A 117998-nucleotide genomic window follows, 5' to 3' on the forward strand; every position below is an offset into this window, starting at 1 on the left:
CTGTGCTCAGGATTTTTATGTGGGGTGACAAACAAATCATGCATCACATCCATGGAGACAAACTGTACCACAAAATGCATGGTCTACCTTTTCATGGCACCACCAAGGCTCAAAAACATATATCCAAAGCACCGGATCCTCACAGATCCTCAGGAATTTTACGTGGGCTCACTCAAAGCACATTAGAAAATCACCTATCATAGCCATGTCTACAGAATGAATCTTAAAATACACAAATCCTAGTCTTTGTGGCACTGCTATGGTGCAAATACATGGATCCTTATGATTGTTAAGTGGTCTTCTCATTTCACACTGCATTTTGGAATATTCTACATAGAAACTATGAGGATCAATGGTTTTTCTAAAAGTTTCTGTGTCATGGTGATAACATAATGTTCAGGATTTTTAAAATTTTTGGCAAAATCTATCAAAATGCATTTGATCTGTGATTTGACTGATTTGTCAGGAACTGTATGTAAAATTGGTAGGCATTCGTGTTTCATGCTAAAGGCTAAAAACACAATACACCATAAAAAAACTCACATAAACAATTATTAACACAAGAAAAACAAATTGTAGCCAAATAGGGAAAATGTGTATAGAAATATAATGTAATGTTACAGTACTAGGGAAAAACATATACAATAATACAACAGAAAGTTTACAATAGTAGGGTACAGGAATTCGAATATACGCCTGTTTCGTAAATTGGACCCCTTCACCCAATCTTTACCAAACTGAGGGGTTCTTCTAAGGAGAGTCACTAGCAGCTATGCTGCAAATTTGGTTCCTCTACCATAAAAAACACACCCCAGAGCCCCACAAAGATTTTCCATAGATTACAATGGAGCCATTCAAACCTTCAGTTTGTATACTTGCTTATCTCTCCAAGATTCTCTGGTCTGACATAGGTTCATTGTAGTCTATGGTTTTTTAAGGTAGAAGCACCAAATTTGCCGATAACTCTCCTTACAAGAACTCCCGAGTTTGGTAAAGATTGGATAAGGGCCTCTCCCATTTTTCCCCTCCATTTGCAGACCAATAAAATTGGACCCAGACCCAATCTTTACCAAACCCGGGGATTCCTCTAAGGAGAGTCCCCAGCAGCTATGTGGCAAATTTGGTGCCTCTACCTTAAAAAACAGCCCACCGGTGCCTCAGAAACATTCCGCATTGGGTATAATGAAGCTGAATATTTTTGGAATTCCCGAAAAGCCAAAAACAAAACAAAACACACACACACCTAAAACAACACTCCACTCCAAACCGGTATGGGGATTTAGCTTTTTTTGAAAATTCAAAAAAATTTCAGGTCTAATATACCCAAATTTATTTATTTATTACATTTCTACACCCCTATCTATGACTTTATGGTCTATATTGGAATGTTCCATGAAGAAATCATGAAAGTGCAAGAGGATCTGTACCTCAGATTCATGTTTTTACACTATTGCAATGCTACAGAACAGAGAATCCATGTATTTTGTGGTTCAGTCCATGGACATTGACATGATGTGTGAATTTATAGTTGATTATGGCGAAGTCCATGTCATTGAGTCTTATGCTTTTTACAACAAAAATTTTAAATGCAGTTTTTCTGCCATAGAAATCCCACAAATAGCCTTTTCTCTGCTTTTTCTGGTCCCTTCCACGGACATTAATGTAGTGGATAATACAGTGTGAACTTCATTGGTGTGACTGGTTCAGTTTATTGCAGTTTCACTTCAGGTCTTACACATTTGCAGACACAGTGTTCACCTATGAGATTAACACAATTCGGCATTAACCATAATCAGATTCAGAAACTGGATTGTCAAAGAGTGCCACCTACTGAGTAAAATGAAATTCAGTCATCTTAAGAAAATGCATTGGGGAGGAGGGACAAAGAGAGAACACTGATTTTCCTGGAGTCAGGCTACTTCCTGGTGTCTGCAGTAACCCAGGGGTCAGTCACCACCTCCAAGCATTTTAGGTATTAGTATCCATAGGACATCTTACTAGACCTATCACAAAACCAATTTAAACAAGGATGGTCACTGGAAAAGCTAGAAAAAACAAAGATGTTATCCAATACATGCCAGTGCCACCATGCTTCCAAACCCTCTACATAACGTGCTAAGCTTCTATATGTTAACAGGCTGCAAAAGTACTATCCTTCAACAGTCACAGAAAGAAATCCAGCTGGAAGATGATTTTGAAACAACCCCACCTTTTCAGTGGCATTGGACAAGATACGTGTCAGATTGTGTGCCAGATGCTGAAACCACTGATCATGGCAGACTACAATTATTTACCAAGGTCAAGAGAGTTCTGCAGATGCTTTCACAAACCAGCCAAATGATTACAAGATGCTGACCCCCTGACCATCCCTCTTCCACAAGAAAAAGACCTATATATTAATTGCCAAGACAAAGTTAATTCTTGTGTCCACTGCCTGTCTGGTGCAAAACAAAAAAATAACAAAACAAGATGCCCTTAAACAAGATTCAAAGTGTATGATATCCAGCGTGGTGTAGTGGTTAAGAGCGGTGGTTTGGAGCAGTGGACTCTGATCTGGAGAACAGGGTTTGATTCTCCACTCCTCCACATGAGCAGTGGATGCCAATCTGGTGAACTGGGTTTAATTCCCCACTCCTACACACGAAGCCAGCTGGGTAACCTTGGGCTACTCACAGCTCTCTTCTAGCTCTCTCAGCCCCACCTACCTCACAGGGTGTCTGTTGTGGGGAGGGAAAGGGAAAGTGATTGTAAGTCAGTTTGATTCTCCCTTAAGTGGTAGAGAAAGTCAGCATATAAAAACTCTTCTACTACTACTACTGCTATGGCTGCAATATAATCAACTGTTTCTGTTGATTAATATATCTACATGCAGGTTATAGCCAGATGCCAATTTATTCTGCAAGCCTCATACCTTCACATAATTGAACATTATTTTTTGTTCATGTCATCTTTGTTTGTCTATTTGTACCTATTGTTATATGTAGAATTTGGTTTTTCATCTTTTATCTGCTTTAAGGGGTATGTCCATGTTTCTTACTTATGACCATAATTTTGAAGTACTAATCTAATATCAACATTCTATGCATCAAATTACAGGAAATGAGTTGGACACCAAATATGTAATAAACTTGAAATAGCTCTGTAGGGTGTTGTAAGTTGTACTGCAGTCTGAAGCAATTTTTTTGTCCTAATGTGCAGTATTTTCTGTTCTTAGAACCCTTACAGCAATTAACTAGCAAGGCTAGAGTTTTAGTGCTACGACATGCTTGGTAGAACAACTCCTTGCCTTCATGTTGGCAAACAGGATATCTAAATCAGGATATCATTACTTTCAGAACTGCAACCATTTCCCTGAAAGTAGCTTGATTCATACCATACAGCCCTAGGTCACCTTGAAGGCGATCTTGAAGATCACTGGAGGTTGCTATTCACCCATATATTCTTTTTCACCTTATATGCAATTGATCTGACTTGGGTGCCTGCTTTTTAACCACCCCCAACTCAGATAAAAATTTTAAATATGACATCATGGTTTTCTGTGTGTGTGTGTAAAGTGCCGTCAAGTCGCAGCCGACTTATGGCGACCCCTTTTGGGGGTTTTCATGGCAGAGGTGGTTTGCCAGTGCCTTCCTCTGCACAGCAACCCTGGTATTCCTTGGTGGTCTCCCATCCAAATACTAACCAGGGCTGACCTGCTTAGCTTCTGAGATCTGACGAGAGCAGGCTAGCCTGGGCCATCCAGGTCAGGGCCATGGTTTCCTACTGAATGTCTATTCCTTTGAACAGTTACTTCTATAACCAATGAGTGGTACCCAGGACACAGTGTGAGGTGCAAGTGTTGCTGAACCAACTGAGAATAGTGGCTACCATGTTACTAAGCTCAGCTTATAAATAAATGGAAGTCCAACAACATTTATAGCACATGTGAAAACTTTCAAAAAAACATTAGAGGGTTACTCAAATGGAAGCCAAAAGAGCAAATAAAGAGGGTGAACATTTCCAAGTATCCCAAAGAGAGCTGTAAAACCACAATAACTGAAGCTCAGCCAGTTTTTAAAGATCTGTGGTATTCATTCTATCATGAAGCCAACAGGATGCCAACATGTTATTAAGCTTATATTGTGGTTTAAGGAAACCATAAAAGGAATGGAGACTTCTTTTAAATGGAAGTCTTGTCCAAGTGATGAAAACATGAAGGAGCACAGACTCTTGCAGAACAAAATTTGATACTAAGGCATACAAAGAGTGAAATTTGAAGGACATATAGTCTAAAAACTGGGTCTGTTCCACCAGCAGGAGATCATCTTGCACTGGTGGAAGGCGCCACCATTAGCAGGACATACCTATTGGATCTGGACCATTAAGACAAACCTCAGAAAGATGAAATATTGAGGGAGGCAGCTGATCCATTAGATTTCTAAGAAGCAAAAGAACGGCTAAAGACTGCAGAGACCCTTCTCAGCAGTCTTCACTGTGGAAATGGTGGACAGATAACTTGCATCACAGTCATTATTTTGAAGGAAGGTGTCTTAAGAAGTAGAGATGTTCTAAAGAGAAATGACAAACTAAAAAGTAACAAATCACTAGGTCTAGTAGCATACACATAAGGGTTCTTAAACAATACAGTGTGGAAAGATTGAACTCTGAACTAAAATGCACAGCTTATCCCTAATGTTTGCCATCTTACCAACGGCCCAGAAAGTATCAAATGTAACATTAATTTAAAAAAAGGATTCCAGGAAAATTATGGGCTGGTTAGCCCAAAGTATATCCCAGGAGTTTTTTTATGTTTTAAAAAACTAGGAGTTTTAAAACATTTAATTAGTAAGCAGACAGAATAAGTCCTACTGAGGAAGAATCAGCATGGTTTTTGCAAAAAGAAGCCCTGCCTCAACAACCTTTTGGAATTGTTAGTCCCTGACCAAAGGCTACTGAGCAAACTCAGAAGTCCTGGGCTAAGATGCTTATGCTTCCTGTTAGTAGCAGAATCACATCGATAGTACAACTAGATAATTTTATCTACCTCAGGTTAAACAACAACAATGAAGTGTGAGAAGTTATTACCACCACTTTGGTGTGCAGTGCTAGTAGAGTTGCCAAGTCATCAGGAGAAACTCAGCGGACTGCTCTTGTACCTTTACTATATCTTGATATGCAGTTATTAGAAGTTAAAGGTTTTTTCTCCAGACGGAGATAAATATCACTTACCAATTGCTGCAAATCAAATGACTGTGAAAGGCATAGCTTAAGTACCAGTTCAAAAGTTGGCAATTCTAGGTATCAGGTGTCAGTCTGGCAAACGTTAAAAATATTTGTAAATGTTAAAAAACAAGTTGTTGCAGCAAAGAAGGAAAGACTGATCTGAGCAGCGACAATCGAACAACAGACCCTGTAGAAATTAATTATTTTCATTTTTAATGTGCATTACCTACCATACTGCTAAGTATTTACTCGGTCACTCTAAAAATAACAAAGGGTATAAAACCACAACATCTATGGAACAAGTTTTACAATTCTCCCCCTTCATTACCTTATAGTGTTTAACCACTTTTAAAAATAACAGATTAGGTCCATAACTCACCCCTCTCCAGATATCCTTCAACAGCGTATCAGACATTTATGCTTGGTAATTAGAAGCACGTTCCAGGCTGAAGTGCCCCACATATTTCCCCCCCCCCCATTTTTAAAAAAGAGCTTTGAGCGAGCATCAAAATTGACCCTGCATAAATGGCCTCTGACTTCCCCCAAGACCATCTGGCTGTCATGGGTCAGCCTGCTGATACTTCCTCAGACAAAGAGGAACTAGAGGGAGACAGCAGGGTGAGAACAGAGGAGCAACCACAGCAGACAGAAGCCAGTGAAGAGGGGGTACAGCAGACAGAGGAATTCTCACTGGGTCTGCAGTCTGCCAGCTCAGAGGAACTGGCTGCGCCTGGGGTTCAGCCACAAGTGGCATCACCTGGAGGGTCACCAAGACCATTCAAACAGAGATGCCAAAAGAACAGGGCAGAATTAGAAAGCTGTTGAAAAAGCGCAAGGTTACAGGCCCAGCACAGAGCACTCAGCAGTGATGAAGCTGGGAATGCCCAAACGGCCTAATCAGCAACAGCTGGTCTGCATTAAGATAGGGCCTATTTAGGCAGCAATGAGATCAGCTCTTTGTGGGAGCAACTCGCCCACTTCATGCTTCTGTAAGTCTCTGGACTTCTGTTACCCTGGCCTCAGAACCGAACCTGACCTTGAATTTATATTGCCCCTCTGCTACAGACGCCTAGGAATTGGACGTGAATAGCATGATGCCCGACCTTGTACTGGTTTCCTGATTACAATGTCTGCCTCTGGCCCTTATATATGCCAGCATTCCAGAAGGTGGCTGACTTTGGACTTTCTACAATCAGGGTGGCAGCAGGTGATATCATGCTGCTGCATTATTTCAAACTACCAGCAGATGAGGCTAATGCCAAGTCACAGCACTAGCGAGTACTGTAGATTACTGCTCCACCCATGTACACTATAGCTTTATCTCCCTTACTATGCATTTTTAAAAAGAATAGCTGCTATAAACTAGATTTCTGACTCAAGACACCTCTGGAGCAAAGCACTAGAGTGTTTGGCATGAACACTGGAAAAGGTCTGTCCATCTCTGATGGGCTTGTGATGGGATTATACTCCTTCAACAACTAGCAGTTAGGTGCTTCCCACTTTTATGCCATAGGAAAATAGTAGATTATCCAAATCATTCTCTAATCATTTTAACCACTTATAATTTCCCCTCATTAGGTTGAAATCATTATGTTGAAATACGTGTCTTGTCAATTGACAAGAACATCCACAAGGTGGAGCAAGAGTATTTCCTAAATTATGTGGAAAGTTAGGGACACTGAGAAAGCTGGCTGTATTTGACATAAGTCTCTTGAAACTCCTTGAGTTTCAAATCTGCTATGGGCTTATCTACCTACCTGACATTTTGTCAAACACAATGGAAATCATATTTAACTTGTCAAGTCCCTGCAAGGGAATAAGTCTCTTATTCTGTTCTAAAGGCAACAGATATGTCAATGAAGTATTAAATCATTACTCAAAACTATTTCAGCCAGTAACTTTTCATATGCCACTGAACTCACAGTAATTTCTTGTTGCAAAGACCCTACTGATGACAAAACTGCAAGACCCAGATGAAAGCAAGAGTACAGTCCAACCTAAATAAAAAGGTACCGGTAAAGTTCCCCTGTGCAAGCACCGGGTCATTCCTGACCCATGGGGTGACGTCACATCCCGACGTTTTCTAGGCAGACTTTGTTTATGGGGTGGTTTGCCAGTGCCTTCCCCAGTCATCTTCCCTTTACCCCCAGCAAACTGGGTACTCATTTTACCGACCTCAGAAGGATGGAAGGCTGAGTCAACCTTGAGCCGGCTACCTGAAACCGACTTCCGTCGGGATCGAACTCAGGTCGTGAGCAGAGCTTTTGACTGCAGTACTGCAGCTTAGCACTTTGCGCCACGGGGCTCTTCTTGCCTAAATAGCTTGACATAAATGTTAAACAGGATGGGAACAAGGAGGAAACTATTTTATGATAAGCAAGACCAATACTTTTTAGCATTTACTGGTAACAGCTGTGCTACATTTTAGGGCAAAAATCCACCCAAATCTGTTACTTAAAAACCTTGGACTGAAGCAGGTGTGGCTTTGTATGTACACTTCTGTAGAGGGAGCACGTATCCATACATGCCTGGGAAAGAAAGGTGTACACACGTGCTGGGGGAATCTGTGTGTCCTACTCTGATTCACAAGAAACTGTAAACATAGGGCATGTCATCCATCATGGTAGTGTAGGTAAAAATTACTCTAGTGCCAGCAGGGCCAGTTTAAAATATTTTGCCACACTGAGCAGCCAGGAAGGTATGACTCTTCCTTCAGTCATGCTGCTGCTTCCAACTCCAAAAGGCCCATTCTGGAGGCCAGGTGGCGGCAGCACCACTGGGGAAGACACACACACCTGCTCTGGTGCACTCCCACCGGTTTCTGGCAGCAACCTTCTCCTCCATAGTACCCCCTGCTGATATGCAGTGAACCAGCTCTGAGAAGCAGCAAGAAGAGGTAGCAAATTACCCAGCGTCTGAATGACAAAAGCTAGCAAAGGAGCTGTCCACCAACAATGTCCCAACAACTGGAGGCTTGGGATCCAATTCATTGTGACACCCTGTCCTCCACTATGGGAACTGGTAGCGAAACACTGCTGTTTTCATCCTACCTAAAACACACACACGTACACACAAACCACACTTGCATCTCAAAACAAAGTGGTTACTTCCTCATGGTTGATCCTAACAAAAAGATATTACTGTCTTTGATTTATCATTAGACCAACATTTTAACAAGCAATCTTTGTTCCTCACAGTGGATGCGATCCAAGTTGTAGAAAACTTAAAAATACTTGCCAGACTGTGAAGTGAATAATACACACTTCAAAGACTTTAAGAAGCACAAAATGGGGAGGACAGGAGCAAGAAATGTTGTGAGTGTGATTGAATTTGTGCACCTCCATTTGCCTAGGCTTAAATCTGTTTCTGAAGGGAAGCTAATGCATTATGAATTAGAGATGGCACAGGAGAACATAGCTCTGCATACAAATCCCAAGCCTATATTTATTTACATTATTTATAGTCTGCCTTTCTCATTGAAACTCAAGGTGGATCACATAGTGTAAGTCAATACGATCAACAGTATGGAACATCTAAGAAATGATGAAATAGGATTTGGATTGCAGAAATCTGAAACATATCTCAAAATACAAGCATTTAAACATGACACATAAATGACGCAGAAATTACATAGCAGAATCACACTTACAGCAAGAGATAATATGTACTCTACACAGTAGTACAGTCCACAGCCCTATTCCTTTACCAAAGCAATTTCTGACCCATTACCAAACAGCCCTATTACCTTCTCAATTATTCAGTTTTGCTCAGGTTGCAGAAAGACAGGATTGTCGGACCCTTCCTAACCTCATCAGGCAGGCCATTCCATAAGATAGGGACCACAAAGAATGCACACATACAGACTGTTGCTGACTTTACCCATTTGCTGGGTGGCACATGCAAAAGATCTTGCTCAGATGAGCCCTTGGCACTGCATTCCACACAGGCATATCAAAATGCCATTAACAAGACAGTCTTCAGCTGAGAGAGCATATGTTATCTTTTGAGGGTATTGATTGTTGCAGACAGTTGCAGTAAATTTTGAACATAAATTATAGATACTGAATCTAGGAATGTTCTGAGCTTTGTGCATCCTAGCAACAGCAAGCTCAAAATTTATTCCCCAGAGACAGACTGCAGACTTGGACATGAGACTGCAATGTAGGATACACACACTGTCTTCCTAACTCCAAGTGAGTCACAAGGGACCAATTAAAATCACGCCTCCTCCGCTTTCTGCTGTCCATTCAGCCTGTAACACTTTGCTGGGTGCAAAAGTTTTAAATTTTAAGCCTGATCACCCTTGTCACCTAAATCTCTCATAAGATTTCTTTGTTAAAATACTTTAAAACAGCAGATTACATAAGTAGCACATTGCAAGGTTGTTTGTTAGCTGTTTTTGTTTACTTTGAACAAGTTAATGGCAACCTCCCAGTCAAATAACCCCTTTGCACTATTCATTAAATAACAAAATATCACACTGGGCAGAACTTCCCATAGTGTTCTAACTTGTTCAACCCTCTAATTATCTTACTTTTATCTCTACATCCCATGCATTATTCAGGATGACTGGCAATGGCTTACTACTAGATAGGGCAGCAAACTCCAGCAGCTCCCTTACTAACTTTTGAGCTACCGCACGCTCCCATTGATCTGCCTTAAACCTTGAAATCAGGAATAATCTATGGACAGCAAAATTAACTGGGCAACAAAACAGTTCCAGGTTAAGCTTGTTCTCTCCCTGTATTTCCAGGAGCTTGAAGTCTTTCAACACAGAAGATTTAGGGTTTCTCAAACACATATGGTAAAGGAAGAAATACCTTCAGGTTTCAATAGGTGTTTGTCACGCTGCACTTCATTTTTGTCAGCCATTCACTTTTCTTCTTTTCCTCCCCCCCCATTCCAGATTTCATCATCTCTTTCCCTTCCTTTTCCCCTCAACTCAGCTCCTTCCAACTCCCGCTCAATTTTTCTTTCCCCCCCTTCTACCTTTTGCTTCCTCGAGTATGAGATCAGCCCTCCTCTCCCTTTAAAGTATACTTTGCTGGTGTGTGTGTGGGGTGTGTGTGAAGAATCATAGAGTTGGAAGGAAGCACCAGGGTCATCTGGTCCAACCCCCTGCACAATGCAGAAAATTCACAACTACCTCCCCCCACACACACCCCTAGTGACCCCAGAAGATGGCCAAGATGCCCTCCCTCGCATGATCTGCCTAAGGTCACAGAATCAGCATTGCTGACAGACGGCCATCTAGCCTCTGCTGGAAAACCTCCAGGGAAGGAGAGCCCACCACCTCCCGAGGAGGCCTGCTCCACTGAGGAATCCTCTTTTTTAAAAAAATGCACGCCACCTCTTTGACCCTCTCCCCTGTTCCTAGTTCCATTTTCGTGTGCTTCTGCTCCCTTTTCCACCACCCCACGTCTACAGCGCCGACTTTTCTGAACACCCCCCTCCCCCATTTTCCCTTCAGACGCTTTCCTTTGGCTGTTTTGTTTCCCCCTCTCTTGCTATCTACGGCCTTCTGTTTCCCTCGCCTATCCTTCACACGCGCTCCTCCTCCTCCTCCTCCTCCTCCTCCTCCTCCTCCTCCTCCTCCTCCCCCCCCCCCAACCTAGTCCTACCTAGGTCCTCATCGCCTTTTCTCTCCCCACGCCCCTCCCCTTTCTCCCCCTCCCCTTTCTCCCCCTCCCCTTTCTCCCCCACCCCTCCTCACCCCTTCTCCCTCCTCCTTTCCCCCCTCCCCTCACCCCTTCTCCCTCCTCCTTCCCCCCCTCCCCTCCTTCTTCCCCCCCTCCCCTCCTTCTTCCCCCCCTCCCCCTCCTTTCACCCCTCCCCCTCCTTTCACCCCCCTCTCACCCTTCCCCCCCTCACGCCCCGCTTCCCTCTGCCGCCCTCGGAACGCGGCCCCGCCCGCCCCCGACGACGCCCCGCCCGCCCCCGACGACGCCCCGCCCCCTCCTGGCGTAGTCCACGCTCGCCCCGCCCCCTCCGCCGCGGAGGCCGCTATTTGACGAGAGGCGGGGCCTGGCTGCCGTAGCGCCGCCCCCCGCTGGACGGTGACTGCGCTGTGGGCCGGGCGGCCACCGCTGCTGCGGCTGTTTCCCTTTCTCTCCCCTCCCTCCCGCCTCCTCCTCCCCCCCTCCTCAGCCAGTCATCCGCGGTGCGCGCGCCATGGCGGAGTCCCCCGCTCCCCCTGCCTCAGCCGCCGTCGTCGTCGTGGGTGGTGGCGGCGGCGGCTCCCAGCGGCTGCTCTTCACGCACGACCTGGTGTCGGGCCGGTACCGGGGCTCGGTGCGCTTCGGCCTGGTCCGCGTCATGCACGGCGAGGACTCCGACTCGGAGGAGGACGAGGGAGGACGAGGCCCCGGCGGCGGCAACGGCGGCAGCGGGGGAGGCGGCGGCGGCGGCCCCGGCGGAGGCGCGGCCAGCTCCGGCGGCTCCGAGTCGGGAGGCCCCTGCGGCGGCGAGGAGGGCCGCGGCAGCCCCCTCCGCCGGGGCTACGTCCGGGTCCAGTGGTACCCAGAGGGCATCAAGCAGCACGTCAAGGAGACCAAGGTAAGGAACCGCTGCTGGGGGCTCATTTGCATCTCATCTGCATACGGTGGGGGAGGGGGCGCCCGCCATGGCCTGGGGGAGGGGGAGGGGGAGGGGCGGCGGAAGTGGCGGCGGCGGCGGCTCCTCCTCCTCTTACTGGGTGGAGGGAATGGATGGGCCTCCCTGGATGGGAAGGATGAGGCCTGCAGCCGCCTTAAGTCACGTGTAAGAAAAGATGGGCTGAATGGTATTAGATGCCCAAGGTAACTTGGTGAGGGAGGGGGGCATGCATGCATGCTCTCTGGTCATGGGCTTATGAGAAGGCTGTGGCGCCTGCCTTGCTGTGAGCGGCCGCCTTGCGCCAGGTTGGGTGATCTTCACGGAAAAGGGGTTTTATCCACTACCCACACCCCTACTTACGCATCATGTTCTCCGCACCAAAGGGAAATTCTCCTTTCTCTTCACGCTCTGCTCTTAACGCTAGTGTTCTGCTGGGAGACATGATCGCAGTTCATTGTGCTCCGTTATCTGGAGCCCACCATTATCTGGAGTTCTGTGTTGTGTAGGGAATTCCTCATCTTTATGGGAAAATCTAAATTATCACGTTTGCATAGACATCTGTTTTTACTTGGGGGGGGGTTCCCTACATAATTATTGAGCAGCAGATTAAAACAGCATGCTTTTCAATGCCTATGCAGGGAGACCTCGATTACGGTGTAGTAAAAGCTACCAGGAATTATGAAGTGTGGGATGAAATATATGCACCTGCCTCTTACATGTCTTTATGATGTTCTTTTATTAGCAGTCACTTGGATGAATGTGTAAGCGTGTGATGCCACTTATTAAAATATATTAGGGATATTAATATTGTCTTGCTGTATGAACAGCCAACAGAACTTAAATATTTCTTATAAATATGGGGTGAGATTGCACTACACTGGTTTACCAAGCTTCAATAGGCGGTGCTTTCTAGCATGTGATTATGGCAAATGTATTTAAATATGTTTAAATGTGAGGGGATGAGCTGTGACTCAGTGATAGAGAATCTTCTTGACAAGCAGAAGGCCCTGGATTCAATCCCCAGCATCTCCAGTTAAAGGATCTGGTAGTAGATGATGTGAAAGACTTTTGCCAGAGACCCTGGAGAACCACTACCAGTTTAAGTAGATAATTCTGACTGTGATGGACCAATTTTTTGATTCAATGTAAGGCAGTTTGATGTGTGTTCAAGCTCTGGATTTTAAGGCAACTCCCTTCTCCATTTGGGTAGATGAAGAAGTGTTAACCTTTTGCTACAAAATCATTATGGGAGAATAAAGGTTTTAGTCACTTGACATGGAAGTTCAAAAGGTTCTAATGCGTTTTTATGGGGTATGGCTTTACATTTGTCTAGCGAAAGTGGATTGTCTGTATTTTCTAATTTCTGTATATTAATGGAAGCCTTGAGAAAGATCTTCAGTCTGGAGAAGATTAACTCCACCTTTCAGAATTCACGAAGAATGGTGGCTCACTGTTCAAGGCCGTACGTATGCCAAGAAGACTGAAGAATGAGGATCAAAAGTCCAATGGTATTATAACTCAGGGACAGTGCTATGATGGGGGAAGTACGGTATATGTTTTTACTAACATGAGCTTTGATCTGGCAGTTTAAGTGCAACTTTTGTATGCTGCTCAGTTTTGCTTCTTTGGGCTTTATTATTGAGGCTTTAAAAAGTCTGCATCCATTATGTGTTCAAGATTTCATCTTCTTATCCCCCCATGTGATCCTTACAACTTGATTTTTGAAAGTGTATTGTGGAGATTAAAGAAAAATCTATAGAGTAGGATTACCTGTCTCTTCATACCAAAGGATGCTAGCATTCAGTTCTCAAATGAGTCAACTTTAAATGGCATGCTAAATTTCACATTGTCAAAAATCCACAGGATTATATGAAAATACTTTGTTTTACTTTGATGAGAAGCTTCCAAATTTTTCCAATGCTTTCTTAGAAGCTTAAGTGCCTCATGAGTTCTCTTGCCTTCTAAGTGACTGGAAGCAATGGAAACCTACCACTATTACTTTCTAGCATTTTGCTCATCCAGTAACCCCTTGAGTTTCCTGTCATTGCTACAGGAAACCTGTCACAGGAAATCTTTCCTAATCTATACATATGCCATCAACCATTTTTGTACTGCTGAATTCAGGCCGGATAAATATAAACAGTCATTATCCATGAAGTCTTTCTCTTCTTCCTCCCCCTCTGGGAATTGGGTGGTGCAGTTCGGGAAAACATGTTTCAGATAATGAATAAATTTCTTGGTGAGCATTCTTTGACATTGTTTTGTTGTGAACTACTACTAAGGGAGCTCTGAAATGTTGCTGTTAATCTATATTTTTTATGAATTTGCTAGTAACACTTCAAATAGTACAAAAAGCCCAACCTGATTGATCATTTTGACATGCCACATGTTGGAGGATACGTTCAACTGTGAAATAGCGACTGCGTTAGTAGAGTAGATGGTGCTGTTTCTTCCATGTTGGCAGTTAATATATGTTTTCAAAACAAAATTTCTAGTCAGCTGTGGGTGAGGAAGGGATCGGGTGCAAATTTTCATCAGCAAGAGCAATTTGATCTATGAAGATAATTACTGCAATCAGGAATGAATGCAATGTGTTTAGCTTTCACTTCTCTTTTCTCTGTAATATGGGAACTTAACTGATTCAAAATGTAGGTTGTAGGTATTTCTGGCATTGGTTCAATGAATAATCAGTGTTAATTTCTAGCTGTTCCCAGCACTCTCCATTGTTTTTCCAGTTCCACACACATTTTTCTGTTTCTTCCCACTCTTTATATTGCTTTGATTTCTTAGTCTTTCATGCTGAGTCATTGGAAAATGTGGTAAGTTCAAGTTTAGAACTGTCTTATTTAAACTTGTATTGAACTGTTGCTACCTCTGATTCTGCTGTATGGAATAGTTCCATTACCCCCTGTCTTACTCTAGGACTCAGAAGTTTGTGGCCCAAATGTGTAGCCTCTCTCCTAATTTATACTAGGGTTGCGACCCAATGCAATCTTATGTATATATTCACTCAGAAATAAGCCACTATGTTCAGTGGGATTTACTCCTATGCAGGAGCGCCTCAGATTTCAGTCTTAGTTGTATAATATGATCAAATATTTATTGGACTTTTACACCAAACTCTGCTATTGACACAGTATCATGCTGTCCAGAACAGACATTTCCAGCCAGCTCATTTACTGAATATCCAACTGTAATTACAAATGCCTTGTCTAGCTTGTCAGTTTATTCACCCTCATCCAGACATAGAGTCAGAAGTCTGACCACCTTATCTGGCCAGAGAGGTAGAGCTGGGTGTTAACACATTGATGACACATGAACATTATTCTGGATTACCCTTCTGACACATTTAATTTATATGATAAATATCGTGCAAGACAAAATTGAAATTTGAGTATTTCCATAGGATACATCCAACAATATCATTCTAGCACTGGTTTCTGGGATCTCCTCAAAGGTTTAGAACTGCCATAAGATGGACCCCTTGATTCTAATCTCTAAAATAATACTGTAGTAAAAGGCATCTGTAGAACTGCTGCTAACTGACCTGGCATTTCATGTGTTTTAAGTTAAATAATGTAATGTAATAGAAAAGAGTAGTACCTTAAAGTAGTACCAAAATTTCTGAAGAAGTGAGCTGCCAGAAATTTAGTTAGCTCATACCCTGCCAGAAATTTAGTTAGTCGTTAAGGTGCTACTGGACTCCTACTCTTTTCCACTGCTAGTGACATACTAATAAGGCTACCCATTGTGCAGTAAGTATGTACCAAAACTTATTGATGGTAGATTCCATCTTGGAGGTATTTCAGCTTCTCTCTCTCAGGTAGGAATGCTTTCTCTAAGGTAGTGATTGTTGATACATAACATGCCTCATTTGTGGGAGAGAAGAACAGCTATAGTTTTGTTTAGAGCCCAATTTATGTAGGTTCAATAATAGTATCTGAGGGACTGTCTTCTCCCTTATGTTCCTATCCAGGAATTAAGATCACAGGGAGAGGCCCTTCTGACTGTCCCATCAAAAAAGCTCATTTGGTGGGCACATGAGAGAGGGCCTTTTCAGCGGCAGCCCCACGATTATGGAACAACCTCCCAGGGAGGTGTGCCTGTCCCCCTCACTTTCAATCTTCAGGAGGCAGTTGAAGATTGTTTGTTTTATTTGGGACTGCGTTTGACAAGTTTAGTTTTTATCTATTGGCAATCCTAACTGGATTTTTAAAATTGTGGTCTTTTGTGTGTGTGTGTTTATATTTTCACTTTATGTATAGTGTAAGCCTCCTTGAGTTCTGCAAGGTAGACAGGCATATGGTAAACATTTTAATATTTTTTTTAAAAAATAGTATGTTTTAGTTGAATTACATATAGGGGCAAATTCCAGAGAGACAGATGCATATCAAATTCTACTTTTTCAGATGTGCGAAATGTGTCAGTGGGTTTTGTGACACAAACATAAATGTACAAACAGTTCTCTATTGGAAGACGTCAAAGTGTTAATCCATCCGAGCAAGGTTACAGACAGGACAGTTTCTTTAATCTCTGGATGACTATTCCGGTATTCCAGATAAGAAATATGTATGAAGATTTGAGATGTGAAGGCCCGGGGGGGAAAGGATAAATTAGAGGGCGAAACACAGTTTTTTCTGTTTTTTTCCCCTAGGCCTTTTAAAAAAATTTCCCAATGGAAAAATCAGAAATCTTGGGAAGTACTAGAAAAAAAACTCCTATGCGTTTTTTTTTTTTTTGAGTAAAATGTTTTTTTGAAGAGAAGGTGGGCATGCTGTAGACATATACAGCTTTTCAATCCGAGGTGCATTTTTGTACCTAGAAAGATATCTAATCTTCATGAGGGGAGCATGCAAGGATTTCATTGCTTCTCAACAGTTGCATACCTTCTATTTTGCTTTGATATGGTTGACCTTTTCATCTCTCCCTCCCTCAAACCACTATGACACACTTAAGCACAGACTAGATAAAAAGTAGCTTATTGCCTTACCTTGCTAGAGGGAGAAAAAAGATCAGGAGATGGGGCAGAAACTGCACCAAAGCCTCAGCGGAAAACATTGAGAACTTAGGTCTCTCTAAACAGATAGCAAAAATTAAAGTACGTGTGCTAAGATCCCATCAGCTTGTAGTTTTCTCTTAAGTATTGGGTATATTTGATTTTTGCTTGCACAAAACTAAGGCATTTTTCATCTTTAAATAACATAAATGTCAAATATTGCAATTTTATTTGCTAAGTGAGTTGTAAATGATGCATTTTGTGTTGTTAAAGCAGCATAATTAGTTTAGGCTTGATAGGAAATCGAGAATTGCATATATTTCAATCCCCCAATTTGAATCCCCCCCCCCAAAAAAAAGCACCTTGGAAAAAAACCAGTTTTCTTCCATGGCTTTAGAATTTCCAGAAATGAGGATGCACATAAGTGCTGGAAAAAATTTGAACTATGGAAACATCAGTTTAAGAGGCACCAGATGAGTTTACTTCAGAAACACAGAAAGCTTGGCTACAAAGTACGGAGTTACCTCGGGTAAGCCCACTGACCAACAGACTTTGAAGGACGTAACTGTGTTTAAGATTACACTGTAAATGTACAAATCCACAAACACTTAATGATGTGTTCTTTGTTTCCAATAACTTGTCCGAGCCTATTTATGCACCCCTCTATTCATGCATGTACAAATGATCATGAATGTATCTTTGTACTCATTTTCACCAAAAGCTCATTCCTTTCTGTTCTTAGTCAACAGTGCTGACAGTTTAACTCTTCAGTAATTAGAATGTTCCTGAGTATTCCATTGCCCTGTTACAGCTAGTGGAGGGGGAATATCTGAAACGCTGCTGCAGCATTTATCTCTAGCTTTGTGTTTTTCTCAATTCTATGATTGTTTCAGCTAATGCAGCTTCCAGGATTCCAGTTCTTCAAGTTGATCAGGATGTATTCACAACTCCCATCTATGCCAGACTTGGGCAGATCAAGTATTTCAGTATATATGATGGGGCTGCTTCTCTCATTGAAATTAGTTAGGAGGTGTTTTCCCAAAGGAGCTCTGAGCAGCATACATAAGGTTTCGTTCCTCCACTTTATCCTCACAGCATCGTTGTGAAGTAGGTTAAGCACACAGAGGCCCAAGATCACTCCGTAAGTTTCATAGCTGAGTAGAAGTTTGAATCTGGATGTTGCTTGTCAGGGCAGCACTTTTGCCAGTCTGCCACATTGTGTCTTGAAAAGAAATGCTTAATATTTTGAAGAATTAGGAGTTTTTGTGTAGGTTTTGATGCTTCGAACCATTGCTGTTTAGTGTTCACCTAGGAAACTGTCTTTAACAGACCTCTTGCTTTGACATTTCATTTAATCTCTGGGGGAGGCTACTTAACCTGATATTCACAGTGGCTTGAAAATGAAGAAAAAGGGAGGGCTTATTGGAACTTCTTGAGGTCTGTACTGTTGGAATAGATTATCCATTAAAGCAATTCATCACTTGTGTATCCACTGCAAGGTTACTTGCCCTTGACTTTTTTCACTTTGGTCTGGATGCTAAAGCCTTAGATCAATTTTATTCCAGTATGTCAACTTGGCAATCCACCCTCTGCCAAGTCGACATACTGGAATAAAATTGACTGCCAAAATAACAGACCAGTGAGTTATAGATCAAATCAAGCCTGAAGTGATCCTAGAAGTTAAAATGACTAAACTGAGGTTATCGTACGTTGGGCACGTTATGAGAAGACAAGAGTCATTGGAAAAGACAATCATGCTAGGGAAAGTTGAGGGCAGCAGGAAAAGAGGAAGACATGACAAGAGATGGATTGACTTGATAAAGGAAGCCACAGCCCTCAATCTGAGCAAGGTTGTTAAAGATAGGACATTGATTCATAGGGTCACCATGAGTCGGAAGCGACTTAACGGCACTTACCGTATATACTCGCGTATAAGCCGAGTTTTTCAGCCCAAAAAAAGGGCTGAAAAAGCCGAACTCTGCTTATACGCGGGTCAATACGGTAGAGGGGGGGGGAACTTACCTCCGCCGTCTTTTCCTGGCTGGGAGCGGCCTCCAGAGGCGCCCTGCGGCCGCGAGAAGGCCGTCCAGCCGCCCCCGGCCGCCTTTTCCAGGCCGGGAGCGGCCTTTAGAGGCGGCCTGCGGCGGCGGGGAGGCCGCCCAGCCGCCCCCGCCCCCTTCTCCTGGCCGGGAGCGGCCTTTAGAGGCGGCCTGCAGCGGCGGGGAGGCCGCCCAGCCGCCCCGCCGTCTTTTCCCGGCCGGGAGCGGCCTCTAGAGGCCCCCTGCGGCTGCAGGGAGGTCGCCCCGCCGGGCCCACCGCCAGGAAGGAACGGCAAGCCTCCGCGCGGGGGGGGGGGGAGGGTTATAAGCCGACCCTCGGCTTATGCGCGGGTGCCTAATTTTTCCCCATTTTTGGGGAGAAATTAGGCACCTCGGCTTATACGCGGGTCGGCTTATACATGGGTATATACGGTAACACACACACATGTCGACTTGGATGTTATCCTACTCAGTTGTATTTTTAAAGTATCTCTGAGTAATAAATATACATTGCAATCCTAAGAAGGTCTACTCAGGTCTATTCATAATGCTCACTCCTAGGAAAAGGTTCTTACGATTGCGTTATCAGTAACCTATCTGCAGACTGTATTCATTATGGTTATAACCCAAGTCATCTGGGGAAAGAGGAGTGTCTACAGGGAATTTTTTACCATCTGTACCAGGGGGTTCTCCTCCTTTGTTTTACAGAACTAACTTGTTTGGTGCCGTCCAGGAACCTTTAGGGTGATGTGCTTTTTCGTCTGTTCTCTGTCTGCAGGAGGTTGCAATAAAAGCTGCACGAACTGATCTGCCGCAGTGTGGTAGGATAGATGAGATAATCATCAAATATTTCAGTCCTGCAAGTCTTCTAAGAGGACTTCCTCGAAGTTAGATGAGTTTTCCAAAAGATATGTAATTATAAATTGTTTTACAGTTACTAAGCTGTCTTGACAAAATAAAACATGAATCTGTGTTTAACTGCTATGCAAAGGCATATGAAATAGCTATATAAGTACGTGAAATGTAAGTGAGTTTTGTTGCTACTATACTATAGTTCTCAAATGCATACATGCAGAATTCTGTAGGCAAAGTATTTTTAAGGCTCTTGGAAAAATAAATATTTCATCTTTTCATAAAATATTGATTTAACCTTAATAGCTGAATATTTTTGTCAGTCCTCAGGAATAAATGTGTAACTTTTTTCTTATTTTTGTGGCCTTCTTCATTCTGCACTGCCTGTCCTAGAAGGAAAGGCGTTATTTTAGATGTATGTCAGATGGATTGATACATGAAACATCATTTTGTATCTTAATGCAAGAAGCAGTCTTATTTAGTGTTGCTGGCAAAAAGAGATACCTCTTCCTTCTTGACTATGTTTGATTGTTTAATTACATGAGGGATTTTACAGCCTCTGAAGGCTGACAGCACCCAGGCTGGAAAAACCTGCATCACTGTTTGCACTCTACCTGAACTCTCCTTTCTCTTCTGTTGTTGAACCTTTTTTCCTTATTAGTTTGTTTTGTTGATATACAGCACCAACATCATTTGAACAAAGGAACATAGTCAGTAACTTAAGAATCAGTTTGGAAGGCAGCCATTATTGTGTCTAGAGAGCTTTTGTCTGTTTTTTCCACTTGAATCTTTGGCATTGGAAGTTCTTAGCATGAGGGTTCTCTTATTTTGTGCTATCCATCTAGCACCGTGTTGGCGAACCTATGGCACGCGTGCCCGACCTGGCACGCGTAGCCCTCTCTGCCGGCACGCGGGTAAGTGGCTCGGGACGGGACCGAAAGTCCAGGCGGGCGAGGCAGCGACGGATGGAAGCGGTGGAGAGAGAGCCAGCCCGCTTCCCGAGGGACGGGGCGAGGAACCGGCAAGCCAGCAGCCAGGAAAAGACAGAGCGCAGAGACGCGGCGGCGCGCTGCCGCACCCCAGCTGTAGCCCCGCCGCCCGGTCGCGCCTGAGCCAGTCAGAGGACTTGGCTGGGGGCGTGGGGAGGAGGGCAGGATGTCCCGCCCCCAAGACCTTATTAGGGCTGAAACATCCTGCCCTCCTCCCCACGCCCCCAGCCAAGTCCTCTGACTGGCTCAGGCGCGACCGGGCGGCGGGGCTACAGCTGGGGTGCGGCAGCGCGCCGCCGCGTCTCTGCGCTCCGTCTTTTCCTGGCTGCTGGCTTGCCGGTTCCTCGCCCCGTCCCTCGGGAAGCGGGCTGGCTCTCTCTCCACCGCTTCCATCCGTCGCTGCCTCGCCCGCCTGGACTTTCGGTCCCGTCCCGAGCCACTTACCCGCGTGCCGGCAGAGGAGGCTCCACCCCCACCAAAGGTCGACCACGAAGCCTCTCCTCACCGCCCCATTTCTGGTTTATTCCCCCCACACACACACACACAAGAGAGGTGGTGTGTGAGGTAAAGCGCCACCCTCCCCCTCCCCTCACAGCGCGGCCGGGTTTTGAATGCGCGCTCGAGGGCCGGCAGCGCCAAGGCGGGCGGCGAGGAGGAGGTCGGGGCTCGGGGTGGGGGGTGGGGAAAGCAATGTTTGATTCAAAACTCTGCATGGGGGGTTATTGGCCATTTATGAATGGGAGGTTTTGCATTGGATTTGCCATTCAGATGCACATTTTCCCCATCCAGATCCTCAGAACTCAACAATAAGCCCCCTTGCAGAGTTTTTTTTCAGACGGAACCCTCTGAATATAGAGCAGGTTTTGCTTCATATATTTGCCTTAGGGTTGCCAGGTGTCTCTCCCCCAACCATTTACCTCTTTTCCTGATGGTTCAGTTACAAATATCAAGTTTCACTTTGAAGAAGAGTTGGTTTTTATATGCCGACTTTCTCTACCACTTAAGGAAGAATCAAACCGGCTTTCAATCACCTTCCCCTCCCCACAACAGATACCCTGGCCATTTATGCATGGTCAGTTTTGATGTTCACTAAAAGCTCTTTTTTAAAATGCGAATTTAAAACTGCCTATTCACGGTCTAGAAGCAAAAGGAGAAATTCCACCCCTCCCACTCGCCTGCTCCTTTGTTCCTGTTTGCATAACCATTAGCATGTGCATAGCTAACCCGCCACTGTTATTTTGCATGGTTCCTTCAGGGGGATTCTTCAGGTTAAATTGCCGTGTTGGCACTTTGCGATATATAAGAGGGTTTGGGGTTGCAGTTTGGGCACTCAGTCTCTAAAAGGTTCGCCATCACTGATCTAGCATAATGTCTCCATCTTTTAGAGCAGTTTCTTAGCATAGCTTTTGGGCTTATGCCATACCCACGTTTTACCAGGCATCCACAAATTGGACTGGGCTTCTAGAAAATAAGATGGCTGCCTATCTACAAAGTCAGATCCCCCACAATATTAAGGGTAACAATAAGATAGTTCTTAATCTAATTTGACCTTGTTCTTGTTTTCGAAGTCCTGGTTTCTGAAAACCTTTATCAACTTCCCCCTAAGGACCTCTTAGCCTTTATCACCTGTGGTAGTTATGTAGCGTCAAGCTTTTCATCATTCTGACCGGAAAATAAGGCCAAGCTTCATAATGGTAGCAGCTTTAATTCTATGTAGTCAGGGCCAAGCGCCGTGATCACAAGATTTAAAAAATGGTCAGTGACCAGCAGACTAGCTTATAAATAAAAATAGTAACTAATGAGCCAGCTTAAAATTATGAATTTTGAAGATTCCTGTTCAGAACTGAGTCTGTTAGTCTCTGGCCACTGAAGTATGCTAGACTTGGCTTCCTGTTGTAGAGTGTTTCATATCTGTTCAAGTTGAGCTAATATTCTTTACTGATGCTTAATGCTTCACAATCAGCGCCTGGGGATATTTAGTTGATGTAATCCAATACCTGACTTTTTGCACTTTTGTGAAGTGCCTGACAGTAAGATGGCCTTGTGAGCCAGATACATGAAATAACTACTAACTGATATGAATTTACCAAGGAAATAATGAAATGAAAACATGAGTGGGCTCATTCAGCTGCTCAGTGTTTGGGTCATATTCTAGGTCTTCATTTCAGTATGCTGCTGCATGATGGGATGTGTACCTATGCAGAGCAGAACATTCTGGAATTTTAGACTGGTAACCTGCACTCTCCACTTTCTCTGGAGTGGAGGAGAGTGCCTCATTGCTCAGTTTTCCTCTAACCACAGTAGTGTTGGGGGGGGGGTTATACTGTAGCACATAAATCTATATGAAGTGGCCTAAACTGTAAATGTAAAACAGGAAGTGTACTTTGTGTAACTTCCAATGCAAGATGAGTAGTAATCATTCTTATGGTGTGTTGTCGTGACCTGGTTGAGGTCTGCTGTTGCCCAATTGTAGGGTACCCAAAAGGTTCGATGAAATAAAATTCAGTTAAACAAATATATATATACCGGTATATTTATTACAAAGCGCTCATGTGTATATTAAAAACAAGTTCTTGCAGCAACAAATACATGGTTGATAAATAAATGTGTTTTGCCCCCAGGCCTGCTTCAGTGGTCTAGTAAAACATATTATGCACACATTAATATAAATTAGCAAACAGAACAATTTTGTATAGGTATTTTAAGATGTATTCCAAAAGGACTTTGTGCCTATGATATCATATTGTCACTAAAATATGTTTTTAATTTGTAAAAGCACACATCCAAGGAATGCAGTCTAAATATTTCTTTCTGGAACAGGCTGACATTACATTCAAAGTATGCATACCAGTATCAGCTAAACACAGTTGCCAAGTTGTAAACAGGCTGAATATCGAATCATGGCTTTTCTTCTTAGTTCACTGTTTACTGAAAACAGTAACTATCACACACTTAAAGGGATGCCTTAAAGGGATACCACCTGAGTTACAATGTGACTTTACTGCAGCCACCAAAAATTTAGTTACATGCGAATTTACTTATTTATCACCATTTCTTGGTAACTACCAGGGTGGATTTGAGCCAGTGTTTTGTAGTAGCTAAGAGCTGTGGACTCCAATATGGAGAACTGGGTTTGATTCCCCACTCCTCCACATGAGCAGCAGGCTCTAATCTGGTGAACCAGGTTGTTTTTCCTGGGTGACCTTGGGCTTGTCATGGTTCTCTCTGAACACTCTCAACCCCACCTATCTCACAAGGTGTCTGTTGTGGGGAGAGGAAAGGAAGGAGATTGTAAGCTAGTTTTATTCTCCTTCAAAGGTAGAGAAAGTCGGCATATAAAAACCAACTCTTCTTCTTCAGCAAAAGAAAAATCAATTCAGCTCTTATATATGAAAATTCAGGGCAATCCAAAAGAATATGGTCTATAGAGTCAATTTTGTTAATACCACATCCACAGAATCTATTAGAGTATGGAACACTATTAAACCTTTCTAACACCGCCCATGGCAAGGCGTTCAAACGCACAAGCATAAATGCTCTTCTATACTTTGGAAGAGATAATTCAAACAGGTAGTTTGGCATTTTTATGTGAGGAAGGCTACCACTTGAAAAGGGTGAACATATTCTGCAAACGTTTAGCATCACTTATAATCAAGATCCCTCAAACATCTTTTAATTCACTAACTCAGTTCACAGCTACTCATACTTTCTATCATGTCATGACTGATGCCCAAACATTAGAATTTGAATTCCAAGTATTTATCCGAATCGCTTGTATGATAATCTAACAACTAATCCAAGAAGACCTGATTGTAAGTTTGATTTCAATGTCCTTATTTTCAAATTAAACGCTCTCCACCAAGCCTTCTAAGATAATTGTTAAATCTCCTTAATGGAAATGATGTGGTTTCACAGGCTATTTTTGTGGTATAAAATAGCTATCACTTGTACAGTTCTGTTAATAGTACAGTTGAAGAGTTAAAGCAGCTGCTGATGCTAAAACCTGGTGAAAAGATAAATGTGTGAGAACTGTAATTGCCTAGTGGAAGACTTGAGATGGCCAATAGTTTCCCACATCAATGATGACTTCTGTCTTAGAATAATGGAATAGATAAATGATTAAGAGCAAAGAAGAATTTCCGTCACAGTCAATGGCAGAACAAAAACCTACAGCTTCTGGAGCAAAAATGCAAGCCTTTGCGGCTGACAAATTGGATCCTCTGGAAGCTTCTGCTGAGGGGAAGCATGGTGACTTTTGGCGATTGCCCTCTTCCCACTGCAGACTTCCAGCTCCCCCATCATACTGTTCTGGGAGTTCCCTATCCCTCAGGAGTGGTGGGAGGGAGGAGGTAAATCCTTCATTAACAGAAATCCTTTTTGTCAGCAGAGATTTCCCACAAGATTCAGCCCAATGTCTCGCACATGTTCAGAAGAGCACCATTGCTTAAGAAATGTAAAATCTGCTATACTGTCTTTACTCCCTAGGCCAGGGGTCGGCAAACTCATTAGTCAAAAGAGCCAAATATCAACAGTACAACGATTGAGATTTCTTTTGAGAGCCAAATTTCTTAAACTTAAACTATATAGGTAGGTACACTGTTTATTAACTTAATAAACTTTAATTAAAGTTTTAAGTCTTAAGGTACACTGGGGGGAGATGCTAGGGTTGCCAGGTCTCCAGCCACCACCAGGAGGTTGGCAACCCTAGTAGAGGAAGGGAGGTGGGATGGATGGAGAAAGTAAGGAACTGGGAAAGGAAAGAGAATGAAGGAACTGGGGAAGGAAGGAAGGAAGGGGGAGGGGTGGAGAAAAAAGAAAGAGAAAGAACTGAGAAAGGAAAGAGAAGGAAGGAACTGGGGAAGAAAGGATGGAAGGGAGGAAGGATGGAAGGAAGGAAAGAGTGGGGGAGGGACAGAAAGAAAGAGGAAGGAAGGAACTGGGAAAGGAAAGAGAAGGAAGGAACTGGGGAAGAAAGGATGGAAGGAAGGAAGAAGAGGGGGGAGAAAGGAGAGGGGGAGGACGGCGGGGGATGGCAGGCCTTTCTCTGGCGGATGCGCGACTGTTGAGGGGCTGCCTGGCCCTCCACGAGCGCCCTGCATGCCAGGCAGAAGGCTCTGGTGGGGTTTGGCGGAGCGCATTCAAACCCAGGTCTGCAAGCTGAAAGAGGCGGCCGGTCGGGGACGAAACGCTTTCCCCTGGGCCCCGGGCCTTCCCCCCCGTTCCCCTCCGTGGCTTGCCAGCAGCCTCATGCGGGACCAAGTCGGAGCCTGCCGGGGCTTCCCTCCTCACGGGCGAGAGGGCGAGCAGGCCAAGGGCTGCCTTCGGAGGGGGAGAGGGGCGCGTCGCCCTCGTCGCCTCTCAGGGAGGGAGCTTGCAAGGCTCGCCGGACCTCCCTCGCCTCTCCCCGGCCAGCCTACCTACAAAAGCCACCAAAGGGCACGTGGAGAGAGCAGGCAGAGGTGGCCGCCGCCGGGCTGGGGGTTGTAACCTCGGCGTCTCGCCCGGCACCCGGCGACGCGGAACAATGCGCAACAGGAGGGAGGCCAGGCCTTCGTCCCCCTGCTGGCCTGCGTCAGTGTGCTGGACGGGCCAGTTCAGGAGGGCGGCGGCGGCTCTAGGGCAAGCATGCTCATTGCCGAGTAACCTTCAACTAAGGACAAGCTATGGGGCGGGGAGGGGGGGTTGAGAGAGTGTTTTGAGGACAGTGGAAAGAGGAGATGCCTCCCTTGGGTCGCCCTGGCAACTGCGGCCCGCCTGCGCCACTTCTCCCGTCGACTGACCGACCTACCCCGCGCGTGCCTGCATGCCCGCACGTGGAAAGAGCCGCACTCAAGGGCTCAAAGAGCCGCATGCGGCTCGGGAGCCGCACTTTTGCGACCCATGCCCTAGGCCCCTGACCAGGCCCTCAGCAATTGGTCTATGAAAATTTTGCATACTAATTGGTAGTTCTTTGGCATCTCAGAAAAAGAGCTAACAACTTCCAGTTACCTGGAGCACCCCAGAAACATTAAGCTCGGTTGCTACAGCAGTTTGGCAGCTAGTGGCAGAAAAACACTTTGGGAGAAACTTGATTGAAGCTACTATACAGAGAGTTTTTATGAGCAGAAGATTTTTTGTTAAGTTAGCTTGTAGATTAAAATAAATGTGCAGTACCAATACTACAGAGTTAGGTTGATAGTTCTGGCCTCATACTCTAAATTGGGTGAGAAACCTTTTTTCCGCCAAGGGCCATTTGGATATTTATAACATCATTCACGGGCCATACAGAATTATCAACTTAAGAATTAGCCGACCAAGCCCCAAGCAGGCAGTTGCCTGCCCAAGATGACACACACACTCCTCATGCAAGCAGGCAGGCATCCAACCAGTGGCGCACTCGCCCACCTGGTGGCCCAGGATGGTCTGTTGCACCAGCTGGGTGTAGTCGTCCAGCTGCACACTGGAGTTGCTCCTGCTCCTCATGTTCAGGGCCAGATTCTACAGCCAGCTCCTGCTACTTCCGCCTGCAGGGATGAAATGAGGAAATACTGGCTAAGAACTCCCCCCCCCCATGCATTCTGGCCCTGCCTCCTTTAACCTCCTCCATTGTTGCCACTTCCACCCCCAGCCCTCTTGTAGTACAGAGGGAATACGTTTCTCCGTGGCCCAGGTGGGAAAGGGTTAACACAGTTTCTTGGGCGGTCCTAGCAGCTCCTTAGCTAACGACACTTCTGCAAGGGGGGGAAAAGGTCTCTTTTCTCAGCAAAACAAACTCTCATCTGCCTTGAATAGAGGCTATTCCTGTCCGCGGGAGGGGGCGAATCACCAGTCTTAGATCCTTCTGAGCTAGAGATCTGCCAGGACCCACGAAGGGCCAGACCAAATGATTTCACGGGCCTTAAATGGCCCCCTGGCCTGACATTCCCCATTCCTGCTCTAAATGAAGTTTCTAGCTGTGACACATTTAGAACAAAAACCTTTGAGATGATTGAATGCTGCAAATGGCTTGCCTTTATATTTGTTGTTTGCACAATAGCTACCTGTGTTAGAGAACATCTATGGGAACCATCCAGCTAAGCTAATTCATCATCACCTGCCCTTTTCACTCCAAGGCTTAAAGCTGATTGTTCTTAGTTTTGCAAAGTCTGGTTATTCTGTACTGGATTTGTTAAATGTTTTGTTATTTTTCACAAGTGTTGTTCTCAATGAGCTGGAGCAATCAAATAATTGTGGTTTTCTAGGGAAAGGAAAAATTGCAGTGCAGCTCATTTTGTTCTACATTCCTAAGTAATAAAGAATCTTTAAAATTTGATTTATTTTCTTTTTGCTACACTGCTAGTCAGTTTTATACCTATATTTTTAAATGGAAAGTAAATCAAATGGTATCATGGACGAAAGGGAAAGTTGAAGGCTTTTGTAGGGATGTCTATTAATTATTTTTCAGGTTCTAAAAAAGTTTGTATGAGGTGAAACCCGAACTAGGAGAAGCGAATCAAATTTGTTGTCGATTGAGACTGAGATTCAGAAACACCAAATTGTACACTTTGCAGTCTTTTGGGGGGAAGACATCCATTTGTATGCTCCAAATTGGTCTAGAAGCCCAAATCCACTAGGTACTAGCCATACATCGTTATAGAAACAGGAATCATCCACAAGGCTGAGAAAGCAGTTCAGTATTAGCACATTTAAGATGTTCTGCAAGTTCTAAAAAGTATTCAACGTTTTCTTGATGCTGAAGATGTTTTGGGAATTTCTTCTGCCTTGTTCCCATCTCAGCAGAATGGGTACTTATGTGCACACGCTCTCACATGTTTCTCAGTACTCCTGTGCCACAAATCACTCAAAACAGACTTAGATTTGTTGTACCCCATTGAACCATGGCACAGATCTACCCAAATACAGAAACAGCTGGTTGAGCTGAATCGTGTAAGCAAGCCAGACTGAATTCTTTGTGTATTCTTTATGCTGTAGAGATGCATTGCACTAAATTGGGTTCACCCAGGCTTGCTTGTATGAACCAATAAGCTGCTTCTGTTTGGTCACAAATGTAGGTCTATGTCACTGGGTGACGAGGCAAGAATTCAGATCGTAATCTGTGTGTTACTTAAAAAACTACTTTATGAGCAGGTAGGGAGGTGGAAGAACAAACACAGTCGGCCTGCATAAAACAACGATGATTAATTTAAGGATATGTGTGTGTGTGTAAAGTGCTGTCAAGTCGCAGCCGACTTATGGCGACCCCTTTTTGGGGGGGGTTTCATGGCAAGAGACTAACAGAGGTGGTTTGCCAGTGCCTTCCTCTGCACAGCAACCCTGGTATTCCTTGGTGGTCTCCCATCCAAATACTAACCAGGGCTGACCCTGCTTAGCTTCTGAAATCTGACGAGATCAGGCGAGCCTGGGCCATCCAGGTCAGGACAATTTAAGGATAATAGCTGCTTAATCTGTTCTGTCAAAGTGGCATCTTTGGTAAGAATGAAAAGTAGAGGCCACAATACAATGTACAGTTAAACATATTCTAGTTCCATTGTAGTCAGTAGGCTTAAGCACCATCTAGCTTTGGTTATTTCCATAGCGGCCATTATGCACAATTGAGACGACGTCACTGCCAGACTGTTGCATGCGGTGTTGTGTTTAAGATCTGGTTTTTCTGATAACACAGTTGCAGTATAGGCTTATCCAGCGTGGAGACTCAAAGTTCTACATACACCTGGCTGGAAGAGTAAACCATGAGGGAAGTGATGATGTGTGCAGTAACCTTCTGAACTTAACCTGTGATACAAAAATTATTTAACAGGAAATGTTATAATAGAGATGGTTATAGTCAGTAATTGATTAGTTCTGCAGTAAATATATAATTCAGTAATAATCATATAAGGTTTTGATATAAAGATAAATTGACCAGTTGCTTACTTTACTGGGTCCAAAATTCAGTTAAAGCTTTTAAAGCAGTAATGGAATTGAGAAAGTGGGGAGAAGTTAGACTAGGTTTGGGAGTGTTGTGGTGATGACAGCCAGGTTAAGTTTTTGTCATAGCTTTGATAAAATTAAGAGAAACTGAAGAAATTAGGATTAGGTTTTGTGGAAGCAATAATTAGAAAATATGGTAATTGAAATATACAGCTCTGAAGTCTGAAAAATAAGTCTGGCTCCTGAGTTTTTTGGGCTGGCTCCTAGAGCCAAAGCAAATTTGTCAGGCACTGATTTAAAGGATTTTGATAGTTTATGGAATTGTGACTTCTATTAGCTTTAATAAAAATTAACATTGAATTACAAGTGATTTGAGGCAGCTTCTGCTGGTAGTGTTTCTCAATACCTTTAGCTGCTAGATGAGGGAGATACTGCTATATGCATATGGTATCTGTGGACCTCAGAGGAATTAAATGCGTTTATACATTGTAGATGGCTTCCTTTTTAAGCAGTCTTCATCCTACAATGCCAAAAAAAACCCATGCCATTTCAAATAGTAAATATAATAGTGATTGTTTACATCTAAGTACATAGAGCTCCACTTCATTTCAATTTTGTGGCAATGGTGGTGGTGAGAATTCAATTTGTTTCCATATATTTCTGCTGTGTACAGCATTTAGTGCTATAATAATAAAAAAAACCAAATTAAGGAATTTCTTGACCTCTTCCTCAGAGTTTCTGAATATTTCTGGAATGAACATTCAAGGCAGCATCATAAGTTTTCTTATCTTTAGTTTTGACATATTTTAAATGAATTGGGACAAAAAATGTCCAGGTATTTGTACTTTTAGATTCATATTGTAAAAATAATCTAAGGCATCCCAAAATGATGGTCTTTACCCATGCTGGTTTTCTTAGGCTTGGATGTATTTTGTGGGCTAGCTTTCCATCAGAGACAGGGTTAGGGAGGAGATTTTGAACTGCCACAGGAGAGGGAGGGTGATAAAGTCATGCTCCGCAGGCAGAAATGCTTCCACCTGCAGAAACATCTACTCTGGATGCAAACCTGCGTCTGGTTTTCACTGTAAATTGTTCTTATGAGTCTGAAACTGTGGAATAGAGTATAAAAGAATCTGAAAAGAATCTAATTGGCTAAACTTGGAGAAATGTTTTTTAAATGAAGACAAGTAACAAACATCTATTCTAAATTCGATTTCACTGTTTGACTTGGAGATATGTTAAGTGTTTAAATTTTGCTGATGCCTTGCAATCAATAGGCATAGTCAATAAAGACAAGGATTAGAAAACGAATGCATGACCTCATAGAGTAGAGAAATAGAAATTGCATGAAATGTGATAGTGCATAGTGTAAGGTCATGTGGTTGGGGACTAGTAATAAGCACTTCTGTGTCTCTTGTGGGTTTATCAGCTAGAAGCAGAGGAGGCAAGCAACGAGGAGGGGGTTAGTTGATTGCACAATGACTCAACCATCAACATGATGAAGCTACAAAGTATGAAAATCTATTAGGCAAAGCTTTTCCACTAGTAGTTGGTAAGTATTAAGGCACTGGAGGGACTGACTTTGAATAGAACAGAGTTTGCCGTTTTCTTCTTGAACATGGGTGACAAACTATAGCCAAGTTACTAAAGTAAAACAAGAAATCCTTAAGATAAATTCTTCTTAGATTTCCATTTTGTCTATATTAGGCCTTGATTAGGAGGGGTACAGTTAAAAAAAAGAGCACAGATGTTTTGCAGGTTTACATTCACACTTCCCCATCCACTACCCCCAGAATCGTCATCTCTCTGTCAGACTGTGTTTTCAGAGGGAAATTCTCCCCAATTATATTTAAAATCATGGAACTTTTGTTCAGTTCTACCTCTACCAGCTGTATGTTTGTAGGGAGGGAGGGTCTTCAACCTCAAACAACCCCAGAGTAGGATGGGGAAAACAAAACAGAACCAGCATGTTATTGTGGTTAGAATATCACAGTAGGATCTGGGAGACTCGCAGTATAATCTTAAACAGAGTTATTCCAGTCTAAGTAACTCTGTTTAGGATTGCACTGTCAGTTTTGAATCCCCCACTCTTGACATGGAAGCTTGCTGGGTGACCTTGGGCCAGTCAGACACTATGAGCCTAACCTACCTCACACAGCTGTTATAAGGATAAAAAGGAGGGAAGGGAAACAGTGTAAGGAGCTGCGAGAAAGGCAGGGTATAAATGTACTAAATAAATATCCACTGCATGCTGTAAAAATCTACATCACAATCTGAAATGGTATGAAACTTTTTTCATGATAGCTCTGTTGGTGGATAATGCAATTTGCTCAGCCATGCTGCTTGCTGGAGGTAATAGCAGTTTTCCCAAATCAGGCAGATGCATGGTACTTGTATTTGTCCAGAGCTGGTTTCCTGCAGGTTCTTGGGATGAAGAAGGCTAGCAGCAGCCAGAGAAAAGCAGTGAGACTGCAACAGTGGCTAAGGTGTATTTGATCTCTTCTGGGAGTGAAGATATTTCGTGCATTAGGAGAGCTGAGAAGGCAGGCTGGCAGCCGTTCTACATACCGTATATACTCGGGTATAAGCCGACCCGAGTATAAGCCGACCCCCCAAATTTGAGGCCAGAAAAGGGAATTTCTTATTGACCCGCGTATAAGCCGAGGGTCAATAAGAAATTCCCTTTACCGGCAATGCTGCGCTCTAAAATGGCGGCCGCCATTTTAGAGCGCAGGGCCCCTGCCCCAGGTCGCCCTCCCGCCGGCCTCCCAGGCCCTCCCGCCCCACCCCACCCCACCCCACCCCCAGTGCCATCCAAAGGGGGGAGGGGGAAGAGCCCCTGAACCCCCTACTTACCGGGAGACGCGGCGAATCGGCGGCGTGGCCTTCCTGGGCCGGCAGGAGGCCTTTCCAGGCCCCTGCCGGCCGGAGGAAGGCGCTTGGGCGCATGGGTGGCGGCGGCGCAGCCGGCAGGGGCCTCCTGCCGGCCCAGGAAGGTCCCTGCCGGCAGAAGAAAGGCGCCTGGGCGGCGGCGGAGCAGCCAGCAGAGACCTCCTGCCGGCCCCTCCAGGACCCTGCCAGCAGGAGAAAGGCTCCCTGCCGCCTTGGCGGCGGCAGAGCAGCCGGCAGGGACCTTCTGCCGGCCCAGGAAGGTCCCTGCCGGCAGAAGAAAGGCTCCTGGGCGCCTGGGCGGCGGCGGAGCAGCCGGCAGGAACCTCCTGCCGGCCTCTCCAGGCCCCTGCCGGCAGGAGAAAGGCTCCTGGGCGAGGCTGCGAGCCGTAAGTTCCTCCCTCCCTCCTCCCCCCTCCCTCCTCCCCCCCTCCCCTCTCCTACCATATTGACCCGTGTATAAGCCGAGTTCGGCTTTTTCAGCCCTTTTTTTGGGCTGAAAAACTCGGCTTATACACGAGTATATACGGTATGTGTGACTTTAATAAGCTAGCGCCACGAATTCAGAACTCAATAAACTAAGAGTAATGTGTCATATCTGAGGGGGGGAAATGTATCATTTGGATAGTAAACACAGAAATCCAATAAGTGCTTATAGCCTCTGAATCTCATCTGTGGATATTCAAAATGGTTTTTTTCTTCTAACACTTGGAGATTTTTATCTGTGACTCTTTCCTCTGGGATGCTAGATTTCTCTACCTAATTCTATTATGTCCTTAAGTTAGGAAATGACATGTGGTTCCTTGCTATCTGTATCATCACTAAGTTGATAAAAACAGTTCTCCCTTTGCAGCTGATGGTGCTTGAGAGTTTAACAAGATGTTATAGGTGGCAGGCGATCTGTGGAAAGATGTCCATTTCAGCTTGAAACAGCAAAACCATTTTATTAGGGAACAGGAGGGTAATCAAAAGGCCAGTTTTTTCAATCCAGCCTTGTGAGGCAGAGCTAATAACCTACATACCAACTACACACACACACACACCCCCCACACACAAATCCTGTCTTTGGCTGTTTAAGAAGGTACTGAGAATGCATATCTTGGATTCATATTATGCTTTGATATGAAAGCAATTGCAAAGCAGAAAAACGTTCATACAAACAACAGTTCGGGGGAAAACAAAACTTGTAGCGCTTGAAAATGTCTTTGCAGATTTCCCCCCCAAGATTCATTTGGTTGATCCTGAATAAAAGATATGACATGGATTCTTAGTGTTGGATTTTGCTTTTTAACCATCATAGAATCATAGAGTTGGACGGGACCACTAGGATCATCTAGTCCAATCCCCTGCATACTGCAGGAAATTCACAACTACCTCTCCTTCTCACACCCCCAGCCACCCCTAGCCCATGCCCAGATGGCAACAAAAACCCTCCAGGATCCCTGGCCATTCTGGCCTGGAAGAAGATTGCTTCCTGACCCCAAAGTGGTGATTGGCATTACCCTGGGCATGTAAGAAGGGGCCACAAGAGCCAAACTGATGTAACTCTGTCCTCCCTCTCATGAGCTGGCTAAGTTCACAGAATCAGCCTTGCTGACAGATGGCCATCTAGTCTCTGCTTAAAAACCTCCAAAGAAGGTTGTGCAGGTTCAGCTGAAAACTACTTTTTATCTCTTCAAAGCTAGGATTGATAGGCAGGATAACTCCATGCTGCTGCTTGTAGCTTCAGGTAGTATTTAAAGTGCGCTTAAAGACAAGAGAGCAAGAGTGGGGGGGTCATAAAGGTTAACAGCTTTAAACTCTAAGCAGGCTCGCTTCTGTTGTGTTGCACCTTTTCTCATGTGTGTTACCACCTTTCCAGAGTAGTGAAGTAAAAAATAGTCAGTGAAGCATGGTGCAATTAAAGTACCTGACAGGATAAACCTGACATGGTGTATATGACTGCGACTGCCTAACTCTTGGGTAATGAGAAATGAATATGCATCGGCAAATGAAAAGGTAGAAGGTGGCACTGCAGGAAAGAGGGAAACAGCATCAGATTGTGCTTTGAATGCATCTGCAAGGAATTCATTAACATAAGTGCAATACTGAAGGAATATTTTCTGACATTTGCTGCAGAAAAACTTTTTTTAGTTATTGGGATGATGACAGTGGTCACATATAAACACGTACAGTTAAGCTTTTTAGGTAAAATATTCTTGAGGCCTATTCGCAGTACAGGAATTGCAGTAAGAGGTTTTAAGTTGGTTGTGAAAATAAAGAACTATACACTCTTTTTCACAGAGAAGAGAATCTAACACTGCTGTCCATGATCATAATATTTTCTTTGTGGTACTTGGGTTTCATGCATTATTTACCGGAAAATGAAACAATGTAATACCTTTTGCAGCGTTTTGTTAGCTGAGTGACCTATATGGACTTAAGAAAAATTTTATTTTTGAAATTGTGAAACAACACTTGAGGATCTCAAATCTGAAATCAGTCAGCTTTAAAAAAGAATGCCCAGACATTTCTCTATCCAGGTTTCTTTCCCTTATTTACCAATCAGGCAGATGTTTATTAGCTACACCAGCACCACCCTGCATTGTGTCACAGAAATAATGTCAGCAAATACTGACTACATGGTCACTGAAAGCATAATTTCCCCCTGCATGTCTTTCTGTCGAACCCATGTGTCATCATGGAAAAGTTAATTTGCTGTCTCTCAAACGTAACTTCACACCTATGTTTGGGCATCCAGTAACAAGTGGGACCCCACTAGACTCACAAAAGGAATCTGACCTCCCCCCCATCACTGAGCCCAGCGTGGCTCCAGGCTCCACCACTCACCTTGGAACCCAGCTGCAGCAGGGGCAGTTCCTGGGAGCCACCCAGAGCTATGGCTGGGCCCTGGGTGTCTCCCAGCGTCAGACGAGCCCAGGGCAGCTCACCAGAATCAAGGTAAGTACATTTTCTGCATGTGCGTGAACAACACTATTTTATTTGGGACAGGGATTTAAACCCCCAATGTATATTTTTGTAAAGATTTCAGATATTTTAGCAAACCAGGGCGGTCCTCCGAGTTTGCAAGAAATTTATTTAATATCAGTGTGGGCCCGATCCATGGATTTAGATATCCACAGATCAGGACCACACCACTATTAGATATTTAGATCTTTATAATCTTATAGGTTTTGTAGTTATATACTTTAGGTAGAATTTTGTGTATTTTATTCTCCATTATTGAATACTGTGGGTTGGATCAATTGGTAAGTATCTGCCCACAAAAGGAAGAGAAATCTTCATTAAATCCCCCCCTCTGCAGGCTCACAGCTGCCACAATAGCATTCCTGAGATTGCCTTGCCCTTCTGGAACAGGATTTCATGGGGTTTGGGAGGTGGCGAAGACCCATTCTGTTGGAGGAAGTACCTTATGCTGGCTTGACACAACCTTTGGATTTGGCACTGTGAAAGGAGAAACATGCTATTTGTGAGAGAGTCTGAGTCTGAATCCTTTTTTTTTATACTAGTGATGTTCATGCACAGTGGAGTTAGAATTAAATTGAGGGATGCTACTGAAATTCCAGCTTGATCCAATTTCAGTGGGAGATTTGGGTTCATCTAGATTATAATAGCAAGCAGAAGATAGAAAAAGAACACTTGGGTGAGGACGAATTCCATGCCCCTGTTGGTCCCTACTTCTCTTGCCATTGCCATCACCTTCTTGCATGTTTCCCCTCCCCTCAGCTGCTACTTTCTTGTTTTAATGCCTGATTGTGTGGGGCTGCTAGGCAACCCCAAAATACCAACCATGTTTGTGTGAGATCATAAAGTGTACACAGACACATATCACTTCTGTTTGGGTGAGGGTTTAAATCTCTCCCAGCATTTGTAAACCTGACTTCCCTCAGGTTGCATGAACACTTCCCGTTTCAGTACCTTCTCCCACTGTGCAGATTTCTTGATCCGTTTGGGGGCCAAGTTAAAAAATAAGGATAGGATTGTGGGTTTTAACACTTCCTCAGGCTTCAGCTGGTATTTTACATGCTGAGAAAGATTACAGCTGTTCAGTGACATATTAAAACCATGCCAGCTATCCGCATCTGGAATCCAGTAGATCCTGAAAATGGTATGAAAATTTCATTGGCTTCCAGACATAAGGGTTGCAAAGAAGAATCAGGCAGCTGTCAATTCTTCTGAGAGGCACTTATGAAGCGCGTTATTTTTAAAGAAATAAAGGGCTTTCCCATCAAGGACTTAACTAGCCCTTCAATTAGGGAAATAAAGTACATTTTATAGAGTGATTATTGATTTGTTTTCAGACTGCAGTGTCATTCAACTGTACAAGATAGTATTATGTGGTTTGGTAACAGATATTTGTATTACTTTGCCAGTGAGCAGCATCTTCTAAAAAACATCGCAGTCTCTTGAGAAAATAAACCATAAAAGTGGCCGTGCATACCTTCTTATAATTTTCCACAATTCACTTTTTCCTGGTGTAAATATTAAAAATATGTATTGTGCATAGTTTGTTAGCTGGTGAGCTCTTAGGAAGTGGGCTCTTGTGTTCCCCCTGGCTATTGCTTACCAACATTTAAATGTCTTTGTAGACATAAGAGCTAGAAAACTTGCTAGCTAGAATAGCTACAAAACAAGATCCAGTACGGTGACCAAGTTGCAATTAGTTATGTAATGAAAATCTCATAATATGCAAGTAATATACAAAATTACAAAATCCACAAGGTGGATAATTTGCAAAATCTATAAGAAAGTTGTGTAGCAAACTGTGAATCTACAAATTGCATGGAGTGCTATATAGCCAAACAAGTCTAACATACAGTATGCATTATAACATGCGCCATGGCAGAAAATAATATTTAGCACACATTGTGGTAATGGAAAAGGTACACAACAAATAAACAATAATCCATCCACTGTGCTATATGAATTCAAAGTCCAACTGGTGAAGTGAGCGCAAAAAGGAGACGCCGGCTTCAAAAGATCCTTTTCGAACTGTTCTTCCTCAGTCACAATGACGCAGGTGAAATGGACATGAGCTCCTATCAAACACTTTCCTATGGAGCCGAAGTCTCAAAGAACTCAATGCTTAAAGCCATGTTTAATCTAAGGTACCTTTGGAAACCTTTCTTGCCAGTTTGTACAGCTAGAATAGCTACAACTAAGATTCTCAAGAGTAGCTCACACCTGATTTGCATATAGACATGGAACACCCCCTCCCTTACTGTAATATAAAGTGAGATATGCTGCCATAGTGTTTATAAGTATGAAATTCTTTCTTTACAGATGTACTGGTTATATTCCTGACCAGGTCAGGCTCAGATCGGTTCACAAACACTTCAGAAACAATAAAAAAATTACCATAATTTACAATTAAAACTGATTTCATAACTTAGAACCAGGCGCCCTCAACCATAGCAGTATAAAACAATGATGGGAAACCATACAGAGGTAAAAAAGGAACAACCAAATCCAGCAGAATAAATAAGGAGGGGAAAGTGAGGGGATGCCAGCAGGATGGAAAACTGTCTCTGTCTTCAACTGTATCAGTGATGGAACAGCTCAGTTTAATCTCCCTTGGCATGGTGTTCCACCAGACTGGGCCAGAGCCAAAAAGGCCCCGGCCCTGGTGGAGGATAGCCGGATGCTTTTCGGGCCAGTGATCACCAGTAATTTCTCATCTGCTGAGGAAAGTGCTCTTTGAGGGGTGTAGTAGGAGAGGCAGTTCTGCAGGTACGATGGTTCCAGACTGTTTAGGGCTTTAGAGGTCAATACCAGAACCTTAAACGTGATCCAGTACTCAGTCTGAAACTAGTGCAACTGGCGGAACTGCTGAACTAATGGGAGAGTGGTCACAGATGTCATCATTGCTACACAGCTTGCGACCCACCCTTTAAAAAGTTTTTTGTGTTTTCAAGCATGCGCTCTAGCGATAGATCGCAAGTGAGATAAGGCACCTAAATTGGCGCATGCGTGACTCCCCCCCCATCGCCCTCTGCAAATACTGCTTTTTTCCTTTATCCTCCCTCCTTCCTTCCTTCCTTTTTCTCCAGCAGCCCCCAAGTGTGGCTAATTTGGGGTGCCTATATTCACTCAATTAGAGAAATCTAAAGAGAAAATAAATCTTCCATCTGCAGAAATGCCAGCTTAATAAACTAGATTTGTGTTTCATGCAGGTGATTTGGTCACGGGGGAATTAAAAGTAATAAGCTGTTGTGTTTCAGACCACCTCCTCCACCCCCTGTCCCCAATTGCTTTCTCTGCTGCCCCCCCCCCCCAAGCCCCGGGAGAAGGGAAGGCAAGAGTTGCTTGGCTGACTTGGCCTCGCCTCACTCACCTCCTGCTCCTGAGCAGTCCAAGAGGCGAGCCACTGCACCCCCCACTGTAATTAGCACTGCTGCCCTCCCTGTTGGCTCGATTAAAGTGTGATTTTGCCGAATGACATATGAAGAGCGATTTCCTTAATGAGATGGAGCAGTTGCACATCACGGAGTAGAAAGGTCTCATCAAGGTGAGCTAATAAGGCTTGGGTGAAGATTTGCTGCAGTGTATTTTGAAATATGTCACCACAGCCCTCACGATCCCCGTGGCGAGATTCTTTCATTTGAAAGAAAAAGGGTCTGATTCCTCACGCCTGCTTTACCATAAATCCACCCGAAATGACCAAGATGAAATGTGCACCAATGCACCATTCCATTACAAATTACTCCTGATCTCAAAGCAGGGAACTTCAGAAACTTGCATGGTCATTTAAAGTGTTTAATTGCTCTATCGCTTAGTCATTTGTTCGCAAACAAAAAAGAAGAAAAATGGCCAGGGGGCGTATGAAGAGGACAAGTTCAATGGAGAAAAAAGCAGCCTCACAAAAAATGGCTTTGAGGGGTTGGAGGAAGGAGAAAGGCAAATGGGAGAGAGAAGCGAGAATGTGGACGTAGGGAGACAAACCTGAACTAAAAACTATACACAAGAATTGCAGTCGATTTGAGCTTGATGCAGACGTTAACTTCAGGGTAAAACAGCATTCGGAAAACGTGGGGGAAATGTGCGTAAAGAGTGAAGTGACTTCTAAAGGTCAGATACAACATGCATAATGAAAACAAAGCCACGAAGAAGTGGGGGGAATGACTATGACAGAAACAACCCATGCATAAAAGGCCAAGGAGACATCCACAATCACCTCCAATTGCACACCATCAAGATTTGGGAGCTGGTATCCCACCGCCACACCACCCTGGTCCAGCCACAGAACCTCTGTCTTCAATGGATTCAACTTTAGCCGGATCAACTTCAGCCAGATTTGGCCATCCCACCACGCACTCTAGACACCTGGCCAATGCCTCTAGGGTGGAGTCTAGCTGGTCCCCCATCAGCAGATATAGCTGGATTTCATCAGCATACTGATGACAACCCAGCCTGAAACTCTGGACCAGCTGGGTGAGGGGATGCATATAGATGTTAAATAACATTGGGAAAAGGATTTTCCCCTGGGGGGACCCCACATACCAAGGGGTACTGTGGCAAAACCCTCTCCTCCTGCGTCGTCTGTCTCCGACCTTGGAAAAATGAGATCAGCCACTTCAAGGCTGTCCTACATATATCAATATCAGTGAGGTGATGGGTCAGTGGAACGTGAGTGACCACATCAAATGCCATTATTAGTTCGAGAAGCACCAACAGCACTGACCCGCCTCAATCCACCCATCTCCAGAGATCGTCTGCGAGCACGACCAGTGCCGTCTCCATCCTATAGTGAGGTTGGAAGCTGGACTGGAATGGATCCAGAGCTGATGTGTCCTCCAGGAAAACCTAGAGCTGTTCTACTGCCAGTCTCTCCACTACCTTACCCAGGAAAGGAAGATTTGACACCGGGCAGTAGTTGGATGTATCATTAGGATCTTTTCAGTAGCTGCATCACCACCACCTCTTTCAAACTCCCCAGGAAGGTCCCATTGTTTTCCTAATGATCGCATTCCTCTTAGGCTTTGAAGCTCGTGGGAGACTAGCCGGTTGGACTGAGGGGTTACCATGCCAACCTGTGCTATCATGATATGACCTATTCCCCCATATATTCCGTTGTATGTCCCTTTTGCTCCATTCCTGCCTTTTTACTTTTGCAAGCTCTGAATGCCTGTATGATCTCCATTAAAGTCAACTCTTCTTGGGACTACCTGTCTGCGAGTGTTGCTTGTGGGAGTGCTTCGGAAACAAGTGCTTAGCCTCTGCGCACGAGCATAAATCAGCTCTCCGCCTATACAGGGAGAGGCCGGGACACCCAGCTGGGTCTTCAGGGCAAAGTGGTCTGACCAAGGCATTCTTTCAGTAGAGACCAAATTCACATCCACTCCCATGCCAAAGATCAAATCCAGCGTGTGGCCTGCTTGATGTGTGGGACCTAAAACTGTGAGAATCCCAGTGTCGCCATGGAAGACACATCAGAGTGGACATTGTAGTCCTACAGCACTATCATCCTAGGGTACTCCAAGGCCCACCTTCAGCAAGCTTGGCAGGGTATCTGCTGGTATGCTAGGCAGTTGGTTCACCAGTCAGATAGCTAAACTCTCATCAGCGTCCCACACCAGACCAACAAATCAATACCGGGGATCTTTGGGACAGGGAATGCCCTAAAGGAGAAAGACTCCTGAATGAGTATCACCACCACCACCCATCATTTGATGAAGGACCGAAAAACCTGGAGGTGGGGCTAGTTCCTTTAAGGCAACTATCTTGCCCTCCCTCACCTAGGTCTCAGTCATGCATGCCAGGTCCACTTCATACGTTGCAAAACAGTTGTGCAACGTGGCTGTCTTATTATTGATGGACCTGGCATCGCACAACATCAGTGTCAGAGAAGGCTGTATGGTCCTAGCCCCACCACCATCATTATCTCAGGACGGGACAAAGGTTGGAAGGGGAGCAGGCATATCTATATCCCAGTCTCCTTCCTTTATAATTCCTTCCACACCGCCATACCTGCCACTCCCCCCACCCCCAGTCACTGGGATCTCCAACCCAGAACTGGCCTCCCCTAAATGGGTTACATTCTTTCCCAACCCTCTGTAGGCTACCCACCCACATTAATACAGCTCAGCAACTTAGTCCTAAACCTATAACACTAACCACACTAACAACTGCTTACTTCAACAATCGCTTTTATTTGTTTTATTGCCAGTAGTTCCCCCCCCCAAAAAATAGCCGAACCGTTTTTGTATCACATGTAATCATTAAAATATGGAACCAGGTGGTATTCTTTAAATTAAAAATATTAGTGCATTGATATTTGGAAGTAGTTATGGAAACCGTTGCAATCTTGCCCTGAAGCCCTTTCCCAGATAATCCTTGCTAAACCAGAAATGTGAAAACTCTGCCAGAAATATGAAACTGAAGCCAAAGCTATTTTTCACACTAAATTATATATGAGACCTGGATGGTTTTGTTTAGAAGATTCTCAGACTTGTGGAATATGCAGCTCTGACATCATACTGTCTTTATAGTTCCTGTCCTTGATATTTCACTGTTGTTATATTGTGCTTTAGACTTGTCTCTTGATACTTAAAGTGGAAGCAGTTCTGCTATGCAAAGGAGTCATGTTTGAGCTGTGCTGTGTGCAGAATGCATTATCCTTTGTTGGCCAGTTTCCTTGTGGAGAAATTTATCACTAGAATACAAAATAATGTTGCAGTGTCATGGTGGGGCTGCTTAACTGAGGTACTGAACGTGGCACATAGGCTCCTGCAGCTCAACCTAGCTGATGCATATTTAATTCTGAAATAGTCTCTCTTCCCACCCCCATCCTTTACCACACCGCTCATGCATCACTGTAAAGGGGGAGGGAGTTGAAACAGATTTAGTGAATAGAAGCTGCAGCTGAGATTTTTCAGGCAATGATGCAATTGTGCTGCATTGTCCCGGCGGCTTTCGTACTCTCTTCCTGCAGTGTGATCTATGGGAGTGGTTCTGCTGTTTATCAATTTTGGGGAAGTCCCGTCTTCAGAGCGTAACATTAATGAAATTTGACTTGTTCCTCTCATGCTGTATTTTTGCACTTAACCCCTTGCAGACGTCATTTAACTGAATAGCTATTTGAAAACTCATGTTGGAATACTGTTGCTGCCTCCATAATACCAGCCCTGCAGTCCTCTGATTGCATATTTGGGAGGAAGTCCCATTGATAGGGTGGCCAGGTCCCTCTTCGCCACTATCGGGAGGTGTTTGGGACAAAGCCTGAGGAGGGTGGGGTTTGGGGAGGGACTTCAGTGCCATAGAGTCCTGTTGCCAAAGCAGCCATTTTCCCGCTCTGAAGAAAGGGCATCTTGATCTTTGGGTGTTTCTCACCCATTGCTAGGGGTAGGCAGGACTAAACTAACAACTTCCTGTCTCCTGGCTAAATAAAAGTTTTGCAGCTTGTTAAAAAAAAAAAAAAAAAAATCCTGCAGTTCTAATACATATGTGTAGAGGCTTGTGATGTCCTAACTAGGTAGCTGTCCATACAGCATTGCTCCTGCATGACTGAGCACTACTCTAACACTGCTTTGTAATCCTAACATTCAAAAGCAAATCTTTTTTGAAAAGTTCCTTTTTCAAGGATGGCTAATATCTCTGTGTATACTAGCAACTCTAAACTGGCCAGCGGAATCACTACAGAGTGCTCTAGGTGATGCAGTCTTAATGTTGTGTGCTGAACTATTTATAGCCTATGCATCATTTCCCCTCAAATGGTAAATAGTAACACAATCTCTTTCTAACCAATAAATATTGCAATTAAAACCTGCCAAAACACACAGCTTCTGGATTGGGTTATCTAGAAACAAGGTTAATAGGAACATGTAATTGATTTGTCGATATGCTTAGTTTTTGATGTCTTTTAAAGTGTTTAAGGTGTTGGAAATAATTTATTTGAAGCACATACCTGCACTTTTATGAATTATGCGAGGTGCCTCCAACCATGCATGCTTCCCCAGTGGTGGCTCCATTGTTGTACAAATATTACTGAACAAAGGAATTTAAGTTTGCATTTGGATGTTTTGATTAATAGTAGAGCGTGATAGTCTTATTGCTCAGTCACGCAGGAGCAATGAGGGAATAGGATAGACTATAACATTCGGCTAAAAAGCAGACCATACAAATGAGGTCAAAAGATCAACACCACATTTGTAGTCTGTTTTTTAGCATGAGAACTGTTCTCAGACTTTTTAAGCTGCTGGTTTTATGAGGTGTTTATCCCTGTCTGGGTTTTTAATACTGGGTGTTTAATTATTAACCTTTATTGTGCTATGTGTTTCTTATTTTGCAGCCATCTCAAGCAGACACAGAGAAGCAGTACAAAAATTTTCTAAATAAATTGTTAGCATCCCTGGGGAAAACCAAAATAAGAGGGTTTTATTGGACCAAAAGTCCATCAGTCATTCTCTTGGTATAAGAGCCACTTCAGTTTGTGGTAGAAGGCTTGAATCTTTGCTTTTCAGATCAGTGATACTTTGCTTTCCAGATCAGCCTTTCAATGGGTACTTATCCAAGTTGTACCCCTTCAAAAATTCTTCTGACCTCCTTAAACTAAACAGAAATCATGCAACAAACAGAAGATTTTGGCTGTCTTTAGTATGCATTTGGGTGGGGGTAGAATATATATAGTTTTTTTCATGAAGGTTTGTAGTTCACGGTGGTACTTTGCTTTCATTACTGGATTTGGCACACTATAGTAGAGTAGCTGCATATGTGGGCTTAACACAAATATACAAAGTTGTATTTCTGTGTATGCCCAATGGCTTGGATCCTGCAGAGGCCTTCTTTTGGCATAATGGCTGTAGCACCGGAAGATGAGCAGTAATTGCTTTCCAGAAGAGCCTGATGTAAGAACTTCAGTGTTTCCAAACTGGTTTATCCACTGATGCCAGGGATTCCAGGCATACACTGGAACAAGCTGAAATTTAACTTTACTAGGGCATGAACTAAGAGTGTTTCGATGGTGGTATACTTCCACCTCTCCCCACGTGCACACAGGGAGCATGATTTAAAATTTCCTGGCTTGCTGAAGTTCCACTTCAACATCATAGGGAGATGAGAGCGTGCAATCATGGGAACAATTTTTTCCCATTTTTCATTTCCCAGTGCAGTTTAATTGCAGCTGTGTTTAGGTAAAAGATACTGCATAAAGACTAGGCCTTTTAACAGCAGAATAGTCTACTTTTTAAAATGTCTTTTGTTTCACACTGGGTGAACTTGCCTTAACAGTCCCCAGTATTCATCTTCGGTCTTCTGTGCGGGCATTCTTTGGGACTGCACGGGCCATCCTATTGGAAGATTTTTCTAGCAATTTCTAAACTTGTGGACACGGACGAGCTCACCAACAACCATTTTCCTGCTCAAATGGCCATTTGCTCCTGGGGAGGTGCTCCCTCCTTCCTCAGTTGGTTCTTTGCTTCCACGTTGAGAAGATTGCTTCTGCGTTGGGAAGATTATTCTCTAGCATTTGTGAGGTTTTTCCCCTCTCCTCAGGCTTTTGGCCATTTTTTTCTGTTGGTTTTCCTCCGATATTGTTCATTTCTGAGATTTGGTTACCATATCTCAGAAATCTCTGTTTAAAAAGTGCTCCCCTTCGGACCAAGATGACTAGGATGGACTAATATATCCTATGTCTCATTTGTCTCGGCAAAGGGCACAACATCACAATTTGCTAGCAGTTTTCACCCAAGGCCCTCAGTGACCGTGCGTCCCACCTGAAAGCTGCCCTTTGGGAGAGGGCACTTTCCAGTTCCAAATGCCCAGCAGCAAAGAAATGTGACCAGGTGGAACAAAGTCCAAACTTAGTTCCAAAGTTGACTCTTCAGATGGATTGCCCATTGGGTCTTCTCGGTTCCATCAGATCCAATCCATACATGATTGAGATCTCCCAAACTGTGACTTGCGAGGCCTTTGGCACTGCCACCTAAAAAAGGCCAAACACAAGACTAGACACAGAATCCGGTCAGTTCAGGCAGAGCCCAAGAGAATGTTTGAAACTGATTCCATGTTCGGATGCAGGGGACCTCTCTCCACCTCGGCCTCTGTCATTGCATTCTCATTTACCAGCCCAATCTCTTTTTGAGTCAACATCAGAACCAAACTTGGAGATCCGATGCGACAGTCGCTCCTCCAGACCATTGAATGCCGAGGGCCTCCAGCCTTCCCGCTGGTTCTGTGGCACCAGAACCCTATCTTCTACCCCCTTGCCCATAAGAAAGGGGAGATTATGCCACGCCTCCATCTTGCTCAGAACCGAGGCAAATTTCTTCAGAATTGTGAAAGAGACTGCCGGTTTCGAACTGGTGGGCTCCTCCACAACCAGCCCAGACACTTCCAGTCAGTCTTTCCAGCTGGTGAAGAGGAGGGTCCTGTTCCAGCATCAGCTCCCGCCTCTTCCACCTGATGCATCACTGGACAGTACCATGGGGAACCCAGATCCTGTTTCTTTGAGTGAGGATCTACGCTTGTACTTAGTACAGATGATGAGAACGGTCCAGTCTCTCGACATTAAAATCTCATCTACAGATCCGAGGCCTTAGAGACCAAATCCTGGGCAGGCTGTTTTCTGACTCACCAAGGACCATTGCTTTTCCTCTACTGGAGGGCGTCTTGGACATTTCAAAAGCAGTTTGAGATAACCTTTCTCTATCCCAGCTACTTCTCAGAACGTCAAGAACATGTATTGGTTACAACAGGATGGATGCCCATTTCTTTTCATCCTCCCTGCTCCTTCATCTCTAATAGCTGAAGAAATGTAGGTGAAGCATAGACAGGGCATGGATTCTACCACTGCCGATAAAGAAGGAAGGAGGATTGATTCCATCTTATTCATCTTCCACCTTAAATCTTAGAAACGCAAACTACCAAGCGATAATAGGAGGCTATCAGCTTTTTTTGTGGGAAAAGCTTTCCACATATCTGGGCTTGCTACCTGATGACAAGAAGTCTCTGATGAAATTAATACAGAAGCCATCAGATTATCAAAGCAGCAGATCAATGCAGGGCGACATTCTGCAGATGCATTTGCAAGAGTTATGGCCTCTTCCATTGTTCTTAAGGTGCATGCTTGACTCTGCTCTATGGCACTCCCAACAGAGAGAAGAAATAGAGTCGAAGATCTCCCCTTTGAAGAGACTTCACTGTTTTCTCCAGGATTTATGACTTTTTAGCACAAATTAAAAAGAACCGCCAAACAGCACATTCCTTTGGCGAACTCCCAACAGTCGAGACGCAGAGGGGGGAATCGACCCAGGCTGTTGAATCCTTTGGGCAGTAGAAAAAAGTATGGGATAATGAATCAACCACTGCCAGTCGTAAAAACGCTGATCTGAAGGTATCTTGAGGAAACAGCCCTTGATCTGGACTGTTGGTAGTGCATTGCTAATGTGTGACCATGTATTACCGCCTCAATTTAGGAACTATCAGCATATAGAAATAGTGAGGGAGGTCAAATTGAGTTTGATATTTAATTCCCAGATGAAGTGGAGAACATTTCCTTCTAGCATCTTTTTGCAATCACTGTGCAAGGATCCCTCACAGACACACAAATCCTTCTTCTGACTAGTTCAGTCCAGGGTGTCAGGCCCCCTTTCTGGACAAATTGTCTGCTTTCCAGTCTGAACGGTGTTCCATCACCGCAGACTCATGGGTTCTCTCCTTTATTAGCAATGGTTATTATTGCTGGTGGTGTTCTTTTGAAAGAAATCTGCAAGGCTGTAAGGTGGTTGTCTACAGATGCTTTTGGTAGACACTACGCTGTGGGTATAGGTACCAGACAGGAGACATCAGTGGGGAAACCCATCCTACACACTCTCTTCCAATGAGAGCTTCACCCCACCTCATGGGTGAGTTAGCTTACTAGTCTCCCAATGCGGGACTGCTCAGAAGACCGAAGGTGAAACCAGTGTTTCACTTACCTGTAACTGCTGTTCATCGAGTTGTCTTCTGTGCAGGCACACATTCCCTCCCTCCTGCCTCTCTGTGAGCTCTATTGTTTCATACCTTGTGAGGTAGCACCTTCCCTGAGCATGTGACCGCTTGGGTAGAAAATGGTCTCTGCCGTGCTCCGGAGGGGGAGGGGCTCCCTCTTTAGGGTCTACAGGCTTAGGAATTGCTAGAAAATTCTTCTGATTACCGGTAGCTGGCCTGCACCTGCACAGTCCCAGTAGGTTGCCTGCACAGAAGACAACTCAATGAACAATAGTTACATGTTAGATGCAACCCTGTTTTATTCCAAATGACAACAGGATTTCTTAAATTGTTTAACTCTTGGCTACTCTTGTTTTCCTGCACTCCCCAAAACAATTGAATACTTCAGTTTTATATTAACTTCATAACTTTATCTTCTTGGCTAATTTCTAGATTCTGTGACCTTTCCATTGGTAAATGGTCCAATACTCCCTGAGCAGCTGTGTTAGGGATTCTTCCCATTTATGATTTATCTTGCTCACTGGAAACATCTAAAAAGAGTCTCTCTAGCTATTCAGAATTGTTCTGAATGAAATTTCCTCTTCCTCTACATGTTATGTCTATCTTCACAAGCTGGAGAATCATGTTTGAAATAAGGCTGCTACCACTGATGGCCTCCCCATGGCAACTGATCCCATTTTAAAGGACTCAAGATTACATTAAGTCTCTACGCATCATCCTGTCCCTGCTCAAGATATGAGAAATTTCAAATGTTACAGCAGGAAGAAGAATTGCTTAGCTAGCTCAAGGAGGCCATTTTAACCAGTAGCCCACTAGCAAACATGAGCACATCCTGCCCAAAAATGGTCAGAACATTTGGGCATAGCACCCATACGAAAAGGGATCTCCATAGGGCAGTGATGGCGAACCTTTTAGAGACTGAGTGCCCAAACTGCAACCCCAAACCCTCTTATATATCGCAAAGTGCCAACACGGCAATTTAACCTGAAGAATCCCCCTGAAGGAACCATGCAAAATAACAGTGGCGGGTTAGCTATGCACATGCTAATGGTTATGCAAACAGGAACAAAGGAGCAGGCGAGTGGGAGGGGTGGAATTTCTCCTTTTGCTTCTAGACCGTGAATAGGCAGTTTTAAATTCGCATTTTAAAAAAGAGCTTTTAGTGAACATCAAAACTGACCATGCATAAATGGCCAGGGTATCTGTTGTGGGGAGGGGAAGGTGATTGAAAGCCGGTTTGATTCTTCCTTAAGTGGTAGAGAAAGTCGGCATATAAAAACCAACTCTTCTTCAAAGTGAAACTTGATATTTGTAACTGAACCATCAGGGAAAGAGGTAAATGATTGGGGGAGAGACACCTGGCAACCCTAAGGCAAATATATGAAGCAAAACCTGCTCTATATTCAGAGGGTTCCGTCTGAAAAAAAACTCTGCAAGGGGACTTATTGTTGAGTTCTGAGGATCTGGATGGGGAAAATGTGCATCTGAATGGCAAATCCAATGCAAAACCTCCCATTCATAAATGGCCAATAACCCCCCATGCAGAGTTTTGAATCAAACATTGCTTTCCCCACCCCCCACCCCGAGCCCCGACCTCCTCCTCGCCGCCCGCCTTGGCGCTGCCGGCCCTCGAGCGCGCATTCAAAACCCGGCCGCGCTGTGAGGGGAGGGGGAGGGTGGCGCTTTACCTCACACACCACCTCTCTTGTGTGTGTGTGTGGGGGGGGAATAAACCAGAAATGGGGCGGTGAGGAGAGGCTTCGTGGTCGACCTTTGGTGGGGGTGGAGCCTCCTCTGCCGGCACGCGGGTAAGTGGCTCGGGACGGGACCGAAAGTCCAGGCGGGCGAGGCAGCGACGGATGGAAGCGGTGGAGAGAGAGCCAGCCCGCTTCCCGAGGGACGGGGCGAGGAACCGGCAAGCCAGCAGCCAGGAAAAGACGGAGCGCAGAGACGCGGCGGCGCGCTGCCGCACCCCAGCTGTAGCCCCGCCGCCCGGTCGCGCCTGCGCCAGTCAGAGGACTTGGCTGGGGGCGTGGGGAGGAGGGCAGGATGTCCCGCCCCCAAGACCTTATTAGGGCTGAAACATCCTGCCCTCCTCCCCACGCCCCCAGCCAAGTCCTCTGACTGGCGCAGGCGCGACCGGGCGGCGGGGCTACAGCTGGGGTGCGGCAGCGCGCCGCCGCGTCTCTGCGCTCCGTCTTTTCCTGGCTGCTGGCTTGCCGGTTCCTCGCCCCGTCCCTCGGGAAGCGGGCTGGCTCTCTCTCCACCGCTTCCATCCGTCGCTGCCTCGCCCGCCTGGACTTTCGGTCCCGTCCCGAGCCACTTACCCGCGTGCCGGCAGAGAGGGCTACGCGTGCCAGGTCGGGCACGCGTGCCATAGGTTCGCCAACACGGCCATAGGGTTTAACAGATCTGCCTTCTCCCTCTCCGCTCCTTTTCCTGCCTTGGTGTTCCTTTGCATGCACTCGGCGTTACAGGCTGTTAACGGTGAATTGAAGGGGTTGTTCATGCCTCTCATACTGCAACCATCCTGTCTCTCTCAGGAACACCACTCTGTTATATCTATTGGAGGCTGGCTCTGTCATTTCCTGTACAGACACTACACCTGGGTGGGTAATGATCGAGCCCAGTGTGTGCTTCAGCACTTGGATGTTAGTCTTGGCCTAAGGATCCTGCGGGAGCTTTCCTCATAGGGAACAGTGCCATCTAGACGTTGCTGTTTTAACTGCTAAATATAACTTGCCAGAGTGGAACAGTGGTCTGTTTATGTGAAGCACCCTGGACCCTGATTGACAGGAGGATGTACTTATTTTTGTTTTAATAAAGCTACCTACCAGAATCTGGGCAGATGGATTTTTAATAGACAGTAGAGCAGTAGTATAAGGAGAGCTATGCAATAATGAGATAGCGATAAGGTAACCTTGAGACCTTGTTTGCCATACTTGTAAAATGTTTTCATTTTTTTAATTAGTGAAATGTTTATCATGAGGTTTTAATCACTAATTTGGAGGACTTGAAGTCTCAGGGTCAAAACAGACAAAAGGCTAGGAGATGAGTGATTGGATTTTCCTAGTGTCTTTAAGTTAAATTTTGTACAAGACCCCCCAGTTCAGATTGAGGCTGAAGGAAGAGAGAAGGGCCACCTACCTGTCCTTTTATCGCTACATGGTTTGCTTGTTGAAACACCCACCCAAAGTTGCTGTTAGCCTTGGAAATTTTATCTGGCTTGTCTTTTATTCCGGCATGGTTTTGCCTGTCTCACTGCCCTGATTTGAATTGAGCAGGACAGATACAGCTGAAATTTAGCTTCTATATTAACTTCATTCACCAGTAAATATTTTTCTCAGCAGTCATGTAGTCCGGATTATTATTGAATGCTGACATGCTCATCTTACCTATCACAAAGTGGACTGCAATGTTTGCTTAAAAATATCACATTGAAGAAAAAACTTTCAAAGAGGAGGGATTCCACATTTAGGTTATATTTCACTCTGTATGTAACATTCTGGCCATGTCATCAAGTTCACGCATTCCGTAACTGATAGCTGGTTCTAACTTCGTTATAGACCCTGATTGGCTGTGATGGAGAAAAGTTGACCAGGAATGTCCACTTGTGGATTACAGTGTAATAAATAAATGGCCCTTAAATTTAGAACTTGGCCCCTCCCAGTTAAGAAGATATTACCTGGTTGTATATTCCCTCATATCAACTGTACTGTGTTAACTGGGAACATTACTATGTTTCATGCTATGAAAATGGTAGTATAGTCTGAGATGCATATGTCAAACTTTGCAATGATGCTTGTAGGTTCTTTCTAGAGGTGCCAGTTTTTGCCCTCTCATTGTAGCCTTTACATGTTCAGTACTGTTCCCAGGTGTCCCCCATACTCTTGAGGCAATGTTGAGGGGCATGATGGGGCTGCAGTAGGAGGAGGGCAAAGTCCCATACGCTTGCAGTTCAATGGATGCAACTTATGTTCTAACTGCCTGGTTTTATTTCTCAGCTGTCAAGAATACCTGAGAATGCCATTAAATGCAAGAGTTTGCATTCTTCCCATGCTAAATAAAATATTTCCTTTGGGTGATTGTCAGACACTAAGGAATATTGTTGAGAAGCATTGGCTTGTCATATTGAAAGTGCAGCCTTCCTAGTTGTAGATTCTTTGTGATGTGAAAAGGTAGATGCACGAGAGACAGCCAGATAGGCTGTCTTCACAACAAAACTGAGTCTAGCAGAAATAAGCGGCCGTGTTCAGGGAATGATTAAGTTAAGTGAGGTGAGCCATTACCTAAGGAGCTATAATTTAACTTTTCTGCAAGTGTTCATGGAAGCATGTTGATACAGCATATAGAAACTGAGGCATGGTATTTATTTTCATAGACTGCAAGCTTTGTAAAGGACAGGTTATTTAAAAATGCTGTTTAACATCCTCATAAGTGTGTCAATGACTAGTTGTATTTAGATGTAATAGCAGGAAGCCCATATAAAGAATCGGGGACACAAATACATGGCATTTGTAGACATTGTTCTTTACCTGTTTAAAATCTAATTGGTCTAACAAACCATTAATATTATAGGGAATATGTCCAAATCTTGCATTTGGGTTTGTTGGCGCTTTTGGGGGGGGAGTTGGAATTGCCTTGTCTTTTGTAATACTTTATATGCTGCAATATTTTATATGCTGTAAATTTGGAACAATATAATATAGAGATGGCATAGCACCAAAAACTTAGAAGTGGAGACACAGTATCCCTAAAGATGCAGACGTGCACAGATTTATATTGTCCGTAATCCATTGGATTATGAAAGGTGGTCATTTATCTCTCCAATGTTATAGTATAAATCTTTTAGCAATAGTAGGGGCACGGATTTCTGTTGACCCATCAGTTAGTCTCCAAGAGGAAGGCAAATAGTTTAAAAGTACAGAAGTACCCTCAAAGATCGATGAATATGCTAATACAAAATTGATATGAGTAATTACTTCCTCCCAAAAAGACCGAATAACTGGATAGGTCCAAATCATATGTTTAAGAGATATGACTTGTAAGTTACAATGACAGCAATGACACACTTTACTTCATCCTTTATCAATGAATATCCCATTGTTTTGGCAAAATAGGGTGATCTAGCTCCTTAGTCCATTCATTTCCGAGACTTTGCATATCATATTTATTAATTGCCCATAATCAGAGTGGAATTATGATAGCCAATGACATCGTGCCAATTAGTGCACATTTCACTGTGAGTACCTTTAACCTGTGATTTATTATCAATATGTGTTTTCCTGCATAGACAACTGGTAATCTAAGGGTAGAGATACCTGACTGTGCCTATAAGGACAGAATTCTGATTCTTTTTCTTTCTTTTCCTTTCCTTTCCTTCCCCAAAAATAGCTGAAGCTCGAAGATCGGTCAGTGGTACCTCGGGATGTCGTTAGGCATATGGGCTCACAGGTAAGTGCTGCTGTCTTCAGTGTGCTCAGTCAAGTCCCAGGATTCCATCAGTGGTAAATGTTGCTTAGTCTGAATCTGCACCAGAGAGGATACTTGCCTATATAGAATCATAGAGTTGGAAGGGACCGCCAGGGTCATCTAGTCCAACCCCCTGCCCAATGCAGGAAATTAACAACTACCTCCCCCCCACATCCCCAGTGACCCCAACCCTCCCCATACCATGCAGGATCCCACAATCAAAGCACTCCCGACAGATGGCCATCCAGCCTCTGCTTAAAGACCTCCAAAGTCAGGGACTCCACCACCCTCCGAGGCAGTGCATTCCACATTCCACTATGTATCATCCGCTTATATTGTGCAGTATATCTGATGTGCTTCAGACAGTAACTTACACTAGTTCACTGTATCTTGCACACTCCTGTAAAAACTGCAGATTAATTCCACCACATAAAAGTGCTTGTGTGTTGAATAGTTTGGCCAGAATGACACATTGGCATTGGGAGAGCATTAATCTAAGCTTTGCTAAATGGCCTCTGGCTCAAATGTCTTGATATTTGCATTTTGCACCATCACACAGTTTTGAGACCAAGTAGGGCTATAAAATGGAAAGGGAGATTTAATTATGCAGGTGCTGTTCAAGTCAGACCAGGCAAAGCATTTAGGTTTGCTGTTTGAACCTATTTTCTTACAAATCACAGTGTTCAAGTATGACATATTGATTGTTTTGCAAGAAACAAATTGGAGTGACTAAAACTCTGTTCACCAGAATGAGGGAGAAAGGAGAATGTAATAGGACAGCGAGTGTCATAATGAGGCATGAGAGCCACATAGTTATGTGCATATTGCAGTTAAGCATTTAGCTGCTTTGCCTGAACACTGAGGGATACCAATCAGTAATGCATTGTTAAAAATAATTTCATGATGTATAAAAGTAAAGTGTATAGTTCAGATTTTTTGCTGAGATTGTGTGCTTTGAGTAAACTGCTGTTGCTGCCTTCCTGCAAACTGGCTTGGGGCTGCTAAACCAGGCTTCGTAATTATTGGTTGTGGCTAATTTTATTAGCAAGACTGTTCTTAATTCATATGCCATTGCATTCACATTTAGACATCCCAGTTTGTTCAGTAGTGCTACTTCTCAGAGCCGCTTGGACGCAGTTGACTGGATAGAGCAGCCGCAAAACCTAGCCATTCCAGTAGCATTCAGGTATTACTGGTGCTTGCTCAGCCCAAACCTCTCCCCCTGCCTCTCTTTACTCTAACCCTGTTCCCATCTATCTTCCTGTTGCAGTGACTTTGAAAAAAGTTACTGTGCAGCTCAAGCTGCCCGAGACTAATTTTAAAAGAAGTGGTACAAAAAACACTTGATTGATCCTATGCTTTAATCAACCACACTGCTTCCCAAAAACATTCTGCTGATGAAAATAAGTTCACAACTAACTGTCAGCAGTAATAAAAAAAAATGGAGTTGTGGACAAAGCTGGAATATGGTTGGCTCTCTGCTTTGCCAAGAGCCCTGCAAAGATCAGGGGCCTGGTTTTAGCTTTCCTGCTCCTTTGATGCGGTCAACAAAAAAGTCTAAGTGCAAAAGCCTGAGAGATAGCACATATCTTCTCCTGACACCTAAAATGTGAAAGGTAATGTGCCAGACAAAAGGAAGTAGTTCCTCAAGAAAGGTGCTAATACTAAAAAAATAGAATGATGAAACAACTACAGATAATTTTTATCATTAAAATATGCTTATTTACCATATACAATAGGCATATAAAGATGGTTTGAACAGTATAATGATTCATGCATTAATAATAATGTTAAAAAGGGGCTGATTTTCTCTTTATACTCTATCATTAATAAAACTGTTGAGAAGTTGGAAGGTAGAAAAATAGTATAGATTCACCCAGCCTAATGTAATGTTGTTTTATGTTCGATTAGAGAATGTTATTGTTTTGTATTGTATTGTTTTGTACATTAATGTTAATCCGTGAAAATTAAAATTTATTTAAAAGAAAAAGAAAGGCACTAATACAGAAAAGGCCCTGTCTCGTGCGTGGTGGCATCCCACGTCTTAAGACACATGGAATGCCAGCATTGCTTTGCTGCAGAGCATTCTAATAAATGAGAATAAGTAAAATGATGAATGTGCTAGAATATTTAACTCTCTCTGCACTTGCTAGAACAAGTGGCCTGTAATGGTTGATATAGGAAGCACTTGGTATGGAGTTTTAGTGTTGCGCTTGTCTTCAGTGGTCACAGGGATTTCTGAACCCTTCGCTGAACTGAGAACTGGAAATCCCTTTTGTTCGTTAGTACACAAATTAATCTCAACTTCACACAGAACAGGAAATTAAATTATCATGCCATTCTGTACTGCAGTTAATACATCTGTATACATTCTGCTTGGTGTTCTTGTTGGTCACAAAACATTTCGTAGAGGGAATAAGCAGTAATTACTGGGGGGTTTTCTCCTCCGAAAACTGGTAATACTAGCAAGGTTCAGTTGTGGTCATGGTTTCAAGATTGCTTAAAGAACTTCTAAGTGAAGTTCTGCTCAGCCTAGAAAAAATAGTCTTTTTGAGGGCAGAAGCATTTGAGTTGCACTGAAGCTCATTTTTTAAAAAAGGGTAAGACTCTTGGTAAGTAATGGAAGCAGAAAAAAGTTGGATACATGCTACAAGAGACCTTGAACCCTTCTGAATTTCTGCCTCTTTATATACCAGTCACCCTGCATTGACAGTCAAAATGCCCAGCTTTGGGGCTGTAGACACCTTGTCAGGTAACAAGAAGGCCAAGGTTACATTCTGTTCCCTCCATGCACAGGTGCCATTTCTGCACCTCCTGTAAGATGAAAGTTTTGACTTGTTTGAAAAATTAGTATATTATGATTGAGCTAATTCACCTGTTATATAGGATCAGCCTTCCAAAGTGAGTGTGTGTGTCTGAACTTGTTTCTGTTAATAGGCATTGATGTTTGAGAACAGTGACAGGAACCCGCCATCCTTTAGCTTTTGTAATGGACGATGCTCATTAATAAATAAAAGTATGTTGTTGCACTAGCTCCAGTTGCCTAAGAATTGGCTGAGTTAATGATGCGTCTGGGTTTCTGTCTTCCAGTGAGCCAAACAATATGTAGGTATAAGTGGCATTGTTCATATTGGTGTAGAACATTTTCACCTTTTATCACTGGCTCAGAGCAGCAAGACAGTAACGAATTTCTAATAGTAGATACTTGTGTGTTCCTGCAGATTAATAGGATAAAATATTTGACGCTGCTATGACATATTTCTAGCATTCAAAGAGCTTCACATATGTTCTCAGTGATCTTTATATGCCTGTAAAGTAACTAGTATTAATCCCTGTATTTCACATGGGGCAAGGAAAATACTGACTTTCCACAGAATTGTTTCTACATAACTAATGTTAAGTAGTATATAACTATAATAGAATGCTTATAATTTTGATCTGATGTTTTGCATATTGAGCGGATATTATCCAGTCATGGTCAGGTTATCCCTTTGTTCAGGTTCCCAACCTACAAAGGCAAGTAATCATACAGATTGCATTATAAAGAAAGTAGGGTGATTTGCTCAGACAGAGGTCTATGGATGTAGCAGTTCTCTTGATTCAGATGGTGGGGGGATGCACAAGAAGGCTTAACTATTTAATCTTATTATGTATCACATTAATTTGGATTCTAAAATAACCATAGAAGAAAGTCACAGTGTGTGTGTGTGTTCCAGCTTCCCACTGGAACACCAAAAGCCAGTCCAGAGGGTCAGAGGACTCTCTGAAGTGGCAATTGATGTTGTGCATGGAGCTGCAGCCAGGAATGGGGAAAGTGGCAGAAAGTGCCCCCAAAACCTGTGACAGCTGACCTACAATTCATGCGAGAAGAGGCAACTTCTGCTGACATTTTTCCTTCCGACCTCATCCACCACTCACATCCGTTGTTGTTCCTGAGTATCTCCCAGCCCTCACAAGTGGAAGGGAAAGGTCGCAAAAATCCTTTCTGCAAACCCATTCTGTTCATAATTATAGATCATGATGGGTAGCCGTGTTAGTCTGTCCGTAGCAGTAGAAAAGATCAAGAGTCCAGTAGCTCCTTAAAGACTAACAACATTTCTGGCTTTTGTGAGTCACAGGTCACTTCTTCAAATACAGCTAGAATGTGAGTCCATCTATCCTTAAGTAGGGAAGAGTGAATTAGACACCCAATGGCAATAGCGTGTAAATGTCAAAATCAAGTAAATGACATTAGTAGGCGTGATTGGATTAGGTGTGATATTCGTAGGGGTAGTAGGCATGGAGAAATCAGCATTGGTAATGAGACAGGAATCCCAGATCTGTATTCAATCCAGGAGAATGCATAGTCTTGAACTTCATTATTAGTTGCAATTCAGCAGTCTTATGTTAGGGTTTCTTCTGCAGTTAGACACAATGTACTGTTTTCCTTGGGACCCGAAAACAGGTTGGTATGGTCTTTGATAGCTGCTGTTTATCCATAAAACAAGTAAAATCTTCGGTGTGTTCAAGTTTTATTTCTGTGCAATTGAAGAACATACTTCAGTTTAAAAACCCTTTGTGTGCCTTTCCAGGACAGCCAGTGTGGGACTGTTGTTGATGTAAATATAGAGTGCGCAGTGAAACTAGTGGGAACCAACTGTATCCTTTATCCCATCAACAGCAAAGACCTTCAGAATATCTGGGTGAGAATGTTTAACACTCCTTGTTCTCATAAAGCAGGGAAGCTAACACTTTAACAGATTAATCATAAATCATCAGATGCTGCTGCACGTCTAGAGTGGTTTCTTTTAGCAAGTTTGGTCATTCTGGTGAGAGTAATGCAGAATTTGCATTATCACCATATTCTTAATATGCTGCTAGCCTCTGTCAGACAGCGAGGGCTTGGTTGGTGACAAATGGAATTAAAACCTTCTGTACAGTGATTAGCTGGAGGGATCACCTGAGCAAGGCAGTCCTATGGCAACAATAGGTTTCTGAGATGCAGTATAGTTAATATATAGCGTGTTAGGAAAACCTTTAAAAGAACAAGGATATTTTATACGTCAGAAGTGTACAGGAATTTTCTGTCTATCTTTTGAGTTTCTGTTAAAATGGAGTTTGATTTGAGATTTTTTTAACGTACTTCTTGAACGGAATGTGTAAGGGTCTGCTTAAAACAAATGGTTCAAGTTGTGTTTTGAAACCTTCCTCAAATGATCAGAAATACGGCATTGCTTTCTGCGATTTTCTTTGACAGCAGGGGGATATAGCCTTAAATTGATTGTCAGAGGACGGTGATTCTGCCCTTTTCTAAAATACTTGACTGCGAGAATGAGGCTGCTTCAGAATTTAGCCAGCATGCCTGCTCAGCTCCATTATGGCGTCTGTCATAAAGCACATATACAAGCTTCTGCACACCTCATCTTGTGACATCAGTGAGGAAAGATTATTTTCATGATCTGAAGGATGTATGTAAACATTCTTCTTAAACCTCTTTGCATGTTGAGTGTTTCCTAATTCTGAACTCTGGGTTATCTTGTCGCTGTTCGTATGCCTCAATTGAGCTCAGAAATATTCCCTACGTTTGTAATTTAAACAAAGATCCAGGAAAACAGTAACTTTAACTGTTTAATTCTTTCCCCCTCAGCCATTCATGTATGGTGACTGCATAGCCTATGACTGGTGGCTAGGAAAAGTGTACGATTTAAAGAACCAGATCATTCTGAAGCTCTCCAATGGAGCCAGGTACTTTGCTGCTTCTGTTCCAGGACATTCTTAATTAAGTGTCGGCTTCATGGGTTGGGTCCTGACTAAAAAATTTGTACATGGAGGTGTGATTTCCCTGCCTCCCCCTCCTGTTGCACCCCGGAAGGCTGCTTATGGGGACAGGGACAGGAAGCATAATGGGGGAGATGGAGGGTTGCTGTGGGAGAAAGAAGTCAGGGCCACACCAGCAGTAGCAAGCAGAAGAAACGAATCAAGGTATTGAATAAATCCTTTATTGTTCTTTCCTGATCCTGACGTGTTTCACCTGTGGTTCTATTATAATCAGGGAAAATACACTCCTAGAATAAAAACAAGTCATAAAACATGTATATAACCGTGTGTGTGTGTGTGTATAAAGTGCCGTCAAGTCGCAGCCGACTTATGGCGACCCCTTTTGGGGTTTTCATGGCAAGAGACTAAGAGGTGGTTTGCCAGTGCCTTCCTCTGCACAGCAACCCTGGTATTCCTTGGTGGTCTCCCATCCAAATACTAACCAGGGCTGACCCTGCTTAGCTTCTGAGCTCTAAGGAGATCAGGCTAGCCTGGGCCATCCAAATACAATTCAATTAAAAAATGGTTAAAAATCTTAGGAACCTACAACCTGAAAAAGTCTTAGAAAATTAAAATAATATTGTAGAAGTGTCTTTGATAATTTCACCCTAGGAAACCAGCAGCAAAATTCATTAGTTATTAAATAAAATAATGTGTACCGTATATACCCATGTATAAGCCGACCCGCGTATAAGCCGAGGTGCCTAATTTCTCCCCCAAAATGGGGAAAAATTAGGCACCCGCGTGTAAGCCGAGGGTCGGATTATAACCCCTCCCCCCCCCCCGCAGGCTTACCTGACAGGGCTCTCCAGCAGCGAGGGTCCGGCGGCGGCGTGGCCTGGGGGGGCCTGGGCAGCCTTCCTGTGGCTGCAGGAGGCTTCCCATGTCCCCTCCCGCCCGGGAAAAATGGCGGCGGGGGCCGGGGCAGCCTTCCTGCGGCTGCAGGAGGCTGCCCAAGGCCCCTCCCACCCGGGAAAAATGGCGTAGGGGGCCGGGAAGGGCCGGGGCAGCCTTCCTGCGGCTGCAGGAGACTGCCCAAGGCCCCTCCCGCCTGGGAAAAATGGCGGCGGGGGCCGGGGCAGCCTTCCTGCAGCTGCAGGAGGCTGCCCAAGGCCCCTCTCACCTGGGAAAAATGGCGGAGGGGGCCGGGAAGGGCCGGGACAGCCTTCCTGCGGCTGCAGGAGGCTGCCCAAGGCCCCTCCCGCCCGGGAAAAATGGCGGCGGGGGCCGGGAAGGGCCAGGGCAGCCTTCCTGCGGCTGCAGGAGGCTGCCCAAGGCCCCTCCAGCCCGGGAAAAATGGCGGGGGGGGGGGCCGGGGCAGCCTTCCTGCGGCTGCAGGAGGCTGCCCCAGGCCGCTCCCGGCGGCAGGAAGCGGCACGGGCCCGGCGGCAGCGGTAAGTTTCCCCCCTCCCTCCTCCCTCCTCCCTCCCCCCTCCCTCCCCCCATATTGACCCGTGTATAAGCCGAGGCCGGCTTTTTCAGCCCATTTTTGGGGCTGAAAAACTCGGCTTATACGCGAGTATATACGGTAACTGAGCAACTATTCTGCTTACTTATCATAGCATAAGTCTCCAGTCTCACCTTGAGCAATAAAGATAGTCAGGCTCAAGGGGTTATATAATCTGATGCAATAGGTATTCATTTAACACACACACACACACACACACACACACACACACACCACTGTGCATGCAGGTCTTTTTAATGGGATCCAAACCAGCGTATTGCTGTAAAATCTGCTTGTGCTTGTTCTGTCAACCACACACGTACACATCTAGAGTACAGATTCTTCAGCCAAGTTTTCACTTAACTTATGGGTTTACATGACCCTGAAATTTTTCGGGGTTCACAGGATGCATGCTTCTACAAAACCCGCAAGGCCAGTATCAGCTCATGTTTTCCTGCTGCCATCAGTAAACTTCATATTGTGTTGGAGAGTGTTGAGACTCGACACTTATGCAGTAGTTATGTAGGAACTTCACTTCGCAGAGGTAACCTTTCCTATAATCTTTGTATTGTAAGAAAAACTTCCACACTTACTCACTTTATATACATTGGAATAAATCTGTGTTGGACCTTCCAGGGTGTGTGTATTCCTAAAAAGCAGTCACGAGGGCCTCGGTTTGTATTGGAGATGTACTGCTCATCTTTTCCTCTGCATTGTGTACCCCAATTGAAACTTGTGCCTCCTCTCCCCCCAAGCTACTTTTGGCCCCAGTAATAGGAAAAAAAGAGGAGCATCCTGTCTCCCTCCCTGCAGGTAGAACAGTGTGTAAAACACACACATACCCATGCTTGTTTTGTGGGTCAAACGCACTGTAGTTCCTATCACAGGTCTCAAATATAATGTTTAATTTGACCTTTAGTAATAGGGTGTTGGAATATAATACTGACTTTCCTTTTGAGATGCTTTTTTTCTGAAATCGCTCCTGGATTTCTCAATCTGTGGTGTTTCATGGCACCAGCCTTTAGTGCTCACGAAGATGTTCTTTTTCTCCTCCCAGTGTTTTCAGAGAAAAAGGAAGTGTGCACTGGGTCAGTTTCTGTCAGAGGCCTTGTGGGGAGTCTCTGAATTGCAGGATCTCACAGTAACACAGCTTCATCCCGGCATTTTTCTTCTCTCTGCGTATAGCAGCATTTGTCACTCCCAAACTGAGAGCAGTAAAAACAGTTTATCGCTGGCCTGTAAACAATTTCTCACGGCACTCTTTTTCTGTTCCAGCTATCACACACTGCCTCTTTAAAATGAAGTAATATGACTCACAGTAGCTTGTTATCCCTCCGGCATCTTGCTGTATCATGGGTTTGGGCTGATAAACATAAGAATGCCGTGTTAAGAAAAGTGTGCAGACCATTGCAAAGTCTGTTTCCCAACAGTTGCTACTTTTTCTTAGGTGTTCCATGAGTACAGAAGATGCAGCAAAACTCTATGATGTCTGTCCCCATGTGAGCGACTCGGTATGTTTTTGTTGTTCATTTCTCATTGGAATAGTTCCATCTTGCAGAGGTGCCATGTATCTGTGTGCTCCATGGGCCACAATTTTCCCCATCTGCAGCCAAAGGATTATTCTGTATTAGGAATGGTGGTGGGGGGAGCACATTTGGCCAATGCTGCCACAATTGATTGTGAAGCACTTTTCTTTTCCCCTGACAACAAACGGTAGCTTTTTAGTTTATACAGGAGAAAATAAAAGTGTGTTTCTTGATACTGGAGAGGAACCCAGACTTGCTACTGTCCCACAGTGCAGGAGCTGGGATAGAATCAGATTTTTGCCCCAAGGCTGAACTAATACCTCAAACAGCAACCATCTTGCTTTGTTCACACAACTTGGTGGCTTCAGTGGGAAGGTTTTGACCTTGCTAAAATGGCTTCCTAAGGAACAGCACTCCTCCGCCCCTCCCCTACCCCCGGAAATGGGATACCATTTATAAGAATACCAAGGCCACCAAATTTCTGCCCCAATTCCTTCCTTGCCTGAACTTTGAGATTTCATGGGTAACTAACAGTTGCTTTTACCTTACTACTAAGGAAACAAGCCCATGGAGTCTCTGGAGTAACGGAGTATGAATCATTTTTCCCCCTGTGGTAGATTCTCAGCTCTTGAATTGAAATTAAGAACTGTCCTTTTAAACAGTGTCTCTGAATTTTCCCCACTACCTAGAATTCTGTGTACATGGTATTTCCCCAAAGTTTTGTAGAAGCTACTGCTAAAAAATAAAAAAAATAAAAAAAACTAGTTGAGTGGAGAGAAGTGCTTTTGCGGCAGGGAAACTTTCAGTGAGGTTGGGCTCTTCAATAATTAGCAATGAAAACTGGAAAGAAATACAGGAGTCCTGTTTCACAAGCACAAAATGTGGTCGGCTTGTAGTTCTTGTATTATTACTTTCTTTCAGGGCCTCTTCTTCGATGACTCGTATGGCTTTTACCCTGGACAAGTTCTGATTGGTCCCTCAAAAGTCTTCTCGAACGTGCAGTGGCTTTCAGGGGTAAAGCCTGTTCTCAGCACAAAGAGCAAGTTCAGGGTGGTGGTAGAAGAGGTATGGATCAGTGAACTGATAATGTTATTGATTCACTGTTTTGACTAGACGAAGTGCATGATGTCCTTTGAACCAAACCCAGTGTCTTTGTTCCATTAATAGAAGTCCTGTGTCCTCTAAACAGGAAAAGTAAGGTAGAACTTTTGGGAGTTCTCTTGTGCTGAAGTCTGTAGGGGTCCGAATGTATACCTCAGATTTGGTTTTAACAAGAGAGAATACTGGCCATTTCCTTAACGAAGTAAAGAACTGCAAGTTCTTCTTGCAGTGAGAGGGAGAATGTGGTAGGAAGGAAAGGCAGCTCTGCTTTAGATTATATCAGGGTTGGTATTGGAACAGAGCAATCCTTTTTGGTTAACAGTGCATCTTAACAAGTAATGAAGCATATGTTTGAATTGTTTCCTCAAAGCAAATGACTGCATGTTTATGTTGCTGTTACTTAAACTGGATATTTATTTGCTTCATTTATACCCCACCTTTCTCCCCAATGGTGGGGATGCAAATTGGGTTACATTGTTCACCTCTGCTCCATTTTATCTTCACAGCAATCCTGTGAGGGTAGGTTAGTCTGAGTGTGACTTGCCCAAGGTCACCCAGCAGACTTCCATGGCAGAATGGAAATTTGAACCTGGGTCTCCCAGATCCTGATCCAAGACTCTAACCACTGCACCGACTTTATATGTTGTGGATTTTGTTTAAAAATTCAGAACGCTATTTGACACTGGATTGGATTCCACAGAAACACTCTCAAGAGAAACTGGTGAAGGAGACCTTTCTTCCCCCTCCTGTAGCAGTTGTTTGTCCTGAAAATCTTTTCTGGACATTGGGAAATCCTTGTGAACAAAGTGACCACAATATATGGGCCTGCAGTGGGGAGGGGTAATAGGATGAGATCATTGAACCTACCTCTGGCTCAATCCTCAAAGGAGATTTTTGAGCTAAGCAACAGCGAGGGCTACTGGGGGAATAAGAAGCCAGGGAAGAGCCATGAAATCAACTTTTCCTGCAGGGTTTTCCGTGGGACCCAATCCACTAGCACCTAGCCCTGGTTAAATTCTTTCCCAGCCAGGATTGTATCAGGGGAATAGATAGAGCTCCGAGGGATACTCGAGCTGTAGAAAAGTGCTGTATTTCTAACATAATGATACTTCCATAAAGCTGAAGTACTTAATCTGGAAGTGTGTTCAGTAATAACATGTTATCTATTTGATATATATATATATATATATTCTAGTTAAATGTTCTCAAAACTTTCTTCCCTTTCCCTTTTCTCCCCCCCCCCCTCCCTGTAGGTTCAGGTGGTAGAATTAAAAGTTACTTGGATCACAAAAAGCTTCTGTCCTGGAGGTACAGATAGTATAAGTCCACCACCATCAGTAATCACACAAGAGAATTTGTCTAGGTAAAATGCTTCATATTCAACATCATAAAACTCTGCTCTAAGTAAACTTTCTGCCAGCAGGTAACTATTGGAATAGCAGCCATTGCTTCCATGAACAAACTGTTACTATACCTTTGCAGTATAACAATCCATAATGGTAATGTGTAATTATTTAAATGCTGATGTTTTGCTGAGCTGGGGGTGTTCCCTCATGGCCCGTAGTCAGTAAAGGAGCAACACTTAATTGAAGGCTGGGCTCACTCGAGTTTATCCTGGAATTTATTCTTAGAGTAGGGTCCAGCCCTGGAACATAATAGTTTATATCACTTATATCTCACACTTGCTCCATCATGGTATGCAAGGAGACGTACGCAGAGTTCCGGGAGGCATTCCAGGCACTGACCAGGCCCAGACGTCCTTGGTTATAGCAGGCCTGCTATATCACATGCTTCTTCAGCCCACATCCCTTGACCTGGGATGGCATGTCAAGTAAAAGTTCCTGGAAGTTACAGGCATTGTAGCTTTTGCTGGTCATAGAGCAGCCACAGCTTGACTCAGCAGTTATGGGATGACTGCAGGTGGGTGTGGACTTCAGACAGGCTTTCACCTCTGCGTTTCTAGAGTGAGCGGTGTAGAATATCACTGAATAGGATAGAAATTCAGGGCGCAGGATATTGGAGAAAACTGTGAGAAGGCCAAGTTGACTCAGAGAAGCTAGCAGCACAGTTGTATGAACTGTCTACAAGATTACGATGAATCTGCAGGATTAAACATTCTGAATTATAGAGTGGCTCGACTTTATGGTAGAATGTTTGTCTGAAAACATGAAACATGGTCATAGAGGTTCAGTTTGCTTTTTAATTTGTTGGAAAATGAATAGATCATTAAATCTACATACCTTTTCACATCTAAGCTGTAAGGTATGTTCAGCATAGAAATACCTTTGTCTTATTCATAAGTAATATATTTCATGGAAGTTTATGCCTTTGCATAATGTGGAAGTACTATCACATTACCCTAAATACTGTCTTGGCACAGAGGATGACAAAAGACCTGAACTGGTGGCTTTCTGAATGTCTGCCATTTCTAATGGGGCATTCATGTACATACAAGGTGCCTGCCATTTCTGGAGGGAAATCATACCAGCCGGCGATTAAGTGGTGTTGCTTTCATCTTGCTTCAAACAGGGTAAAACGTTTGGGGTGCTTTGACCATGCCGAGCGGCAACTTGGGGAGAGGTGCCTCTATGTATTTCCTGAGAAAGTGGAGCCTGCAAAAATCACCTGCGAGTGCCCAGAGAGAAACTGTGTTCTGGGAGAAGGATCCGTGGCCAAAAAGGTATGTCCAGTGGGGATAGGTTTGCTGGGAATGTGAAATAATGGCTTCTGAACTCTGTTCCAGGTTCTGTTTTAATTGTTCTGTTAAGCCGCGCATGTTTAAAATTTTTGCATATGCACCAAAGGCAAAACTGCTAGCATGGCAAAGAGATCAGGAGCAGGGAGATGCAGATTCCCTCCCCACAGCCTCTGCTGCCTCTACAGTTAACTGCCCTAAACATCAAAGGTATACCCCTAGTTAAGGAAAATTAAGTTTCCTGGTTGACTAGCACTCATAACTAGGGGTGTGCATATCGATATACCAAAATTTAAAAAACACCAAAAATTACCTTTTCTGTATTTTTCGGTGGGGGGGATTTAACTGGTATGAAGAAAGGCAGCAATAAAGGGAGCCAAAAAGTGGCAATATTCAGGCCACTTTGGCCCTGCCACCATTTCCCCCCTCCCTCCCCTCTTCTCTCCCCCCTTACTTACCTGCCTCTGAATGAATTCCACACCACCCCAATTCTCCCGAGCATGGATTTCTCTCAGATCTGTGATGTGGGCCTTCTCCAGCAGCATGGATCTAAATTAATTCTCTCAGCATGGGTCTAAATGAATTCTACCCCACCCCAACTCTGTGGCCTCTGAAAAATCAGGGCGGGGTGGAATTTGTTTAGAATCGTGCTGCAGGCCGCCTTTGGGGCCCAGAGAAGGCCCACAGCACTGATCTAAATGAATTCCGTGTCGCCCCAGTTCTCCAAAGGCCAGAGAATCGGGGCAGCGTAGATGTCTCTTGATTCATTTTTTTTCGGGTTGGTATTTTTCAGGTTCAGATTTATTAACCCCAAAATTTTCAAATAATCTGGATTTTGCGGGGTTTTTGAAAATTTCTGATTTGATAAACCTGAACCCGAAAAATGCCAATAAAACTTTTTTTCTACACCCCTACTCATAACCACCTTCAAATCTGGGTTAAGAATCCAGATTAAGGAGCAGCAGCTTAGATCTTGGTGGTGAAGGCAGGAAGGGGTAATTTGTTTTGAGCTGGGGCTGTCAGAAGAATGTGCAGTCTGTGGTGAAGAGTGGTCCCCAGAAACTTAATAAGTAAAGCAAATGATACTTCCATCACAGAGCGAGTGCCTGTAATCCCATGGCTGTTGTGAGAGGAGCTTGCCTTCCCTTGGCAACTGTTGCTTTCATGAGATAAGTTGATCCCTGGTAGCTGATTCTCGTATAATGAGGTATCACATGATATATACATATTTAGCATGAGCACATGAATCTGCCTGTCATCTTGATGCATTCTGGTACCTTTTGGTATAGGGATGGAAGCACTGTTTTCAGACTGAATCTGTTGAAATTCTTAACAACTCTAAATCTGAGACAGAGATGAGTTTCAATTTCCCATTGCAGATGACTTCTTAAATCCTTTGAAGATTGCCAGTAGACAAATAATTTCCTTTTCTTGTTAAATCAATTGCGTCCCACCATTGAGAGTGTGCTTCTCTACAGCTTTTTAGGGTTGCTTTCCATGTTGCCATTAGCCTGGAAGATTATTTCTGTCTCAAATCATTACTTGGGGTGGAGGAAGACCTGTATCAGGAAGAGATGTGTGACGCTAATTGTTGCATGACACAACTATACTTGCATCAGTTTCGTAACAAGCACATGTATGCATTTGTTTTTTGCTTCTACTTGCTTTTTGTGTATGTTTATTACAAAGTACATAAACTAGCCCTTTCCTAAGAAAAATGCATATCCTTATTTTTTGTAACTGTCTTCCCTTGTTCCAGCGTGGTTTTGTACCTCTGTGTTCTGCTGGTGTTTGGCATTAAAGTAAACAACTTCTGTTCTTTTCCCCTCAACAAATTTTTCTGCCTTGCGTATAAAAGGGGGGACCAATGCACAATCAAAGCAGAGAAGAAAAACAATGGTTCAGTGGAAGGGTGGGAGAGAAATCTAATTAAATAAATAAACATTTAAGCGTAACACTTTAAACAATCCAGACATAATATATTGGGGTCATACATACTGTAAGACAGTTGAACAGTATAGTCCTCGGTACCTATTCCTTTGCCAAAGCATCTTTCTGAACCATTTCATTTCAGTACTGCCCTATTTAAAAAAGGTAAATGTCCCCTGTGCAAGCACCGGGTCATTCCTGACCCATGGGGTGATGTCACATCCCGACGTTTACTAGGCAGACTTTTGTTTTACGGGGTGGTTTGCCAGTGCCTTCCCCAGTCATCTTCCCTTTATCCCCAGCAAGCAGGGTATTCATTTTACTGACCTCAGAAGGATGGAAGGCTGAGTCAACCTTGAGCCAGCTACCTGAAACCAACTTCCTTTGGGATCGAACTGCCCTATTACCTGGGTTAAAAAAAAAAGCACCCCTGAATAATTCAGTTTTGCATCATTTGCGGAAGGCCAAGTTATTTTGTATGGCAGAGGCCACAGCAGAGGAAGCACATGTATGGACAGTTGTTGATTTTATCCATCTGCAGGGTCACATCAGCAAAAGGCCCTGCTCAGATGAGCAAAGCCGTCGTGGGGAGAAAGGTGGTTCTGCAGCTATGATGGACCAAGGCAACGAAGGGGTTAATATGTGACATTTAATACCTTGAATTGGACCCAGTAACTGATGGGCAATGGAGTGTCTGCAGAATGGGGGTAAAATACATGCTCTGTCTCGCTCCCAACAATAACCGAACTGTGGCATTCTTTACCGGCTGGAATCTCCAGATTGATTTTGGGAGGAGACCTACGGCAGTCTAGTCTAATTACCATGCTATGGATCCAAGCAACCAGGTTAGCCGTGTCAAAGTAGGGGGCCATCTTGCAGGCAGAACTGAGTTAGAAAAAAGTATTTTTTTTTTTTGCAGCTGTGTTAACATGCTTCTCTAGCCGCGTTGCTGGATCCAGTGTGACCCCTAGGCTCTTAACCAAGTAACCATGGGTTAGCTGAACCCTCATCAAAGGTGGGAAGTACAGTTTCCTTCAAGATCTCCGCATTTGCAACCAGCTTCATTTCTGTCTTGTCTGAGTTATTGTAGAACTGAAAAAAAATCTCTTTCAAAAGAGAAAAAACTGGCCTTGAAAGATTGATCTGCACTCTGCCTTTCAACTATATAACAGACAGACTCAGTGAGATCTTATCCAACTACTGTAATGTATTGGATGTAATCCCTAGATGTGATATAGTTTATTTTAAAATAACATCTAATTTGAAAGGTCTACTGATACAAATTTACCTTCCATCCAGATCGTTTTACCAGAAGCTAGTTTACAAAAGGGACTTTTCCCCTGTGCGAACTGGATGTACTGTAAGTTTGCATATTAAGGAATTTTAAAATCCAGTAGATGAAAAAGAATATGCACTCAAAGATTTCACTATGTGTAGTTCCAAACAAGTTGTATACATCAGGTGCTCTACTGATCAGACATATGTACAAAAAAAATCCAGAAATCTTAAAATACATATAGCTGAACACAAAAGCCATATTTCCCTTAAACAAACAGGAAAATGTAGGGAACTTTATGTTAATTTGTAACTTGTTAAATATGCGTCACTAGTTCAGTCTCTGTGTGGACCTTGTATGTAGAAAAGCCTCAGCCATTTCATCTCTGTACAGGTCAGAACATTATACAGCTCCTGGAAAATATTTTTGCTGTGCTCAGTTTGTGCTGAACTTACACTGGATTGTCTGTCTTCACTTTTTAATTCTCTAATTATATTCATAATTTTTAAATAAAAAATAACCTTGATTTTAGATCCCCTGACAAAGCAGTGTTCAAAATGCATAGGGATCTTTATGTGGACTACAACGAAATATATTTCCCACTGCACCATTGTTTTTCTTCTCTGGACACAGTTTGCTAATGTTCTCATTTATAAATTGGATTTCAGTAGCCTTGCTTATGTAGCTATTTTTAGTCTCCTAATGGTGTAGAACGCCTAGAATTCTGGCCACTTCTGATGAACAGAGTTTTTTCTTTTAATTTGTTAACAATAAAGTGTGGGAATCTAGATGTCGCACATGTGCCATATCTCATTTAATAGAAAGTTCTTGGTGCATGTTCCCATAATGTGACGATGTATCAGCGTCTTTCAGTTGTAGAAATAATATGCACATTTTTGCCTTTGAGTAGTTTGGCTTTAGTGTCAGTTTTTCAGATGTAACTAGACTTAATGGTACATTCCTAGCTTTACTTCTAATACAGTTCTAAGTGGCTAGTCTTAAAGTATTCATATAATCATTGAGTGTCCTTTAGTCCATCTTTGCAATGCTTGCAGCCCACCAATCCAAATCCATTGGCCATGCATGTGACTGTCAGGGGGCTCCTGTGTGTGTTTCTTGCTTACGACTGTAAAAACAAGTAGGCTAAACAGCACCTGGCCAGCCACAAAATGTAGCTGGAGGCTTGTGCTTGCCTCTGCATGTCAGATGTTTTTGCACCTGCTTTGATCATCCTTTGCTTCGGTATGGAGGTATCCTCCTACCCCAACAAAGCAAACAGCTGCTTAGTATTCTCACAACTTAAAATATCCAGATTCTCCCTTTTTGATTGCAGTTTGAATAAAATGCTACCAAAACTGTGGGTGACTTCTCTAGACGTAATTTACCACTGTAAATATCCCTTGATTTCATCAATAATACCAAAATTATGGTGTTTAATATTGCAGATGGCCTGTCTTTGTATCGTATCCAACGTAAAGCCTGAAAAGGTACTGTACTAAATGCTTGTTCTATATATGGGAACGTCTTGATCTCCAATTCTTAACATTTCTAAGATCCAATTAAGATCATTTGCCTAATGATACTGGAGATCCAAAGACTACCTTCTCTACTTCTGTAAAGGATGTGATCATTCTAAATATTCTTCCCCTGAACAGCAAAATTTCTATTTATTAATATCCTTTGTGCTATATAAACCAGAATATTTTACAAGTTTATTTTAGATAATTATTTTAATTGCCATTGTTCTGCCAGAAAAAGCTATGTTATCTTTTCCAGCAATTATCTAATTACACTTTTATAGTACAGAACAAACTATAATAATTATTTCGGTTACTAGTTACTAATTGTTTTGCTGTTAGCAGCATAATACCCATCACTGTGATGTAGGGATATATTTGAAGGAAGGGTCTACACATTTTTTGTCTATACTTAGATAAGGTCTCTGCCAGCCACACCACCAAATGTTAAGGGTGTTGACAGGATTTTCTCCCACTATAACATTGTCCTGAGTGTGGTACCTAACTTTTCTGTCAAAATGGATAGCAGCGCAACATCTTGGAGCAAACTAGGGGCAAAACATTCCGCTGAAGACCACTGTATTGGGGTCAGGAGTATGTTTTCTCCTCTGTCGACTCTGTCCGACCTAGACTATAGCCCAGGGGTGTCAAACATAAGGCCCGTGGGCCGGATCCAGCCCCTTAAGAGCTCTTATCCGGCCCACAAGGCAGCCTCCTTCCCCACTCTCGATCTGGGCTGGTGAGGCATGGCCTGGCCCAACCAAGTGGCATTTATGTTATATCTGGCCCTTATAACAATTAAGATTGACACCCCTGCGATAGCCTATACCCTCATTTGTTGCTGTTATGTTGATGATGTGAATAAGACTGTCATGGATATGTAAGACTTGGGGAATGATAGTAAAGCCATTGTAACGCTGGAGACTTTTATTCTTCCATTGTTTTGAATCATTGTTTTAAATATGGAACTTTTGTTAAATCTTGTTACAACTTTTGTTATATTGGTCAAAGACCGCAATAAAATTTTATGGCCATTATTATGACTTTCATGGAAGAGTGACAGGAATGGAGCAGTGGGGGCAGCATTTCCCTGCTACACTTCTGATTTTAGAGCATGGGAGAGAACCTACTAAAATATTTGGGGAGGGCATTTGCAGTTGTCAGGATTGACAGATAAAGGTTATGTACCCTACACATCTTGGTCTTTTCTTGTCCTGTGCCCCCCGCCCCAGTCATTGCATTAGGGTAGCATTGTGAGGGAAACATGGTGCTAGAAGTCACATTATTTCCTCCGCACTCAAACATGTTCCTTCCTATACAGCTACATGTGCATTTTGTCTTAGTTACAATATGCTAGGTTGTGATGGAACCCAAGAACCATTTTTTTATATAGGCACCATCTGAAGACTCACAAAGTTTTGCAAGCAGGGGGAGGGTTAGAGCATTTCATTCCATCATTCAGGCCATGGCCATAGGCTAGACTTGCTTTTCCAAATGCAGCCTTGCTCACCTGTGCTCCTATTAAAAACATCCTTTCAATCCAGAGAACATTCAACATGAGGAGTGTGGCAATTCAGAGGAGACTCTGTATTGCTGCCCCCAGACTCCGAAATCACATTAAGTAGGGATAGTGGTGGAAAAATATTGACCCATCCAGCAGCCTCTAAGGAAGACATTATGCTGCCCCTCCACACGATCCCATTAACCAACATTTGTCCATGTTAGTATTGCCTACTTCCCAGAATCAAATAATTATTGTTTTTGGTTGTAACGGAAGATATGTGGGCAAAGCAATTATTGAGAGAGACCATGCTCTTCCACATGTTTTTTTTCACTGGTTCTGGCCCCATACTGCTTTGGTTTATTCCCTGATTTCCACATGTATTTTTGTGCCTTTAGTTTTCGTTTCTTTTTCTTTCTTTCTTTTTTGGTTCTCCCCCCCCCCCAGTTTTTTCTGTCTCTTTTGAGACCACTTTTACCCCATTCTTTTTCTAGAAGTCCATTTTGAGAGGCCTTTTTCCTCGTGCATAATATTTCTGTCCATTTTCATCATCTTATCCACTCGCATGCACCTCCAGCCCAATTTTTGATGACTGGGCCGTTGTCATCCTCAAACCACTCCTTTTCTTCCTCCCCCTGCCCTGAATACGAGTTGTTTCTTTTAAAAAATATATTTTAAAAGCACTAAATTATCAACATACTGCTGTAATGATAGGTCATGCATGTTCACTGAATACGCAGTTTTCATTTTTAAAAAGTAAGTTTGTAGCCCTTTCCCTTGCGGAGATATAAGGGGAAAAACATATCTCCCCAAAGAAAGGGGCAAGAGAGTGACGTTTTCTTTAATGAAAGCTGAGAATTCAGAGAATCTGCTTGACCTATCGTTGCAGCAATGTATTGATATTTTGTTGCCATTTTTAAAAAATGTAGCCATGATATCGGTATAAGAATGTGCAAAAAAACTAAAAAGGGAGTGTTGGGACACCACCAATGATGACCACATCCTCCCTTGAAAATCATAATTATTTAAGGCACATGCAGAAGAAAATTAACTGACTCCGCAACTCAAGCATGCATGCAGTCCCAGGTTGGTGCTAATATACCCAGTCTTTGTGATAAAGAGAAGGTTTTGATCTTGCTCCATTTGTTTTATTTTTCCAATTGGGGTAAAGGACACCACTTGTCTTACAGGGGGGAAAGTAAAGCACAGTCAGGGTAGGGGCTAGGCCTGTTGCTGAAGATTCAGGATTTGGGACCAAGGTCAGATTATACCCTCTTCCCTTAGTCATACTTTGCATCCCATGGAGGTGTGAGACCACCCCTATATGTAAAGCTGGAACTTGAATTTTGTTTCCTGACATGACTAAAGCAGTAAAACGGTGGATGCTTACACATGCAATGTCAGTGTGTGGAGGGGAGAGTACTGTGCTGTAGGGGTCAACAAAGTGTGGAGGAAGCAGGTTGCAGCATGGAGTTTGTCTGCGCTCTGTTAGCTTTAAGGAATAATGTAAGGATTTGTTTTAATATGCTGAAACAAGCTAAATTCACTGTTGAAGCTGGCATTAATTATCAGACTTCTACTGATGACTGGATATTCTGTCTAGTAATATGAAGTCATGTTTGAAAGTTCATTGTCTTCCCCACTTAGAAAATAAGGTCAGCTGGGCTTGTTTTAAGGTAGAACTGTGGCCATTTGTGGGGTTGTACCTGCAGCTAAATGTGACCTATACCTAAGAAACAAGCCTGGACAGAAATCAGCAATAATTGTTGGGAGGGGGGGATGTGAGAGAAGTACTGTGAAGGTGACACAACTGTTCTGAACCAGGGACAAATACCCTGTTCCTGGAAGAAGGTCTTCAGAATTTTTCAGTATCTGTATCTTACTCCAGTTCTCTGTCTGTTTGTTCATTTATCTAACTTGTTACTGCCAGTAATCTTTAGAGATTTTCTCACAGATTCTTCCCATTGGCTCCGTTTTCCAAGCTGGGGTAAAGGGCTTTTCTTTGAGAACAGTTGCTTTTGACCACTCTTGGCATGTCCACAATTTCCCAAGATACCTGGAAGTGATATTGTGGGGTCACTTCGTCACATCCTTTGCCTTTTTGTGTGCACTGGACAACTAGAGCACAACCGAATCTGTGCAATGATCTTCCCAGACAGAACTAGAAACTTAGCAGACGTCTTGTGTTCACTGTGCAAAGTATCTCTGTTTTATAAAATGATGGGAGTTCTCTCTTAGATGCAATGATAAACTGATTACAACCTTATGAAAGAGCCAGAGTTTGTAGCTGTGTCTGTATAGTCATGTGAAAGCCATTGCCCCCGGATAGCATTTGGCCTGTTTTCTCTGAAACCTCATAGTCTCCATTTGATGTGGCAGTACCATAAATGTTGGTATCAGCATGAGCAGCATCAACTTTGTTGGAAAACTCAACATGACCATACAGTTCTAAGGCTCAGTTCAAACATGTATCTGGACCAAAGGTCCTGTTTCTGCGATGGACTAAGTGGGTTTATCTCTCCTCTCCCTCCCCCCCACAAACTTGTCATTGACTAATTTGCAGCATGGGAATTGCATTCAGGCACCTGCATCAGAGCCAGATGTCACCACTTCTCCCCCCCCTTCTGTGTTGGGGGACCAGCTGTATGATTTAAGATCTTAAACATTTACCAGCAGCTACTGCATGGCTTAGCGGAAGATGAATGTGCTTCACTATGTGAACAGTCTGTGGGCCTATACCATGAACGGACCTGACACGGTCCAGTCCCCGAGACTGGCCTGAGATCCTGTATTCCCAGGGCTGTTGTTCAGTGAATTGTGGGTAGAATTTGGCCTCAAGTGTCTTACCAAAATAAGGTTCTTGAATATCTCTTTGGTGACTTCCATTACTGTGAAGATCCATTAGAAAACATGCAGATGGGGAGCTACTAGAAGTTTCAGAGTTCAAAAATGGAGCCCATAATTTTCTAGCGCTTCTTTATTGCTTGTTTTTTTTCTTTTAAAAAAAGATTCCATGCTTTATACATTGTTATATAGAAATATTACCACCTAAATACAAGACAGCACCATATGGTACTAATTCCTAACCTGTTTAATCTCAAGATCTTGAGGTTAACACATTCAAATTTCAACATGATAGGACAAAATGGTGTACGCATACTAAATGGCTCCAATATGAAGTTCCATATTAGATCACGTCCCTCTTGGTGCATACAGTGTTTCAGGTATGCATGGGTGCTACAGTGAAAGATGGGTGCTGGACTAGCCTCTATATCCTGATGGAGAATCAAGGGCTTTAAGATGGATATGGCCCTAGGCATTTAGAGTTTTGTAGGTCAAAACCATCACCTTGAATTGTGTTTCCAGTGGAGAAACTGACCCTCAGGTGAGCGGCTACCAGCAGCTGCCCCTCTCAGGAATGAAGCCTCCATGTTGTGCACCTTCTTTGTTTTGTAAACGTAAGAAGGCTGTTCAGTTTAAGCACGAAAACTTTGAAATTATGGAGGCATGAAAGCATCTGAGTGGTTCCCCATTGTGGAGTTGAGCAGGCATGGGAGGCCCAGCACAACTTGCAGTGGGTTCCTGCTGTTGTCCAACCCCTCCCTCAAGCTGGACAAGTGCCAGGGAAAAACAGTCCTGATCCTTCAGCCATGTCTTGTTGCTTGAGTGGGGGAGAGAATCCTGCAATATCTAGCCCCCATACAAATAGGTGTTGTGGATCCCTTCTCCCGCCCCCTCCTTTCTTCTAAAGCTGCGACATCAGATACACTAGAATTGCTATAGCCTTAAGGGGAAATATAAAAGGAAGTTCTGAGATCATGAGAGGGAGGGCATCTTGGCCATCTTCTGGGCAGGAGTAGGGGTCACTGGGTGTGTAGGGGGAGGTAGTTGTGAATTTCCTGCATTGTGCTAGGGGTTGGACTAGATGACCCTGGTGATCCCTTCCAACTCTATGATTCTATGATTTTTGTCACTGCCATGGGACATCTGCTCATAGACTTGTAGCTCTCTTCAATATAGTTCTGCAGAAAGTCTTTTTCGAAAGCCTTTGGTAGGGGATACAGAAATGGTACCAACACATACGGACAAGCAGGAGCAGAATGTGAAGTGGCAAGTACACAGCAGGAGTAATCGAGCTGTGTCAAGCCAGTTAGGGCAAGGATCACGTTTAGTAAAAGGAATCAGCGTCTCAAGCAAGCTGCATTTGGTGCTACAGATAATGGCCAAGTCAGTCTTGCCTAAAGCTCTGTGGGAACGGTGGCCATTTAAACTGGGAGCCCGTTTTCCTGACAGTTGTTTGAAAATAGTCTTGAAGCATGTGAGCAAGATGTGTTCATCATGCTTTCCCAAGAAAAATTCTTATTCTGAGGTCAAAATCCCAAGGGGGGGGGGGGATGGTCTTGTGTTCAAGCAGTCCTTAGTTGAAACAGTAGCCATCTGTATCCAAAACCAGCTTTAACTAAATGTTAACCTTGACAGTGTGACTGGTTGCAACGATTAAGCTTTCTTAGATGAGTGCAGAGTTAACTCGGATTGCCATTGTTGACTTGACCAGTTTGTGTTCCTTGCAGGTAAGAAGATTATTGAAGAAGCAGATAGTGAAGATTATGTCATGCTCTGCGGATTCTCAGGGTACCGCTGACCTCCCTGAAGGAGAACCTGCTGCTGGTGGCGACCAACAATCTGAAGATCTGAAAGCTAGCTCAAAATGTGAACTCGAAGATTCTGCCAACGGTGCTGTAAGTTTACAAGAGGTCAAGGGAGAACACCTTGATGAAACAGGGAAAGGCATCACCTGCGAAGCTGCTGGGCTGCAGCTGCAACCACCATTCGTACTGAAAAGAGACAACCTCTCCTCTGACTACAAGCTGCAATCAATAGAGCAGGATGCCGACGACGAAGCCGCGGATGACACCGATGACACCAGCTCCGTGACATCTTCTGCCAGCTCCACGGCCTCTTCTCAAAGCGGCAGCGGCACAGGCCGCAAGAAGAGTATCCCACTCTCCATCAAGAACCTCAAGCGGAAACATAAAAAAAAGAAAACCAAGGTTTCCCGGGAGTTTAAACCAGGTGACAGGTACAGTCAGAAGTTCACATCACTTAATTCTGCCACATCTGAATGTTGACTTAATGCCAGCTTTTATTTTGCACATTCTTGTGCAGATAAAAATGTCTGCATTTCGTTACTGGGTTTTTGTTTTTGTCTCAGTGGCAGGTGTGAAACATTTGCCTCAGGGAGACAAAAGTGCGAGATGTGATACTTTCTGGATAACAGATCACAGTCTGGCAATGGTAGTGCAGCAGTGCTGGGGAACAACAGATTTTGCAGATCTCCGTGAACTAAACGAAACTAACCAAATTAAAGTCTCCGTGTCTCTTCATATTATCTGGGTCCGAATAACTCCAGATCTAAACTTCTAATATAGCCTTTAAAGGGAAAGGTCCCCTGTGCAAGCACTAGGTCATTCCTGACCCATGGGGTGACATCACATTTCGACGTTTACTAGGCAGGCTTTGTTTATGGGGTGGTTTGCCAGTGCCTTCCCCCGTCATCTTCCCTTTACCCCCAGCAAGCCGGGTACTCATTTTACTGACCTCAGAAAGATGGAAGGCTGAGTCAACCTTGAGCCGGCTACCTGAAACCAACTTCTGTTGGGATCGAACTGAGGTCGTGAGCAGAGCTTTTGACTGCAATACTGCAGCTTTACCACTCTGCCCCACGGGGCTTCATAGCCTTATTTCAAAGTAATTACTAGACTGCAAAAAATGAGTAGTAGTCTACTTGCTGATTTTGAAAGCATTTAAACTCATTTACCAAAAAAAAAAAGGTTTCCAGTCTTGGACCTTAGAAAACCCAAAGGGCTTTGGAATTTTACTTTAATTTGATGCAACTCAGTGAAGTGCAGAGGAGTCTCTGTCCAAGGAGACCTGGGCCTTGAAAGATCTGGCCTGCAAGACAGCGATGTTCCACCAGGCTTATGGTTGAGGACAGCCATGGTTATATAGGGAATGTAAGAAGAACTGCTGGCTTGAGTCCTGGATCCCCCTCCTGTTTCCTGTGTCCTTTTTCCCAGTCCCATCACTAGCCTCCCCAGTTGTCATCCAGGCTGTCTATGGGTTATTTTAGACCCTGAATCACTGCTTAAATTTTAATTGTATGACATCTTCAGTACACGGGTGGAAATCTTTTCTGAGGTGCCATGGTTCTTTGGTTTCTTGGTTGTTTTTAGACCAGTTTTATTTAGATCAATTTTAATGGGACCTTACTGGGATTTTTAAATTGTGCTGTGTCCCCTATATTTTATTAATTAATGTTGAATTTTGTGATGTAAGCCGCCCTGAGCCCCGTTTGGCAAGGGGTGGGGTGGGATATAAGTATTATCAAATAAATAAATAAAATCAAGCATGTAAAAAATGGCAAAGGAGCTTCTGTGTTCCCTTTTGAAGATTCTATGACCAAAGGCAAGGCATACTTTTCTCCAACAAAAATTGGCAGCTGCTTATTACAAAGCAATGCAGAGCTTTACATGTGACCTCATGTCTCTCTTCCCTCTGAGCTTGTTTTAATGCTAGAGATGAGCTCAAAAATGTCATATTTCCTGGGCATTGGATAACTGCTCTTTTCCCCACAAAATACACTTGAACAAGTCTTGCGGGGACCTCAGAAATTCCTTAGAAAAACAGCTTCCAAGTTATTTTCCCTTAAGGCAACTGCAGTTCCTGCCGCAAATATAAAATGGCTAATTAGAGCTCATACTGTATCTTTTCCTGGGACTGCCTCAAGCCAAGGGTAGGGTGAAATAGGGGAGAGGAGCTCCTGCTGAAGATGTGCCGACTCAGTATCCTTTTTTGCATGAGCAAGAACCAGTAAGTCAAGCTGAACACTCAAACAGAGTTCTTTGCAAAACATAGCAGGTGGGTTCTGTTGTTGAAGTAGTGCCTCAGCAACTGATGTCAGTTCAGGCAGCTGTGAGCCAAAAGAAAATCACCACTGTGGTTCTGCTTAAAGGGTTATAGGCACTCTGGGATACATGCTGCAAAGCAGAGCTCTGGGTCACCAGCTGGTTGGGAGTCAGGCAGGTAGTTGTTGTAGTTGTGACCAGTCAGTGGGTTAATGATAATTCATTCTGATGTTGAAGAGGCCATTATGTATCATGTTGTAAATTGTGTTGGTTTCAGTAGAACATAGGCTGTACAAAATTGGGGCATCACTCTGTCTTCTGTATGTGGCTAGTTCTTTCAAGTATATTTGTGTCGTTGGTACTTTAGCTTTTTCAGCTCCAGAGATGTAAACTTACTCTTCATGCTACTATTACAAATTGGGGGGTATCAATGGTGAAGAAATGTGTGTATGATCTGCAAATCAATCCAGCAACATAGTGTGGTTGAACAGATGTGAGAAAATGCCAATCAAGAATCAACCACTTATGTTCTTTTCAGTGTTCTATGTATTTGTGATTTTGTGATGGGTGAAACCTCCTGGGCTCGGTTCAGAATTGGTTTCCATTAAATGGAGCTGTTTACCCCAAAAAAAAGCTCAACAGGAAGCTCAGAAAACATGGTGCTTGCAAAGACAACATTGGAAGTGCCATCGGATTCCTAAAGCCATGGGACTCCCAAATTCCAGCCCACCTTACCTGCTGCCACTGCAGAGACAGGCTGAGACCAGTTGGTAGATGGGAGATAGGGAAGGGAGGGAGTTTTCTTCTCCCCTCCCCACCCAGTGGTTCAGATACTCTACTGTCGCTCAGGGTGCCCTTGGTAGTGCAGTTCCAAGGTGGCTGGTGTTCTGAGAACTATTTTACCAAGGGTGCACGGGGGCCTTGGTCACTGCAGAACAATGTCTGAGTCATCCTGAAGGAGGAGAGCTCTTCCCATCCATTATCAGGCCAGCTGCTGCCTGCGTCTGCAGGAGATGAGCAAGGCTGCCAAGGAGGAAGGAGTGTTCTCAATCAGATATGCAGTGGCAACCAGTGTTTGGTGGGGGGGATGTAATATGTGCTGCCTTATTGAAGATGAGCTTTAAAGGAAGCTGAAGCTCATGTTCTGAGTGAAGGAAATGTAAGCTTCACTAGAATCTCCTCATTCTACTACCACTAATGAATAGAGATGTTTGTGAATTTTTTAGAGTTTTCAAAAATCACTAAAAAATAAATTAATTCAGTCCCAGGAGTCTAGCTAAGCCTCATTTGAAAATTATATAGATCCATTCCTATATATAAATAGGATTGTTTCAGGAATATGATACCCAAACTCTTGTAGCAGTAAGTAGTTTGAAAAACAAGCTTTGTCATAGCATGGTCTGTATTAGTAGTCATGTGGTCTTAATCTTCATGTATTCCATTGATCTGCTTTCTTCTTAGAAGTGAGATTTGCTGTTCATTTTTCTTTGACCCCAACACTAAGGGAAAGATTTACTGTTGCACAGGTTTGTTCTATTCTCCTAGCTACGGGAGGCTTCTTCAGTAATTTGCTGTATGTTTTTTGGGCCACAGGGTTGCTGTAGAAGTGGTGACCACCATGACTTCAGCTGACGTGATGTGGCAGGATGGCTCCGTGGAGAAAAACATTCGTTCCAATGAGCTGTTTCCTGTCCATCACTTGGACAACAACGAGTTTTGCCCTGGAGATTTTGTGGTGGATAAAAGAGGTATTTGATTAAATGTGCTGTTTGGGGTGTGGGAGAGACTGTATCTATGTTCACTGTACACGATCTTCTGAGGATCTTAAGTGTCATGTCCTGTAGATGAGATTTATTCTTATATCATCTTTTAAAAGAATAGTCATCCATTGGAAGACATGGCATGGAGCTACATACCCCCTTTTGTTTGGGGAGTGGTCAGTCTTGCAGAACGATTTCTAACATGGTGGTAACACAATGCTGTTTTGACATTTAAATAGTTCTTCTCCCCTGGGCATTTCTTTAGCAGAGGGGAGGCCTTGGGCCGCCAGGCACACAGCCCTGTGCCTGGTCCATGACTCAACCCTGTCCCTTTGCTTCCTCTGCTCCTAGGGTGCTTCAGGACATTGTGGTGGGTCTGGTTGTGGGCAGGTCTGTGCTGGGGTCTCCGGGCCTGAGGGGCGGTGCCAGTGCTTGCTCAGGGTTCCTTTGAGGAGGCATTGGAAAGTCCATCTTACTGAGAGGGCCTGCCAAGGCGGGGCTTGAGGGCAGGTCTCCTCCTCCTCCTCCAGTGACTCCTTTTCCCATGCTAACCCAGAGTGGTCCATGACAATTCCTCGTTTGGCAAAGCAAGGAAACTGAGGAAGAGCTAGTTGTAAGGAGACAGTGATGAAGGAAGTATCAGATACCGGATAATAGCCTAAAAAGAGTCCTCAGAGGATTGATGCTACTGTTTGCAGACCTTTATGCATGGCTGTTTCCCTTGTCGTTGTTTTGATTATGCATGGCGTTTCCGACCGTCAGAGGTTGCCTCACTCTCCCCCTGCATTTCCCTGTGTTTTGCCCATGTTTTCAGAGACCTGTTTTACCTCAAATTTGAAAGCATGGGCAAAATGCTGGGAAACACAGGGGGAGAACGAGGCGACCTCTGATGGTCAGAAACTGCATGCATAATCAAAACAAAGACCTGAAGTCGTGGGAGGGGTGACCGCGAGTGAAACAGCCATGCATAAAAGGCCTTCCTCTCACTGAACTATCCTTCCTTTAATCCCATATAGCACAGAGTTCTCTGGATCCTGGTATGTATGGAGTGGTGCAGTCAGGAGACCATGTTGGCCGCACCTGCATGGTGAAATGGTTCAAGTTGAAACCCAGTGGCGATGATGTGGAGGTAAGAAACAACCCCCCCCCCCCGAGATCCTCTGTTGCCCAGTAGGAGGTTGCGGCATTATGGATGTGTCTAGGGATTCTTCTGGTCCCTCTGATTAAAGTGCTGGTTGAACAATGCGGTCAAAGCTAGTAGACACTATTCTCTTCAGGGTTCTGTAAGTCTCCTTGTGTGCTTTTAAGTGGTATTTTATTCAGTGTGGGCAGTTCGAAGTTTGTGGCAGCATGACCTAGCTGTGATGCTGTTTTCAGTCCTTTTCCTAGAAATTCCCAACATGTAACCTGCCCATTTAATTGTAAGAGCTGAATAAAAACTTGCTGTTTTGCTGTCATCGGAATGTCGCATGTTTTTCCCCCAGATCTTCTTGATTGAATCTTGTTAAATTCTGCTTTATATTAAATATTTACTACCATGCCATTTTCTCATCTCGTTTTGAACTATATGGCATGCTGCCCTGGAAGGATTCATGCAAGCTAAGCTGACTTGAGATCCATAAAACTTTTGCTTTCAAATAACCTTCACCTTTTCACAAAATTAGGGGGAATGGGACAATTGCAGGAACTCTGTGAAGCTTATAGTGGATATCTAGGCTCTCATGTGGTAGGATCCCTTCATGCCATTCTGCCACCCAGAATGCTCCAAGGGATTATTCAGTTCCCCTCCATGTGGAAAAAGTGTCAGCTTTCCCCAGGGAGAGAGACTTTGTAGAGGTGCTTGTGAACACGTAGTTCATCTTCGTGGCTTCTGTGCAGTCCCACATGGGAACTGCGCTTGCGCAGGCCAGCCGCGGAGATTTTTTAGCAAGCTTCTAGAGAGGTATAGCTCTATAAGAGCACTTATCCCCCCTCCCCTCACTCCGTGTCCGAGCCCAACAGCTCTTCCCGCCCAAAAGGACATGTGACGAGAGGGAGCGCTCTTCCCTCAGTTCTTTCTCTGCTGCCGTGGAATTAGGCCGCACTTTGTGAGCTTCATGAGTTTTCCTGAGGGAACTCGGTGAGGTAAACTATTCCATGGCTCTTTTCAAAAAGTGCCACTCATGCGGCTCCAAAATGGCTCAAAGTGATGAGCATGATGATTGCCTATTCTGCCTCGGTGAGGGCCATATCCCCTCGTCGTGTAAGACCTGTAGCTTACTCACCCCCAAGGCTAGGCAGGAGCGGGCAGCCCGCCTGAAGGCCTCCCTCTGGGAAAAGACGTTTAAGGCGCTTGATAAATCTACGCAACCTAACCAAGTCTAGGGCTCCGTCTGTGGTTTCCATCCCGATGACAGAACCTGGCCCCACTAAGGGCAAGCCTTATGAGAAGCGGGCGACGTCTGAGCCATCTGGCAAAAAATCAAAGAAAAAGACAAAACACCTTTCGCCACCAAAAGAAAAGTCGGTGCCTGTCAGGCCGGCTCTCTGCAGAGAGAAACAGACTGTGCATGTTTTGGTTTCACCAGGTGTGGTCCAAGGCCGAGAACTGGTAACTGTCAAATTCCTTTCCTAGCTGTGGGAACGGCCCTCGCAAGGAGGGTGGTTGCCATGACTGCAACCGCTATCTTGATATGACCAATGCTTTTCCATATAGGCCGCAGGCCATGCCTTTAGTTCCCATTCGTGCCAATTTACCTGTTAGCTCTGTAAACTTGTAGGTCTTCTAATAAATCAACTCTTTTGGACTACTCATCTGTGGATGTTTATGGGACTACTACGGGGACAAGAGCTTACAGTGCCGCAAAGGGATAAGGGCGATAAATCACCGTCGGCCCCGGGGGAGTGAAGTCGTGAAGGCTGTATCTACCTCCCCCTGCATCGGAGCCGAGCCCCGTCCAGGTCGCCCCCGAAAGGCGAACGACAGCAATGTTCGAAGTCGCCCTGCCGCCGCTGAGAGTCGACGCCGGGGGTGTCTCCACGACGTCGTGCGTCGGAATCGAGCGGTTGTTTGCCTCCGAGGTCCCCTTGGCGCCGTTCGTTGGATCCGGGCGCCGCTCACTCGTCAAAACAAGAAACGGCTTGTTTTTCTTCATCGGAGGATGAAGCATTGGACGTTCCGGTGCGAGATGTGGGGCTTGCCGTGGGGGATGCACGCAGTCCCGCTCCATATGGTCCATGGGCCCACCACCACCAGTACTGGTCGTGTTGCCCTCCACAACCAAGTTATGATTACAGGATATGTTCACCTTCGGCCGGAGTGTCCCACAACCACCAGCGTGAGACGTCTCCCAGACCATCCACCTCGGCTGCGCAGAGGTCAGCTCCAAACATTGCTCGTGGGTATGCTTCCGATTGGGAAGATGAAGGGGACAAGGTGGTGGACTCAGACAAGGACTCTGAATCTGCTTCGATGCCTTCCCCCGATGAAGCCGTCGGTGACCAAATGGTCCTTATGGCAAAGTCTTTGGGTTTGGAGGTAGGGGCGGCTGAGCCTAGGCCTTCCGACCCAATCATGGATGTGCTTTATGCAGCTGAATCCTCCCCAATTCACCTTCCTATGGTTAAGGGGCTTTTAGACATCACCCAAGCAATCTGGGAGAGACCTGCCTCAGTTGCTCCCTCTATTAAGAAAATTGAAAATTTATATCAGGTGAGGGAAATGGGGGCTGAATTCCTTTATCACCACCCCCCTGCAACTTCCTTAGTTACAGAAGCTTGTGCTTCTAAGAACAAATCTGGATCCCAGTCCTCCCCATCTGATAAGGAGGAGAGGAAGCTTGACACCCTTGGAAGGAAAGTGTATTCCTCGGGGGCAGTGGCCTTAAGGGTGGCCAGTTTTTCTGCTATGATGGGCAGATACCAAATGTTTCTGTGGGAGGGGTTCCAGCAATTGGTCGACCTCTTAATTGATGAGAAGAAGTCTGTGGGGAAGGCCCTGCAGACTGAAGGTTATAGGCTGAGTAGGCACCAGCTTAATGCCCCAAGGCATGTGGCGGATGCTGCCAGCAGGGCTATGGCCTCAGCGATAGTGCTTCAACGCCATTCATGGCTGCGTTCCTCCAGCCTGGCACCAGATGCTAAGGCAAAGGTGGAAGACATGCCTTTTGACAAGCAAGGTCTTTTCAATGACCAGACGGATGAGACCTTGGACAAAATGAGAAAAAATAGGGTCAACGCCAAGTACCTGGGGGTCACACAGCAGGGTTTCCAATTGGGTTTCAAGCCTCGATACTACCCCAGACAGGGATGGTCTTCCTGTTCGAGCAGACAGTCCAGATACCAGCCATACAATTATGGGCAACAGGGCCAATCTAAACAATATTATCCGCCTACTCAGAATAAGCAGTTTCAGTATAAACCCAGGGGTAGGAGGGGAGCTCAATCCTCCCCTGACAGGTCCTCTGGAAAGAAGTCTGCTTGGCCCTTTACTGCAGTTTTTGAATAGGTCGTCTGTTTTCTGGCACAATTGGTGTTCTGTTATTTCTGACTCCTGGATTTTATCGTTAATAAAGTTTGGTTACTATCAGGAGTTTTGTTCATTCCCGCCCTGTGGGCCACCATCTGGTCCCCAGCCTCATACCCTTGCCCTTCTTACTGAGGAGGTCACCCAGTTGTTGCAGAAGGGTGCGGTCACAGAGGTCCCGTCTGCTGAACTCGCATCTAGTTTTTATTCCAGATACTTCTTAGTGGATAAAAAGGGCGGAGGAAAGCGCCCAATCCTATACCTGAGAGAGCTCAATAAACACCTCAGAGTTTGTTCTTTTCGTATGTTGTCGTTACATGACATTTTACCCCTTTTCCATATGTGTTCCTGGTTTGGGGTGCTTGATTTAAAGGATGCTTACTTCCATGAGGCCATTCACGTGGCATGCAGGAAGTACCTCAGATTCCAGTGTAATGGAAAGTTCTATCAATACACCGTACTCCCTTTCAGTTTGGCCACGGCCCCCAGGGTTTTCACCAAGTGCATGGCAGTGGTCGTGGCATATTTGGCCAAAAGGGGCTGTACCATATTCCCATACTTGGATGACTGGCTCCTGGTGGCTGATACCCCGGAGGACCTTAGGGACATGGTGCACACAGTGCTACACAAGTTGACTTCCCTGGGACTGGTCATCAACCATCAGAAATCTAGGTTGGACCCCGTACAGAGAATTGACTTTATTGGAGCAGAGTTGGACGCCTCATTAGGGAAGGCCTTCCTCCCTCTCTCCAGATTCTTCTCCATTAGATCGTTACTACATGCATTCACAAGATGTAGGCACCAAAAAGCAGTGAAAATCCAGAAACTGTTGGGCCTTATGGCTTCGACTACATTGGTTGTAGCTCATGCTAGGCTACGCATGATACCTCTACAGGCATGGTTCCTGAGGAACTTCACACCTAATGTGGATCCTCAATTCAAAAAACTCTCCATTCCAAGGTCGGTTCTCCGGTCCTTGTCGTGGTGGGGGGTGGAAACCAACCTCAGGGAAGGTATCCCCTTTGGAGTCTACCCCACGATGTCCAGCTGTTTTCCGATGCTTCCCTTACAGGTTGGGGGGTGCATTGTGATGATAAAAGGGTCCATGGTTTTTGGTCTCTGCATGAAGCTACACTGCACATTAACCTATTGGAGCTTTGTGCCATCGAATATGCCCTTCTTTTGCAGAAATCGTGTCGGGAAAGAAGATACCGACAATACTTCAGTAAAATATTAGATAAACAAACAAGGGGGCACACGATCCTCGACCCTTTGTCAAGGGGCTATGGCCATATGGGAATGGCCGATCTCTCACAACGTCTCCCTTACGGCCATTCATATTGCGGGCACGTCCAATGTGGAAGCGGATGCCCTCAGCAGGGAACTTTCCATCCATCATGAATGGTCCCTCAGGGACCGGTACATTTGGCCAATTTTTCAAACCTGGGGTTGGCCTCTTATAGACCTCTTTGCCTCTCGGCAGAACACAAAATGCCAGTCTTTCTGCTCAAGAGCAGGAATGGACAAGAATTCACTCGGGGACGCCTTCCAGATGCACTGGCAGGGCCTGAGGATGTATGCCTTCCCTCCTTTCCCCCTCCTCAACAGGGTGGTGGGGAAGCTGAAAGGGGAACAGGCCTCAGCAATACTAGTAGCCCCTTATTGGCCTGCCAGGCCTTGGTTCCCGATACTGTGGGCTCTGGCAAAAAGTCAGTTCATCCGTCTCCCCTGCCAGACAGATCTGCTCTCAGTCGGTCACGTGCTCCACCACGATGTAGCTTCGCTGCACCTGACTGCGTGGTTAGTGGGGCCCTAACTCAATGGTCCCAGGAAGTTGCGGAGGTCCTAGTGGCCTCTCGCAATCCATCCACTAGAAAATCGTACGGTTATAAGTGGAGGAGGTTTTCACTCTGGGCTGAGAACAAGGGTCTTTGCCCAGATAGTTGTCCACTCCCGCAAGTTTTACAATATCTGTTATTTCTTAAGCAAGGAGGTTTAGCCAACTCCTCTGTGAAGGTACATATGGCCGCTATTTCAGCCTTCCATAAGGGTGTAGATAAAGGTTCCTTTTTTTCCGACCAACTTTGTAAAAAATTCCTTAAAGGCCTGAATAACCTTTACCCTCCCATCAGCCCCCCAGTCCCTCAGTGAAGGCTGCATGTTGTACTTAAAGGTTTGATGGGCAGTCCTTTCGAACCTATGGCTTCCTGCAATTTGGCAACTCTCTCGGCCAAGGCAGCATTTCTAGTCGCTATAACCTCAGCTCGTAAAGTGGGCGAGCTGAGAGCACTCAGACATGACCCCCCTTTCCTTAATTTTCACGACAACAGGGTGGTCTCGCGACCCTGTGTTGCCTTCCTTCCCAAGGTGGTTTCAGAGTTTCACCTTAAGCAGGATTTGGTGCTGCCTGTCTTTTTCCCCTCCCTCAATTGGACGTGAAAGGACCTGGCACACCCTGGATGTCAGGAGGGCTCTCCTGTTTTATTTAAACAGGGTGCAGGAGTTTAGGAAAGATAAGAACCTCTTTATTTGTTTTAGAGGAAATAATCGGGGCAAAGTAGTGTCCACACAATCATTGTCCAGGTGGGTTGTTAATGCCATAAAGATGGCATATTTGGCCACTGGGAGGGATTGCCCTCTCTCTGTCACATTCCACTAGAGCGCAGGCAACCTCTGCAGCAGTGGGAGCCCTTGTTGACATCTGTAGAGCCGCCACCTGGTCTTCTGCTTCCACGTTCGTCAAACACTTCTCGATGGACGTTGAGACAGCAGCTGAAGCATCTGTGGGAAGAGCAGTATTGCAATTAGCTTTACATTAAACAGCTTCACACCCGCCTCCATGGTAAGTGAGCTTGCTATTCTTCCCATGTGGGACTGCACAGAAGCCACAAAGATGAAAACAGAGTTGAACTTACCTGTAACTGCTGTTCGAGTGGTCTTCTGTGCAGGCCCACATCCCTCCCTCCTGTCCTCGCTGTGGGCTCCTTGGATTCTTGTATTCTAACTTCTCCACGGCAGCGAGAGGAGAACTGAGGGAAGAGCGCTCCCCCTCCCCCCTCGTTGCGTGTCCTTTTGGGCAGGAAGAGCTGTTGGGCTCGGACACGGAGTGAGGGAAGGGGGGATAAGCGCTCTTAAAGAGCTATACCTCTCTAGAAGCTTGCTAAAAAATCTCTGCGGCTGGCCTGCGCAAGCGCAGTTCCCATGTGTGCCTGCACAGAAGACTACTTGATGAACAGCAGTTACAGGTAAGTGCAACTCTGTTTTCCCTACACGAACGTGCACACACATTCCAAAGACACACAGCTGTGTGACTATCGACCCATTTTGAATGTACTATGAGGTCTTATCGGAAAGTTATAATGTTGTAAGCATGTGAAAATCTGATCTGAAATATTGCATCAGAGCAGCAACCCCTGCAGGAAATGACAGGGCACTTCTTTAAAAAAATACAAAGGTGTTGGCCTCCTCTGAGGTGGAGGTCATAGGGTGTAGGCCTCCTCTGAGGTAGAAGCATTAAAGATTTGAAAAAACATGTATGGCAAGATACTAATCTGTCATCTTATTATTTTTTTGCCAGCTTGTTGGGGAGGAGGAGGATGTCAGTGTGTATGACATCGCTGACCACCCAGATTTCCGCTTCCGCACTACTGATTTTGTGATCCGCATTGGCAATGCTGAGGATAGTGCGTCAGTCAATGAAAACGAGGCAAGTCATGTATGTGCTCTGGGCCTGATGCTGCAGCTTTGTGGCCAGGGAGCAGGGAGGGACAAGATTCTTTGTTTTGACATTTGTACCCTTATAATTTTCCAGATCTGTGGATCTTGGGTCTCTTGTGTTGGCATGAATAGTATCAAACTTCTTGGTTGGTTTCTAGTAGTAGACCTTTAAAGCCCCATATGGCTTGAGGCCAGCATACCTGAAAGACCACCTTCTCTCATATGAACCTTCCTGTCCTCTCTTTTGGAGGCCCTGCTTTGGGTGCCTCTGCCATCTGAGTCTGGACAGGTGGCAACCTGAGAAGAGCCTTTCTTGGTCATGGTGCCAAAACTCTTGGAATTTCCACCTCAGCAAGATTCATGTGTTTTCCTTTATTGTTCCGCCGAAGGGTGAAGAATTTTTTGTTGTTTGGCATACTTCCGATAACCTTTGTTGGCATCCTCCCCAGTTTTTAGCATTATACCTGTATATGTTTGTATTGAATTACTGTACGTATACTTTATTGTAAATGTTTTTAATGTTGGGAACGTTTTAATGTTTGATGTTCACCACCTTGGGGACCTATTTGGGTGAAAAGGCAGCATTGAAATGTTTTACATAAATAAATACATTGGTGTAAAGGAAAAATAGTGAGATCAGTGAGGTCAGAAGGTAGCAGGTTCAGGCTGGCATTCCAATGCAAAAGTCAGCTGACCACAAGATAAGCACAGTGATAATTCACAGCAGAGGTGATGGGTGACTAATCAGTCTAGCAAGTCAGTAGTCACCTATCTCTGCTGCAGTGAATGATCACTGTATATCTTGTGTACATTTGCACTTTACATCATACTGTCAGACTGTGCGGGCTGCTTTTTGATGAAGATGATGATGAGTTGGTTTGTGTACCCTGCTTTTCTCTACCTTTAAGAAGTCTCAAAGCAGCTTATAATCACTTTCCTGTCCCACAACAGACACCTTGTGAGGTAGGTGAGGCTGAGAGAGTTCTGAAAGAATAGTGACTGGCCCAAGGTCACCCAGCAGACTTCATGTGGAGGAGTGGGGAATCAAACCCGGTTCTCCAGATTAGAGTCTGCCGCTCTTAACCACTACACCACGCTGGCTCTCACCACTTCCAGTATTTTTCTGCTGTACTTATCTACAGGCACTTCTGCCTGAGGGAGGACACATTTCACACATCTGATGAAGCGGACTCTAGCCTGTAAAAGCTTATGCCACAATAAATATTGATCTTTTAAGTTAAGACAAGACTTTTTTTTCCCCAAACATGAATCCCTTAAGCCACCAGTAGGTGGCAACTCTTTCAAAGGAATGGTGATTCAAACTTCCATAACATTTAAGCGGTTTTTAAAAACGAGTTTGTTCACACAGGGGCTGGTTCTGGGGTGTAGCTGTGATTAATGGATTTTTGTAGTGTATAGTCCATTCTCTTTAACATGGAAGACTTCCCTGTGCATGACTTCTTCCTAGATAAAATTCACGCAGCCTTAAATTGTTACCAGTTCTCTTGGCTTAAGTCCTTCCGTGACAATTGCCCTCATATGTGTGATGCTTGCTTGATTTGAAGAAGCGGTTGCTGCTTGTATTCTAGAGCCTAAGGATGGTTTTATTGCTTGTTGCTTTTGTTTCCACAGCCATCAGTGGGACAGGTGGCTCGTGTGGATTTCAGCAGCAAAGTGGAAGTTGTGTGGGCTGATAATTCCCGGACAATCGTTCTGCCACAGGTAAGCTGCTGCTAGTTGATATGGCTGTCCAGTGTAGGTCCCTGAGAGTAAACAGCTTGCATTAGTCTTTGGCTGGAAATAGTTGCAGTTCCCTCTGCTGCTCAAATAAGGGGTGCTTGCTGGATGCAGAAGAAGGAGATTTGATTTAAATTTGTCAAGCTTTATTTCTTTATGCTGTTCCTGAGAAAATAATTTGCTGCTGATGCAGAATCTCACACCCACAAGTGGCTCTACTGATCATTTCTGACTTGGAAAATGAACTTGTTGCCACTTTGCTGCTTTCAGCTCCTTGAATGCATCTGAAAGAGAATTCTGTACCCATGGACGATGCTGCCGGTAGCCACCAGCCCTGATTTACATTGCCACTTCTTAACCTTAATTTATCCTCGTCTTGACTTGCATTTCTGACTTTCCCCCCCACAAAGCATTTCTCAGAAAGTCAGTAAAAACTTGTTGGGGTGGGTTTTTTTAAGACCTTTGGGGATGAGGGTTAACATGCTGGCATGTTTTGGCTGGGCTTTTTGTGAGTTTTAAATGCATCCAAGAAGCAGCAGAGAATTGCAGGGATTTACCCCACCCCACCCCGTCCCGCACCTCTGTAGCCCTGTGAGCCCTTGGGAAAGCTGATTTTGAAGATTGCCGGTGGGGAGGGGGTCCCTCCCAGAATATAGTGTGATGTGGTGCAAGGGGATTTCAGCAGGAAATGTCAAAAGGGGCTCATTGGAGCCAAGCCATTGTTTCCATCTTGTTGGCTGACTTGAGGGCTTCATGGAACAATTTTGGTGCAGTATATGTTTAAGTAGTTCAACTGGCAGGGCCGTGTTACTCATTGTACTGCAGGTAACAGCAGAGGTAAAGTAGGCAAGATGTGCATCTGATCCTCAATATCAGTACTGCAAACATTTGTGAGCTGTGCAAATTGTATGGATTTCAGGTTCTCCACATTTAGCACAACACTACATATATATAGATAGAAACCAGTCCAGGCAGGTGGCATTTTTTGTTTTTGTCGTGGGATTTGTGTGTGTGTGCAATTACATTATTATCGTGGCATGCATATTAAATAACTCTATATTGAAAAGTTTGCAAACCATTTAGGAAACTGACAGCTCTGCCTATGCAAATAGAAAGCTGGTTACCGTGGCACTGCGATTCTTGAATTTTCTGCCTCCAAGGAACTCTTTCCACTTAAACATTTTTGACAAGGAACTCCTGTGTGTTGCACACAATTCTGGGTTTCTAGGGCATGATCTCCGTTCAAGCAAGCAGCGTACTGGCCCAGCCTCCTAGACCCAAACTAGATGTGACAGCCATGACTCTTCTGCCCCAGCGCATGACAAGCCACCTTCACTTCCTGCCCAGGCAAGAAGCCCTTGAGCAAGCAAGCGAGGCCCAGCTCTGCTCAGCAACTAGAGAAGAAGGCGTTTTGGTGAGGGGACCCACTCATCCCAGCAGGGAACCCTTGCTGCTCCCCAAACCCCCCCCCCTTTAAGCAGGGCTCAGAGCTTTCCTCTTCGATAGACTGCCACCGCCTCCTGATCCCTGCCACCCCTCTGGTTCAGTGCCAGGAGGAGCATACAAATGGGGGCTGCTTGTGTAACTTGAGGCACTTGAGTAAGAATCAGAGCAACCGCTTTCTCTTAACCCATACAGCTTTATTCTGTTGGCAAAACTCTGGCGTAAATACCGATAACAGGACACATGAACACATGAAGCTGCCTTATACTGAATCAGACCCTTGGTCCATCAAAGTGAATATTATCTACTCAGACCCACAGCGGCTCTCCAAGGTCTCAGGCAGGGGTCTTTCACATCACCTACATGCCCGGTCCCTTGAACTGGAGATGCCGGGAATTGAACCTGGGACCTTCTGCATGCCAACCAGATGCTCTACCATTGAGCCACGGCCCTTCCCCCCAAAAAGAGATGAAACAAGGAAAGGTTACTAACCTACTTGGAACTTACAAATCCTGAGCATCTGATCTCCCCTCTCCATGGGGAGATTCAAATGAGTGTATGTGTAAAGAAGATGCTGTCCTTCGCATGGTCACACTTCCTTCACAGTCACACATATGCTGAAGAGACAGCTCCTTTTCAGTTCTCCTTCTCACTTGTGTTAGAAAAAAAGTTGTAACAAATCCAGGTCTTGCGTTCTGGCAGCAACAGCCCTCCATATCCTACTCAGGCTATAGAGCGGCACCAGCATATCAAAGAGATCCCATGTTTTTGCTCCTGGGGGTAAAACAATGCCTATCCAACAGGATGAAGTGTTTTCTCAGCCGTGGTGCCACAACAAACTGCTCAATCTCCAAAAACGTCATCACCACCCTCCTGCTGTCATCCATGACACAGTGTCTTTATGTCCGCCAAGGGGACTCTGCTGCCATTTTGAAGTGGTTTTAAAATGCCATGAGGAAACTCAAAGCCGCATACAAAGAAAGACAAAATAAAATTTATCAAAAATACATTGTACAGCTCCAGTGTCCCGGTCTGGTCTGGAATCCACTGGCCAGTGTTGAGAGCCAGGCGGGTGTAGTGTTTAGAGTGCCAGACTAGGACCCAGGTTGGAATTCCCATCCCACCATGGAACCTTGCTGGATGATCTTGGGCCAGTTGCACCTTCTGTCCATAACCTACCTCACAGCGGTGTTGTGAGGATAAAATGGCAGAGGGGAAAATGATGTAAGCTGCTTTGGAAAGGCAGGAGATAAATGGAGGAGATAAAGAAATAGCTCATTCAGGTCAACCATTATTGGCTCTCTTATTGAGGGAGCCCTGGTTAAACTTCCGTGAAAGCTAGGGTTCTCCAGAATCCCATTTGAAATTCTCTGCCCTATCATGTCTCCGTGCATGCAGAAAATGAATTGCTTGGTAGGGTAGGGAAGGAGCAGCTAAGGGAAAACATGGTATAAAGCAGAGGCTTCACTGGTTAAAGAATCTACGTTGTAGGGCACAGCCTGCCTTCTTTCCCCCAAACCAGCTATTATTTCTATCTAGAGCACTGATTATCAATGTTGCATAATCGTTGCATGTTTCTAGGTGGAGCACGTCCACCGGGAGACAGACTGAAACTTTGTCCTAAAACCAAGTACGAAGCACCATCTTTTCCTTCATTTCCAGAAAGCTGCTGCATCTTGTTACAGCCATATGCTTCATTATCCTGTTAGTATGTACAAGTGTTTGGCAATCAGAGCTTCAGTGTTACTTTAACTGCAGTGCAATAGTTAATGCTTGTACTGTATCAAGAGGATTCAAAACACTCTGCTGTCTCCCTTCCCTTGCTGCATGCAATTTGGGCAGGAAGGATTGAATGTCTGGGTATCCTTCAACAAAGGAAAGTCTGCCTTGCTATAGTTTTCATAGAATCATAGAATTGGAAGGGACCACCAAGGTCATCTAGTCCAACCTCCTGCACAATGCAGGAAATTCACAACTACCTCTCCCCCTACACCCCCAGCGACCCCTACTCCATGCCCAGAAGATGGCCAATATGCCCTCCCTCTCATCATCTGCCTAAGGTCATAGAATCAGCATTGCTGACAGATGGCCATCTAGCTTTTGGTTCTGGTGGTTTTAGGTACTGGTGGTTTTAGGTTAAGTCGCACATCAAATGTAGTTCCTCGGGAAATTTTTTTGGCAGCCACCAAGATCTCTATTCCCTCCCCCTCTTCCCCCACCACCATGGGATAAAATATTGTTGAATGGTTTTGTATAGATCCGCATACTTAGTTAGCTACGCCTTATGGAAAGGTAGGAGTATTGTGTATAAACATCCTTGTGTGGTTTAATTGGTAAGCAAATGAGGGGTGGGGTAGCAAAGGAATACTGTGTTCCAAAGGAGATGCAAAAGATGACACAATTTGGAAATGAACCATCGCTACAAGTTAAGACAAGCATCTTTGGTCATTTTAAGGAGGTAAAGGATAGCAGCTGAGTACTCTAGATCACAGGATGAAGATAATGTCTTTCTGACAAGTTCAGGAGTCCTCAGGAACATGAGGGATTCAGTTCTGGCAGTCAGTGTTCACACAAGGCAATGAATAAGTTAGCAAACATGGCAAGGGAGAAATGTGATAAATGCAACAAAGTACAAGAATTGTTAAGGTTCATGTTCAGATTCTGGTAGTCTTCAGACTATCAAAAGCACTGTGCTTAGCTTTCTAGTCTGTTGCAAAATCCCCAGCTCACTTTAGCCTTTTTTATAAGCTGTCCTGGTTAACCCCAGATGCCCTACTTGTGGTGATGGCTGCCAACTTGGTAGGCTTTAAGAGGGGAGCAGACATGTTCATGGAGGATAGGGCTATCCGTGGCTAGTGGTCAAAATGAATACTAGTCAGGATGCGTACCTATTCTCTGCAGCATCTGTGGAGCATGCCTATTATATGAGGTGCTGTGGAACATAGGCAGGATGCTGCTGCAGCATTCGTTTTGTTTGTGGGCTTCCTGGAGGCACTTGGTTGGCCACTGTGAACAGACTGCTGGACTTGATGGTTTGATCCAGCATGGTCTGATCCAGCATGGCTTTTCTTATGTTTTCTTATGTAATCCTGTAACCAAGTATTGAATAAGACCAGGAGTTAGGGCAGGTAGGACCCATCTCAATGTCATCCCATTGGGAGCTTTGCCTCTGAGGCACACTTTAAGCAGAGGAATACCTCGGTAGCTGGTCCCTCTTCAGCAGTGCTGAATCCACTCACATTGGGGTGTTTTGGCCTTTCCCTAATTGTTGTGGTTCTCTCTCTTTCCGGCGTCCAGCACTTATACAACATAGAATCTGAGATGGATGAAGAGACAGACCTTGATTCCATAGATGGCAGCACAAGCGGCGCCTCCTCGGATGAATGGGAGGACGAGAGTGACAGCTGGGAGACGGACAATGGCCTTATGGAAGAGGACCATTCAAAACCAGAGGAAGCGGAGCCTGAGGAGCCACCACCCGTGGAAGAGGTGAAGAATTTGGAAGAGCAAGCGCAGGGTGCCGTGGCGATGGCCGTAGCAGACCTAGCAGCAGATAAGTCCGGCAAAGAAGGAACGCCGAAAAGTTTCCGAGAGCTGAAGGAGGCCATTAAGATCTTGGAGAGCCTGAAAAACATGACCGTGGAGCAGTTGCTGACGGGCTACCCAACCTCTCCCACGGTAGAACCTGAAAAGCCTACCCGCGAGAAGAAGTTCTTGGACGACATCAAGAAGCTACAGGAAAACCTGAAGAAGACTCTTGACAATGTGGCCATTGTGGAGGAGGAGAAGATGGAGGCAATGGTGGAGGCAGAGAAGAAGGAAGAGAGGGAGGCCCAGACGCAGACGCCAGTGGCATTGGAGTGGCCGAGCGAGACGCCGGTGCTCTGCCAGCAAAGTGGCGGCAAACCCGGAGTCACTTTCACCAGTGCCAAGGGGGAAGTATTCTCTGTGCTGGAGGGCGCCCCAGGTGAGTGTAAGCTGCTAGCTTGCCTGTATTTTTTTTTAAGGGAAATGGTCTTTATGGGCTATTTTATGGGGTTCTGTTGCATTTGCATCAGTTTGACTTACCAGTGCTTGACAGGTAATATCCCAGGTCAGGCCAGGCTGAGTTTTGTGTGGCTGAACATCATCTTGTCACTTGACAGTCCAGGGCATTAAAATGCTCACCAGTCTAGGGAGATCTCTCTATCTTAACTGTGAATGGCCAGTTCTTGGACAACATGGTCTCCTTCACCAACCAGCTTCCCACCCCCCTCCACCTTAGACCTGTAGTATAGAAGAAGCAGAATTGTCTATTTTAAGGGTGGCTGCAGATTTTGCATCTGGTAGATTTTTTTTTTAACCTGCTGCCTTGATTTCTCCTCCCTCTGTTAGATAGTCATGCCTTTAAGAAAATGGAATTCCAGCCTCCAGAAGCCAAGAAGTTTTTCAGTACAGTAAGGAAAGAAATGGCTCTGCTAGCAACCTCACTGCCAGATGGTATCATGGTCAAAACCTTTGAAGACAGAATGGTAAGTCCATATAGTCCTGTGCAGATCTGGCCAAAGGAAGCACAAGCCCGAGTCCATCTTCCTTAAAGGCAGAGTTCATGTAGTTCATGTTTGAAAAGCTGTTCGTTCAGTCTTCAGACATACAGAAGGGGCTCTCATTTTGCTCACGGTGCTGAAGTCAGTGGTACTGGTCCCATATTGCAACTATTTCTCCGGTCTTTCCTCATACAGTGGATGCAGCTAATGTCACTGACTGTCGCAAGTGATCATCTCCTTTTATATTAATATGGAAGTTGTATATTCAATCAAAATGTAATATAAAAACATAAATCATGAAGAGAAAGAAACACATTTCCCAGGAAGTTCCTTCAGTACCATCTTACTTAATTGATAAAATAACCCATCTTGCAATTTATGGGGTCAATGTAACATTTAAATTGTAATAGACAGCACATTTTAAAAAAAATTCTGCTGGATTAGCCAGCAAGCCACTCTGAACAGGACTTGAGAACATGTTTTTTTACTGTTATCAAGGATAACTTTATAAGTGGATGTGGGAAGAGTCTTCAGCAGCTATTCCTTGACCAGTAGGCCAAATACTCAAAACAGACTCACTTTACCAGCTGTAGCAGAACTGGTGTGTCTGAGGCAAAGTCCTCCCACACTTTTCTGAAAAGTTTTAAAAACTAGTTGAGACAGTTTAACTCTCCTCTGAACGACTGGTTCACTTAGCCAATACTTGAACCAGTTATGAGCTAAATTGCAGAAGAAATGCATCAGGTAACAGAATGGATGCTTTCCTCAATCTGCTTTTTAAATTTTTGCTTGAAACTTTGGAGTACAGCCTGGCAGGAGAGGAGCCTGGAATAGAATGTAAACTGGGTATGTCAAAGACCAGAGAGAGTTGAGTGAATTAGCTCCTCACAAACTGTATTTTCTCTTTATGAAATGCTGCTTGATCTTACGTATAGCCTCTCCACAGGACCTGTTTTCGGCATTAGTCAAAGGACCCACCCGCACACCGTATGAAGACGGCCTCTTCTTATTTGACATCCAGCTCCCCAACATCTATCCGGCTGTCCCCCCTCTCTTCCGCTACCTCTCCCAGTGCAGTGGGAGACTGAACCCCAACTTGTATGATAATGGAAAGGTCTGCGTAAGCCTTCTGGGGACATGGATAGGCAAGGTAATACAAACAGATGTGGTCAGGAAGTAACTAGAAGTCTTCAGTGTATTTTCTTGGAGCTGCCTTGGGCTTCTTTTTTTGGGAGGGGGAAGAGGAAGGATACAAATGTTTTAATCATAGCTGTTTAGTTCTGTTGAGTTGCCTGTTTGCTCTTCATCTGGTTTCCAGTAGGGATAACCCAGATCCAAGTAAGGGGAAGAGCTTTGGCTCAGTGGTAGAGCATCTGCTTGGCATGCAGAAGGTCCCAGGTTCAATCCCTGGCATCTCCAGTTAAAGGTACTAGACAAGTAGGTGATGTGAAAGACCTCTACCTGAGACCCTGGAGAGCCACTTCCAGTCTGAGTAGACAATACTGACTTCGATGGACCAAGGGTCTGATTCAGTATAAGGCAGCTTCATGTGTTCAAGTATGGTGGCTAAAGAGCATATGCTGTCGGCAGTGGCAATTCTGACTGACTCCTAGTCTTGTGTGGCAATGGCACCGATATCCATGTTGATGCTTTAATATACATTTATATATCTGTTTATTGTTGTGATTATGTTGTAAGCTCTCATGAGCCCGGCTGTGCCGGGAAAGGGTGGGATGTAAGTCATATCAAATCAGTAAATAAAAGATACCCATCTATGTAACACAGGATGTCCGGTCCTGCCCACCACATTGATGCTTGGCAGTGTCCGCCTTTAATATTAAAGATACCCATCTGTGAGCCACAGGATGTCCAGCCCTACCCACAGTGTTCAATATACCAGCTGCTTGACAAGTGTGCGATGCACATATACCCTGGGCAAGATCACATGCCAGATAGGAGCATGTACTATAAACATAAGCATGTCTGCAGAACCCCAGCCCTACTTCTATCTTGGGAATTTCCCCAGGCATGGTACATGAGTGGTGGTAATCGACCCTGAAGGCACCATTACTTAAGTTAGTGGTAATGCTTGTTGAAGAAGAAGAAGAGTTGGTTTTTATATGCCAACTTTCGCTACCAGTTAAGGAAGAATCAAACTGGCTTACAATCACCTTCCCTTCCCCTCCCACAACAGACACCTGTGAGGTAGGTGGGGCTGAGAGAGCTCTAAGAGAGCTGTGACTAGCCCAAGGTCACCCAGCTGGCTTCATGTGGAGGAGTGGGGAAACCAACCCATGTTCACCAGATTAGCCTCCGCTGCTCATGTGGAGGAGTGGGGAATCAAACCCGGTTCTCCAGATTAAAGTTCACTGCTCCAAACCACCACTCTTAACCACTACACCACGCTGGCTCTCATGCATGATAGTTGGGAGTGCTTTGGAAAAATACGCAATAGGCAGGCTATTCCCAGCTGACCCTTAAAACATATATGCAGGCTTCTACTGCAAAGGCACACTAAGGTCAGTTTTTATTGCAGAGGGGGGTTGATCTGTTAATGTGGGAATGTCTCTTTCCATTAGTAAAGGTGCTCGGCATGCCAGTCCAGCACTGCACTCTGACCCCATGCCTGCATGTTGGTTTTGCTCCCAGAGAGGGGGGGGGGTGAGAAACACGATGGCCATAGTTCCTGCTGTTAGACTGTGTCAGATCTTGATGGGCTTGTTGTGAGCATCATGGATCCTTGCAGTCCTTGCTCAAGCCCCAGCTCTATAGTGGCAAGGTAGATTTAAGAAAAGCTTGCATGTCTTAATGCCAGTGGCGTTGGGTGGAAAATGACGAAGTTTTAAAATAAGTATACTAAACTGAACTGGTTCTATGCAACTTGCCCCCAATTCAGTTCCCATCCATGCTTTGATGCTGCTTTAGCCCTCGCCGCTGGCTTACCTGTTTACTTATAATTTGTCTGTTACAGGGCACAGAGAGGTGGACCAGCAAATCCAGCCTTCTCCAGGTGCTCATCTCAATCCAAGGTACTTTTCAGTATTGAAGATGAACCCAGAATTTAGCATTGGCGAGAGATTGCAGGAACACAGTGCTAGTTAGATCTGTCCAGCTCACCTAAATGAAATGTTCCCAAAGCACCCCATTCTAGCAGCCTTCACATCCTCCGCTCACTTTCCTCTCACTATAAATCCAGGGCACTTGCATCCATGTGCTTCCTGCTTCACATCCTGAAAGTAAAACCATAGCCTCCTCTGGAAAACTGCTGGCCCACAAATGGACTTCAAGAGGTTACTTGAGCTGGCTGTTAAAAATTTATCTCGGGTGTCCATTTTTGCTCACATGCATTTCTCATCTCTCTCTGCATAGCAGCACAACAATTTCCCTGCAAAGGGAGCTGCTCTTACAGAGATGTTCCAGCCCACCACTTGGAAAAGCAGACACGCAGCCTGCAGTTACAGGCTGCAAATTCAAACATCATATTCAGAGAACATCAGGAAGTTGTACTCTTAAGAAGCACTAAGCTACTTGAAACAAAACAAAATGTGAAATCTGCGTCCAGGATGAATTAGTGCCGATAGTGGCTGGCACCAGAATGCCAAATTTGTCCACGGGTTGGGTGTGTGTGTCTGGCGGGGGAGGGGGTATCAATAGTTTTATTTCTTTGGAGTAGGAGAAGTGACATACCTACATTGCAAGAATCTGCTAAGGCTTCAGACTTAGAAGACGTCTGCCAAACCAAAATATCCAAGCTGCCAAAACATTCTTTGTGAGACCTAATTGGGGCTGGGGAGGTGGGGGTAGAAGAAGAGTTGGTATTTATATGCCAACTTTCTCTACCACTTAAGGAAGACTCAAACCAGCTTACAATCACTTTCCCTTCCCCTCCCCACAACAGACATCCTGGAGGTAGGTGGGGCTGAGAGAGCTCTAAGAGAGCTGTGACTAGCCCAAGGTCACCCAGCTGGCTTCATGTGTAGGGGTGGGGATACCAACCTGGTTCACCAGATTAGCCTCCGCCGCGCATGTGGAGGAGTGGGGAATCAAACCGGGTTCTCCAGATCAGAGTCCCCTGCTCCAAGCCACCGATCTTAACCACTACACCATGCTGGTATTGAACTTTTCAAAACCTGGGCATATTAATAGCAGTGGAATTGCATTCAGTGAATTTCTTCAGAATTTGAATGGACCGGGGGCCCTCAAGTTCATTAGTTGTGGACCACACAGATTTCACGTTCCCAAAAATTGTGTTAATAGCCTCTCACTTTGGGGGGATTTTTGTCTTCAAAAAGCAGACCCGAGCAGCATGTGTGCATTTTCCAGCCTCTAAATGTCTTGTTCTCCCCCCTCCCATTGTCTTGCCCCCAGGTCTTATCCTAGTTAATGAGCCTTATTACAACGAGGCTGGCTTCGACAGTGACCGGGGCTTGCAAGAGGGCTACGAGAACAGCCGCTGCTACAACGAGATGGCTCTGATCCGCATGGTGCAGTCCATGATGCAGCTGCTGCGCAAGCCGGTGGAAGTCTTTGAGCAGGAGATCTACGAACACTTCTGCTGCAATGGCTGGCGCTTGGTCCACCGCATCGAGTCCTGGGTGGAGACCAACGAGCTGGTGGAGAGAAGCCATGACCAAGCCGGTCTGGGGGATTCCTGCTTTGGGCACGCGGCGTGTGGCATCCTGGCGGAGAGCCCCGTCGACAGCATGGGGCTGCTGGGCGAACAAGAGGAGTTGGGGGCGGCAGCTGCCCCGTTGTCCGAAGGCAGGGAGGAGCTGGAAGACTCTGGTTGCGGAGTGTCGACTCTTCCGTCTAGCGACACCCATCAGTATTCAGACTCAGAGAGCATGGGCCGGGCCAGGGCAGCGCACTTTGCCAGAGACCTAACGGATGAGAGTAAAGCCCCTCAGGACTCTGCTTCTCAGCAGCCTAGCGTGAAACCAAAGAAAAGGAGAAAGAGCTACCGGAGCTTCCTCCCGGAAAGGAGTGGCTACCCCGATATTGGGTTCCCCCTCTTCCCGCTGTCCAAGGGGTTCATAAAGAGCATCCGTGGTGTCTTGCGGCAGTACCGGGCTGCCTTAGTAGAGGCCAACATCCCAGAGTGGACAGAAGACAAATAAGACATCAGGCGACAGGGGACAGACAGACAGACAGACTCACAGAAAAGGAGGGGAAACAGGGAGGAGGAAACTAGCAAAAGTTGTCAACAATAAATAGGCTGTGTCTCACTGCACCCATTCCTCCTTGGCCTGGTTTGTTATAGAGAAAGCAGGAGCTCCCGCAACTCATTCTAGGCCGGTTCTTCCCTCCTACATTCCAGATGCACAGGATGGTTGAGCATCTCTGCACAAACACCCCCCCTGCCGTTGTTCTCTTCCCCCCCCCCTCTTTTTGTGTTGTATCCTGAGAAAATAAGGAGCTGAGGCCTTTCTGTTCCAGACCTTATGCAAACCTGGAGTTGTACGAAGTAACTTGCTCTTCTTTTGACCTTGTGGGTTGCTTGCTATTTGCAAAGGATGATGATGGGTAGTGCTTTTTTTTTAAGCCTGAAAGATGCTTCTTCTAGGGAGGAAAAACGTAATGCTCTGCTTTGGTCCTCCTCCTCACCCAAGTTTACTGAAGCCGGGGGGGGGGGCTGTCAGTTGCTCTCAGTGCTCCGCATTTTAGTTCTGTGCCCTTTCTTGATCTATTCACTGCATACAATTCTGTGAGCTAACTGGATCATTTCCCCAGAAAATAGTGGAAGACGGTGTTAGGCTTGGACTCCTACATGAGAGCATATAAGTGACGGATATAATCAGTTCCTTCCCCCCCCCCCGCGACTGTCTAGTTCATTGGTAGACCCTTTTGGGGCAGAACCTTAAGTGCTACGCAAGGTGTACTTGATGTGGTCAGCGCTCGGAAACTTTGCTTTAGCTTCCAAGAATCACCGGCTGTCTATCTCAAGTATACAGCTTCTTCTGAACAGAACGGACATTTCCACTTTGCCTTGATGGGGAATAGTGTATAAAGCATAGCCTGCTATTCTCCTGGATCCATGAACAAATGGGTACACACTTTACCATGTACACAAAGGTACCTCAGGATGGCACTAAAACAATTGCACGGTGTAACCCACTTTTTTTTTTCATTTTCTGCTTTCACAAATGGGTTTGCCAAGTAGTAGGTGCTGACTCCATGACTTCACGGATTCATATCAACTTTACAGCCGCAAGCCTGTGCTCTGGTAGATAATGAGACCCTCTAGCCCGAGAGCTTTCATTGTTAGCCACTGTTAATTCCTGTCCCTTCTTCCTAGACTGCAACCTCTCTGATGTGACATTGGTACCATGACAGAGCAGGTGTTAGAAACCCCAGCCTTGTACTCTTTCTCAGTCGCAGCTGGCGGTACATTCGGTTTTTTCCCCCCATTCACTGTTCCCACACTGTTGCATGGCATCAGCTTACCAGTGGACTTCCATTCTCCGATACTGACCTAGTGCCCCTCTTTCATCCTTCCAGTACGTGGATCTATTTTTGGGACACCAAGGAGGGATGGTACAGGTGTTATGTTACTCAGATATTAGTTGTCCTAGTGCTACAGGTTAAGGTGGGCTTTATTCTCTGATCGGGAGGCCACAGCACGTATGTTCATATGATCAACCCAACCGTAAGCCTCGAGGGATGCCATGCTCGTAAAAGAGTAGCAGAAGAATTAAAGCTGCTAAGCTACAGGTTAGGTGTAGTTTGGTGTTGTGGCCACTCTTTTTCTTCTTCTCCCAAAGCAGCTGCTGGGGCTGCTATTTTGAGGGAAGGAAGAGGGCTTTTTAACCCTTCCCCTCATTTCCCCCCAGCACAGGTAAAAGGTGCTTCGGGGGGAATAAAAAGTACACACGTTTTCCCCTCATGGTCAATAAAAGTGGCTTGGGGGTGGTGTCAGTCCAGCAGGGGAGATTTAAATCCCCTCTTTCCCCGAGAAAGAGCAGCCACAGTGACTATAATTCGGAGGGTGGGGGGAGAAGAGCAGGCAGCAAGGGGCCTGTTCTCTTCATATATATTGCCACAGTCATCCAGCTCTTGGTAGTTTGGTTCCTCGTTTCCCTAGGAGGGGAGCTGACCACATCATTAAGAAACATCGGAAACATGAACCATACCCAAACGTCAGTACCACAGTTGCCCACTTTAGCTTGACCAGAGGCTACCCCCCTGTTTGCAGTAGATTAGCGAGGCAGGAATAGCCAGAGAACTGTAGAGCTGCTCATGTTACTATTGCAGAGAGCTGAGCTAGATGACTCCCTCTTTTTGTTTTTTAAGTGCAAGGGAGAGCTTTGTCTGACCTTAGAAGCCGTACCCTGGGAAGATGTTGCTTTCTCTAGCCTCCTAGGGATCTGCTGCCACCTTTTGCATTGATCAAGCACTGTCCCTTTGTCCTTGCTGTCAGCCCCTACCAGAGGCATGCACAGACGTTTACAAGTTTTTTTCTATACGCTTTTGGATAATGTGAAGCTCTAGGTTATGCAGTGTGCTACTGAGCACACTGCAGCTATGTAACTTTTTTTGGTGTATATGTAATAAAGAGTGAAGAGAATTTCCGAGAGACAAATGCTTAAAATACACACAGAAGCCAAAGCATGAGGCATATTGTTAGTCTTGAGACGGGCTACATGATTGTGATGTATAAATTAAAATCCTCTATCTGTTAAATGCTGGGGAAGGGGGAAAGAAATATCACACACACACACACAAATCACTTTCTAGCCTTGATTCTGTACAGTATTTAAAACTGATGGAACTGTCTATTGGGGCAATGCTTAGAGGTGTGTTGATTTTGCAGCTGTGAATGCTTGGTTGCTTACAAATATCTGTATAAAGTATTGTGTGATTTTTTTTTTACTTGCAAACTTTGTTTGGCTTATCAAGATGTAGTAATAAAGGAGAGAAAGTGGCTTGCCATTATGTTTTTCCACTGTTCATAAACTTGGTGGTTCGTGCAGTCTCTTCTTGCAGCGGCCCCTTGGGATTTGTGCATTATCCAGGTTCTCCAAGAGGGGTGGAGGGATGCCTGAAGAGGGGTAGGTTCCTTTTGCATCTTAGCTGCTGCTTGTCTTGGCTGGGATGGGTTCATTGGATCTCTCCTGTGCCTGAGTGGCTGCCTGCCTGCCTTTCCTAGATTTGGGCAACTTAGGGGCCAATAGGTCAATTATTATTTCCCTTAAAACTATCTTTTTGAAACCTCGTTAAGTGCTGGATGATATGATGCCAGATTTTCCTCCAGAGGTTCCCAAACTGTGCTCCAAGGAGCACTTGGTGCTCTGCGAAACATCTAGTGAATCATAGAATCAGAGTTGGAAGGGACCACCAGGGTCATCTAGTCCAGTCTCCTGCACAATGCTCCATGAAGAGATTGGAAAGAAAAGTACTACTGTCATTCGGTTTAGTATATAGGTGCTAGGTGAAAATTAGTGCTCTGTGACGAATTTCTCTCCTGAAAAGTGCTCCATGACTCAAAAAGTTTGGGAAACTCTGCTCTTCTCTAACCATTGTTACTTTATTGCACTTCAGTCTATAAACCTCAACAGTACTAGCGTACCTCTCTTCTGTTAGTATTGTAGTTCCAAAAAGTTCTGTAGTGAAAACCATCTCCCCACCTTCTTGCTAGGTTTTGCCTAAGGCCTGATGAAGGTGCTCCGAATGTACGTCTGTTCCGGGCCCATGAACATGACATATTATTGGAACTTTTCCATTTGTTCCCTTTCTGGAAGTAGTTGGTATCACCCCTCTCTTTTGAAGCAAAGCAACTAGAATCTACTTGGCTGTATGGGAAGGATGGATAAGGAGGCTTAGTAGGATCCAGGTAAATCCAAATGTCCAGCTAGCAGACTTCTCTTCCAAGAATTCAAGCTCCACCCATGTTCCTGTTCTGCAACAGATCATGACCTACAATTTAGGGTATTTGTGTTGGTTAAGAGGAGACATGATAGAGGTCTATAAAATTATGCATGGTATGGAGTCAGCAGACAGGGAGAAGCTTTTCTCCATCTCGTAATACTAGAATGCGGGGTCATCTGCTGAATGCAGGGGTCATCTGCTGAAGCTGAAGGGTGAGAGATTTAAAACATAAAAGGAAGTATTTCTTCACACAACACATAATTTGTGGATCTCCCTGCCCCAGGATGTGGTGATGGCTGCCTTGGAAGGCTTTAAGAGGGGAGTGGACATGTTCATGGAGGAGAGGGCTATGCATGGCTACTAGTACAAATGGCTACTAGTCATGATGCATACCTATTGTCTCCAGGATCAGAGGAGCATGCCTAATAGGTGCTGTGGAACACAGGCAGGATGGTGCTGCTTCAGTCGTCTTGTTTGGGGGCTTCCTAGAGGCACCTAGTTGGCCACTGTGAACAGACTGGACTTGATGGGTCTTGGTCTGATCCAGCAGGGCTTTTCTTATTCCTATGAACTGAACAAAAAAGCTTTTAAAAGCAACAAGTCCAAAATTAGGATGGATTACAGAAAAATGTATGTGATTCACTCACTGGCCTTAACTGAATGAATCATGAGTATATAAAACTGACGTCTGGGAGAGTTTTTATAGAGTGGGGCTGTCTGAGGTTCTGTTGTCTTGCAGTGTCGAGGCACAGGAGACAGAACAAAGCCCTGACTGGCCACTGCTGACTGGACAGCAGCCAGAAGCCACAGCCTCCAAGCTGACTCACTCCAACCAGGGCAGATTCAGTTTCTGTGAACAGCGAGAGGTCAGAGTTTTAGCAGCAGTAAAATCATTATGGTAAACAATTGTTCATGGCTGCCTGGAAGTCCTATCAAAGCCCTTAAATGTGTCGATGTTAGATTGGGATCATCCGCATGGGAAGGCTTAAGAGACAGCCTACACATACCCAGGGTTGGCCTTCACCCTTGTCTTCATCCTTGTCTGGTACTCATCCTTGTCTGGTACTTCGTGCTTGCCAACACTTTTTCTGGTGCTCACCAAGTGTTTTTTTAGGAAGTGGGTGGGGCCAGGTAGGGCTATTGCTCAGCAAGGCTTCTGATTGACTCTTGGAGATGTGATTGGCTGTGCAGATTTTTTGTAATGTTGCTTTGGCAAGAGCTGCCACCACAGCACAAGGATCTGCACTGTGCTGCTGAAGTTAAGCTGTGGCCATCATTTTGTGGCTGGCTCCGCCTCCTGGGGCAGCCATTTTGTTGCTGCTTCCGCCATACCGTGTCTGAATTCCAAATGTGCCCGCAGGCTCAAAAAGGTTGGGGACCGCTGACCTACCCTAACACTTTTGCCCTGTCCTTGAATCCAGGTGTCAAGTCTGCTGAGAGAAAACAGTCATTTTTTTTAGATCTGCTTTGAGTAGTCCAGCTATGACAGCTGAGGGAAAGGCGTTCTGGCCTTGTTCAAAGCAATAAGTCCTAATGCAGGGGTGGGGAACCTTTTTCCTGCCAAGGGCCATTTGCACATTTATGACATCATTCAGGGGCCATACCAGGTGTAGATCTCCCGGTGGGGGGGGGAGAGGCTAGGGTTGCCAGGTCTCCAGCCACCACCTGGAGGTTGGCAACCCCAGGGGAGGCCACACAGAGACGTCCTGCAGGGCGCCCCCGCTCCCCCCTTCCAGGTGGGAGGGCAGCCAGTGGTGGGCCCAAGCAAACAAGGCGCCAGGGGGTGCAGTCCACAGACGATCGGCAAGGGAGGAATGGAGGAAGGAAAACAGAGAAAGAGGAAAAGGGAGGGAGGGAGAAAGGGAGGGAGGGAGAAAGAAATAGAGAGAGGGGGAGAAAGAAAATGATGGAGGGAAAGAAAGAAAAGGACGGAGGGAGACAAAGAAAGAGACAGAAAAAGAGGGAAAGGAGAAAGAGGAAGAAAAGAGAAAAGCCTTCCCCACACACACACACCCGCCGGCCCCGGGTGACCAGGCCCCAGCCTCCATCCCCCCATACACAGCAGCGCACGGAACCCCGTGCGACCGGGCCCGTCTCCCTACCCTCCCCCAGAGTCCACAAAAGCCCCCCCCCAAAGCCCAATCGGCTCCCGCATGCATGCTCTGCTGCCGGGAGCCGCCGGCCTCTTTCTCCCCCCCTTGCTGCTCAACAGCTGACAGGCAGTGAGAGGGGCTTACAATGTGCCGCAGCGTTCCTGCACGCCGCAGCTGTAAGGGGCAGCCTTGGGGGAAGCATCCCTCCCCTCTCCTCTCGCCGACCAACAGCCGACAGTCAGCGAGAGGAGGTCCAAAGGGCGCCACAGCACCCCTGTAAGCCACAACCCCAGGAACACCCTTGGGGAGGGCTGCCCTGCGCCCCGCCTCTGCGGCAGGGCCCCAGAGCTCCCAAGGGCCACAAAAAATGTCCTCGGGGCCGCATATGGCCCCCGGGCCTGAGGTTCCCCATCCCTGTCCTAATGCAATTCAGCCGCTGTGTGGACTTTTTGGACGGCCACTTTCTCTGCCTCTGAGCCTCAGTCTGTAACATAATGAGGGAAGATTGTTCCCTCTGTTTTTTTTAATTTAAAAAATATGATTCATAGCACCTATGCTAAGCCTAGATCTTATAATCTGTTGGTGGTCTGTACCACTTCATAATTACAGCTAATAATAATAGCTATGAAATATTTCTGTGTGCAGGGAGCATTAAATCTAGCCAGTCTGATGAAGTGGTTTGGAGCAGTGGACTCTAATCTGGAGAACCGGGTTTGATTCCCCACTCCTCCACATGAGTGGCAGTCAGACACTAATCTGGTGAACCGGGTTGATTTCCCCATTCCTCTACGTGAAGCCTGCTGGGTGACCTTGGGCCAGTCATAGTTCTCTCTGAACTCTCTCAGCCTCACCTAACTCACAAGGTGTCTGTTGTGGGGAGGGGAAGGGAATGTGATTGTAAGCCGCTTTGAGACTCCTTACAGTGTAGAAAATTGGGGAATAAAAACCAACTCTTCTTCATCAGGCTAGAAACAGATTTTAGTCCATTTTTTAAAGTCTGAAATTGTCTACCCCCTCATCAGTATGTTACAGCATGATCTTGTTCTTCAATATGTTGGGATTTGGTTCTCATCTGTTGGAAGGATAGGAGCAAATCCTTAGTTTTCAACACCCCCATCTCTTTATGCTTGCTGGGTAAGCTGTCAGTGTTTTTTCTCGTTGGTGCAGACTGATTGGAGACTAGGATTGCCAACCTCCAGGTTCTAGCTGGAGATCTCCTGCTATTACAACTGATCTCCAGCCAATAGAGATCAGTTCACCTGGAGAAAATGGCCACTTTGGCCATTGGACTCTATGGCATTGAAGACCCTTCCCTCCCCAAACCCCGCCCTCCTCAGGCTCTGCCCCAAAAACCTCCCACTGGTTGTGAAGAGGGACCTGACAAGCCTAGAGACTAGTGATGGGTATTTGTTGAAAAACTAATGAAATTAATATTTTAAAACTTTGTTTTAAAATGAATAGGTATCAAAATGAATCAAGCTTGTTTGGCTTCGTTTCACTCATTTTCCTGATTGTGGCAGACAGTAATGATTAGAAGAAGATGAAACTGACGGAACTTTCCAATCATTAGTGAAGCAGGTTTTGCAATGGAAAAATAGCGAAAAATCCTGCTAGATCTGTCTTTCCATTAGCATTTCTGTCGATCACATTGCTCATTCAGTCATTTAGAAGGTCTTTCTTGATTCTGTATGAGCAATCATTCCTTTTCATTTTGTTTGTTCTTTTCCTTGGTGTTTTGCAATTTTGGTAGTGGGTTCCTTTTAGGGTTGCCAACTCCAGCTTGGGAAATTCCTGGAGATTTGCAAGTGGTACCTGGGGGTGGAGTTTTGAGAAGGGAGGGAAGTTAGCAGAGATGTGACGTCATAGAGCAGGGGTCCCCAACCTTTTTGGGCCTGTGGGCACATTTGGAATTTTGACATGGCGTGGTGGGTGCAGCAACAAAATGGCTGCCACGGGAGGCAGATCCTACCACAAAATGATTGCCAGAGCTTAACTTCAGCAACATAGTGTACATCCTTGTGCTGTGGTGGCAGCTGCTACCAAAACATTTTAAAAAATCTGTACAGCCAATCAGAAGCCTTGCCGGGCCAAAGCCCTGCCTAGCCCCACCCACTTCCTAAAAACACTTGGGCACCATGTTTCCTAAGAGCAGCGAGGCGCAGAGTGGTAAGCTGCAGTACTAGTCAAAAGCTCTGCTCACAACCTTAGTTCGATCCCGGCGGAAGTCGGTTTCAGGTAGCCGTCTCAAGGTTGACTCAGCCTTCCATCCTTCTGAGGTCGGTAAAATGAGGACCTGGCTTGGTGGGGGTAAAGGGAGGATGACTGGGGGAGGCAATGGCAAACCACCCCGTAAACATAGCCTGCCTAGTAAACGTCAAGATGTGACGTCACCTCATGGGTCAGTAATGACCCAGTTCTTGCATGGGACTACCTTTACCCTACCATGTTTCCTAAAAACACTTGGGGACCCCTGCCATAGAGTCTGACCTCCAAAGCTGCCATTTTTTCCAAGGGAATTGGTCTTTGTAGACCAGTTATAATTCTGTTGAGAACTCCAGATCTCATCTAGACGTTGGTAACTGTAATTCCTTTTCCCACATTCCTTTTCCCTCCAGCAATTAGTACTAGTTTAAGCTGTCTCCGAATTAGATGTCCAGCAGGAGCTGGTCCTTTGTAGTGGCCACCCCAGCATTGTGGAATACCACCCCACATGTACTTTGGTTCCCTGGCATTCATTCTAGGGGCAAGTGAACATCATGCTTTTCTGCTATGCTTTTGAAGGAGGTTGGTTTAATTTTGCTGGCTAACTTTTTCTTGTATTCTGGAATACATGTTTTAAGGTATCTTAACTGTTTCTATTGTTTCTAGTCTTTGTGTTTTTATTAGGATGGTCTTTATGGGTGTCATTAGTCTGTAAACCGCTTTGAAAACTTTTAAACAGTTAAAGGCAGTTATACAAATTGGGTAAAACAATACATTAAGCACAATGACAGTCGCAGTCATTCATAGAAACAGCAAGAGTCAGAAGGGCCTCAAATCTAACAAACCATCTAGTTTTTACTGTTTAAGGTAAGTTTACTTAAGAAATTCAATCTGCCACCTCAAGCATATTCTCTGAAGAGATGGTATAGAAATTTTCTAAATAAATACATTCCTTAGAATCAAGGCACAATATTTTTACCCTGCAAACAGGCAACTATTGCCCTAAGGATCTGCCTTTGTGGGTAAGAGCACTAACAACTATAAAGTATTTGCCTGAACTTTAATCTGGTTTCCTTCGTAGGAAAGTATCAATATAGCCAATAATTCTATGCCTTTATTCAAGGGCTTGTTCAGCTTGCTTTCTGGAGCCTCTGAAATCAGGTTTTATGTATTCACATTTATTCAGGTTTTATGTATTCACATACAAATGAATAACTCATCTTCAAACACACAACCTGCCCCGTTATCAACAACAGTACTGTGAATTCTGTGCTAGCGTGAGAAATTTGCTGATTCTTGTTTGACACAAATTCTAGCTGGGTATGGCTGGAGAGCCAGCGTGGTGTAGTGGTTAAGAGCAGTGGCCTCTAATCTGGAGAACTGGGTTGGTTTCCCCACTCCTCCACATGAAGCCTGCTGGGTGACCTTGGGCTTGTCACAGTTCTCTTTGAGCTCTCTCAGCCTCACCTACCTCACAAAGTGTCTGTTGTTGGGAGAGAAAGAGAAGAAGATTGTAAACTGGTCTGATTCTCCTTAAAAGGGTAGAGAAAGTTGGCATATAAAAACCAACTCTTCTTCTTCTAATAAGCTTTGGGTGGTGGGCTACAACTAATTGTTAAAGCAATGGTTGAAATCCCCCCCCCCCCAAAAACCAAACCTCTGTGAACTTTAGACCAGGGGTGGGGAATGTCAGGCCAGGGGGCCATTTAAGGCCCACAAAATCATTTGGTCTGGCCCTTCATGGGTCCTAGCAGAGCTCTAGCTCAGAAGGATCTAAGACTGGTGATCTGCCCCCTCCCGCAGACAGGAATAGCCTCTATTCAAGGCAGATGTGAGTTTGTTTTGCTGAGAAAAGGAACCTTTCCCCCCCCTTGCAGAAGAGTCATTAGCTATGGAGCTGCTACGACCGCCCAAGAAACTGTGTTAACCTTTCCCACCCAGGCCATGGAGAAACGTATTCCCTCTGTACTACAAGAGGGCTGGGGGCGGAAGTGGCGACAATGGAGGGGTTAAAGGAGGCAGGGCCAGAATGCACGGGGGGGGGGGACTTCTTAGCCAGTGTGTCCTCATTTCATCCCTGCAGGCAGAGGTAGCAGGAGCCAATGATAGAATCCGGCCCTGACCATGCGGAGCAGGAGCAACTCCGGCGTGTGGCTGGACGGCTACGTCCGGCTGGTGCAACAGACCATCCTGTGCCACCAAGTGGGGAGTGCGCCACTGGTTGGATGCCTGCCTGCTTGCCCACACTGGAGGGGTCATCTGGGGCAGCTGCCTGCTTGGGGCTTGGTTGACTAATTTTTAAGTTGATAATTTTGTATGGCCTGCAAATGATGTTATAAATATCCAAATGGTCCTTGGCAGAAAAAAGGTTCCCCACCCCTGCTTTAGACTGATGGATATTAAACAGCTTTGGTTCACCTCATTTCAAAGAACTTCCGGCTCAAATAAGCTTCAGCTGACAAGACATTGTTTGTGTTAGCATAAGGCTGCCCTTGTCACACTTCACCATTATGGGCATTTACCAAACAACCATGAAAAGACGGCCAAATAAATTATTACAGCATTTATTTGGGGAAAGTGGTTCTAGTAGCTGTCACCTGATTACTGTCTCTCCTTGTACCTTCCAGATGGTATACATACTGTCCATGTTATACCAAAGGAGCCCAATATAGGCACAAGTTTAGGAGTGTAAAGCAAACTGAGGTGTTAATTTGCTACTGATTTGATACTATGTCCCTTGATTCAGAAAACTAGATGCTAATAAAATTAATACTTTACTTGCCAATATGCCTATCCTGTAGAAAATCAGACGGTTGTATCTTTTCTATAAGGCGGTACATGCAGTTGAAGATGGGAAGCATCCTTCTCCACTGAGGCAAGGGCATCCTGATAGAGGGTTGTTTTCCTCTACATCCGGGTAGGCAGGACCTAAACTTAAAACTTCCTGTCTCCCTTGGCGGGAAAACAGCCTACAGGAAGCCAGTTTCCGTCCTGCCTATTCGGGTAGAGCAGTCACCATCGCATAGCTCTGTGCCTTTTTCTAAGATAAGGAGTAGTTAGAGTCTTTGCTGTTTGTTCAGTTCATCTATATCTGTAAGTGTGTCTTCTACATTTCCCTTCTATTCCATTCCAAATCCTCCCTCCCTTCCCCTCCTGGTGTGTCTTTCCTCCCCGTTCCTTGAGATCTGAGGAATCGGGGAATCCAAAATGGCCAACGCCATTTTACCTAGAGAGGACGATCTCCTCTCAGAAAAAGACTACGAAAGGGGATTAGTCCAGACTATGCCGAAACTCCCCGCTTCTCCCAACGGCTGCGATTGCGGACCATTAGGGAGTCTGCCACGGCCAGATGAGTCTCTGGCCAGCGAGACCGCTCCATCCCATCCGAAGTCAAAAAAGGCGCGAAAAGCCGCGCCGCTGCAGCCGAGCGGGAGAAGAAAGAGACGGGGCGCCAAATCGAGCACCAGCCTTAAAGTCGGGCGGAGCACGTCCGATTCGACTCCCAAAGAACCAGGACCGATGCCCAGAGCTCAGACGTCCTCTCCAGTGGCGGCAGCGGCGGCTTCCCTTCCCTTGGGACTGGGTAATTTGGCGGCAACGGTTTTTCCCCCGGTGGGAGTTGGCAACCACTCCCCTTTGAATAAAGCGGCGGTGGGAGGCCATTTTATCTCTTGGGAAAATGTGGATGAGTTAATCAACTGTGCTCTCCAGCGTCAATGGCAGGCCTTTCAGGCATTCCAGGCACAGTTGCCCCCCCCCTATTTGGGCAGCCCTGGATGGCCCTTTGCCTACCCCTCCTATTCAGCCTCATACCACCGCAGGAGTTTGCGGGCCCAGTACTTCAGGGGTCACAAAAAATCCTACCTGGCCACTAAGGCGGCCATGAAAGCTGCTATAGTTGAGCAGGGGGAATCACAGACAGACCTCTCCAAGTCCACAAGTTCCTCCTTAGAGGACAATGGAGAGGAAAAAGAGGAAGGAGAATTTGATACAGACGAGGAGGAGATCTCTCAGTCTGTGGAACAACACTCTAGGCTGTTCACAGGGGAAGATTATCAAGGTCTTTTGGCTAAGGCCATCCTGGCCCTCGATTTAAATGAGGAAAACAATCCTTCTGAGGAACCCAAATCAAAGCTAAAGCAGGGAGTCAAAGAGTGCTTCCCCAGGCCATGTCCTCAATCTAATCTAGTGCCATTCCCTGAGTTCTTCATAAGAGCGGTTAGACAGGAGTGGGACAATCCTGCTTCCAACAGGCAAGTTCCACCCAATATAAAAAAGCTGTATGCCCTCGCTCCACACGCAATGACCATGTTAAAGGTTCCCTTAGTGGATGCACCGGTACTGGACCTCCAGTCCCCAGGACTAGTCCCAGAGGACGGAGTCGGATCCTTAAGGGATCAGCTAGACAGAAAGTCTGATTACCTAGCAAGAAAATCCCACGAGGCCTCAGCAATGGCCATTCAAGCCAGTGCCACAACGTCCATATTTGCCAGGGCATCATATTTGTGGATAAAGAAGATCTTGCAATTAGTCCCAGAGGATAACCTGGGGGTTATAGGCGGCTTGGAAAGGGTACTAAGTGCAGTTTCACTAATGGCAGATTCTTCATTTGACACCATGTCATTCGTGTCCAGGTCAATGTCATCCGTCACGTCCATCAGGAGGGCATTATGGCTCAGAGCCTGGCCCGCTGACTTAAAGCCAAAGACCAATCTCATGGCCTATCCAATAAAGGAAGGAAGGCTGTTTGGCGAAAAGATGGACAGCATTCTAATAGAAACTAAGGACAAAAAGCAAGCGCTGCCGATGCAGGTCAGGAAGGACCACCGGCCAGCTTCATATCCATCCTTTTGTTCCTCAAAGGTGTCACCTAGATTTAGAGCCGACAACCGTAGGGGATCATGGGGCTCACCCAGGGGAGCCTGGGGCAACTCTCGCTCCTTTCGTAGAGGAGGGAGATTCCAAAGATTCCAAGGCCTACAAGCTAGAGCCGAGAAAGGGGACAGATTTGCTAAGACCAACCCACAGTGACGCCAACCCCTTGCAGGTAGGCGGGAGACTACAGCAGTTCGCTCAGCAGTGGACACTGTCCAACCCAGACAAATGCGTAACGAAAATCTTACAACAGGGGTATCTGCTAGAATTTACTTCCCAACCTTCCGACCGCTTTGTACGGTCTCCGACCTCATTAAAGCAGGACAAACATCTCAGAACCCTCACAGCTATCCAACACCTGCTACACATCAGGACAATAGAACCGGTTCCTGCCCAACAAAGGTGCCAGGGAGTATACTCCTTTTTCTTTACCGTTCCCAAAAGGAATGGGGACTGGAGGGCCATCCTCAACCTAAAGTACATCAACAAGAGGATGGCACACAGACATTTCTGGATGGAAACCGTGAAATCTATAGTGGAGTCCCTCCTCCCTGGCACCTTTATGACGGCAGTGGATCTCACGGAGGCGTACCTCCATATCCCTATCCACCCAGATCACAGACGTTACCTCAGATTTGCATACGGGAGCAATCATTACCAATTCACAGCACTCCCGTTCGGATTGACATCAGCTCCAAGGGTCTTCACGAAGACCATGATCACAGTGATTGCAGTCCTCAGACAACAAGGTGTCCAGGTACATCTGTACCTGGACGACATTCTAATCTGTGCTCCAAATTTGACACAATCCAGAATACACACGAACCTGGTGTTGCAGGTGCTACAAGAACATGGGTATCTAGTAAACTTCCAGAAAAGTTCCTTAGTCCTGTCCCAGGTCATGACTCACTTAGGAGTACGAATCAATTCCAAACACGACACCATTTCACTACCGAAAGACAGGTTGGACAAAATTATATCCTTGGCCCTCTCCACTGCCAAACAAAAGAGAACCTTGCTCATGTCTCTAGCGAGACTTATGGGGCTGATGGTGTCTTGCATTGGGGTGGTACCATGGGCGCGCTTCCACTCCCGCCCATTACAGACATTCCTCCTCCCGTACCAATCAGACATCACCAGAAAGAAGATAAAAATAGTGTCGCTCCCTAGACAGGTCAGACACAGTCTCCTTTGGTGGTCCAAGCCGTCCACATTACGCAGGGCAACTCAGTACATTCACACTGAGCCTCTGCAGATATGTACAGACGCCAGTCTGACGGGCTGGGGAGCCACTATGGACGGACTGATGGCCCAGGGGCGTTGGTCACATCAAGAGGTCACTTTACACATAAACCTCCTGGAGCTGCGGGCAGTGAAGCTAGCCCTGCTGAGCTTTGCCGCCAAAATCAGAGGCCACCACGTCCTCATAAGGACGGAGAATACATCGACAAAGGCATACATAAACAAGCAGGGCGGCTCTAGATCTTCAGCTCTGCACCGAGAAGCATCAGCGATATTCGTTTGGGCCCAGGCGAACATACCTTCAATTCGCGCAGAACACATCAAGGGCAGCCTCAATGTGCAGGCGGACTGGCTAAGCCACCAGTACATCGACGAGGGAGAATGGGAGTTAGATCAGGAAACATTTCATCTCATTACCGTCAAATTTGGTATCCCTTCCGTAGATTTATTCGCCTCAGACTCAAACCACAAGGTACCAAGATTTTATTCAAGGTACTACCATCCAAGGGCAGAAAGAACAGATGCCCTACTGAGTCCTTGGCCACAGGGACTGCTCTATGCATTCCCCCCGATTCCCATCCTGCCCAAAGTGCTACGGAAAATTTATCAGCAGAGGGCCGAGGTCATCCTGGTAGCCCCGTATTGGCCACGCAGACCATGGTTCGTAAGCCTGAAACGACTATCGTGTCAGGAACCTTGGTGGAACATGCTAACCCAGGGGCCCCTAGTGCACCCAGACCCACAATGGTTTTGTTTGACCGCGTGGCACTTGAGAGGTTAGCCCTTTTAGGTCAGGGATACTCCAACGACGTGGTGGATACAATCATGGAGGCCAGACGTCCGTCTACAAGGTGTATGTATAACGTTTCATGGAAGGCCTTTGTCAGATGGGGTAAAAGAAAGAAGGTGGACCCTCTCCAGCCAGGTATATCAAAGGTATTGGAGTTTTTGCAGGAAGGTATCCGTCTAGGTCTAGGTCTATCAGCCTCTACCTTAAGACGGCAGGTGGCAGCCCTGCCCACCGTGCTACCTCGATACAATGGAGGTACTATAGCCCAACACAAGCACGTTTCGGCATTTCTAAAAGGGGTAACCCAAATTCAACCACCCATAGAACACAGGTTCCCATCGTGGAATCTTAACCTGGTTCTCAAAGCCCTAACTCTACCACCTTTCGAACCCCTCCGTTCGGTATCCATGAGATTCCTTCGCATGAAGGTTCTTTTTCTAACAGCAATCACCTCTGCCAGGAGAGTTTCGGAGCTTAGAGCCCTCTCAATTAGGAAGGGACTATGCGTATTCCATAAGGATAAAGTTGTATTAACTCCTGACCCAACCTTCAAGCCAAAAGTCAATTCCCGATTTCACAGGACACAGGAAATCAATCTCCCGTCCTTTTGTCCCAAACCGAAGGGAACCAAAGAAAACTCTGGCACTCTCTCGACCTAAGGAGGGTGATCCATATCTTTATAGATAGAACAGCTGACATTAGGCAGTCAGATTTCATGTTTATAGGGATATCCAACCCCAATAAAGGGAAAAGAATGTCAGCGGCAGCTATAGGATACACTTTACGACAGTGCATCAAAGAGGCACACCAGAGCTGCGGCTCTCCGGTTCCAGGGGGAATTATGGCCCACTCTCTTCGTAGTGCGGCCACCACAGCAGCATTCGATAAACAGGCACCAGTGGACGAGATCTGTAGGGCAGCCACCTGGTCCTCGGTGTCAACTTTGGGGAGAACTACAGGATTAATACCTGGTCTTCAGCACAAGCGGCTTTCGGCCGCAGGGTACTTCAAAATGTAGTAGATTAGAGCAATACCCACCCAGTAGGGAGCTCTGTAAAGTCCCATCTATCAGGATGCCCTTGCCTCAGTGGAGAATGAAGCCTTGGATACTCACCATAGGGGCTCATTCTCTTCTGAGGCGAAGGGCATCCTGCCCACCCAGGATATTTAAAATCAGCAGAGCTAACGCATTCTAAGGTTATAATTATTGCATGTTAACTGTTCTCTGTTCAGTGTGTTACGATTGTTCCATTAGGAGTTAACGACGTTTTCTGCAAAGCGTTATTGTTCTTGCCAACATAGCTAGGCTAGCCGGTAACTGGCTTCCTGTAGGCTGTTTTCCCGCCAAGGGAGACAGGAAGTTTTAAGTTTAGGTCCTGCCTACCCGGATGTAGAGGAAAACAACCCATCTATCAGGATGCCCTTCGCCTCAGAAGAGAATGAGCCTCTACGGTGAGTATCCAAGGCTTCAATCTCTCAAGAGTTATTCTCTTCCTGTCCACTAAAATGTGTTAAGCGTAAGCCCATTAGCTGTAGGAAGAAGGTATTGATGCAACTTAGAAATGAAATCAAAATTTTCAAACAGTGTGGTTCGTTTTTGGAAAAAAATGTAGATTTTTATTTCATCTCTATAAGAATATACTCTGCTACTACAAACAACTTTGTGTCTTTGTAAAAAAGCACAATCTTCTTTACAAAAGAAGG

At 45.0% G+C, this 117998-nt stretch overlaps 1 protein-coding gene across 1 annotated transcript; it reads left to right on the forward strand.

The window, feature by feature from the left end:
* The first annotated feature begins 11373 nt into the window (after nt 1-11373).
* UBE2O (ubiquitin conjugating enzyme E2 O) lies at nt 11374-101366 on the forward strand. The gene is made up of 18 exons (XM_056857801.1): nt 11374-11757; nt 52770-52829; nt 57419-57529; nt 58474-58571; nt 61538-61601; nt 62538-62681; nt 63971-64080; nt 65247-65397; nt 76207-76715; nt 80134-80288; nt 81317-81429; nt 88382-88510; nt 90154-90243; nt 94999-95668; nt 96076-96212; nt 97174-97377; nt 99199-99256; nt 100596-101366. The coding sequence occupies exons 1-18, from the start codon at nt 11374-11376 to the stop codon at nt 101342-101344; spliced, it is 3936 nt and encodes a 1311-aa protein (XP_056713779.1). The 3' UTR covers nt 101345-101366.
* The last annotated feature ends 16632 nt before the right edge of the window (nt 101367-117998 follow it).

The sequence above is a fragment of the Euleptes europaea genome, chromosome 1 (genome assembly GCF_029931775.1).
Source record: "Euleptes europaea isolate rEulEur1 chromosome 1, rEulEur1.hap1, whole genome shotgun sequence".
Classification (NCBI taxonomy): Eukaryota; Metazoa; Chordata; class Lepidosauria; order Squamata; family Sphaerodactylidae; genus Euleptes; species Euleptes europaea.

Bases quoted from the DNA above. Each gene is read 5' to 3' on its own strand.
- UBE2O (XM_056857801.1), top strand. From the start codon at position 11,374: ATGGCGGAGTCCCCCGCTCCCCCTGCCTCAGCCGCCGTCGTCGTCGTG. The intron at 88,511-90,153 runs GCAAGTCATGTA...TTGTTTCCACAG, and splicing joins CGTCAGTCAATGAAAACGAG to CCATCAGTGGGACAGGTGGC. The intron at 95,669-96,075 runs GTGAGTGTAAGC...TCCCTCTGTTAG, and splicing joins TGTGCTGGAGGGCGCCCCAG to ATAGTCATGCCTTTAAGAAA.